This window comes from Panthera leo, chromosome C2 (assembly GCF_018350215.1).
Source record: "Panthera leo isolate Ple1 chromosome C2, P.leo_Ple1_pat1.1, whole genome shotgun sequence".
In the NCBI taxonomy this organism is placed as follows: Eukaryota; Metazoa; Chordata; class Mammalia; order Carnivora; family Felidae; genus Panthera; species Panthera leo.
The window spans coordinates 39457331-39601509 of NC_056687.1; the positions used below are offsets into that span (position 1 = coordinate 39457331).

General features: G+C 36.5%; 1 protein-coding gene across 9 annotated transcripts; it reads right to left on the reverse strand.

Annotated features, from left to right (window-relative positions):
* Window positions 1-8133: 8133 nt before the first annotated feature.
* On the reverse strand, window positions 8134-97584 carry VGLL3 (vestigial like family member 3). 9 transcript variants are annotated; one of them, XM_042954702.1, is made up of 6 exons: window positions 63238-63718; window positions 49365-49650; window positions 40389-40627; window positions 40094-40202; window positions 21437-21473; window positions 8134-9276 (listed from the first exon to the last, which is right to left on the reverse strand). In XM_042954702.1, the coding sequence occupies exons 1-6, from the start codon at window positions 63361-63363 to the stop codon at window positions 9237-9239; spliced, it is 837 nt and encodes a 278-aa protein (XP_042810636.1). In that variant the 5' UTR covers window positions 63364-63718; the 3' UTR covers window positions 8134-9236. The 9 variants fall into 9 exon arrangements, 7 of the variants coding, with proteins under 7 accessions (XP_042810636.1, XP_042810633.1, XP_042810634.1 ...); XR_006207006.1 differs by adding an exon at window positions 32704-32819 and having other exon boundaries at window positions 9252-9276; window positions 40094-40627; XR_006207007.1 differs by lacking the exon at window positions 8134-9276 and adding exons at window positions 20446-20618; window positions 32704-32819 and having other exon boundaries at window positions 40094-40627.
* Between the last annotated feature and the right edge of the window lie 46595 nt (window positions 97585-144179).

Sequence of the window (144179 nt, forward strand, 5' to 3'; positions counted from 1 at the left end):
AACCATCCCTGATGAAACCTCGAAAAGCTGTTCAAGAACCAGTAGAACAATTTATAAAACTCTAATACTAGTGATATAAATAACATAACTGGGACATATTAGAATTCTAGATCATTGTCAAAATCTTTATAATGTTTAATATCTTGAACCATGGGAGCCTCATATGTTCTCATTAAAAGTATAAACCATTTTAAACTCCAAAAAGTAAATTTCTTTAAAAGTTTAAAGTACACTAGACCTCAGGAAAAAAAAATCCAGAAGTACATAAATTTCTTATACTTTCTAGAAATTGTAATGCTTATCTACATTTCCAATAGTAGTTATGCTAGATTTTTTTTAAAAAAAAGCATTCTAAGTAATTTAACCTTGCTTTGTAATAATTCAACTGGTCACAGCTAGTTGTTTTGAAAATATTACCTATATTAAAATGACATTGGAAAGCGGGGGGTCTAAAACATCATTTACAATCAAGAAATGTTCCATTGAAAAGGTGAAATGTTCCTTCTATTATTTTTTTAAATGTTTATTTATTTCAAGAGAGAGAGTGCGAGCGAGCATGTGTGCACATATGAGCAGGGGAGGGGCAGAGAGGGAGGGAGAGAAAGCTGTCCCATCAAGGGGCTCCATACCACAACTCTGGCATCATGACCCCAGCTGAAATCACAAGTAGGAAGCTTAACTGACTGAGCCACTTAGGCACCCCTGAAATGCTCCTTTTATAAAATTTTCCACAGAATACAATCTTAACTCTGTCTATAAAAGTAGTTGATCATGCAAAGCTAAGTAACAAAGACATGTGAAAAAAATCCTCTGAGACAATACCAAAATTATCTCCAAAGACCTGTAAAGAGGTTCCATATATAAAATACCTGTGACCGTAATTTAGGTTCTGCAAGTTAGAAAAAAAAAAAAAATACTAGCAGAAAGTCAGATTTTAAAGTAAAAAATCAAAAGCCAGGATGATTTGTGCATATATGTGTTTAGCTCTAGGTAGGGTACCTTCATTAATTGGGGTACAGTTTGAAGATGCTACCTGTAGAGAAAATAATTTACATGTGCATAACATTTTAGTGTCTCCAAAATGTTGGACATATTACTTATTAATTAGGAGAAAAGTATTAAGCATACACAACCAGTAAGTCATGAAGGCAAAGTGCTCAATGCACAAAGATTTTAAAATGCAATTACATATGGTTCTGTCCTTAAAAAAATAACAGTAAGATAGTAAGATAAGGTATATATGAAAATAAGAATATGTCTACTTTTAAACCGTGTACTTATGTACTAAAGAGCTATATCATACCTGGATTCGCGATGTCTGTTTGCTTTAAAAGACATGTGAAATTATTTGAGGGAATAAAATGAAAATTTCATTTATTTCCAAGTCCTACCCATGACACTAGTGTTGGTAGGGGAATCTGGTCCAGAGAAACAAAGATTTTGCCTAAATGAGGACAAATTCTTTTTTTTAATTTTTTTTTTTAACACTTATTTATTTTTGAGACAGAGAGAGACAGAACATGAACGGGGGAGGGGCACAGAGAGAGGGAGACATAGAATCTGAAGCAGGCTCCAGGCTCTGAGCTGTCAGCACAGAGCCTGACGCGGGACTCGAACTCACGGACCGCGAGATCGTGACCTGAGCCCAAGTCGGACACTTAACCGACTGAGCACCCAGGCGCCCCTAAATGAGGACAAATTCTAGTAAATAAAAAGAAAAATCAAGTTATAATAGGGAAAAATTACATGTGTGAAATCAAAATCATGAAATTGGGGCCCCTGGGTGGCTCACTGTTTGGTGTCCACTCTTGATTTCAGCTCAGGTCATGACCTCACAGTTCGTGGGTTAGAGCCCTGCATCAGACTCCACGGCTAACAGCATGGAGGCTGCTTGGGATTCTCTCTCTCCCTCTCTCTCTGCCCCTCCCCGACTCACGCTGTCTCTGTCTCTCTCAAAAGAAAAAAAAAAAAACTTTAAAAATCTGATTCTCTCCTCTCCTTCTCCCTCTCCTTTCCCACTCTCCCTCCCACCATCCCCCAAACCAAACCAAAACAAAACAAAACAAAAGCAAAACCATGAAACGGAGTCAGATCTACACAGCTAATCATTTGGAGTCTAGAAAATCAGGAGAAGTGAGCTTCCTATACAGGGCCAGTTCATTCAGGGTGGTCTTAATAAAAGTACCAAGATCTTAAGACCTCTTACACAGTGTACAATAAATGCAGCTACTTCAAGGACTGAGCTGAAATGACCACATTGACCCTTTCAAGTCTGACAGATAAGAAAGCAGAAAATTAGATATTCTCTCCTATTTTATAGATCCTGAGCTCCTGTGAAATGAATTCATGTATGAATCATTTTTCTCTACTGAGAACTGACCTCAAGGATCAACAAACAGCAGGAGCAGCTTTAATTCCACAGACTCCCCACATAACATGCGCTAATGGTACCATGTCTTTGGTGCTCGAAGGCTATGTTATTTAACCTTATAAGTATGTTGTTCTTGCCCTCAGCCTGCACCTCAGATGGTCAAGTTCATCACCTACTGGGGTGATCAAACCAACATTTCTGAAGGATCTAAGTTCCTGGGCCCTGTCTTTGTAGGTTTTATGTTCTCTTTCATCGATCTTACTATGAAATATGGAATTAATAAGATACATCCTAAGAATCCCCTGAATTCCAAACATATTTCTTACCACAATTGCTAGCAATCTATTTTCCCCTTGTTTTGTAACCATCCTCCATACCCTTTGGTTCAGTAGCATGAAGAGCTCAAAATAGCGAGGTGTCAGCCTCCACTCTCAGTTTAATAAAACAACTTATATCCCTTGGTAAAACTGTTCCATCATTAGGGACTGAGATTACAGCAAAGCAGCACTCAAATCTGCAGGAAGGTAAAGCCAAAACTTGCAATGTGGATTGTTTATTGCAAAGGAGTCACAACAATGCACTGTGAGGGATGCATGTGCTTATAGTGTACATAGAGAGTTTATTAGAGAAGCATATAGCATTTATTGGGGGATAGCTCACAATGGAGAAGTGGTACCAGCATACACTGCCTCCAGAACTTAGGAGCTTCTTCTGAACTCCACATCTTAGGCAGGGTAGAGATGGCCTGAATGTATCCTGATTACTGATCCACCAAAGGGGATCTGCCAAGATAGAAGGCTAGAAGAGCAACCGAGATCATGCCAAGACAGCAAATGAGTCCCAAGCCCACACTGCATTGCACATTCACAGGTTAGACTAAGAAGAGATAGGAAAAACCAAACTAGACTAAGAAACAAAAAATATGTCAAGTTATCTCTGGGCCCAAGTACAATGCCATAGAGAATTCATTAAAATGACTCCAGTCTGCATGCTGAGTACCCTGAGAAAGTCTTGCATGCCAGGAATGCATACATAAATTAAAACCCTTCTTGTTTCTCTGTAGGCTTTTAGTACTACTCAGTCAGCTCTCTGCTAAGATACCAAAAAGGGAGAGAAAAGGAGCCTCTGGTTCATCTAGATTTATCTCTTATCAGGTTTATAAATGTACTAGTGAGAAGGGTTACTCCTACTTCCTTTAGTTCTCACACTAGTGTCATCTGACTATGGAAAAGATAGGACCACATATTAGTCAGTGTTTCAAAGAAAGTTCAGCAAACTTTGTAAGACAGTGAAACCAACCTCAGATGATGTTGTCCAGGTGGCCCCAAGATGGAATCTTTAGCCATTCCACTATTCTACTAGGTCGGTCGGTACTTGAGTTAAGATGGATGTGGATTATTGCCCTCTTCTCGGACTGTGAAATGGGTTTCTCAGTTAGAAGCAGTGAGGTGTGGGATGCTGTAAGATACATCCTAAGAATTGCATGGATGCAATCTGTAATTGCATGGATGTTTGTGCTGGAGGAAGAAGCAAGGTGCATGGCTAGGGCAAATCCACTTGTGAAATATGCATCTATTTTTATGAAAATAACTTTTGCTCCCCAAGAGTCATTTCTTCTTCTGAGAGATACATTGTACCAATTATAGCAACGTGCCTTTCACCTTAGAGAGAATATTCCAACATGCTTTTAGAAATGTCACTGATAGGGCAGAAGCTAGGGTTTCCATCTCCTTGATTTCCTACTCCCTATACACAAATAACATCCTAGGTTTTTAGGTTATTCTTGCTACTCCTTCCTTACCAGACTCAATCTGTATCGATGCCATGGACTAGCAGAATATTCTGAGGAATATCCTGATCAAGGTCTTGAAGACTTTATTATAAACAGAAAACAGGAAAATTAAAAAGCTTTAAGATACAGTAGTGTATGTATCTTATGTATTTATACATCCAGTGTGCTGATGTCCCTGACAGGTGAAATTCTGTTAATCCTTGCAAATTATTATGGAGAATAAAAAGAATAAATGTTCCTGCTTCCAGGAACTAATATATAGCCCTTCTTATCATAACAGCCACTGCAGGGATTCTGTCATTTTCTTAATCTACTTTACCCAACTATGTGATCAGGAACTGGGACAATAACCAAAGGATGGACCATGGATTTCCTAGGCTCACTTTGAGACAGACTGGAGCCAAAACTATTCACCAGCCAACTTCCATAGGCTTCAGTGAACCATGGTGCCATTTGAAGTCTATGGGGATTAGTGTCAACTCAGGAGTCTGTGCCCGGGATTTCTCCCTTTCTCTAGTGAAGAGTGACAGGAAAAATGGCTAACTACCATATCAGGGGAAAATAGAGAAATATTTAAAGTCTGTTTACATGACAGTGTTGCAAGGCCTTTCTCAAGGGGGACCCGGTCTTTCCTTCAATCGAGCGGCTCAGGTTTACAGAGTACCTTGGGTGGAGGAGTTGGGTAAGAGGCCATGACTTAAGGCAGTGACTCATGTAAGATTTCCACTCCACAAATTTCCTGTAATATAGGTCAAGTGGTATTTTATGATTATTTATTTTGTTCCTGGGACTCTGTAATCTATTAGCCATGTCCCAGATCCCTAGCAGTTAAAACACTCTAAAAGGCAGTCCATCCCTACAGCCAGTTATGATAATTGGACTGTTCTTATCTCTGATGGTTAAGTATTGCCACCTGGCCTTTGTTGTTCTGGGATCCCACAATTCCCATTAAAATCATGTAGACTACGTCAAGGGTGGCAACTCCCACCATTATCCCCAATCTACCAATGACAGCCAGCACCAAGTTTTCAAGGATTCTGCTATTTGCCTCATAACACATTTCTCAATGCCCCAGGGATAGAAGTGTTTTCTGTAACTTTCAGGCAACATTGTCAAAAGGAGAGAAAGTAAGTTGCACATAATAATTTTATTCTAGCATTATCAAATTTGTAATTCTGTTGGATTCCTTCCTTTAAATAATTGCGGGAAAGTTCTGGCATACTGACTTCATTAAACCTAGCCCCTTGGGAATCCATGCTTTAGTCAGTCAACCAAGCAAATTGTTAGAGCCAGCCAGTCAAGGTAGTACATTATCCAGTATCCAACAGATACAGCCAACCTAACTTTCTATTCCATCATCTTGATTTACTATTTAAATATGGATAGATGCTTCCAGGAACTAATATATAGCCCTTCTTATCATAACAGCCACTGCAGGGATTCTGTCATTTTCTTAATCTACTTTACTCAACTATGTGATCAGGAACTGGGACAATAACCAAAGATGGACCATGGATTCCCTAGGCTCACTTTGAGATAGACTGGAGCCAAAACTATTCACCAGCCAACTTCCATAAGCTTTCTATTCCATCAGGATCCATCCATGTACATGCTTCTCAGTTTCCAAATGGTACACATGAGCAAATTCTTTCAATCCCTGTGACATGTAGACTCTCTTCTCCCAAGATAACTAGTGGTTCTCCCCTGGGTCTTATTGGAATCTGACTCTAGTTTTGTCTAGAGGCAATGAAGTGTGATATGAGTAGATCTTGCAAGAAAGCTAGCATCCTCAGAAAGAGGAAAGGAGTGGGAGAACCTGGATGGCTCAGTTGGTTGGGCATCTGACTTTGGCTCAGGTCATAATCTGGAAGTTCATGGGTTCAAGCCCCACGTTGGGCTCTGTGCTGACAGCTTAGAGCCTGGAATCTGCTTCAGATTCTTTGTCTCCCTCTCTATTCACCTTCCCTGCTTGCACTATGTGTGTGTCTCTCTCTCTCAAAAATAAACATTTAAAACAATTAAAATTCAAAAAGAAAGAAGTAGTGAGTTGTTTCAGTGGTAAATGAATTTTGGGATTCAATTATGGAATTTATTTAATAATGGGAGTCCAGAGTTTTCAGCTTCATTTGAGAACACCTAAATTTTTCTGCTAATGTCTAAAAGGGAATCATTCCTTCCTCACTAAATCTCCAAACTGCACCTTTAGACTTCAGTCTTGATCATCAGCCATGCTTAGCCTTTGTCTATAATGAATAAAAACACTCACTTAAAGCTGTCATGAAGTTTTCTCCCTGTGTTTTAGCCTAAAGCCCAAAACCTTGAGTTGTTTTCTTGTCCCTCCCTTCCTTCCTTCCTCCCTCCCTCCCTTTCCTTCCTTCCTCCCTCCCTCCCTTCCTTCCTTCCTTCCTTCCTCCCTCTCTCCCTCCCTTCCTTCCTTCCTTCCTTCCTTCCTTCCTTCCTTCCTTCCTTTTCTTTCCTTCCAAGCCCTTCAAGTGAAACCTCAAATACTTTTCTAACCTCTGCAAGACTTGCAAACATCGACACAGCCACAGTGGCCAGGTTTAGTAGACTTAATTTCTTAGAGCCCTGATACTTCAGGTGGTTGTGATGTTACTGAATACCATGGATTACTAAAATCCCTCTTTCTGCCTAGATGGGGGCCATTTCTACACTCATGCTCTAACATGTAAACTCTATGCTACAATCCTTTGTAGAGTATTTGTTTTCTGGGACCATTCTTTATAGGCAAAAACGTTACTGCCACATTCCAACCAGGTCAATAAAAACCATTCTGAGTACTTAAAATCGCAAATTCAATTTTGGAACATGGTTACACAGTAATGGAAAAGCTAAGGAGATGGTGAAGCAAACCAGAGAATAGCAATATCAGGAAGTCACTTCCACGCAGAGAGGCAAAAAGTAGAAGAAATATTAAGGGAGTCAGGAGCCTGGGTACCTGGCAGGAGCTAGGAATATAGCAGGAGCTGAAGCTACAGAGGAACCATAGTCATTTCTGGAGACACAGCTGCTACGAGATGTTGTCAAATTTGTGCTAGAGGGGAGCCTGGGTGGCTCAGTGGGTTAAGTGTCCAACTTTGGCTCAGGTCATGATCTCATGGTTCGTGGGTTGGAGCCCCGCATGGGGCTCTGTGCTGACAGTTCAGAGCCTGGAGTCTGCTTCAGATTCTGTGTCTCCCTTTCTCTCTCTGCCCCTCCCCCGTTTATGCTCTCTCTGTCTCAAAAAAAAAAAAAAATGTGCATAGAGAAGGAGGCGGCAAATTATCCTGGCTTCTCCCTACCTACTGGTTTCATGTTTCAATCTCCTGTCAGTGCCAACGTCAATACTCCTATGACATCCAGTGGAACACTGAAGGGTCTAGGAAGAGATCTGAGAGCAAACAGACATGCAAAAAAATAAATGTGGTTGCCCTTTCTAGAACTGAGTGATTTGCCTAGAGGGAGAAACTATTCTTTCTTCCACCTCAGGGTGGACTGACTGTGCTGACCACACAAAGCAAAAACCACTGCCCAGTAAGGACCACATCAGGTCCCATGTATGCAACCCATATATAATATGTTTAGTAGGGGGGTGAAAATTGGCCAAGGATATGTTAGGATATTTACTAGGGGTAAGAAATTGAGGATAAACCAGTATTTACTTACAGAAATGAAGGACATAAAATAAGATTAGTATGGCAAAATTATTGCTAGAAGGCAATGTGATTGAGATCCAAACACATGGTACCCCCAGACTAATGAGGTTGAACATATTTTTAGGGAACAGGGACTGAGTCCATTTAACTCATTTTATCCAACATGAGAGATGGCTTCCTGAGGAGATTCAGATTATGATGATAAATTTTTCTTCTTGATGACGTGTGAATGGCTATAGGTATTGGACACAAGGAAATTCCATCAATGAATGTTTATTGATATTGAAATATATTCAATCATTAGTCTTCCAGTGGAAATCATAGAAGCTAAGGTGGTTTGTTAAAATTAAACTGGACACATTGCAAGGATTTTGTTTTTTAAACCAGTCAGAGCTAACTGAGTAGGGGGTAAGGAGAGATAACCTGTTACGTCTTTAATAATATATGTCTGTAACTTTGTCTACTGTGTTGGACATAATTAGTAATAAGAATGCTGTAAGCGAATTTTTTTTGATTTCTACATTTCTATTTTCCACAGCTGACTAATTCAAACCAGGACATGGAACACATGGGATGAGCAAAAAGTCTAAATTATACACAGGTTTGAACATTGGCTCCTTGAGGAATAAATTGTGTTAGAAATACAAATTCCAGAATGTCTAATTTCTAAAGGAGTTGTGTCTCTCTCTCTTTTTTTTTAAATCTTCAGATTATATAAATGTCAATGGCATTTGTTACAAAGAGATTCTTTGGAATTTTTGTTCCACTCTGTACAATAATATCATGATCGAATTTTTTTATAGCTCAGACTTACATTGACATCTGAAGAAGTTGTCAAATAATCTTTTCCAATTAGGTTATTCTTTCCAAAGTATTTTAGCTCCAGGAAAATTTTAATTCTGATGCCTAAATAGGTTAAAGTATTATATTTAAAGAAAATACATGGAGAATCACAGAACTTTCAGAACTAGAAGAAGCCTTAAAGACTGTCTAGTTTTAATGCCTTTGTTTTACAGATGAGAAAACACACCAAGGACATTTAATGATTTTTCCAGAAACACATAGCTTGTTAATGACAGAACTATGTCAGAAATCCCCCCCCCCCACCAGGTAATCTAAGAAAGCATTCTTTGCTTCATTACGTAGTAAGACCATGTTATAAAGTTCTGGTTCATGGTCATGAATAGTTGCAAACATCATATAGTCTTTTTTTATCCTTAAGAAACAAGACTGTTTTTTCCAGGAGGTAATTCATTCCTCACTGTTCTCAGCTTCAGGTTATTTTCACATAAATTCTTCAGTCCAGTCATCTTTTAAACCATTTTCTCCTTGTTTGTCTATGTTGAATAACTTCCAAAAAAATTCAGCCTTTTCTTCTGTCTCTCTCTTTCAAACTGAAGCCTTTTTAAATCTTGGTTATTCAGTATGGAACTCTTAGCATCTTATCATAGTTTAATGTACTGTAATAGATAGGAATCAGAAAATTAACAAAGTGAAGCCACATATCAGTGCTCTTGTAAGTAGGACTTTTGTTGTTGTTGTTTCTTTTCCTTTTTTTTTTTTTTTTTTTACCATGGGAGACAAGTTGAAGAGGCCTGTGCATAGGCAAATTTTCCCTAAGCTAATGAGGATAAAGCTTCTGAGCCTCTTATTGGCATAGGCCACCTTCCAAAGCTCTGAGATTTAATCCTAGCATCCATATTGACATAAGTTATGCAAACTGAAAAAAAATATAAGCTATTTTAACCACAATCATATAAAATCACTCTCTCTTTCACTCAGGTGTCCCTTCTGAGTGTTCCCTTTGTGGGGTGGTAAGGATCAAGCTAAGGGAAAATTGAGTTGGTAGATACATATAGGTAGGATTTGGATTTAGTGGGATATGTTTATACCATTCCCAAACACTTCTAGGTATAATTAAGAAATCATGTCCCAGTGAGCAAACGGTGTCTAGAAATACTACAGACCCCTACTACATTGTTTCAAGAGGGGCTAAGAACATATCACTCTATGAACAGAACCTACCTTTTCTACCACTAAATATAAGAAGGTAAAGACACATGTTTGAAATGTACTGAAGTTAAAATGAAGGTAAATGTGCTAACTGTTGGAGGAGTAGCATGTTACGTTATACATGTACCTAAGCAGGTAGTTAATACAAATTTACATGATGTTTCTGAATTTTGTGTTTATGGTATTCATTAGATTTTCAAAGTTCGTTGTCATTTCCCATTCTAAATAAATACTTTCATGATTTATTATGCCTTTGTATCTTCTTAAAAAGCTCCCCTCTGTATAAACCTTTTATAGGTTTCAGATCCTAGATCAGCCCTTGGGTGATTAACTTGCCAAAGTTAATCCATTCTGCCTTCAGAATAGCCTGATCCTGGCTCACTCCAGAAGATAAAATTCAGTGGGGCTAGGGCAGGAGAGATCTATTATAAGCAACCAAAGAAGTCAAAACAGGTAAAAACTTCTGGGAAGTGCAATAAAGATCAACATCAGAGAGTTTGAATTCTATTGACAAATCTAAGGGGATCATCATGGAGCCAGGAAACATAGACAAGCTCAGAAGCCTCACAGGCCTAGACATACAGCAGAGAGCAAGCAGCAGTGGTTGCATCTAAGAATGTGTCCACGAAAAAGCTGGCTTTTTTAAAACTAGTTTTTTCTTTTAATATTTATTTATTTTGAGAGAGAGTGAGCAAGTGGGCGAGGGTCAGAGAGAGAGGGAGAGAGGGAATCTCAAGCAGGCTCCATGTTGTCAGTGCAGAGCCTGATGTGAGGCTCGATCCCATGAACCATGAGATCATGTCCCCAGCCAAAACCAAGAGTCAGACACTTAATTGACTGAGGCACTCAGGTGCCCCAAGACTTGTTTTTATGAATGGGCACTGCCTAATAGGAAGGTAATTGGCCTATTTCAAATAGTCAATACAGACACTATATCTATTATCAACTATCTAGGTTAAGAGATTTAACATCCATATGACTTCAGACAAGGGCTCCCAGGAATTGAAATCATTACTTCACTTTACTTGTATGAATATTATTAGCATATTTAGTTGACCCTGTAGAAAAAGTAAATGAAGGAAAAATATGTTACATACACATACACATACACACATTAAGTTCTGGGGTTCCAGGAGTAGAAAGATTTCTACTACTCCATTTTCATAGGATAGGATTTGTAGAAAGACGTTGGCTAAGAAATTATTAAAATATGCTCACAGCAAATGCATTCATAGATGTGACAATACCAAAAACCTTAGAGGGTAGTGTGGTGGTGTAAGATTCTTTTTTTCTTTTTTGGTTAAATCTGAGTTTGAGGGGAACCTGGGTGGCTCAGTCGGTTAAGCATCTGACTTCACCTCAGGTCATGATCTCACGGTTTGTGGGTTCAAGCCCCATGTTGGGGTCTGTGCTGACAGCTCAGAGCCCGGAGCTGTTTTGGATTCTGTCTCTCCCTCTCTCTCAAAAGTAAATAAACATTACAAAAAAAAAAAAAAAAATCCAGGTTTGAATCCTCACTCTGTCACTTGAAGTCAAGTGCTCTTGGGCTGTCTTAACTGATTTCCTAAATTGCTAAGTTTAGGAATTACTAAAAAATTACTAAATTTACTAAATTACTAAAAAATAAGCTTAATAAAAAGAAAAGCCATAGTATTTACTTAGTGGTAAATGATTTATAGACTTTATTTAATTCCTTTAACAATTCTATGAAGTAGTTACTTTGCATATCTTCATTTTACAGACGAATACACTGAGACTTAAAGGGGTTAAGGAAATTGTCCAAGGACATCAGCTTCTGAGTTGCATCACTAAACATTAAATCCTCATGTTTTTTTATATTGCAAACTTCCTCTCAAATAATACTCTCTACATATTGCTATTTGTGATATTTCCTTAACATAAATTCATGTAATGTTCATGGTATATAGAAGAGTTTTAATAAATATCAGTTCCTCTTTGTATCTGTGCAGTACTTTTACTTTTCTCAAAGCAGTTTACATTTATTTCATCTTATCTTTTACATTACTGATAAGGAAACTGACCAAATGCTATCAACAAATTACCAGTAGAACTGCTCTGAGGACCCAGGGTTTCTCATTTCATATTTGTCATCTTCTCCTCTCCATCCTGTTAAAATGATGTATTACGAGAAGAGACCTTCATTTTTAACTTTTCTTGGGTCCTCCCTTCCTCTTTTAGGCTGTAGGCAGAAAGCCGTATGTGCTTATTTTCATAAATGAATGAGTGCCTTGATTTTATGGAAACTGATAGCACACATTTAAAATGATTACTCTGTGTTCTTTAGGATCATCATAGGAAGGCCACTCTCAATCAGACATTCCCTCTCCTTGCAAGGACAAGCCTTAATGGAATCTGGTCTGCAGAGTGTCTGGGCTGTGTGCAAGGCTGGTGTCAGAGCAAGTGCAAGCAAGTTCATGGAGCTCAGCCTTTACAACATCCTGTAACTCAAACAGTCCTTCAAGGCACCACCCACCTTTTCCAGGGGGAATCTGTTGAAATGATTCTCTTGGAAGCAGCATGGAAATGGGGGGGGGGGGGTGGTGTTAAGTATGTGTTTTTGTATGTGGATAGGTGAGTGGGTGGAGACAGGGGTAGGACGGTGAGGGAGATGAGAAGCTAAGATGGAAAAAACAACCATCACTGCCACCAAAATATTCTGCTCAAGGATGAGGGAGTACATACACCCTACAGCTGTTAGCACTGTTCAGCATATTTTGCATATTTGCATATACCAAGTATTTCCAAACAGCCTTGTGTTTGTTTTAAAATCCCACACGAAGATGTCTGGTAAAGCTGTCACTGGAAAGCTTATTTTCTTGGTGATGTTTGCAAAACTGTTTTTAAAATTCTGTATATACATCATAAACCAAGCAGAAGAGTTAACTGTCATTACCAACATTATAATCTAGACTAGTCAGACGACATTCAGAGCAAAACACCCATGTTCTAAGGCCTTTAAAGAAAGCACCTGTTGGTTGAAGCCGATTTAAAAAAAAATTTTTTTTTTGGTTCAATACAAAATGAAACATAGAACATCACCCAGTGATACATAGTTAGTATTGAAACTAGCAAAGTGTGATTTTCTTAATTGCTGTTGACTCTCTTCTTTGCTTTAGAAACATTTTCGGTTTTGTTTGTTTGTTTGTTTGTTTGTTTTGGCAAGGAACATGATTAATACTGGATGGATTTTGCATACAGCCATTTTCTTTAGGAAACATAAAACACAAAACCACACATAGCCCATTTGAAAAAACGTAGGAAACTTTCAGCAGAAGGAATGGGGTAGTTTAGAGCTATATTTTCCTTTTAGCAAGATCCACAAGAAAAGGATAGAGTATCGTGTTTAAAGGGGAACAGATTTTGTATTTTTTGGCAAGATAATAAATCCTCTGTTGCTATATTTGGCTCCCAGCAAATAGTCTCTTTTACAAGTGAGAAGCAAAGATCAATGCTGGTGTTCTTCATTCAGCCACAGCCAAACTTGGTGTGGAAAGTAAAACAGTTGTGTTTGAGTGTTATTTCTAAGACAGTCTAGCTCATTTATTGATCAACAGCATTCCAAAGCACAGGAACCTACTTTACACATTAAATGTATCAAAATATGTTTGCTTTCCATAACAGTTTTTCCACTGCTTAACTGATAACAGATGTAATGATTCAATCTGGACAAAAATGTAAAAGCTTTACCATGTCAATGTGGTCATATATAGATATTTTGTCAAATGTGTATAAGCAGGTCAAATGAGATGCTTGGAGACTTAGGACATCACAGGATGATCATGTTCCCAAAAAAAGGAAGCAAAACAATTAAATGGTAGTTGATTGTCCCCAGAGAAAACACACTTCAGCTAGGAAGAATCTGCACCAGATGTCCTTCTCTCCACCCCCCCCCCCACCCCCTGAGCGTTTGTCTGACATAAATACCACATAGCCCTTTAGATTCCAAGGCACTATAATAACCACGTGAAATGTTTGAAATAAGAACAGAAATTCCCTTTGTATGCAATTATTTAAGTGAATGAAGACGAATCCTACACAAACGACCATTGCGAACATGGAACAAGCCTTGCTAGTTTCAGTGATGTATTAAATACTCCCAGATTACAAGGCTGGTAAAAAATAAATAAATAAATAAATAAACTTAAATCTAATAATAATTGTGGTAGTAGAATAGTGCCCACCCCCCCAAAATACTCACATCCTAATCCTTAGAACCTGTGAATATGTTACCTTATATTTAAGGACTTTACAGATGCAATTAAATTAAGAACTCTGAGTTGAGGAGATTATCAAGGTAGAGCCAATGTAACTACAAATTTCTTTAAACATGTAAGAGAGAGGTGAAAGAGAGGGTCAGAATGATGCCTTGTGAGAAGGACTTGATGGCTAATGGCTTACAAGATGAAGAGGGGGCCTTTAGTCAAGGACTCTAGAAACTTGGAACAGCAAAGAAAGAGATTCTCCCTTAGGGCATCCAGAAGGAATGCAGCTGACACTGATTTTAGCCTGAGAGCAGTGCCAAATGTCTGACCTATCAAGTGGTTAAGATAATAAATTTGTTTGAAGATGTTAAGATTGTGGTAATTTTTACAGCAGCCATAGAAAACTCATAACACTAGTCTAGTCTAAATATAGCAACAATTAAGAATGCCAAATTATTTCACCTATAATGTTGGAGGGTCTACTGATTCAAACACTTATTTCTAGACTTTTGCACTTCCACATTAAAAATTCATTTAATAAGAAAGTAGACGCCATTGTAGGAAAACTCTAACTTCCTTCAAAAATATAGTCTTGGAATTTTCCTTTCTAGGTGTAGTTCTTCACTGTCAATGAACTGTAAGTTTTTGGTCGTGTGTGTGTGTGTGTGTGTGTGTGTGTGTGTTTGTGATTTTCCATACTACTTACAGCAAGTTCTGTATCAATAAGAGTAAAAACAAAACAACAAAATGTACTTTGTGTAAAGAGTCAATTGATAGCTTTAGAAGCATTGTATTAAAAAATTCACGGTGTGCCTGGGTGGCTCAGTTGGTTGTGTTCAACTCTTGATCCTGGCGCAGGTCATGATTTCACGGTTGGTTTGGTTGGTTCATGGGATCAAGCCCTGCCTTGGGTTCCAGACTAGCAGCGTAGAGCCTGCTTGACATTGTCTCTCTCTCCCTCTCTCTCTTTCTCTCCCAAATAAGTAAACATTGAAAAAACTTCAGAAGCTTCCTGTTGCTATGTAATTTAGTACATTTCACTTGTTCTTCCATTATGAACACTTGTTTTATAACCCACTCTTCACTATTAACAACTTGGCCTTAGAAATTAACTTGGCCTTAGAAATTAACTTCATAAAAAAGACTCACTAATATTTAGCTTTAGTTTTCAAAGATATTTATAAACTCCTTAACTGGAGAAGAAGAAAACAGTGAGCTTGAGTTCATTTTCAAGAAAGGCAGACCAAACGAAAATGCTACATTAAAATATAAACATTAAATTCACATTAAATTATTTATTGAACAAATTGAAGGTGACAGTTTTTACTACAAAGTCCTCCATCATCTTATATCACTGACACATAGTTATGTGACCTGCATTTGAAGAGTGAATAGAAATATGAAAATGTCTCTTTCCACAATCCCAAGAAAAACAAACAAAAATTATGATTTCATAATGAGCTTGTAAACCCAAAAGTTTTATGAATTAAAGACTGACAACTAGGTAAGATTAGTTAATTTGTCTTTCTGGAAATGTAAAATTAAGATAGCATAAAATTGCTCATAAAACTCACAAGTCTGGAATTTCATTGTATTTCAATGTTGTAAGATAATATTTCTATTATTATTTTCAGTTTACCTAACCAAGTGACAAATATAGTCTTCTACACTATTTTTTTATAAAAGTATTTCACCTTACCTAGATGTATATGATAAAAACAAATTAATCCACGTTTTCTCTTTCAATATATGCACTTTAAAATGAACAAAGAATTCACATGAAAACTCTTCCCTATATTGTACATCCAGAAAAATGAATGGAATAGTATTTTAAAATCATATATAATATCCAAGATTGTAAATATCCTAAGAAATTAAATCAGGTGTGTAAATAATTATTCATTTTTGCCCTAGCCACAGCATAGAAAAAAAAATGTACATCTCTACTAGTATAAAGAGATATCATTAGAAAAGTTCACATCTTATGCATACACCAAAAAAAAAAAACCCTAAAGAATCTTATATTCTAAAAGAGTTATTCTTAAGTCAAAATTTAGTAGTCCAGAAATTGTTAAAAAGGAAGCTACTTGATGGTGACTGTCCCTTTTCTAGAAGGTATCATTGTTTACTTACATAATTAGTTAATTCAATAGTATGCCTTGACCTTTAAAAGGACATTTACATATTATCGGATCAAGTTAATTTGCAATTTTGACTGAACATTAGTTTGATTAATTATTTGAAACTATAAAAATTTTTCAAACAAATAAAAAAGCATAATGGACAATAAAGGAAATAAGAAAATCAAGATATTTTAATAATAATGGCTATTTCTATACTTTGGGAAAGTATATAGGAGTAAATTCCAAGAGAGCACTAAAAGAGAAAAGCCTGAAAGTCTGTTCTGTGACCAATGTCCATGACCAAGTTACTAAGGTAATTAAAGCTATTGAGACCAAGGTTTCCTGGAAGGGCCCACCCATACCCCAATCTTCAATCATCCATTTTTGTGTAGTTTATGTATTTATTTTCAACATACATCACTGAACTAAAACTATAACCTGATTTTTCTAAAATGACTTTAATAATACTTTTAGTATTTTAAAAATAAGAGATTTAAAGGGCTCTTAGGCCATGTTTTTAGAGAATAAAAGTAAATTTCTCAAAGAAGCCTTAAATTTTCTGAAAGATGTGTCTTTCATCCTGGAGGAAAGAAAAAACAAAACAAACAAAACAAAATGAAACTGGATCCTTAGGATCCTGTACGTTAAAATCAGCAGGCTGATTTCAGTGGTCTCATACAGTTTCTGCTTTTCTGCTGTCCTTATGTCTGCTGTGAAGGTGATCCATCACAGGGATTCTAACTGCCATCAATACCCCTTTGTAACTGCAATGGCTCAAGCGAACTCTTTCCATCTTCAATAACTGACACAGTGTCAACATCTGCTTCCAATAAAATTGTTTCTTTTTTTCTCAAGCAGAGTAAATCTGCTGAGATCGTAAAGGGTTTTCTTTTCCCTCCCCTTTTCATGCAAACGATCTTTTTCCACCATATTCTGCAATTTTTCCTCCAAGGCAAGTAAAAGAAAAAAAAATGGATAACTTCAAAAGAGATGTTTTTATTCCAGGTGCTAAGGAAGCCCAAAATGTAATTGAAAAATATAAACTTTGGTGATTTAATAAAGATGTTGCCTTGATTTGGGATCCTGGATGAATAAACTTTGGAATATGTAAGAAAACTCACAGTTGGGGCTACATACCACTAAAAGGTTATTTTCTTTCATAAATGACACACTAAAGTAACAGAAATAATTAAGAAATTTACATTTTATCTTCAACAAATAGTAGTGGGCAAAGATTCTCTTGCAACAATTTGTCATGAAAAAGTAGTCCTATATCTATTGGATTGCTGCAGAAATAGATATGGAAAGTATAGAGAAGGGACATTTGGGAGCTCAGTTTTATGACCTACTTACAAAATTGATAGACATTTGTGGTGCCTGTCATTTATTAAATAGCTATAATGAGACAGATATGATTGATCACATATATATGATATATATATCATACATATATATATATCAATCATATATATATATATATATATATATATATATATATATGATATATATATCATATAGATATCATTTCCACACTTCACAGCCTGCCAGTTAGGTATTATTATCTCACTTTCTTCATAAGATAAACCCCAAATCACACATATCTAACTGTGGCCAAGGCAGAATTCAGAGAATGACCTAATATACAAACCAATGATCTTTTCCATTAATTCATTCTACTTCTCTATTCATCCCCCAGTCAAAACTCCAGCATGTATACTTTCCTTTACCACCACTTAATGCCTCATTGACTTAATTTGGCAAATACAGTGTAACAAAGGGAGGGACACCCAGTAAGAAATAGAATTTAGTTTCTTAAAATATAGTTTCTGACTGCAACTTTAAATGACACATGTGACACTAAACCACAGAACAAATGCAAAAACTAGATAGATCCAGTCCTATTCTGCAAGTCTTAGAACAGGAATAGGAAAGATGGTTTGCAAAATGAATAATGAGCTCCTCAAGGGCATGTTTTACACCAGTGCCTAGAATTTGTTTTGTTTTTTTTTTTTTTTGTTTTTTGTTTTTTTAAGGTTTGTTATAAAGTTCAAAGAACTAATTCCTCAATTATTTGCAAACCACTGGTTCTTATTTGCAACATTTGGAGCAACCCTGGGCATTTTTGCTTAAATAATAATGTAAATAATTTTAAGAAGAAAGAGAAAGAAGAAAAATTACAGATGAAAGTTAGGAAGGGGATGATTAACCTTCTTAAGAAACATTGATTTTTAAAATATTTAGAGGCTCTTTCAAATAAACGATGAGGGACAAAGTAGCCTGTTGAGATCCAACTCATGAGTTGTTCATTAACTTATGATAGTGTAGTGGCCAAAGCCTGGATTAGATGTCAAATAAATGAGATGATTTTATATGGTTTAGCTCACATCTTCCAAAACCTTGAATAAAGTCTAATTTTTAAAATAGTCAAAGGTGGAGTGGTTTCAAATGATTTAGGGAGGAAGCTGGTAGCCTCTTTAAAGCAGGTTAGAAGCCTATAAGTTCAACAGCATCGTTTTGATGTGAGGAAAGCAGAACCAGAGAGTGATAGCATTTTAAACTTAAGGTCAGAATATCATGCTAAATTACAACCCATTCTCTTTTATAACTTCTGGTGGTAAAGGTAAAATGATCATAACAAGGGGATGCCAGGCAATTATAGAGACATGCACTCTCTTTTCATTTAGACTTTGATCTATTCCTTATCTTGCAAGGATCTAATCCTTGCAATATGTCAATGATGTCTTTTCTCAACAAGAGACCTCACTTGCAAATCTTTCCTAGATACAGCAGAATTCAGGTCCCCAACTTTTCTTGGGCCCCAGAGCCAAGGAATGTTTCATCCTACATTCTACTGTGCACAATGTACCATTCTACAGTGGCACAGAACACAGTCCAAATTCAGGGTGAAGCTATCCAATTGTCTGCTCTCCTTTTGAATTCAATTCAATGGAGAAGAAGGAACGGAGCAGAGAGTTAATACTTTTCTTCTCCCTTAATTGGGAAAATCCAATTGCATGATCTGAATGAGTTGGAGTACAACACTGTTCTAAGAGAAACTGCAAAGGAAGTTAATAGGTTCCAAAGGAAGAGGAAGGAAATAAATAATCCCCAATGAGTCATCCCATGGGAACTGCTGAATACTTGTTTTTGAAAACTCAGGAGGACACAAGAGGAAACCAATTTTATAGATTCAATCAACTTCATGCTCCACAGATTGGACAAAGTACATACAACCATAACAAATCACAGATCAAAATATAGATAATTTAACTAAGCCACTCCCTAGAACTCAAAATTCATGTCATTAGTAAGTGGAAAATTCCTTAAGTTTCAACCTCACATTAGGTAAAAATATGCATATTGTGTTAAGGAGAGTCTAGGTAAGAAGAAGCAATTTATGGAGTGATAAGAATACAAGAGAGTGTATAGATTTATAACTCACAGAAGGCACCAGGGAAGACAACCAATGTAAAAAACAGAGATAAGGGAATTACTTTAAATTATCTGTAAGAACCCTGCCTAGCTGAGCAAAGGTTGTGTTGTTCTTATAGCTAAAATCTTTACACACAAGATATACACAATTTAAAATGGAAAGTGGTATTTCACTAAACACTGTATTTCATATTGGTGAAGACAAGGATGGGGGACATTTGAGAAACTTTTACCAAACTAAAACTTCTATATAGCCCTAACTCTTTAATGTGACCCATCTCTGGAAGCAGCTTTGAGAGAATGGACTTGAATCAAAAATCCTTAAAATATTACTAACTGCTACTTTTATAACCCTAATCTTTTCCCAGTAGGGTCTTAATGATAATTCCAACTTCACCTTATTTAGGTCCTGAGGGCCACGTCAAGTTGAATCCTGAGTTTTCATGAATAAATTTCAAATAATAAATGGCTAATTTATTACCCCAATTTAAGTAATTGTGGCATATTCTAATTTAAATTTCATTTTACCCTAAATCATTTTCTTAAAAAGAGTTCAATCAACTAAGACCAGATTTAAACAACCAAAAAAAGACTTGAAAAAAACCCTATGTTTAAAATCACATATACAATATATTATTTTTCAATATATAATGATGAGTAACGTCAGAAATAGCCACTGAATTCAAGGCTTGTGCTGTGTCTAGTACCCTCCCAAATATTTTCCATTCAAAATATCTCGGAAAATAAAAACAAAAACAAACAAACAAAAACATCCACTTAAAATATGACCTTAAAAATTGCCATGATTGAATAATTAGAAACAAGGAAACTAAGTCACTGGCAGTCAAAGGTAGCATGGGTTAATGTATTTTTTTTTTCCAGTGGTTGGATACAAACCGGTTCCATTTATCAAAGTTGGATGGGCTAGAAAGACAATTATATACTCCAGGCAGTCTCTCCCTCTGACTGAAAGTTGATGCAAACTTTCTTCTTAGTCAAACTCCAAGTACTCTTTGGGACAAATCGAAGTAATGAAATATCCTTTCTTTAGTATGGTCATTAAAAAACTTCCTTTCCAATCTATACATATAACTCAAAGCTAAGTGAGCTAACATGGAATTAAATCTTCGCCGAGATTTAATGTAAAACAATACTATCTTGGCTTGGCTATGCTGCTACTTTTGTAAAAAGGAGGAACTATCAAACACTTGAGGTAACCTAGAAAGCACAGAGCATATCACAGACATTTTAAAGACAAGCATTTTTAACATTTTTGCCAGTGCTTCTCTGAGAGCAAGTTCTTTAAACAGAACTTACCAATTTTTACAATATTAAAAAAAATACATCCCTCAAAAATAGCCCATCAATGCTAAATCAAACTTTCTGTATTCTACAAAAATAGATACACATAGAGCTACAAAATTGTATTCCTGAAAGGATGAGCATTTTCACGTCTGGTTCATCTTTTCCTGACAAGATGGTTGGTTCAAAAAGGAAAAAGAAAAAAAAATCAGAATGAAACAAAAATTAAATCATGTATTGATAAAAGCAAGACAAAAAAAAAAAAAAAAAAGATTTGCACAGTTGACAAAGGCTCAGATGAGGGGAAAAAAAAAAAAAAACAAATAAAAATGCTTTTCTTCAATGTCTAGGACCCACTCTGCTTTCTCAAGAAAAGGCTCCAAACCAAAGTTAGCTGGCTGACATTTCCTCTTCTTCTTCCATGTCTATTGTGTCCCACTGCAGAATGGGAAATCCTGGCAGCCTCTTTCCCAGTGGGCCCATGGATTCACACTTCAACCTGACTTGCTAATACTGTGTTTCAGTACCAGGGTGATTCCTTGCTCTTGTCTTGATGCTGCAGACCTAGAAAAGGTGACAGTGAGAAAAACGAAAAGCATTAGAACAGGAATCACTCAAAACTGGGCCTCATCTGCTAGACCAGAGCAGTGCTATTTGTGCAGTATCAATTCTTTACTGTGGTTTTCATTTTCTTGGAGTATAAATGAATAATCAATAAAATAAAATAATGTAAATGAAACCTTTTTACTTCTAATGTCAAAAGTTGCTGAAATTTGGAAAAAACAATGTAACTAATCTTTGGGGGAATTTAGGTAGCATCTTAGTTAATACTTTTCAGGAATAATAATGATACTTTTGAACTAAAATAGTAAATAAATTCTGGTGCTATTTTGAAATGTACTCCACATATTTTGTATTGCTACAAAATATGGTGAGCAATTAGACATGGTTAAAAGCTGGATCTAATATTGCCAGTAAAATAGACATAGTTGGCTCCCAGCTAATAGCACACACCTATATTGTTTTATAAGTTTACTTATTTTTTTCTCCAGAAAATATTTAACATGGCTTATAAAAATCTATAGTTCATAGCAAGAAAATATGATTTACAGATAAGTTTCTAAAAGTAGTAACAAAAGGAAAATAAGCGAACATGTATAGCTTCCAACTGAAAACTAAAATGAGTAGGAAGAAGTCTATCAAACAAGAAACAGAAAAAGTGACTGATTTCGTTCTAATGGAGTCAGGTGACTAATTTCTGATATGGGCAATTAGCATAGCACCTTCAGCTTATACCCATTTGAAGTCACTTACCTCAGTTTCCTTTATTTTTGGCATAATCATTTGGAAGAATAAGACAGGGAACTGATTGCTCTTAAGTTGTTTAAAACCAAATACCAAAACATAAAGGAAGGCTATGGACTAAGCGGGTGGAAATGCAACAGCACTGCCGCTGGGAGAGTGCTCAGATCACAGGATTTTTTCTTGATCCTTGATCTAAAATTGTGTTAAGTCTGGGCTGGTTGTCAGACATTGAATGGTTAAATGAGCCAGTATGGTTCTAAATTATAATTGTTACTAAAATAGCTGCAGTGATTTCACTTCTTGTCCCTCCAATTCGTCAAAGAATTTCACAAAACAATGAGTGCCATTACAAAACAGTCAGTGATGGCAGACATTAAGACAATCTACAAAAAATACTACATAAAGGGAGAACAAACAGAAAAAGTCAAAGAAGCACCTCACAGAACCACAAGTCACTATCTAAATTCTACAGCACTTGCATACTGGGGAAAAAGCAACACTGGCTGAAAAAAGGTTAGTTCCATCTTAATTTTTTTTTTCTCATGTGACTAGTATTATGTTTAGATAGAGAGTCAATAGTTTTCCTTTCAAAAAAAAAAAAAAAAAGAGGAGAAAGAGAAGACGGGAAAAAAAGGGGGAAGAAAGAAAAGGACTTTGGAGTATACCAATTCACTCTAAATTTGCTTTACTTGTTTTCAAATGAGCTTGTGGTCGGAATAATTTGCAACCTGACACAGTCTCTGTTTGGTGACTCTTATAATCTAAACCACCTTAACTGACAATCTGCTGACTGCATAAATATTTTTTTCATTATTGAAACGTCTCATCTTCTGTATGACTCAGTATTTCCACACTTGAAGACTCCATCAATCTATAGAATGTCAGCACGGCAAGTCATGAATAGTGTTGGAATCATCAAGCGGTTTCAGTGTCTTTTTTTTGTCTTAAACAAAGGCAATCCCTAGTTTGCTTTGCAAAGACACATGAGTCCTTCAAAATCATGTTTGTCTTTTTCTGTGGACAAGTATTGCATTACTTAACATAGCTCTGCATTTTCCAACCAGAATAACAGAGGATATTTTCTCATATTAAAACTTCATCTCTTCAATTCTTTTGTTTCCAAGTCTTTGTATTACTCTAATGCAAACCTTAAAAAAGTCAATTCATCTGTGACCTAAAATGTATTAAATATCTGATGTGGTCCCTATGGTTTAGCCTCTTCTTGGTTATGGTACATTAAATCAGACCTTTGTTTTAACTACCAGGTATTTTGAAAATATCCATAACATTCAACAATAAGCATAAGTAAAACACAAGAAAGTGAACAACCACAAACAAAAGACCCTACTACTAATAAGTTGCAACAGACAGAGAAGTGGTGCTATGATTTTTCTTCTTAGACAATTGATGAAGATAGATCAGGATATTTAAGAGTCAGCTAGTACATTTAGTTTTCTCAACAAGAGTTAAAGGGGACAAAATCATTAACGTATTATCCTTATGTGGTCTCCAGAACCCTTATGTGATCTACATACATTTGGGGTTTCCCCAACTTCTTACCAGAACACGAAATCTACTCTGCTGTAATTTTGCTTCTATTCAGGCTTGTTTTGCCTCTCACTTTCCTAACTCGAATCTATGGGATATTGGTTCATAACACATCCTGAAATCTCCCCACTGGCTGCCTGAAATCACCCATGTTTTTCTTCTTGATACCAGTAACTCAGTTTTAATTTTATTGTTTAGTCTGTGACATTTTTAGTAGGGGGGAAAATAAACATAATAAAAATGTCAGTGAACATCTTCTTCGGGCTGAATATGACAGGCACTGTGTGAAGTACTTTACATGAAATATCTCATTTAATGCTCTCAACTATGCTACAATATTTATTTAATGAATGAGAAAATTGAGATTAGGAGAAATTATGAAACTATTAAATGGTAGAGTTAGGATTTAAAACAAGGTGGTCTGATGTCAAGAGTCTAAGGTCTTTCTTAGTCACAATGTATATGTCTCTCCCCATATGGATTATATTTGTCATAGACTATGCCACTAGCCTATACCACAACTCTGCAAGTCAAAATCCTTTCTTTAAAGCAATATGAGGAAAAAATAATAAAGTTTTATATTTCTTTTTGCACTGTTTAAAAATACTCTGATTTAACAGAATCAATAGCAGTTAACAATACAGCTCTGTTAGTAATCTTTTTAAACTATAAATCTTCAATGTTTTTCCTAAGATGCAGTAACTGATTACACAGTTTACTATACACTTCAGATGAAGACTACCTCAATTGTGTAACAGGATATTCCACATTAACTGATATGGTTTTTTTGATATATAACCTCCTCCCCCTCTCCCCCCCCCCCCATAACTAAAAGAAACCTTCCCCAGTGTGAACACTGAAAACACAGGGTGGTCATTCGGTGGTTTTCAGAAATGGGACCAGAGAACAAATACATTAGATTGTTGGTTTCAGAGTTTGAGAATCTGGGATTCAGTTAGGAAAAAAAGCCTGAATGGAAATGCAAGCCCACAGATCCAACTCCTCAATTCAGTTCCAACACCACTAACACCTGACCACCAAAAGAAAAGGAAAAAAGGAAAAAAAAAATCCAGACTTAAGACAGCAAAGGAAATATGAACACAGAAAAGAAGTGTAGAATAATTAGAAGCAGGAGAAAAGTCTTGGTCAAGGAAGAAAGATTGTAATAGAATCTCCCTTTAAAATCTGAAGTATTTGATTATATAACAAGGCATCATAACTCATTTTCTCACTTTCTAGCTGAGGTTTTTGGGAGGCAACAGCTTCAGAGGCTCACGTCTTACAACAGACTCCAGGAATAAGAAAGTATAGATAGCAACAAGGTGTGTCTAAGGGCAAAAGCCTGGAGACTCCCCCCTCTCTAGTTTCCCTCAACTCCTGGGTGTCTTGTGAAAAGATCCTAAAGTTTCCATGTGACCCCAGTATATCCGATAGCTATGATATGGGTACCCCGCAGCAGAAGACATGGCCCAAGCAACCCCAACTGAGAATTTTGGAAGAATCACAATGACTAGGAGATGAACTGGACTTAAATAGGTCATTACTTAGTTGGGCGGGGGGGGGGAGGGGGGGGACTGTACAGAGAATGCCCTGAGAAACAGAGTAGGGGGAGGGAGTATGTTTGGAAACACAGGCCAGGATAGGAAGGAAATGACAAAACCAAGCAGCAATCAGCAACCTCTTAATTGACAGTTTTTGTGAAACAACTAACTCTAGGAATACAGAGGCAAACTCAGGGAGAGGGTGAGGAAAGAATCTGAGAGGAGGTGTCAACTCTAAATTGGACATTGCAATAAACTGAGAGCAGCAGAGATATCATTAGACTAAGAATACTCAGAATTAATTAGGTTAGGTTTTCTGCTATTGGGTAGAAATGAATAATCAATTAAGTTACTGAAAAGCTACACTCCAGCACACCTGAGTTTTAGGGAATGTTTGATTGTCAGAGTCATATCCACTATGAAAGCATGTCCTACTTCTAAGAAAGCACAATCACTTGCCAACACCATTTACTATAGCTCTTAAGTAAGTTGAACATGCTTCCAATTAATTTTATTGCTATAGATAAGATGTAATGTGGTAACCATATACTGGGGAACATGATCCTGATAAAAAGAGAAGACGAAAAATAGGAATGTAAAACCTGGAAGTGTGAGTAGAATGTTTTATGACCTGAAAGTCAAGAAATGCTTAGATGCATAAAAATAAACTTTTCATTTCACAGGTACTAAGAGTCTAGATACTCTTTTGGATCAGAATTCTTGCCATTAGACTAAAAGAAGCTGGTATCTTATTCCTACATTAAAAAAAAAATGAATCCCCTGCTTTATCCCTGCTTTAATAAATATGTCATATTTATTATAAATACAAATATAAATATATCTTGTGTTGGATACTGTACCAAAATATCCAACCTTTACCAACAACTTGACATGTAACACTGACACAGTGACAAATGATCACAAACCGATGCGAGAGACAGTCCTACTATCTTCTCCTACTTTATAACATTATCACTGGTAATGATCATACAACTGCATTTGTTTGTCTGAGCCCCAGGGCAATCATTTTAAATGCTAGTTAAGAATTTCTAAGTAAGATCTACGTGGAGATAGCACCTCAACACTAAGTACGGGAAACACAAAGTAGAGGAAACACAAAGTGGGGGGAAAAATAAGAGTTGGAGCCATCCAACTCAGGAACTGTAATTTCATTTCAGGTAAATATTTAGATCATGTTTAACCACATAAAAACCTCCCTTCTTTCTTTTCAAAAACCTCCTCTTTTCAAATTTCAAAACATCACAGATTTCTTGTTTAATGCTAAGTTGCAGAATATTTAGAAAGTGTAAGTTCTACATAATATCCCTTGTAACCAAAAAAATTCACCAAGTACACTTTGGATGTATATACATACTCACATCACTATTTATACTGTGCTAAAACATGCTTATTTCACTAGCAATATTATCTTGGAAAACCATTCCATGTCAGTATATGTAGATTAACCCCTCTGGAGGGATTTATAATATTCATTCTACCCTGTAATATAAATTACCCAATTCTCTATAGATGTACAACATTTGGATACACAGACATGTGTACAAATATACTTGTTACATGATCATTTGGTAGATAAGATAAATTCCTAAAAATATGTGTAGATAATTTGTTGAACCTAAGCATATATATATACACTTACATATTTCACTGTGGGTGCTAAATATTTCAGCAAGTTTGTACCAATATTCACATTATTTTTTACTACTAATTATCATTATTACAGATTAAAAGTATCTATTTAATTTGCATTTCTTTTCATATTAGTGAAGGTAAACATTATGCAAATATAGCATTCTTTTCTCTGTGTTTTGTCTTTAGCCAACTTTCTATGCATTTAAGAAAGCAGTGTATTTATTTCTAAATGCTTTTTGTATTTTATGTATATAAGAATTATTTTTCTCATATTTTACAAATATTTTTGCCAGTTTGATGAGCACTAAATATCTTCATAGTTAGTACTTCAATGTTGGACAATAATTCTTCTTAAAGTCATCACAAGCAAAATGTATTCTTGAACCAGACCAAAGATTAAATTCATTATGACACGTGAATTACAATTATCTTCTTATTACTACAACCCTTGCACACGAAAACAATGGTAAAAGATACTTAACTATGGTAGTGAAATAATTTATTAGCAGAGGGATGTTTTTCTGTGCTTAAAGATGTTTTTTCAAGACACATTTAGAACTGACTTAAAAATTTCCATGTAGTAGTACTGTCAGAAACAATGAGGTGAAAACTGTCTAAACTTGCCAAAATATCTTTAAGTTCAGATTCAAAAGAGGAGTAGAAACATAAAACCCACGGAACCTCGCAGACCATAATTTACTGCGTTTTTGTAAGAAACACAGCACCTGCACACCGGAGGCAATCATTGCAGGTTGACAAGCAGTTCAGTGCCCAGGTGTTTTCCACCACCCTGTTTTCCCAGACCCAGACTGCAAGCCCCGCTAGCCTGGCTGCCCTCTCAGAACCTCCCTCCCTCCAAAAACCACCAACTCTTTTGTGCACAGAATCTCCAGCCTTTGCCTTTAGTGACATCCACTTCCTCAGACTTGTGTAGGTTAAAATGTCCAGCTGGAAGGAAACTTGGCAAGTACTGAAACCATCAGGATATGGTCTTTCGTGTCTGAACCAGTCATTTTAAAATTGACCTTGTGGACAGATATAAAATATAAATTACAGAATTAGGTAGTTTTCAATCACAGTGGCAATTTACTATGTGCCAAATTTGAATATGAATTTGGTAACCTCTTAGGTGAGAGAAACCAGGTGAGAGAAACTTAGGCGAGAAACCAACTAGGAGATGCAATATGTAATAGACACAGCTCACCAATTCCAAAAGCAGATATTAAAACACACACACACACACACACACACACACACACACACACACACACACACTTTGAAGACAAGAGACAAAGAATAAAGGAAAAGCAGAGTGGGGAATAGTGAAATGGAATACCCTTTGTAATTTCTTCTACAGATTTTCTCCCAGAACTAGAGAGGAGCAAGACCAAAAAATGCTTGGATCACTTATTGTAACTGAAACCACAAGTTATAATACTCTAGAGATTCTAACTATCCAGACATCTGTTGGATAACAAATGCAGCCAAACATGCATCTTTAAAGAGGTTTCTAGGTTATGCAGTGACAGCTTTATGATCCAGAAAATAGATAATCCAACCAGAGGAAGAGCTAATCTGGATCCATTGCTTACCCATAAAAACATAATTAGGGACACAACACCAACACAAAAAACCCTGTACCTAGGATTAGGAGTTATTTAAAGACTGCAAAAATTAAAAAATTACTTGAGAACTACAGAAATACCAATGTATTTTTATGCCCATTTGATTTACATAATCAATCTCTCCATTAAAGCAAAACATATTGGAAAATATTTGGTAAGAATAAGATATGTTGCATATCAATCAATTCTACATTGACATCAATAATTTTTCATCTCACTTATATGTGATATAAACACAAGCTTGTTTTGACATTTTCCAGAAAAGACTGTCCAATCCAAGCAAACATAAATAGGCCTTCAAAGATTATGAAGATAATAAACACTGCCTGATATTGCTCATGCAAAGCAAACATGAAAATAAGCATTGTAACACATGCTTTATACTTGACAAAAATTATGAAGGTAAATAACGTAATATATCAGGCTATTTCTAAATAGCACATTTTGCCTCTTAAGTGTAGTCTCTCCTAAGACTTTCCTTGGTCATATTTTTGCCAAGGAATTCACAACATGTTGGCTACAGACAAATGTTTGTGAAACCTTATACTGTTGATAAATAGAACAATAAGAAAAGAGTTAGACAGCCTGGAAGGGAATAAAAAGAATCTGTAAATTCCATAGGCCATATAGAATTTTTGTATACAGTCTTTGCAGCCTATTTGAAAACTGATGTGAAACTCTGAGAACAAGTTCTGAAACAGATTTCTTCATTCGAGCTGTTTCTTTTATATGTACCCCTATATGTGATATGAGAAACAGTAAAGCATTAGTGAAAAGATAACTCACAATACAAATACACTGACCCTGAAACAGGACTTTTAATGCTTTGAGTGATTCTCCATCTTCTCCATTTAGAGTCACACTAGATTATCCTGGGAGTTTTTTCAACCTCTATAGCTCCCCTGTCAGATGAGCACCTAAGTTTCCCTTGGGAAGATATGGTGTAGATTGAAAAAGTATCCAACTCCTAATCATAGCTAGTTGATGAAGGCTCCTTTAAGACAACAGTCAAAAAATGATGTCATTGCCTAATTTTGCTTTCAGTTTTTAGGAAAATATTTCAGAAAGCAAGAGATGCTACCCAATTTATACAGCAATACATAGAAACTTGCTGACAAAATTAACACTGGAATGGAAAATGAATCAATTTTTAGCACACAGGTTTTAAAGATTAGCATGTATTAATGGAGTTTTGGTGAGTCTAATTATACTTGGTCTGTCTCATTCTACACATAAAATTTCCTTTTCATCTATATGAGTGATGAGGATAAATATCTCAACAGTACTTAAACCCAAGGGGATAGGATCTATTTTTTGGTGTCCTCTCATCCTACATGGCAGAGTGTTTTAAACAGAAAAAAGAAAAAAAAAAACTATGTTTAAAACTGTCTTGGAGATGCACATCCTGATACTCTTTCAAATTCTTTCTTCTTGATTCTTTTTTTAAATTTATTTTTATTTTTTACATTTATTTATTTTTGAGAGACAGAGAGAGACAGAGCACAAGTTGGGGGAGGGCCAGAGAGAGAAGGAGACACAGATTCTGAAGCAGGCTCCAGGCTCTGAGCCATTAGCACAGAGCCTGATGTGGGGCTCGAACTCACAAACTGTGAGATCAGGACCTGAGCTGAAGTCGGACACTTAACCGACTGAGCCACCCAGGTGCCCCTCTTCTTGATTCTTTATCACATCTCTCCAATTATCTGCCCAACCAATACAAAAGCACCCAGTTTTCATCATATGGCAAATAGCAGCGAACAACAGTATTAGGAAATTTAGCTCCAGCAAATACCACAGCTATTCTTCAAGAACAGAAACAAATTAAGGCAGATAAAGTCAGGAAGTGACAGAGGCATTCAAGGCTTGCATCTCAATTATTCATGATGTCTCACATCTCCAGTGTGATTTCCTTTTTCTGTTTTACATGCACGTATGTATTTAATAAGAATAATGAGAGCTTTAGTTCTCCCTCAAGTGTACCAACTAGAAAACACAACCATGTGCAATAGTTCATTGGAATCTCCCAGGGACAGCACAGTAGGAAGTATTATCTCCATTTTCAATCTAAGGGAGAGGAGGAACATACAGATTATGAAACTTGTTCAACATAATACAGCTAAGTGGTGACATGTGTCTTGGAATTTCTTTTTTGGTCCTCTGCTTTTCTCATACACATCTCTACATCTCTGTGAAGATTAAAGTTCTCATTCTTTGTACTGACCATTATTGTTATGATCCCCTAAGTGATTAGGGGTGCAAGTAAATTATTAATAAGATCAATATCTCTCATCTACCCTTGACTCTTTCACTCACACACACACACACACACACACACACACACACACACACACCATTATTTGTATTATTATGTAAATGATCCTGAAACATTTGGAATCTTCTCAGAAGGCTCCTGCACTTGTTCTATAAAGTAGGAGGAAGATCCATGAGACAAAATCCCCATGCTTCGGGCATTGTGACATTATGGAACCATTCTATGGATGAAGGCCCAGAAGACAGCATGGGCAAGATCTACATGGCTCTGGGAGAGCAGGGGAAATTCATTAAGGCTCTACAGAATCCAGCCATGCATACTTGAAACTGACAGCAGTGTTCTGGAATGCATTTCTCCCTCTGATTCACCATCCAGTTACTTTTCATGCAGATCTCACTCTCTGGCTAGGATCTCCTGGCATTTTGCATGCATCTCAAAGATGGTTTCCATTACCCTTCTGGTCACGAAATTGTCATTCTGGACATGTGCCCTATACAACTAACACCATTCAAGAGTGTGTAAATATTTTAACATACCTTTGATGGTTTTTTTTTTTCTCTCAGTGGAAAATAGCATTATGACTTATGCCAAAGAAAAAAGTTTGCAGAAAGCGTTAAGCAGTTGGTTGTTAAGTACTAGAGTCTTTATTATTACCAAATCATAATAAACTTTTAAAAGTCCAGAGAAAAGTATTAGTTCAAAAAACATCCCCACATATTTTTTTTAATCTGCAACTATTGTTTTGTGACATCTTAACTATCCTAATTGAGATAATGCCTTCAAGATAAGTATCCAGAAATCTATAAATCTTTATTGAATAGCACAATTGCCAATGACAAACCACATAATCCTATGGGCTGGCTTCAATATAATATTCCATTTAATATGTCTACCTGCTGAAATCATATGATTAGAAGTAAGGTTCTGTGCCTATTCTATTTTAAAACACCATTAAAGTTGGGGTGCCTGGGTGGCTCAGTTGTTGAGCGTCTGACTTCAGCTCAGGTCATGATCTCGCGGTCTGCGAGTACGAGCCCTGCGTTGGTTTCTGTGCTGACAGCTCAGAGTCTGGAGCCTGCTTTGGATTCTGTGTCTCCCTCTCTCTCTGCCCCTCCCCCACTCATGCTCTGTCTCTCTCCCTCTCTCTCTGTCAAAAATAAATAAAACATTAAAAAAATATTTAAAAAATAAAATGCCATTAAAGCAAATTTCCTAATTTCTTCATCGCTTAAAAAATTACTAATAATATCAGGAAAGGCTGCAATGAATCATTAACCCCATAGCTTTCAGAATTTAGCATATATATGCTCCATGAGAAGACATGAAGAGGAAAAGAAGGAAATTGTTTTTAGTTGAGCACCACCATATATGTTACTTTGATGCCCCCTCTTCTCTAGAATAAAAATTACTTTAGTGATTTAATATTTTATATAAATCATACTATCCTGTCAATTATTACTGAAGCTTCCTGTTGATTTCTGCCCAAGCTTACCACATTTCTGTCTTACTGTAAAGCCTGGAATTGGAGCACTATGATATCAAGTAAATATCCAAATGCACAGAGTTGGTAACTACGGTTTCCTATAGTCTTTTTTTTTAATTGTCTATTTTTAGATAAATAATTTCCAAAAGGGCAATGGATATAAAGCTCCATGATGTTAACCCTTTGATATCCCCAGTGAAATTCAAAATTTGGCAACATTTTACAAGGGGATGTTAAAATAGTTTACCATGGTTATTTTGAGGACTTTCATGCAATCACAATCTTATTTGCCCAGGCTTCTCAGCACCAGACCACTTACAAGAAAGCACAGGTCTTGAGATGGGATCTAGAGAGGTGGCAAACTTACAGGATGAACGGCAAAGCAAGTGGTAACTTGATGTCCATCTCTCTTTCATGGAGATAAACTGCCTCTCCATTTGCTGCTCTAGTTCTCTAGCTACTTTTCATCTTGCCTTTTATTTCCTGTATTTGATAAAACAAAGATATGTAGGCTTCTACTAACGGATTTCAATGTAAAGCATCCACACAGTATTGAACAAGACTGACCATCATTGTCTTAACAACCAGTCATTTGACTAGTCTATTTCAAAGGGATCACTGTATAACAATCTTGAGCAGTAATAACTTAAATTGCTTTAAGATATAATTTTTGCCATTTGTGAATGAGGTCCTTTCACAAAATATTCAGATTAGAAGATTCAAATTAAACCTAATTTTTAAAAAAACTGTAGTACACAGAACTTATACAATGAAAAAAATAAAAGAATATGCTGATTCTTTTATAATATTATCAGACACCAAGTGTCCATGGAAAGAAAAAAAATAGATAAAAAGGACATTTGTATATTCCTAACTTTCCCATTGCTCCCTATCTGTTATCAAAATTTAAGTTCTCAAAGAATTTTTTCCAGAGTCCTTGACAGAGTCACTTTCCTTACAGGTTTATCAAAGCCATTATTATTAAAGTATTTTCAGAAATAATTCAGTTTCTCTAACATCTGAGAGAATACTAGGAATATAGCTTCTTGTGCTTATGGAAAATATCACAGCCTGTAACCAGAAACTTGTTTTTAGAATTAGTAGCCTTTGTAGTTTGTTTTTCTGTCTTGCAAGAGCCAATGTCCCATCCTATAATACATAATCTTGATTTCACTTGATATCTGAAGATATGCTCATTAGTGAGAGATAAACCAGACACTGTTAAGTATCTGGCTATAATCATAGTTTGGGGCAGAATCGTATCATGATCTCCTCATCACATCTATTACTTGCACAAATGTATGGCTAATGCTTTACATGACACATTTTTTAAGAAGCCAGAAGACACATCAACACATATTAATTCCCTTTTAAAGCCGGATTTCCCAAATCTGTGTTACAGCACAGAATTGTTGTTTTATTTTGTTAGGCTACTTAAATGTATTTTAGCAAAACGCTGTTTATGTATATTTTATATTGAGTTATTATGGCATTCCTCAAAGTAAAAAAATAAATTTGTAACAAAATTGTAGCTAAAATAACATGAGGGATCCTAAGAAAAATAAATCTGTGGATCTGCAGATGAAAACAATCTCAAGCCATGAGCAGCTTGTGTTTATAGAGAAGAAGTCATACCACAAACATGACACTTGCTCCTTTTGGTAAATTTAAATCTAGTGGATGAAGTGGAACGTATAAATAGAGTCAACTTTGTATTTCAGTAAAAAGGCCTCATGAGCAAAACTTTACTTGAAAAATTAATTCAAATTGGCTGGAATGTCTTACATTGTATATTTTACATTAAGTCAATTATTGGCAATAACAGGAAATGCGAATGACACCACTTCAGTGAAATGAATTGTATGGCGCTGGCTACTGGAAGGTGAATACTAGAACAGAATTTACTTAATATCATCATAAAACAATCTGAGCATGGTTATATATCCATCTGAGCATAGAGATACATCCTTTTATTTATATGTACATACCAAATAACATGTTGTATCACAATAAGATAAAACCAAGAAATACAGAAGTATGTAAAATAAAAAGTGAAGTTCTCTCAACCCCATAATTTCACCCCTCGGTACATACCTAAGAGAACTGAGACTATCCGTTCACACAAAAACTGGTATGTGAGTGTTCGTAGCAGCATGAGTCATATTATTCAAAAAGTAGAAACAAACCAACGAGCGAAGAATAAACCAAATGTGCTATATCTATACAATGGAATAACATCTACTCCTAAAAAGGAAATGAACTTCTGATTTGTGCTACACAAATGAATCTAGAAAACACAGGTTAAGTGAAAGAAGGCAGACACAAAAGGCCACATACCACATGATTCCATTTATATGAAATGTCCAAACTAGAAAAATCCATGGAGGCAGAAAGTAGATTAGTGGTTGCCCGGGCATAAGGGGAAGAAAGAATATATGTTGGGGATATATTTTATATCCCTGAGATATACATATTTTTTGTTGAGGTGATGGAAATGTTCTGGATTTAGATAGTGGGGATGGCTTCACAACATCATGAACATACTAAAACCATTAAATTGTACTTTCAAATGGTAAAGTGTATGATATGTGAAATACAGCTCAATAATATGTTTTTTTTTTTAAGATTTTACTTTTTAAGTAGTCTCTACACCCAAATGGGGCTCAAACTCAACCCTGAGACCAAGAGTCACACGCTCCACTGGCTGAGCCAGCCAGGCACCCCGTCAATAATTTTTTTTAAAGCTACAAAATGTGAGTCTCTGATCACCTTCTCTTGTATAGCTAAAATGTATATAGTACCTATTATCAGAGCACATTTGTAAACGTTTTAGTTCATTAATTCATTTAATCCTCAAAACAGCCCAATGAAGCAACTTTTAAAGGTAAGTTGAGGCACCAAGGAGGTTCAGTACTTTGTATAAAGTCCTGTAGCTAATTAAGTGATGGAGCTCTGCTTATAAAACCAGGCAGTCTGGCTTCAAAGCTCAGGCCACACACTAATTACCAGGACCAATGACCATTAAAAGTTGTGATATATACTTCCAGATGATTTTTATTTAGGAAATGGAGGTACACATATGCATATGTGTGGGTGCAGACGGATAAAAACTATACACGTGGAACTATACTAGAGGTCAGCAAACTATAGCCCATGGGCCAAATCAGTCTCACTGTGTGTTACCTATGTAGCCCATGAGCTAAGAATGGAAAATGGGATTTATACGTTTACATTTTGGAGAAAGAAGGGAATTAAAAAAAAAGAAGAATAGCATTTCATTATACATGAAAAGCATTTCATGACACATAAAATTCAAATTTCAGTGCCCATCAATGAAGTTTTATTGGGACACAGCCATCTTCCTTTATCTAAGTAAGTCTGTGGCTGCTTCTACACTATCAAGACAGAGTTGAGTAGTAACAGACATAGTATGACCCTGCAAAGCATTGAATATTTGTATCAGGCCTTCTATAGAAAAGTTTTACAGACTCTTGGATTATACCATACATGATACTCTAGTATTGTCTCTAAACATTATGTCATTTTCAACATTCCAGATTTCCTTAATTTCTTTAAATGGCTGCAAAATAAAAATGCACCTGAAATTATCAAACCTTTCCCCTGATGAAAATGTCATATCCTTCACCAAATTGCTCTCAAAATAGTGGTATTAATTTATTTCCCTCCTAACAGAATGTGAAAATGACCTCCATTTTGGTGGCCTGGGTACCAGCATTTCAAGAAGTTTCATACCTGTCTCACCTGAATACAAGTTCTTCCCCCAACTTCTTAGTAGCCACCCAGCATTGATGCTGAGTTCTGAGCTAAGCCACTCCTTTGGGCTACCTGGTCCAATCAACTTTAGAGGGACCCACTTTGCATTCTTTTCAATTGTCTTATCTTCTTAGCTTGGACTATCACATGGAAACATATGTTCTTTTTAAGTGTTAGAAAAGTGGAAAGGTAGCTACCTCCTGTACTTGTCCCCCTGCACTGGATACTGTTGTAGGCCATCAGATCCCTCCCCATTCCATGTTGAGACTGGGGAATTGCCTTCAGTAGAACAAAGCCACCTTGCCTAAAGTCATGTCCCCTTTTCAGAGACAAACACATCCAATAACTGGTCAATGTAGTTGTATAAAAGCCCATTCACTTCAACTTAAGGTAGTGCAATTAAAAAGTATCACCCCAACTCCAGAGCTCCTTACACAACCCACTAAGTCTCGTTGAATTTAATCACAGTGAGATTTCTCTTGCCCAACTCACTCATTGCACAGAGATGCATTCCTGAGAACACTACCACACAAATTGTCTCCAATCAAATCTGCATCTTAGAGTCTGTTTCTCGGGGAAACTGACCTAAAACACTCCTCTATAACTCTTCCCAAAGGAAGACAGATGTGATATTTGATATGACTCCTGAGTTTAGGCGAATACAGTGAGTACACACAGCTCAGCCCCTCCCACCGTCTCATTTTCTGGGCCAACATCCATGCAGACAGGTGTGTGCCCTTTCTGCCACTGTCCTTTGCAGGGCAATCACCCAGCTTCATGCCACAGACTATGCTTTTCAAAGCAAATCCGAGCAGCTACCAGTCTCTTTTCAGAGTAATGAGGCTTAAAACTATGTGACAATGAAGAGGTAGGTCTAAGGGAATCTTCTCTGAAGTCTACTTTTCCTAGGATTCTACCTCCCAGAATCGAAACTTTGGTGAGGATACTAGAAGTCCAATTGTGGAAATAAACCTAATTGAGGATCTCCAATTTGTCAATAATTATATCAATGATGTGATCTTTATCGGCTTTATTCCTTTGCCTTTGTTTTCAAAACTATGGGACAGATATGAACCATGAACATTATCCTAAACCACACTGAAAAGAATAGCACTATGTACTTCCAATAGGTAAATCTTCATTTCTCATTAGTAACTATTAACAGTCTGACTTAACAGTCTTACTTAATAATCTAATTTACCTATATTTACAGAGATGCTACTGCAGCAACTCCTTAGATTTGGGGAAGGTTTTAGTTTAAATCTAGGTTGAATATTTTAGACTTAAAAAGCAGTTTTCAAATAGGAAAACTAAGCCTCGTTTCCTTGTTATTAATGAATCTGGGAACTACCAACTAAGATTTAGTTTAAGAATTAAAAGCAACAACACAAATAAAGTGCCTCTGACAAGACCTTATAAAGTAGGTATTCAATAAATGTTAATTCACAACCCAGTAAGTACTAAGAACTATTATATATTATACCCAAATGGGTCTGCTGTAGGTTTTTCAGAAAAAAATAAAAATACTCTCTCCTTCACTTCCAAAAGATAGCATGACTTTTCATCCTAAGGAGACTGTTTCAAGTCAAAATTCTGAACAATGAGTAGGTGAATAAAGCTCATACCAAAAATAAGCAAAAGTAGGTAACAGGTGACAGAGAATTAGAAACAGAGCAACAGGCAATCACGTCCATTTTCCCCTTTATGTTATGGAATGCACAGAGAGGATGGTATATAGCCTGAATGTTTGTGACCCTCCCAAAGTTCATATGTTACATCCTAACCCCCAAGTGATGGTATGAGGAGGCAGACATTTTTAGGGAAGTGATTATGTCATGAAGGCAGAGCCTTCTTTAATGGGATTAGTGTCCTTATAAATGAGATCTCAGAGAATTCCCTTGTCTCTTCTACCATGTGAGGACACACTGAGAAGATAGTGTCTATGAACCAGGATACAGGCCGTCACCAGACACTGAATGAGTTGACACCTTGATCTCAGACTTATCAGCCTTCAGAACTATGAGAAGTAAATGTTTGCTGTTTGAGCCACCCAGTATATGGTATTCTGTTACAGCAGCCCAGACTTACTAAGATTCTATGCCTTTGAAGAGCACTGTTAGCTTTGGCCACACAGTATCCCAGAAATGAGATAGAGAAGAGCCTCCACAGACTGGCTGACCGTGATGGCAGTTACCAGACTGGGACTCTAATCAGACCTGGCCCCATGCATCAAGTCACTTAAGAGCTGCCTTCATTCTGTTAGTATGTGGCAAAGAAAGAAAGTATGTGGTGATTAGCCCCACCATATTCTCTTCTCCTAGAGAGAGAGAATCAAGTCTCCTGATACTTTTTTAGAAAAGCCACTTGAGGGGTGCCTGGGTGGCTCAGGTGGTTGACTGTCTGACTCTTGGTTTCAGTTCAGGTCATGATCCCAGGGTTGTGGGATCAGACTGAGCTCTGCATAGGGCTCCATGCTCAGCACAGGGCCTACTTAAGATTCTCTCTCTCTCTCTCTCTCTCTCTCTCTCTCTCCATCTCCCTGTCTCCCTGTCTTTCTCAGGGTGCCTGGGTGGCTCAGTAGGTTAAGCATCCCACTTTGGCTCAGGTTATGATCTCACCACTGGTGATTTTGAGCCCTGCATCAGACTCTGTACTGACAGCCCAGCACGGAGCCTGGAGCCTGCTTCCGATTCTGTGTCTCCCTCTCTCTCTGTCCTTCCCCCGCTCATGCTCATCTGTCTCTTCAAAAGTAAATAAAAATTAAAAAAATTAAACAAAAAAAGATTCTTTCTCACTCCCTCTGCCCCCTTCCCCACTTGCACACACTCTCTCTTTCTCTAAAATAAAAAAAGAAAAGAAAAGCAGCTTGAACCCAGGGACTTAATAAGAAGCTGAACTGGGTGTGTTTAAGCAATGACCAACACTCGAAAGCTCACCAGAGAGAACCACTTAACCAAGATAAGAATGTTCACTTATGTCAGGGTGAATGCAACTTGATGGTAAGCATTTATTACTCTGGGGACTTCTCTGCTGGGAATCAGCATTCAGGTGAAAGATCTTGCACACTAAGAATAGAAGAGAAACTAGAAAAACTAAGAAAAGAGTGAGTTCCTTTAAATGTCTGGACAGTCTAGGACAAGCACCTGGCACTGGAGGTGGAGGTGGGTGACTTTGGGATGTAAACTCTGGGGATGCAATCAATGACTTGGTTTGTATTTTTAGCCTCTGATACCTGTGATTTTTGTGAACTCAGAACTATTAATACTATTAATATGAGTCATCTGGTCTAAAAACTAAGACCAAACTTCACACACTTCCTTAAGAACTAGTGAATTCCAGAGAGGAGCTAAATGTTCCTTAGCAATTTTATTGAAATCTGTTGAATATAAACTTTATAGCAGTCTTTTAAGTCCCGTGTTATTTAAAACAGAGAGAGAGAAAGAGAGGGAGGAGGAAGAGGAGAAGGCAAAGGAAGGAAGGGAAATCCATTCCTTTAAAATATGTTCCCTAACTCTTTTCAAAAGACCATGATTATATTCCATGGGTTATAATCCAGAAGGCAGTTTGTTCTACAAATCATAAGGCCTGACAAAAAGGACAGAAGGCAAAGTTACCAAAGCACACTCTCTCTGAATTCTATTAGGCATTCCACATGGTATGGAGCACAGAGACAGGGGAGACTTACAGAATGTGCTAAACTCTTTGTAAACATAGGGTATGAGAGATTCCAGTTCAAAGGAAGATCACTAGTTTAAGAAATGGGAGAAAAGTTCGGAGACCTCTCTCAGGCCAGTCATACCGGTTCCTGCAGGAGTGGAGAGATTACTGCAAAGTAGTTAGCTCCATAAACATATCGGCAAAGCTTAGCATTACACAGAAGAGAAAAATACTGCACAGCATTCACAAAACGTCCTCCATATTTTTATACTTGTTTCCTTGCTTTCCCTTCTTTTTTTTAGACAGGAAGAGATTCTCCAGCTCACCTGTTTCAAACCCCACACTTGGCACTAAGTCCACGGTTCCATGAAAGGCTCCGGCCCACGCTGAGGTAGCAGTGGTGACTGTAGTCGGGTCTGTCTTTGTGATGTCACACTGGGGAGCAGGAATCCTGGCTGCACGCACTGATGGCATCAGCAGGGGCCCATAGGACGGATCCAGGGCAGAGCCAGCAGAAGGGTGGTGGTGGTGGTGGTGGTGGTGGTGGCGGTGGTGCATGTGGGCGTGGGGGTGGTGGTGCCGCATGTACACATCATGCATGTGGCTGTAGGATGGGCTCACCTGAGATGCCAAAGGATAGTGCCAGGACTCGGATGCGGGTGGGGGAGGGGCTGGGCCAGTCTGATGCAGGCCGTGTCCTGGCCAGGGGCTGGGGTCGGCCGCAGTAAAGGTGCCAGGGGGTGCAGTGACCTGGAAGTCAGGATGAACACCCCCCAAGCAGGGTGCAGGTGGGGGCTGGTAAGAGCTGGTCCAAAAGGAAGTCGGGAAACTATTCCGCTGGCTTGAGAGAGCTGAGCTGTCTGAGAAGACAGAAAAATTATTTACATAAGATTCAGTTCTAGGACAGACTTGCCTCTACTTGTCCAACATTTTACAGGCGGGCTAATTACCATGCACTCTTTTCTCCGCACACAGAGGTAAATTGATACCAGGTAAGCCTCTGAGCTCCCATACCAAGTCAGTGCACACGGTTCAAGGTGCTGAATGAGTGCCCCCCACCCGTTGTTTGCTTAGCTTATGCAGTCACAGCCTATGCTGAAGTTTGCAAGTATGAGATTCAAAAGCTTCATTTCCTACTGGGCAGATCGCTGCCACCAGGTCTGAGCAGAGGTCGCAGGTACATGTGTCGCAGGTAAAGAAAGCTTATGCCACAGGTGTGATTCAGGTGGTTGGAAATGATGATGTTTACCAAACTTCTTACAAATGCAAATATAATTTTCACTCGAACTGAACATTTTAAGGCTGAAAGTAATAAATGGAAGATCACACTTAATTATGCTCACCAACACTCATCTTCCTTCAAGAAGATAACAGTTGCTAATATTTAATGACAGTGACCAAAAGCCCAATCCTAGTCCAGGGGCTTTTCATGGATGATCTTATTGGAGCCTCACTCCAACCCTATGAGTTACTGTTATTATCCCCATTTTAGAGATATGGAAATTGAGGCAGGGAAGAAGCCTAAGACTTCACAGCTAGCAAGCAGGAGACTGGGCTTTGAAGACAGGTAGCCTGCCCCAGTGGCTGGCACTGTTCATAACTGTGCCACAAGAGGGCACAATTGCAACCATAACATGAACATCTAGAATTTGGTCATCGTTCTGTGGAAATCATGATTGGAGGAGATTCAAGCAGGGACAATAGATTTGAGGAAGGGTTTGGGGGGGGGGATATAAAAAAATAGCACTTAGAGATAAATAAAGAGGGAAAACCCTCCCCAACTGTTGCCTTCAGTTAAATTTCTCCAATCAATCATCCTAACTTATTTATAGATGACCTACTATGTACCAAATAGAGAGAGGTCAGGGATGAGCAAAGAGACATCATTCTTAATCACAATTGAGCAGGGGACATATAAATAAATAAACACATGCAATGTGTGACCTGGTAGGGCTCTCATAAGGGGAAGCACAGAGAGAGGGCACAGAAGCAGCCTAAGAAAAGATCAATTGGAAAGGTGGGGAGGGCTAGCTTTGTGAAAAGGTAGGGAAGAGTGGTTTAGGCAAAAAAGTACATGAAAAAAAGGCCAAAAATTGCACAGACCGGAACACACACACACACACACACACACACACACACACACACAAAGTAGCATATGGGGAACAAGAATTCTGTGGGTAGAAGGTGGCAAAAAAATTAGACTAAAAAGTCAGACTGGGTCCAAGAAAGACCCAGATGGGTATGGCCTTGCAAGCTACGTAATGAATGTGGGTGCTGTCCTGAGAAGGTGCCAGTGAGCTTTGGAGGGTTTTAATCTAGGGAATGATACAGTCAGATCTGTGACTGCAAACATCCATACCTCCAGCCATAGCCTGCTCTGTACTGTGTGGTGTAAAAGAGCAAGCACCAGACAGGGAGTCTAGAGAGCTCAGCCAGAGAGCTAGCACCTAGCAATTACCTTATCTGATTTTATGACCTCACATGGATCTGTTGATCTCTCTGTGGCTCACTTTCTTCCATATGAGGTATTTGAATGAAAATGCCAAATATCTTCTGGCTCTATACTTCTATCATTCTGTGAAGTGGCCTACGATGTCTATCTATAGATGAAGATAAGGTTGCCTAGCACATTAGTCATGCATGTGTAATACTATTTCCATACAGGGTTCTAGAGAAAAGAGCCTGGCTAGATCTTTTCATTGAATGAAGAATATCCTGAGAAGTACTCTGAAATAAAAGTATTCACAACTCTGACATAGCCATGTTCTCACTTCATAAATGTCCAGGACATAATTTCCTTACCTCAGAGGAAAGCTTCTGTAACTTGAACCAACCATAGTATATGTAACTTGACGAACATAATTAGGGTATCAACATGGTGTTCAAATGTTTCCTTTCCCTAACTCCCCTAAGGACGGTGCCACTAGCATTGCAAACATTGCTTCTCTGTCCATCAGCCCTATAGCAGGGCTATCATCATTCACCCCATCCATTCTATGGACAGACAGCTATTTGGTATCTCGCATTCAAGTCTGTCCCTACAGAATCTCCAAGGATCTCAAAGCCCTTGGGGAAATAAAACAAATAATCATATTCTCCTAACGGGAAAGGATGGAAGCACACATTGTTCTTCGAGTCTTCAAACAGTCCAGGCGAACTTTTAATTGAATGACTTTATTTTGTCACTATCACATCTATCAGAAAATAGCACTTAAAGTCAAACCTGCTGGCATCGGGGCAAATATATTTTATTTCAGAACTGTCTTCCTTTGACATATGAAGAGTGGGTGCTAATGGCCAACAAAGAAAGTTGTGTAAGCTGTGAGAAGAAAATTCAATTTGCCTTAAATGATGGCCATTTGTAGAATATTCTGTCAACACCCACAGTGCTAGCTGTCAATGTTTAAAATTAAAACCCAGGGGCGCCTGGGTGGCGCAGTTGGTTAAGCGTCCGACTTCAGCCAGGTCACGATCTCGCGGTCTGTGAGTTCGAGCCCCGCGTCAGGCTCTGGGCTGATGGCTCGGAGCCTGGAGCCTGTTTCCGATTCTGTGTCTCCCTCTCTCTCTGCCCCTCCCCCGTTCATGCTCTGTCTCTCTCTGTCCCAAAAATAAATAAAAAACGTTGAAAAAAAAAAAAAAATTAAAACCCATACAGAAAGTGTATAGAGGCTCCTTATATTATACAGTGCAGCTTTGCCACCTCAGGGTGCCACTTTTCTGCCACTTCACTGTCATAGACTCAATCTTTGGTAGCAAACCCTTCATTCTGCTCATAACTTTCATCTCCTGGTGGGGCCACAAACCCATTATGAAAATTGCTAAATCCAACCCAGAGGTGTGTGTCAGAGAAACTGAGTTTACTAATGAAAATCCCCCGTTAAAATATCAAAACTATGTCATTTTCCTGGATGCTTTTCTTTTATTTCATTTGTATACATTTGGACCCAATTTTATAGATGTTTAAGCATTTTGCATATGCATGCACAAATGTGGACAATGAACAAATTCCTTACCCAAAATACTACCCTATTTATGAATTATTGTATTATAATTAGTGAGCACATTATCAATGAAAGTGGAAACTTATTTTTAAAAACATGCTCTAAACGTGCTGAACAAAGCTTTAAAATACCTCAGGGAAAAATAAAATTAGAAGCAACTTAGTATTTTCCTAGTCCTGCTATGTCTCCTGAGATTAATATAAAGTTTGCAGAGATCTATGCAGCCTTTTTAAAAGACAATGTTGCATTTTACAAGTAAATTAAACAATATTGAAGAGAAAATATGTTTATGGACAAGTCTACACTTCAAAACCACTATTTGGTATCTTGTTAAAAAATAATCTTAATACAAAGAAACAGATGATATGCTTTGTTTCATGCCTGGGAATCAATGTGCTTATTTCACATGTATGTAAATTTTTTTCATTACATGACTCTTTGCCTAAGAGTACTTAATCACAGCCACATTTGTTTGATGAAAAAACATATGAAAAACTTGTGCACAAACTATTCCCATGCCATATTACTTTTCAGGTTAGTAGAGGCAATTCACAATTGTCAAATGTTAACACTCCATGGTGATGTTGGGCTTAATGTTACTCAGTATTTGGATGATGTTAACACTGACATTCTGGCACATATAAAAATCTGAATATACTTTGGTTCAATTTGCATTTGGAATTTAAAAATATCACACACACACACACACACACACACACACACACACACCTTATTTCTAAATGATAAAAATGACAAAATTGATATGCTGTCTGATACAACCCACCCAAGGCATACCCAGTAATCTCACTGTGTGAATTATACAGAAATATATCTTAAGGACACAGAAGAGTTAGCATGGAACATGAAGTTGTTCTTTCAATTTCATAATAGCCGGGATATCTTTTGTATTAACTGTAAATATTTCTGAAAAAAAAAAATCTAAGGGCAAACAACTTAAGCCAGAGAAAGTTCAACATTCAATTTCAACCTTTAACATTTCACTACTTAATTTAAAAAAAATAAAAACTATATTAAAAGGAAAATGGGACAGTAAAATGTTGTAAAACCTCTATCTTAAGTCATCTTAAAAGTCTCCAGAAAACACATTCTTAGAGTAGTGATTCAAAACATTAATGTTAAAAGGTAACATTTACCTTTTTATTAACTTCAGTGAAAAAAAAAATGCCACTCAATTCTTAACCCAAAGTGTCCTTGCTGTAATTTAATTCCCATCCTCTTATTCTGCTTCCCATGAAAACAAAGTGTTGGGTCAGAGGTGAAAGGCTACATTTTCCAATGTTTTCTGTCACTCAGGAATTAGTCATTTCCATCATGTCCAAAGATTGTCCTCTACTTTGCTCTAGAGTCGCTCAAAATGGACATTGTGGCTCTACAATGAGTTTCAAGGAGGCAGGATGATGAAGTAAGTCAGACCACACTTTCCTTCCATGTGTTTGTCCTAAACTTGCCATCAGCAATAACCTCCAGTGCCTCCTGGAGGTGGAGCCCAGCTGTCTTTTCTAGTCTCACCCAGCTTAAGAGACCCACCCTCTTTCCCATACTCCTCTTTTGTTATTTTAGGCTAATACTCATTCTGAGAGGTCTTTCCTATGAGAATGAGTTGCTCTAAGCAACACTATGTAAATCAATTAGCAATAAATATTTACTTTGCAACAACAACAACAACAACAACAACAACAAAATATCAAGTTCTCACCATTCAGCATGGTTTTTAAGTTAATGACATATTTTGCTAAGCGTCAACTACTACTCGGCTTTCCTACATGACACAGACACACACACACACACACACTTTCTGTAATAACACTGGGGCACTGAGATCAATACACAGACATATTTGAAGCCAGTGTTTCTATTTAGATGGGGATAACAGGGCCATTAGATTCATTAGGTTTTCTCAACTGAGAAGCCCTATTAGTAAGAATGTATAACTGGGATAAGAGGTCATCAATGTGATGTTGTGTCAAATAGAGTACAAATATTTCCTATCAATTGCTTGCCTAAAAGCTGCAAAACACCTAAAGAGGACTTTCCTAACTCCATCAAGACACACACTCAAAGTATGACCATTATTCCATTATTAGCTGACACTCTATCCTTGTCTAAAGATTTACTGTGGAAATATATTCTGCAACCAAACATAACTCAGTTTTAAATTCCTTCGTAGCACTATACCACTTGTGTAGCACTGTAAAAACTTCATGCCATAAATTAGACCCGTTAATTTAGCACAGCTGGCTAGTGCTCCTGCATAAACTATCACTGCTATGGCCATCAACATTGTCAATAGTGTTGAGTAGCTACTTTGTCCAAGACACTGTGTTTTTGCCAGAAATTCAAAGAATATTTCTGGGTAAAAACCCAAGGTTGGTTTTCTATATGACAAATGAGTGGAAACCTACTTAAGGAAGAGAGAAAAGGCATCATTGTTTAGCACCTTGCATAAAGCCATGTGCCACAAATCATTCATATGCATTATCATAGAATCCTTACAATAACCCAAGGAAACATATATCAATAAACACATACTGTAATTTAAATTGAGCTCAGAGCAATGTTAACTCATTAATCCAAGATCATGTTGCCATCAGACATTGTAAGGCCCACACTGGAACCCCAAAACAAGGAGAATCCAATGACCGCATTATCCAAACCTGTGTTACTTTGGCAATTAACACAAAATTACCGGTAACTCTCTTCACTAAACATGGGAATCTCAATTTATTACACCTCTCTTAAAGATATTATTTTCTAAATCTTTATTTATATTTTTGTGGATCTCCTTTAAATCACATCCAAGTTATTTCAGTTTATTAAAAATCGACTAATTCACAACTAAACAACTATGGAAAAGTTGTATCACAAATGGAAAGTAAAAAATACACTTGAAATCACAGAAGCTTGCAGAGACAAGATTTTAGCAATCATTTCATTCATTCCCCTTATTTTACACACAAGGAAACTATAACCAAAAATTTCATACTCAATGCTAATAAATTCTACATTGACAACTTTTTTATTTTCTAATCTGGGATAAATGGTATGAACTTGATTCATCTAATTCAGTCATAATCATTCAATTCATATTTATTCTTTATTTTTCAGGTAGAAATGCATTACGTTGAGGGAAAATTAGGTGAGAAAACTAGATACGATATACCTAGTCTTAGTGGAAGAGGAAGAGATGGAAATTAAAGTATCGGCCGCATTTGCCTGCACTACCCTGATACACTAAACTGACACACAAAGCCCTAAAAATTCTAGTCTCTGCCTGTCACTCTGCTTCTCATTCCACTCATGGCAGCACTATTGCTTCTCATCGGACACTCCAAGCTCAGTCCTTCCATAGGCCTTTTGTACCGGCTGTTCCCGCTGCCTCAAATAACTTCCCCATAGATATTCACATGATGAAGACCACTCTTATTCCCTTCAGGTCTGTACTCACATGTAACGGTCTCAGAGACAGCATCTATTGTCACCCTAAGTAAATCCACACCTAGCATTTCATTCTATACTTCGTACCTTTCTCTTTCACTAAAAAGCTCCATGAACACAGAGGCTTAGGCTCTCCTGTTCACCGATACATTTCCACTACATAGCAGTACCTTTAACATTTGCTGTGTATGTCAAGGAATGAAACAGGAGGCAGGTTTGAAGACCAAATATAAAATAATCCCAAGAAAATTGTAATAATAGTTGCTGAAACATTACCATTCTCTATCCTTTCTATATGGAAATTTGAAATCAGTCCAAAGATTTCTATTTAGTCACATGGATAATGGGAAAACACTGGATTATTATAGAGTTTTTGCATATATACTATACCTCACTTAAAACTATCCTGATTATAATACTTACTAATCACTCACATCTAACTATAATTTGGGACTCTTGTTTCTATATTCCAGATTAAATGAGTCCTAGGCTGTGTATACCACTACGTTTAAAAAAAAAAAAAGAAAAAAAAAGAAAAAAAAGTAGGCATTGTATTTAATACTCTCCAATGACAGATTATCCTGACATGATTTATTATTGAGATACAGACTATTTATGAAAGTCAGCCAATTTACTGAAGTTTTCCTGTTTTTACCTTCCACACATATTAAAAGTATTTACCACATGCTACCAAACAGGATATTGGTTGATTCCACAAACATCTTAGGCCTCCAAGAAGGACTCAGTTCTCAATTTTGTGGGAAATCTGTAACATTTACTAATCAAATAAAGCAATTATGCTTCCCGAATCATTTCTATCGAGGTCTACCATTTCTTGAATGTGCATTCCACCTTCCTCTCTACAGTCACTACGATCTTAGTGTTGTTCATATGTACTAAAAGGAAGAAAGGAGGAAGGAAGGAAGGCAAGCCGGCAAATAGGTCAGGCCTGGCAATTTCATCCAGCCACGACCTCCCCTACAGTGGAGCAGAACCATTCCTCTGATGCTGACAGGAAATGACCATGTAGCACCTGCCCTCTTCCCTGCCCTCTACCACAGGTGGCCAGCCTTTCCTCACCATAGGATCACTTGGGGCACTTGTTAAGATGTGATTCCCAGAGTCTCCCTCTGAAGACTCTGATTTAATAGGTCTGAGTTAGGGGCCTGCAATCTTTGTTTTTAACAGCACTAGATTAAGGATTTTCAAACTTGAGCCTGTATTAGAATCACCAGGAGGGCTGGCTAAAACACAGTTTGTTCTGAGATTCTCGGGTGCAGCCTGAGAATCCTGCATTTCTAACAAGCTCCCATGTGATGCTCACGTTCCTGGTACAGGAAACCACACTTTGAGAATGATTTTACTAGAGGCTTCTTATAACCAGGTGAGTTCAAAAGAAACATCCATAACGCATTTCTCTACAACTAGCATTAAAATGATGCGTAATTTTCCCCTAATCTTGTCATTGGCCCAATTAGATGTCATCCAATGATCTTCTGTGAGCCAGTAATCAGTTCAAACACACCTCTGTGACCTCTACAGAGAAGGAAATAGAGAAGAGGATGCCCCATGTACTGCTTTACCTTACCAAGGCAAGAACAACAGCCTAAACCATGTAGACACAGTCAATAATGTCTGGACTGTAAACTGAAAGAGTTCATACCACAACAAAGCAGGACAGAGAAAACTATCAAGAAAACACTGAAGGCTTTTAAAGTTTGTACTCCTAGGTTAGACTCAGATTTCTGCTATGTCACCACGTAGCACCTAGTGGAATGAGCAAGAGCTAATTTCTAAAAGCTGATCCAGGCACGCCTATCATTTAGAGATCCAAATTGGGCCACTGGGGCTTAAGGAATGGTGCTTCACAGCTCCGTCCTGCCACTATAAACTCGGGCTGGTTGCATCACTACTTTCCATGAGGAATTTAAGGGGTGTGACTGCATCCTTTCCGACCCTGCATTCCACATGTGACAAAACTGATCCAGCTGTTTGTCTGAAAGAAATTCCTTGCTGTCCTTAAAAATTAAAAACCAAGTGGATATCCGTCCTCCAGGGGCAAGTCTCCAGCTGGAACCTGGTACAGGCAGTTGCGAAACAGAGACAGTGCCCTGGAGAGCATCTGCTTTTGAATTCTTACCTCGCCATAGTGGGGTTAGCCCCATCTTGCTTTTTGAAATGGCAGATTCTGGATGGAGGGTGCTGGCTTGGCCCAAAGCTCTTGAGAAGTGCTCATCCACTACTGACCCAATGTCTCCCTGGAAATAAGTGAAAAGGACACAGCGAGAGTTAAGGTACTCCATCTCGGCAGGCTGGTCTTTCTCCTCCTCCTCCTCCTCCTCCTCCTCATCCTCCTCCTCCTCTTGTTTGCTGGGAAGGGTGACTTCCAGAGAGTCCTGCATCTTGCTGTATACCGCTAACTTCTTCTGGGATGGAATAAACAAAACACGGTATCAAAGACAGTTTGTAAAAAAGCATTAACTACTTAACTTTTCACTTAAAAAAATCTAAATATTAACACATGTTTGCAAACTGATTCTTCGTCTGTTTTCCTCCATTCTTTCCCCTCCCCAAACCAGTCTTCTCCTTCCCACCCTGAAAGAAAGGTCACTTATTATCAGACAGTACATTTTCACAGTGTAAAAGACAGGTTTGGTTTTTTTTGGTTTTGTTTTATGTTTTTGTTTTTTGGTTTTGTTTTTGTTTTTTGGTAATCTAAATATATCAAAAGGAGAATGACTTTTAAAGAGTGACAGATTCCTTCCAGTTTCTGATCCATTTTTTTTTTTTTTATTTTAAAGTTTTAAATGTACATCAACATTATAGTTTGGGACAGAGAGGAATGGGGGCTAAGAGGGGGTGCCTGTGGGAGGAGTGGAGAAGAAAAGAGCTTTCCATAAATGAAATAAACTAAAATAAAAACAGGAATGTAGCATCTTATGAAAGGATTTGGCAGATGTGCCAAACTCATTTCTCAAAAATCAAACTAAAATGACAACATAAGTCTGTGTGAAGATCCATTTTTCATGGAACATATTTTGCAGATGTCCCACTTGCCACCATTATCATGGAGGGGGGAAAAAAAGATAATATTATGGCTTACTGAAAATAATACAATATGCTACCAATGACTGGGGTGGCTTTCAAATAAAAATGAGAAATTTTTGATGATTTTAAAATATTTTTAAAACATATGATCATAGCTATAATAATAGTTAATACATATTATGCCAGGCACTCTTATAAAACTTTGAATTTATTACATCACTTAATTTTTATAATTCTGTATCATGGTTACTACCACTATCCATATTTTAAAGATGAAGGAACAAAGGCACAGAGAATTGAGGTAACTTGCTAAAGGTCACAAAGCATGAGAATGGTAGAGCCTGAATGCACAATAAAAACATGCAGGTATATTTATGCGTGTTGTAGAAAGGCAGGGGAGGCGTATTTGGTGTGGGGGGGAAAAATCACCAACATGATATGTTATTGTTTTCCGGTTAGTAAGTTTTGTATTTGTTAGTCCTGCTTTTCAATATTTCCAAATGTTTTCCACTGAGCACATATTATTTTTATAAGCAGCAACTTCATTGTGAATCATATATAAGAAAACACTGCTAAAGATTATAAGATTTATTACCCTAATCATTGTATACCTCTAAAATCTGATTCTTTGTTATACCATTTTTATTTCAGAAAAAAAATATATGCTGGACAATAAATGTGAGTAGAAAAAAAAATCATTCTAGAATACTCAGTAAGCACACAGTTTTGCAAATGTTATCAAAACACATAACCTAGACTCATGTTTCTAATGTAATTACTAGCTTCAAAAACCTATAGCCCCAAATTATAAATGCATCATTCAATAAATTGAACCCTTTCCCCGAGCAATGAATATGCTGTTCTTGTGTGAAGTGGGCCCTGAAATGTATATTATGAGCTGTTGGTTATTATTTAGGAGCTGTTATTTATAAATATATGTATTACTTTTTATTTAAAATCTGTGTCAATAGGGTTATCGCTGGTTGATGAATAAATAATTCATTCCTGTGAGTGAATATGCCTTGCTGATGAATAGGCGATTGTAATGACTGTGTGGTGATATTTCTTCCAATCTGTTTTGCACAGGTTTGAACATGTTTATACTTAACTTCAATAGTAAAAACACCACAGTAACAAAGGTTATGTATAAAATAAGGGGATTGAACTAAATGGCCTTGAAAGTTACTCCTGACTTTAAATTCCATTATAAAATAAACAAATATTACAATTTATTAGTCAAATCACAGTGCTATGTCTCTGTGTGCATGTGTATTTATCTGAAGTTATACCATTAAAGCATACACATACCCTCTCTGCTGAGTACTCCGGCATATTAAGAAGCACTGTTTTTATAAAGGAAAGGAGTTTAAAACTCATCTAGAGAGTGACTTCACTGTCCACTGGTGTCCATTACTATCTATGGAACTGGTTTTTTATTCCTGCCAATGTCCAGTTCAGCATCAGTGTGTGAGAGTAAGATTTTTCATCTAATTGTTTCATTTGTTTAAATTTACATTTATTCTTTAAGTGAAAGAGCCCTGGGCTGGGCTAATGATCCAAAGAAAGGCAGTGTTTTATTATATCCCAAGGAGGAAATATTTCTTAGAAGAAATAAAATTAATTAGAACATTATATATATGTAAAAGATTGTCAACTGCAAATCCTGATAGAAAGGTAGAATATTATTATAATCAATAATAGCAATAATAAAATGTCTTAATTTATTAACTGATGGCAGTGGAATTTAATCTATAGATATTTAGTTTATTTAAGACTATCCAATTTTCTAAATGTTACATAATTTCATGTTATTCTTTTTTGACCAATTGTTGAATGGTTGTATACAAATGAATTAACTTGAAATTTACATATGAAAAATTTAATATGGAATGGGGAAAATGTGAACAAAATCTGCCACTGGATCAAAATACCTTTCATTAGCTTATTTTCTAAAAATCATTTCTCCGTTTATGGATGCATATATCCCCTATCATTAATATTTCATACACGTGTAACATATGTCTGTATTTACATGTGCATTTATATAAATACATACTTATATATTATTCCTCTTAATAGGCAAACACCTGTGATTTTATAAAAATATATGTAGAGACTCTACTTAAATACAATTTTTTGGAATGAATTTAAAATACACTTTTTGTTTTTCTCTCCCAGCTCTTTAAGACAGGTTTTCTATGAAGTAGAAATAAATTTAAGTAAATAAATTAAAAAAAAAAAACACATCAAAAACATAAAATGGAAAGGGGGCCTATGATCCAGTTCCCAATAGGCAGGACATAAATCACATCTATCATTCTCGCCTTTCAGATAAAGTTGAGTCAACTTTCACAAATATAGTGAACCAACTTAAATATTTACATTTACCACACAAACACTCTCTCTCTCTCTCTCTCTCTCTTTTAGCTTCACCATCGATACCACTAAATATTAAAGTAAGAATTCTAAAGTATCCAAATGACCTGAAAACTTCCTAAAATGCTAACACTGAATTTGCATACTTTTTAAATATTTATTGAGGAATGGTATAAACAGGAAAGGCTACATATCACAAATGTATAGTTCATAAACTTCATAAACTGAGCATACCAATGAAACTAACAAGAGATCAAGGACTAGAACATCATCAGGACCCAGGAGGCACTTACTTCCTTCAAGCCACTATCTCCTCAACAGCAACCACTATCCAGACTCCATCAATGTAGATTAGCCATAACTGTCTTTTGTACTTTATGTAAATGAAATCATACAGCACGTACCCTTTGGTGTCTGGCCTCTTTCACCCCACATCATGTTCATGAGATTCATGCATATCGTTGCACGCAGTTTTAGACGTTCAGCCCTAGCAGATAGGGCTGATTTTAACCAATTTACACATCCAATGCCAGTTTATGAGAGTTCCTGTTGTTCCATATCCCTGTCAACACTTGGTACTGTATATCTTTTTTTTTTCTTCCAGTTTTGCTCTCCTGATAGATATCCCAATTTTCTTAAACTTTTCATTGAGGTGAAATTCACATATAAATTAACCTCTTAAATTTTTTTTTTTAACGTTTATTTTTGAGAGACAGAGACAGAGCACGAGCGGGGGAGAGGCAGAGAGAGAGAGGGAGGCACAGAATCTGAAGCAGGCTCCAGGCTCTCAGCTATCAGCACAGAGCCCGATGCAAGGCTTGAACTCAAAAACTGTGAGATCATGACCTGAGCTGAAGTCGGATGCTTAACTGACTGAACCCCCCCAGGCGCCCCTAAAATTAACCTTTTAAAAGTGAATGATTCTGGGGCATTTAGTACATTGAGAATTTTGTGCAGTCACCATCTCTATCTAGTCCAAAACATTTCATCACCCCAAAAGGAAATTCTGTACCTGTTAAGTATTAACTCCATATTCTTTGACTCCTCTCCATCAGTCCATGATAGCCACCAATGTGCATTCTGTCTCTATGAGTTTATCTATTCTGGATATTTCATATAAATGAAATCATTCATATGTGACTTGTTTGCTTCTAGCTTTTTTCTCTTAGCATAATGTTTTTAAGGTTCATTCACATTGTACCAGTACTTCATTCTTTTTATAGCCAAATAATATTTCATTATATGTATATACCACGATCTGTTTATCCTTGTATCCATGGATGGACGTTTGAGTCATATCCACCTTCTGGCTATTGCAGATAGTGCTGTTACGAATATGTGTGTACATGTATTTGGTTGCATTCCTCTTTTCAGTTCTTTTAGATAGGTATATATGATAGCTGGGTCATATGATAACATGATGCTTAACTTATTAGGGAACTGCCAAGCTATTTCCACAGCAGCTGAACCATTTTAGATTCCCACCAGCAATGTACTATGGGTCCAATTTGTCTACTTCTTTGGCAGAAAAATAACACTTGTTATTTTCTGGATTCTTAAAAGAATTATTATTACAGTTATAACCATCCTAGTGGGTATGAAGTGGTACCTCATTGTGGTTTTGATTTACATTTCCCTAATGACTAATGATGTTGAGCAATTTGCATACATTTAAAAAATATGAAGTGTGAACACAAAGAAAACAGGGACAGAATTTAAACAGCAATTGACTCATATGCTGACAATCACACCATCTTAATATTCTTCTCTACAGGCTCTTAAGCCTTAACTACTTTCTGGTATCTGTGCTTTGGTGACTGTAAATCAATTCTTTGCCTATTTTTAACTAAGTAAATTATTCATGTACATTTTTGCCATATTCTGTATTCACTTGGTGTTTGCTCCTTGGAACAAAACTTGCCTGGTGTCACATTCTTTCTTGAGAATAATATATAACATTCAAAACGGTAAGAATAAATCTCAAGTCATCAGAACCTAGATTTCCTGAATCAAGGTCAAAAGGCAATCTAGTTGATATTTTTCTCAAGAGGCACAATCACTTCCTAAAAATATTCAAATCTCAGAAATGTTGAGGCTTTTCTTCGCAGACCGAAGAATCAGAATCCTTAACTAAATAAAGACGTCATCAAAAGGGACTTCAACACCTACAAGCTGGTTTACTTAGAGCACATTAACTGGCTCATCTCCATTTCAGAGTCATGCCGAATTTCCCCCAGGCGAAATGACCCTCAGGTTACGTGAAACCAGGGCTAAGTGAGCAGCCACAAAGTTAAAACTAACTCACAAAAAGAGGTTAAAGCCACAGTATGAAGGAGTAGGCCCAGGCAGTGTAAGCCATACCCAACCACTTTACAGCCTGCCATAAGGCACAGCAGGAACAAACTCTCACAGGAATGTGCAGGGGAAAGGATTTGTCTGACAAGAGAGACTTCCATGTCAGGAGCCAAATACCACTAACTCCCCAAGGCTTAAGCTTACAAAATGCCAAATGATTACTGTGCATATGTGGAAACTTCTTTTCCTAAAAAAACAAAAGTATTTTAATGAATCATTGGATATTTGGAAACAGATTTTACTTTTTTTTTTTCATTCTTTTTTTTTTTTTCTTTTCTTTTTTCAATTTCTACTGGCTCTCTTCTCCAAAGGCAATGCTTCTTTTATGTTCAAAAACAAGGTTTGAGCCTATAAGAAAGGACCACGAGCCTGGAGTAAATGTTTCAAAATGTTTGCATGTCTGAAAGGGTAAAGTGCCATAAAAGCAGGTAATTGCTCCTTGATCATATTTTTCTGAATTCACTTGGCAACAGATTTTTAAAAATATCTCAGAGAGATTTGAAATTTTGGTCCTTAGCCTGTTTGGAAAAGGAGGAGGAATCAGGTTAAGGGAGGGTGGGTTAGGATAAAGAAGCTATGCCACAGACCTTTTTATATATATTATTTCGCGTACCTCTCTCAAACATTCACATACAAATATTGTCCAAATAATTATTCCCAATTTACATATGCAGAAACTGATTTGCTTGGCTAGGATCATCTAACTAGTAAATGGCAGAGATAGGATTAGAACCCATTTCTGTCTGACTCCAAAGCATGTGCCAAGACCGTGGACTGAAGGAAAAGGGTCTCTATATACTTATTCTAACTGAATAAGTAAACAGAAGCCCCAGACCAGCAAGGCATCAAATGGCATCACATAACGAAGGAGAGTCAAAGTTACTTGTAGTATTAAAAAAAAAAAAAAAACTGAAATGTGGGAGCACCTGGGTGGCTCAGTCAGTTAGGATCAGACTCTTGATTTCTGCTGAGGTCATGATCTCACAGTTTGTGAGTTCAAGCCCCACGTTGGACTCTATGCTGACGGTGCGGAGCCTGCTTCAGATTCTCTCTCTCCCTCTCTGCCCCTCCCACACACACATGCACGCATTCTCTCTGTCTCTCTCAAAATAAATAAATAAACTTAAAAAATAGAAATGTAAACATCTATCACAGTTTTGGCTACTAAAACATGCAGCACTCTTCAAAATATATGTGCATCTAGATAAAACTGAATTCTGTATCTAAAAATGTACTGTCCCCTTGGCAAATCAGATGCATAATACAATTGCCTACCATTTTTCTGGAAATCCTATTTTGAAAATGTGAGCAGAGCCTATTTTGTGAGATACAGTCACAACTCAAGATTCTGTGTTTGTTTTGTCTTGTTTTTATTTTTCTTAACAGTAGGGAGGAGCAAACCAAAAACAATATTAACTTGACCAGCTATTTTTGAGCATACTTGCCTCTCAATGATTCTGGTCATTATCAAAAATCAAAACCTTCTCCTCCAAGGATGAAAATTTTCCAGTTTTGAGGATTTTCAAAAAGAAAAAAAATGTACCACATGCTTACAGAGAATTTCAAAATTTGCATTCCCAAAATACTTTAAGCAATGATCACATCTTAGAGGTATGTGTTCTCTCTCAAACTGACTACTTTGAATGAAACAAGTTTTCAGTGTGTGAATTTCTGATATGTTTTTATAAGCCTATTTACTAGACATAGGGTAGGACTTCATTTTTAAAAATGTATCTGTTATTTATCAAATTGTCAATTAACTTCTGCTTCCTCTCAGTAATTGTGCAAAGACATGGAGCCACTAGGTGAAAGTCATAGCCTATCCCTAAACTCAGGCTGCTTATAGTTAGTTGGCAGAGCATGGGAAGGGCAATGGTAAATAAAGAGAACCTCACAGTTTATCCATAAGGCTAATTGTCTAATTTCTCCAAGAAGCTAATATTTTAAAATTTTTAAATAAGAAAAGTAAGAAGGTAAGAGGCAAATTACTAATTGTTTTCTTGTGCCAATGAAGTCAAGACGGGAAGAGCACATAATAGAAAGAGAACTGGAATAGGAAGGAGGATTTGACTAAAATCAGTCCATGAATCTAGGTAAGTCACCGAGCCCTCTAGCCCTTAGCTTCCTCTTTTGAAAATGAAGAATTTTGAGACTTGATTATCTCAGAGGTCTTGTCCTATTCTGTATCCTAATAAGCAACATGCTGGAGCTCTAGACAAATTCACACTTAATTTTGTTTCTTACATTGGCCGCCTCTTCTGATTTTTCAGGACGCTAGCCAAAAAAACCCTACAGACCATCGAAGACTAACTCATTTCTAGACACGGGTCATCTAGCCCAATTCCTAGGAATTAGTTTTGGTATCTCCTTTATGTAACTTCATAGTAACAAGAAAGGATGCATCCTTCCACATCCCCGCACTGCGCCGCCCCCCCCCCCCCGCCCCCCGACCTCCACCACTCCATCCCGCAAGGACAAGTGTTTTGGCATACCAAAACCATACAGTTTTAAGAGGAAAGGACACCTGTTCACTTTAGGTCATTCTTCCTTTCTGTTCTTTCTTTTTCATCCCCTATACTAAAGCATAAGACAAGTGAAAAATAGTTCAGCTACCCCAGTTCAAACCACACTTGTAAATTACTGGCATAAATCTGGTGTCCACTGAAATATCTATAAATATGGCATATATGACTCATTTTTAGCAGCAGATGTTTGGATCTAATGGTTCAAGGCATTGTTGGGTCTTCCTAAATGAATAGTTAAAGCAGAAAATCAGCTGCTTAAAGAGGTGCTTTTTGAAAGATTCAGGGCAGAGTTTTGCCCAAAATTATTTCCTTCACTGTCTCTCCCAGAGCTTGAAATTGAAATGTTAGACTGCTTTTGTTTCTTGAATAAAAACATTTCTCTGGAGATAATACCTTAAGTTATTATCTATTACTGGATGAATTAGTTTGGGATTTTTTTTTAAAGCTAGCTGGAAACAGGGCCTATGGGAATTGGATTCAAGTTCAGTGCCCAGGTTTTAGAATGACAGACAAAAAGTATGATGTACAAGTTGGCTCTCAGATCTGCCCTAAGCATCCTGAGCATAAAATTTACAGTCTTGTTGAACATTCCCTTTGCACAGAAAGATATAAGACAGAAACGTATATACTACCCAAAGGGGTCAGCTCAGCATCTTTGCCATAATAGCCCAAAGAGTGACACTGAGGATAGCAAGGTTTTACCTTGTGAACACCCTCATTTACTTTGGCATGGCTCATGTCCCTGTCATCCCCAGCTTTGTGAGATGGGGGACGTTAAGTGTTAGATGAAGCAGGACTTCCTTGCATCTATCCAAAATACCCTTCCCTTTCCAAAGAATGTCATCTCATCCTGGCATTTGGTTTCCTGGTGAACATATCTTCACCACACACGATTTTACGGATTCCAAGCCTTCCTTTACTATCGTTATTGTAATCTCTATTCTGGTTGACTGCCAGAGACAACAGTTAAGTTTGGTTATTTTAAAGTTTAATTTTTTTTCTCTAGCTTTGAATTTTCTGGCGGAAAGTTATCGGGAGCATAAAACCATGGGGCACTTTAAGCTTCTAAGTCTCTGCAGGCAAGTTAATTTGTGTAGGGTGGAATTATAGGGACTGTTCTTTCTCAAATAAGTCCTGTATGAATTCTTATAAATCCACTTAAGTCCTTGCTTACAGTTGCAAGAAAATTGGATCCTCCACCTTAAATAAGTTGGCTGTGTATTGAAACTATTTAGGATATAATCGTATTCTTTCCTTTTAATGAATCTAAACTTATGTTGGAATAACAGTAATATATGAGGCACTTAAAGCTGACTGCTAATACCACTTCCTGAAGATTATTTTAAAATAAATAAACGTTCATTTACTAAGTGGATATTCTGCCCCATCAACAAAGGATGCAGAATGGATAGCAAAAGTCATTAGCATAATACAAATGCTTTCAAAAGGACTTTGGAATGCCTAAACTAAAAAAGTACACTACCAAGGACTTGGAAAGAATTTCAAGTTCCAAGGCCAAAGAATCTACTGCATATTAATCTTCTTTATCAAAAAGTTGATTTGGAGCAGTAAAGACAAAAATAAGCCTATTGTGCAATGGCAAAAAAAAAAAAAAAAAAAAAAAAAGGAATGAAAAGAAGAGCCTAGGAGACAGGGATGGCGTGGTGGAAAGATGCTACTTTGGGGAGCAGGGCATCTGGTGGTCTTAATTTTGTCACCGAACAGTTTTGAATTTTTAGCTAGGCATTTCAACCCTATTAACATACATTTTCCCATTTGCAAAAGGACGGGTTGAAGTATGGTTTTTCAGGGTGTCTTCTGACAAAAAGAATCTTTGAGGGGTTTTTATGACCTAAGCAAGGTAGCAAAGTCCAGAGAAATAGTTTGAAAAAAAAAAAAAAAAAAAACCTCCTCATAAACTTATAACTGAACTTCTGCCTCCTAAGAGCATTTAATTCTTTTAAGTGAAAGCATGCGTGCAGATTCCCCCAGCTGTCACCCTTGAAGAGGACGGAGTAAATATGCTCGAACTTATATGAAGCTCAAAGTGTAATTGTTAAAAACTCCTACACACAATTAAGAAAATGGCGACGACTTTTGTCTGCTTTCATCACCTTGTCTATAAACTACACATTTCTGAAAGCTTTAAGTATCTTTCTAATGTACACATCATAAATAAACGGGGTAGGGGGCAGATTTAGACAGTAACAGACTGTCTACATTTAAGATGCGACATCCACTGGGTATGAAGGGAATCTATGATTTCATATCACTTCCCTCAATTTTTCCTGACACATATTTGGAAATTTTTTGTCTTAGTTCCTACTGTCACTGTTAGAATACAAGCACATTCCTTTCTGTACATGTTCTGCAGTGTCATCATGCCTTTGGAGTATGTGCTGAGAGACTGAGTCAAGAGTTCCCTTGAGGAGATGTTAAAGAGATGGTGGGCATGAGGACCAGGGAGCTTAGCATCTCTCAGCAATTCCTGGCTGGATAAAGCACACTATGAGATTTACTAACAGCCATGCAATTTCTAGTAATTTATGTCAGGCACTACAAAATTTACTCTGCACAGATATTTACAAATTATTTTAATTCATGTAGCCTACTGTATGCCTAAGTAACATATCATAGTGCAGCCTGATGTAAATGCAGGCAACTATGTTTTTAAGACATTAACTTATTACCCACCTACAATGCATGACATGCTTGACAAAAAATCTGAACTTAAAATTTCAGGTGCATGTTTGTGCTTTTATGAGAAAAGCAGAGTATACATGCCTGTAGTATGATATCCTATTACTTCAAAACTAATTTTCAGCTACATGATCATACACTAAGAGGAAAAAATATACCTATGTATGAAATCCATCATAATAAACCGTTATGATATATTAATTTACAAGGACTTCTGAGCTACACAGTTTTGAGAAAAAATAAATTCAAAGTTACACTATTACAATCAATTACAGAAGTAATACAAAATTTAAATGCTTTCTCTTCTAACATTTTATAAATGACCATTCAACTTTCTTTATAACTCTATCACTTTTTCGGCTTTTCTTTTTTCTGCTTAACAAATCAATTTTTCAAATGCAGTAGGAGTTGTAGCCCTTATTTTTGTCTCCAAGGCAAGATGCTATTAGGGGTCACTTCCCATGTACGGAGAAAACAATCTTCATGGATAATAATGATAAAACCTTATGGAATGCAAAAACAACGAAAATATGTATTCTCGGATGACTGCATTAGGGCCAAGTCAATATTAGTCCCACTTCACCCACGCACCACATAGTCTAAAAATGCTGTCAGCCTGATAAGAATTTCCTGATTTGCTCTTTTTTCCAATAGAAAATATAGGTCATCAAAATAAACTCCTGACAGTAAAAGAACAGTAGTTAGACTATCAAGTCTCTTCATTTCGCTAGTCAGTTACAGTCAAATAGTTTCTTCACTTAACAACAACAACAAAAGTAACCTCAAACAAGTCATTTTAGTAAGAGTGACATGAAAATTTCCAAGCACACCTCTCAACTTAGTTCTTAAAGTCAACTTAACCTAATTATCTACTTGAATGATAGCCAAAGAACCCTAATGTATAGTAAAGTTGATACTTAATAATATGTGCCACTAATCAATGTGGACTACTCAGGCAAAAAAGAAAGCTCATTCTTCATTTTGTTGATGGTCTTAGCAAAAGAATGAAATTTGGGGATTGAGTTGTAGCGCTATTGAAAAAGTGAGAGTACTGGAGTTACTTCTTACCAAAAACTATATTTTATGATGAGTAACTTAGAATTTTTCTGATGCTGAATTTTATTTTCTAGTTCAAGAGTCTCACAATCCTAAGCTCCACCACATATTCATATATTAATGAAATTATTTTCATAATTCTATAAAACAAAACCCTATTCATAACTTCCATAGCTCAAGTTATTTTTTAAGGGGAAAATACATTTTTTTGTATGGTTAGTAATTTTGAGTCTGTTGCTTGTCCACATTCCAACTGACAATTGAAAGGTTCTACAGTCTCCAAGATGGAAGAAAGGAGAGGAGGAAATAGGTTGGTTTAGCTTGGACTGAGTGTTTATAAAACACATAAAACATATCCAGCATCTCTGTGCCTCGCTTGCCTAATGTGTACCTAAGTGGTTTTCTCTGTTACCTATGTCTTTTCTATTTAAACCCAAAGAAAAGCAAACAGCATAGCCAAAATGTTTTCAACCCATCACCCTTGACCATAAATTACAAAATGCTTTCCCATCTCCTCTTTATATCTTGCTTTCAATGCTGAAGCTGCTGAATATTAAAAAAAGAAAAAAAAAAAAGACAGCAAGAAAGTGGGGCTCCTTCCTCTCTTGCCCTACTTGGCCCTGTTAGCCTTATATTGTCTACTAGGTAAATATTGTTTAGCACGTACCCTGTTCCAGAATCAGCTGAATTTTACAGTCCCTAAATTCTAAGCAGAAATTATGATTTCTTTCCAAAGAGTAGCACTACAAGTATAGCAAAGAAACAGACGTAAAGGGAATAGAGAAATTAAAATTAAAATATTACCTAACTATATCAATAATAATAAATTAAAGAGCCAAACCCTTAAGACCATAATAAAACATACGGTTCCTAAGAAATTTAAAAAACCCAATCAATAAATTCTGTGGATGGTAATCTCCAAACCATATCTAGTTCCCTGATAAGTGTCTCCACCTCAGAGTGTGTAAATTGTATTTTTTTAAATCTCACCAAATCAACCCCCCCTAATTCCCAAAGTCTGAAGACTCTACTTTGGTACAAGCTAGTGCCACATACTCACATATGTGTTCTCTGTAGCACTAAGTCTTGACACACACTCTGTTGGTGTCCAGAGAGGAATGTCCAGGGGTACCTAGTGCCAAATTCTCCACACCCTATCCTCCCTTCTAAAGGAACTATATCATCTCCCTGGTTCTAGAACCCTTTTTAGCCACAGCATTCTCAGTCACTCTCACCAGCATGGTGAAGATCCAACATCCCGAGATCCAAAGTTACTTCTTGAAGACCGACACACTCCCAGCGGACTGAACTAGAACACCTCTGCGCTTTGATAGAATTAAAAATGAATGAGGAACTTTGGGATCAATTCCTGCCCTCTAAGTCACAGTCATGAGAAGACAGACTCTACAGAGAAATCCTAGTAACATTTGACAGGCGTTACACGAGATCGATATGCCACCATAAAAGTTCCAGAAAGGTCATTCCATGAGCTCACTGTCCAAGTAGCCTCCCCTATGTCAGTGACACATTTCATCCTCTTAATCCACAAAACCCTGAAACACTCCACCTTTCCAAAGGAAACAAGATATTTGATTTAAAGGAAGTTTACTCACATACTCCTAAGACAGATGCCCTTGGTGAGTTTCAGAAAACTGAGCCCAAAGAGCTAAGGTGCCTATGAGGACCAGCCTCTGAGCTCCGGCGACAACAGCCAATGAAGCCCCCAGCCAGGTAATGAATCCCCACCCGTCCACCAGGCTGCTGTGCTCGTCCCTTCCCGAAGCCTCTCCTCTTCCCTACTAATGGCTTTCGGCTCAAGGGCGCTCCCGCAGGTCCCAGAGCATCCTCCGCACCACCCGTCCCGGCGGGACGTCGCCCCAGTCCCAGACAGATACTCTCGGTGCCCCTCGCCCCCGCCCCCGCCCCCGGCGGGCTGCCCGGTCGGTGACTCACCTGCTGGCCAGGTTGGGGCGCCGGGTGGTAGTAGGCTGTGGGGCAGGTTGCAGCTGCCACAGGGTTGGGCAGATACTGGGGCGCTCCATACGGCTGGGGGTGATACATCACCTCCGCACAACTCATGGCAGCCGGGGCAGCGGCGGCCCCCGAGCTGCCGCCGCCGATCTACGCGCTCCGGCGACGGGCGCCGCCGCCACCGCCGTAGCTGCCTCCTCTGTCGCTGCTCCAGCTGCTACTGCGGCGAAGGCGGGTCCTGGGCGGCCGCGGGCTCCGCGCTGGGCGCGGGCTCGGGAGGGGTTGGCAATCAGTGGGGGCCCATGCGCGGGCACCTTCATCTTCAGCCCCTCCGAATGTCCCCTTGCCTGCGCTTATATAGCGGCTCCGGGGCTCAGCGGCCCGCCGCGCGGCGGGGGCATGACAGCGCCGGGCTCCGGCGAGGACAGCAGCACCCACCGCAGCTCCAGCCGCAGCCTCAGCCCCGGCCGGGTAGGGCAGCCCCGGGGAGCCGGGGCTCTGGTTTGCATATACACAATGCACGCCCGGAGCTCGTCCTATCACCGGAGCTCGAGCCTGGGCGAGGACCGGGAGGCGGGGGCAGAGGGAGGGGGCCGCTGGGGAGGAGGGGGAGCACTTCGCCGCTCCAGGCTCTGACGCCGAGCTCCGTAAAGTTCTTCAAACTGGGTCCGCTGCGGGCGGGTCGCCCAGCAGGGGACCCCGGGGAAGGCCGGCTGCGGATTGGAGCTAAGTTTGAAGCCCTCTCCGCCTCCTAGCAGCGGGATGATGGTGGGAGGGGAACGGTATGCGTGAGGCTCCGCGCCCTGAGAGCTCGGGCTTCCCACCCTGTCTCTGTCACCTGGCTGTCAGGGCGGGGTCTTCCCACTCCCGGGGGAGCATTTAGGGGGAGCAGCAACACGGGGCCAGAGCTAAACGAAGGCCAAGTGTGCAAAGAGGTAAAACAGAACAGGCGCAAAATAAACTGGCATTAGCCCCTCCATTAAATCTAACAGTAAGTGAAAGTTAACTTTATTGCCAAATGCACACATGCCAAGAATGCAACAGTTTTCTACGAGTGATCTCCGCTTTAAGTTTACACCTTCATGGTATGACATTCTTGTGGGACGTCAACCTTTTCTGGCTTTTCCTGCCTGGTTTCCATAGAGCAATAGGCAATAACAACCAATTAAACCCATTCAGCTATGACAGGTTTATCTACTTGCAAGTAGCTTATAATCCTCTCCAAAATGAAAAAGAAAAAAAAATCTGTAGGAATATGATTGTATTTTGATATAACCAAGCAAAATGGAAAATAATTATAATTAGTTACAAATCAGTAAACTCTTTGACCTTTACCAAGCATATCTCTCCCTTTAAATATAGGCATCCTCTTTTATGACACAGAACAGTTTCTTTGTTTTCCCAGAGACTACCCTTTCTCTGAGAAAAAAATTGATGTGGACGTCAAATGCACTGAGGTTGTTATGGACTGAATTGTGTCCCCCCAAAATTCAATGAAGTCTAACGCTCATTGTGACTATGTTTGGAGACAGGGCCTATCAGGAGGTAATTAAGATTACTAACTGGTGTCTTTATAAGAAGAAGAAGGGACACCAGGGATTGCTCTCTGCACTGGCACAGAGGAAAGGACTTGTGAAACCCAGTGCGAAGGTGCAGTCTACAAGCCAGGAGGAGAGGGCTCACCAAAAACTCACCTTGAGGGCAGCTTGATCTTGGACTTTCAGACTTCAAAACTGTGAGAAAGTAAATTTCTGTTGCTTAAGGCAACCAGTCCTTTTTGTTATGGCAGCCCTAGCTGACTAATACAGATGCACAGTATTAATTTATTGCTAATCTTGATATGAATGTGTATGTGTGCATACATAACTACATAGATATACATACATCAATACATATATATTCACACGTGCACACACTATACACCCAAATACACAAACTATAATAATTTGACAGGAACTCTTTGCTATTATAACAACTCTTATTCACTCATTCATTCTTTCATCTACTAAATATTAAAAATATATTTATTACAGGCTTTCACAGCTTGGATTTTGTGCTTTTTGTCATGAAGAAGTATTCCTATCAATAAGACATATGCAAACTTATTTGAAATGTTTATCACTGTCATTTTAAAAATTGACATCCTCTGGCCATACTCCTTTCCTGTGTTCCAGGTTCATCTATCTGGCTTCTGTCTAGATGTTTCCACATAGATGTTCCATAGGAACCTCAGTCATAATAGCACTAATATTTCCCCATAGCCCCAACCTGATCCTCCTCTTTTAACTTCCAGCTCAGGTATTGAAACTCCCACCTACCAGTTGCTGAGTTAGAAATCTGAGAATCATCAGACCCTTCTTTCTTCTTCTTATGGTCCCTGCTTCTGGTCTAAGTCCACTTGATCCCAACTTTTACACTTCTGACTCTGTGCCTTCATCTTTTTATCTCTGTGGCTATAATCCTTAGTTCACTTGGCATCTTTCACCCAGACTCCTGCAGGAGGCTTCTACCTGATTTCTAGGCCCCAACCTTAACCCTCTTCTGATCCATTCTTCACACAATTTATCCTCTTACTGTTTTCTGTTCCAGCCACTGCAGATCCAAGAGAGTAATAATGTTTTGTCCCTCTTTAAAAAATATTTTATAATAGCTCCCTACAATGTATAGTCCCAACTCTTTAATCTTCAAATTCTGGTCCCTGTCTATGTCACCATCTCCTATAACTGTCCATTCAGCCACCTGAGTTTAGACCTCCCTTTCCAGGAAAGAGCTTGCTAACTCCTATGACCTTGTCTTATTATATATTACCAGAACATCTGCACCAACACCCTTTACCTTCTTCACTTGCTACCTCCTTTTTGTTCTTTAGGGAACCATCTTCCAGAACATCCACTGAAGACCAGCTTTGATGCCTCTACTCTTGGCAACTCCAGCACCCTATGAACACTGCTCTCACCATACCAACTACTTGATTTGAAATTTCCCATTTGCTTTTTTCCCCAGTATGACCATGGCCACGTAAGAGCAGGGACTGTGATTTTTTTATCTGTAATCTAAACCATATAATACCTGGCTTAATAAACATTTATTGTATAAAGTATTCTAAAAAGGGGAAAAGAAAACTCTTCAAGGAACTTACAAACTCGTAGGGGATCCAAGCATATCTGAAATCAGTTCAGGTCAGAACATGGAACATGGTTTTAGATTCTGTGTCAGGATCTCCACTGTATGTTAGAATGAGAAGTTCCTTGTTATGTGAGGAACTCTGGACCTAGACTGTAAAGTGATGAATTAGACCACAAAGCTGGTTTGCAAGGGCCCCCTTTCCTCTACAGCAAGCCCCCTGTTTGAAGCACTGTATCTTCCAACTGTATCTTCAAATAACTTAATGTATCTGTAGCTCATTATTATTGGTATAATTACATGTTCAATATATCTCCTCTACTAGACTTGCAGAGAGCACTTATATCTTGTTATTTAACATTTAGAAGATGTTCAGTATGTATTTGTTGACTTAGAAAAAAAATCCAGAACTAAATCCAGAATGTCCATACTCCCAATTTCTGCATCTTCCTTATTCCCCCATATGGCCTCTACTATGGTGCAAATATTTATTATATGACAAAGATGTAGTTCTTGGATACCAGTAAGTCATGGACTCAAAAGTCTGGAGTTATTTGGCAAAATCTTTCTATACTGCAGTATTTTTGGTTTTCTGTTTGTTTATTTATTTGTTTTTTTTTTTTTTATTTTAGAGAGAGAGTGAGAGCATGCAAGTGGTAGAGAGGGACACAGGGAGAGAGAGAGAATCCCAATCAGGCTCCAAGCTCAGCATGGAGCCCAATGTGGGGCTCGATCTCACGACCCCGGGAACATGACCTGAGCCAAAATCAAGAGTTGTATGCTCAACCGACTGAGTCACCCAGGCACCTCTGCCATATCTTTGTTTTGATACCTTCCTTCATTTCTGTATTGTACTGATAGGGGAAAAAAATGAAAGACTAAAGATAAATTCTGTCCATAATTAGAATCTAGAAGAAACAATTCCTGTTAAGGAAAGCTAAGTTGGAGCTCTGACTTCCCAGATAGATATTTAGAGTTTTAGGGTGAAAAAGAATCAAGAAAGATCATCTAGTCTAACATCTTTCAACATCTTTCAACAATAAGCAAACACATGGTCTGGTTAATGTCTCCTACAGAATTAATGTCTCCTTTTGGCACACTCTAACCAAAATCCCAAATCTTTTCACTCTTGGCTCAGTTCTCTATCACCCCATGATAAGGATATACAAACAAGCATATATATATATATATATATAGGCATATATATATATATATATATATATATATATATATGGTATCTATTTATGCCTATACACACATGTATGCATGCATGTATATTCATAGATATCCATTTAAGCATATACGTACACAAAAGAAGAGGTTTTAGATTAGATCATCCTTTGGTTACCTTGATGTTTTAGAAAAGAGGTGGCGTAGAAATGTAGGCCAATTGCATTTAACAGTTGTGAGTCACACAGATCAGAGAATATGATCTGCTCACTGGTGTACTCACTGTCATGTTAATTATGTGGAGATGTCACAATTATTTGGAATAATTGAGATGAAATAAATGAGATGAAATTTGATTATTTGCACTTCTGAGCTAAAGTTCCTGAAATTTACCCTTTTATCTTTTCTCTTCCTTCTCTGAAACCATCCCACCTCCCTTCTGGCTCAGATGTGGAACCAGATCCTACCCATTGGTGTTGATCCTCTTACTCTTTTCTACCCAGCCACTATAATTCCAACAGAATATTAAAATTACCTTAAATGTTCCCAACTCTTCTGAGCCAGGGGTTTACAGTCCCTATATTTTTGCCTCACTCACCAAATTTCCCAGAATGTTCCCAATTTTACGGCTGGAATTTGGTGTGGTGAACTCCCCAAACCAGTTTTAATTAGAGAGGGTAACATGAAGTAGGTTTCCCAGTATCTCTTGGGATAAGATAGGGCAAAAAAGAAAGCAGTTTTTTGTTTTGTTTTGTTTTTCTGAGTGATGACAGCCAGGCTTGTCTTTAATTGGGGTGCCAGTGTAAGAAACATGGAACCTTCTGTACACACACATGGATTTCTCAACCTGTGTATCTAGCTACTCCCCTCCCAATTCACCAAACAGCAGATCCTTGACCAGCTGTCTGGCCTAAGCTGAGTCCCTGATAATGCAGCCCACTCTAAAATCATGGCTCTGAGGAAGCAGGTTTGGCTCATCTGCACAGGAATTTCCCAGGTCTTAAGAAACGTGGTTGTTCTAGGCAGAATGATGCCTGTCCAACCCTCAAAAATGTTGTACTCTAATCCCTAGAATTTATGAACATGCCTATCTCACATAGCAAAAGGGAGAGAGACTGCTGATGGAATTAAGTTTACTAACGAGTAGATTTTAAGACAGGAAAATTATCCTGGATTATCTGGCTGGGCCCAGTGTAATCACAAGGGTCCTTTTAAGAAGGAGTCAGGAGGCAGAAGAGTCAGTGTCACATTGATCTGAAGTGAGAAGTACTCTACAGACCATAGATAACTGTGATGATGAAAGGGAACAATGAGCTAAGGAACAGAAGAAACCTCTAGAAGACAAAAAAGGCAAGCAACTGGGGTGTTGTAGAGCCACCAGAACGAACACAGCCTTGCCAACATCATTTTGGACTTCTGACCTCCGTAACTGTAAGATAATCAATCTACATAGTTTTAAGCCACTGAGTTTGTGGCAATTTGTTACAGCAGCAATAGGAAACTAATGCAATAGTTTAATGGGGAAAGGGGTACAAGAAGGAAGTTTTGGGTAAGCATGACCCCTTTGCCCTACAGAGACGCACAACAGGAAAGAGGGCCAGTGAGGACTACTCTAAAACTCAGAGGCCAGGGAGGGGCTCTGTTTGCCTGGATCTAGGGCTGGTGCCAGTAATACCAGTAGAATAGTTGTAAGAACAGAAGGTCAAATCTCACATGTTAAGCAATAAGCCACTTTATTCAGTTGTCCTCTAGGATCACCTGCCTTAAATGGGCCTTCTTCAATGCTCAGCAACTTTACTGTATTTCTCTAGCACGTTTATCCATGTTCTCTTGCAACTATTGCCTCCTATCTTCTCCATCATTCTCAAAGCCCTCAAATTCACTTTCTCCTTATTCTCCCTTTCCATTCCCTATTTAGTCCACTTACAGTCAGATTTCTGTCCCATTACCCCACTAAAATTTATTAAAATCACCAATAATGATCATGATAGCAAGTTCAAAGTTCATTTTCAAACTGCATCCTAATTGATGCTTCATTAATTTTGACATTAAGGATTAATCACTCCTTAAAATTCTCTTTTCTCTTGACATCCTTCCATGACACCCCCTCCTCCCCCCGTCTTAAACTTTCTACTTACACTTTGGCTATTCTCAGTTTCCTCTGCCAAGTCCTCCTCTACTTAAACTCTAAATATTGAGTTTATTGGTTGCTTTGTCCTAGACCTTTTAGTTATCTTACTCTAGCCTCTCATCCTAAAAGATCTCATCCATCTTCAAATCACCTATACTGAATATACGAATAACTCACAAAAATTAACCTCCAACCCAGAGCACTCCTCAGAACCCAAGACTTACAGAGTAGAGATACATCTTACATGGAGTTCTAAAGTCAATAAATAAAGCAAATGAAACCATATGCAGCTCAAATTATTATTGAAAATTTCTTCAATATGTACTGAGTCTTAATAAGTTCAACACAGACAATTTGACCTTTAGCATTGAAAAGACTACCTTTTTTTGGATTGAACACCAGATGAAATATGGTCAATGTTTAAGGAATCATGTCTTTTAAGAATTATGCTAATTTTTAAATGCTAAAATCTTATTCAAATTGGCAAGATACACACATAATGGGAGAGAAGCATTGGGAATTTAGGCCAACTCAAGAAATGAAAGATTCATGCATCCCATCTTACTCTTATTCTGGGCTAGGTCAATGTCCACTGAGTTGGATGGTGAATATAGTGCCTCTTTATTATAAATTATCTTTCCATCTCTCTCCCTCTCTCTTTGTGTCTCTTTCTCTGTCTCTGTCGCTCTTTCTCATTTCTTCTGTCTCTCTTCCTCTGCCAACTTACCTCCATAGCCTCCTATCCATTTCCTCCTGCCCACTATAAGACTTTGCAATAACACATGCCATCCATTCATTTGTTCCAGCACAATAAACTCTCTCTTTTATTTAGTCTTTGCATGCATTATTTACTTGGATAATTCTTCCCCCCACACTTGGTCTAGTTGCCATCTAGTTTGTAACTTCAGTGTGCTTTCTCAAAGACACTTCCCAATCTAAAGTACACCCATCCCATCTCCACTATTCTCTCCAATAACTGCCTTCTCAACACCCCTCTTCCTTTTGAAATACATGCTTTTTCTCAGCCTTTTTTTCCCCTTGTCTCTTCATTATGATTAATATAGGCATAAAACATATATATTTCATTCACTATTATGGTACCTTATAAACATTCATTCAATATTTATTGAATGAGATAATGATATTATGCTTTATTAAGGGATAATATCCTTTGGGGTTCAACATAGTCACAGTTGTAGGGATAGGCTTAATTTAAAAGTAGATTTTCACCACTTGAAATGTAGGTTATAGACTAGATGATTTAATGCATGTGCTCTTGTAAGAGGATGACAAAAAATGGAGGGAGTTTATATAGATCAGGTATTTATGATTTTTTTACTTAATGAAGAAAATGGTGATAAAGGAAACTCACACTTTATGAGGATCTGCAACGGACTAGGCATTTGTGTTAAAAATGCTTTCATCTCCCTCATGTGATTCTTACAATAATCCTATGCAGTAGTTGCTATCACCATTTCAGATACGGAAGAACTAAAGATCAGAAAAATTAAATACTTTAAAATCACCTAGCTCATGAGTGACTGAACCAGGATCTGACCACAGTGTTTGATTCCAAAACACTTCCAAAAAACCATTATCACTTAATAATAAATGGGCATTAGGTCTAATTAACTGCATACCCATCTAACTTCACATATATGTATGGAGGAGGCAAGAGGCTAGATTTACCAAAGAATTGACAAGCCTCAAGAGAAAACTTCATAGATCAATTATTTGTCTAATGGGTCAATTGAATTAAAATTTCTGCTAAGCCCGGGTTTCTTTTCTTTTTTTTAAATATAATTTATTGTCAAATTGTGTGTACAGTGTGCTCTTGGTTTTGGAGGCAGATTTCCATTGCTCATCACTTACATACAACACCCAGGGCTCATCCCAACAAGTGCCCTCCTTAATGCCCATCACCCACTTTCCCCTCTCCCCCAACCCCCACCAACCCTCAGTTTGTTCTCTGTATTTAAGGGTCTCTTATGGTTTGCCTCCCTCCCTCTCTGTTTGTAACTTTTTTTATCCCCTTCCCTTCCCCCATGGTCTCCTGCTAAGTTTCTGAAGATCCATATATGAGTGAAAACATATGGTATCTGTCTTTCTCTGACTGACTTATTTCATGTAACAGAATATCCTCCAGTTCCATCCACATTGCTGTCAACGGCAGGATTTCATTCTTTCTCATTGCCAAGTAGTATTCCATTGTATATATAAACCACATCTTCTTTATCCATTCATCAATTGATGGACATTTAGGTTCTTTCCATAATTTCTGGGTTTCTAGCTTTAAGAATTGGTTTGGAAATAACTAAACAAGGAACTCCTGAAAATTCCCAAGTTCAACAGGAAAAATAACTGCAAGGGATTATAGGAGCAGCTTAAAATTTTTCTTTTTGGATTGAATTGTGAGTTTTTATCTCAAAAGTACTTTTCTGGTTAATTTTTCTTTGTTTCCTTCATAATCTGTTAAAAATTGAATAGCATATGATACCACCAGAAACATGGCCTTGGTTTCAGGAAACAAGGACTTTAAATGGAGTAAAGAAGAGTGGCCAGAGTAGGCAGGTGGCCAGAACAGCAAGCTGCATAGGAGAGGGTGATTAGAGAAGTCCCTGGTAACAGACCTCCTTACAAGGAGGGCAGAGCTGGCCAGGCTGTGGGGTGACAATAAAATGCAGGGTCACCATCGGGCTCTCAGATATTCACATGAAGAATTAAAAGAGCATAAACACTGCCTTCAGAAAAAGAAAATGTCAGTTTTCTCATATCTAGTAAAGATAATCAGATATATAGGACTTCTATGAGGATAAATAATGTACATAAATCTCATAAGGCACCACCTGACCCATGCTGAACTTCAAAATGTTAATGCATTTCCCTGTTACAAACCTACCTTGGCAAGTTGTGGAACAGACAAAAATCAAGAACAAGATTTATCATAGAACAATCAAAAATTAAAAAAAAAAAAAAAAACAACCATGGGGCGCTCAGTTAAGTGGTTGGACTCTTGATTTGGGCTCAGGTCATGACCTCACAGGTTCATTTGGTGAGATGGAGCCCCACGTCATGCTCCACACTGACAGTAGGGATCCTGCCTGGGATTCTCTCTCTCCCTCTCCCTTTCCCTCTGCCCCTCCCCCACTTCCTCTCTCTCTCTCTCTCTCTCTCTCTCTCTCTCTCTCTCCCCCTCCCTCCCTCTCAAATATAAATAAATAAACTTATTTAAAAACCCACATAATTTGCAGGTCTTTTTATGAGTTCTGACCTAAAAACACACAAAGCAAGCATCCATCCAGTCCCATGAATTCAAGGACAATCTAGGGTGTAACACATGTGAGAGTTATGCATGGCACATGCCTGTTATGTCTTGCATTATTTTATTCACTTTCAACCTGTAACATTTAATGGGTAAGCTCATAATAGCATGTTCTCTCTGTCGAGTATTTTAAAAACACCCATGCAAGAATTTCTTAGGGCTTCTTACAGAGGTTTTTTTTTTGTACTCTGATTCAAGGTGGCACTTTTTTTTTCTAATGGTTTTCAACATCTAGTAAAGTGGTCCCTTCTGTGACATATTTACTCCTTTTATAACATCTTTAGGTTAGCGTACACAGTGCAAGTTACAAGTTGAAGACCTCACTTAAAGACTCTGAGGATAAAGTTTCACCTATCTACAATTAATAATGAGGCTACTTCTAATCCTCATAGTTTGGTTTGCTTAATATATAGTGAGGTTTTAAATATCTCCCACTGGGGCGCCTGGGTGGCTCAGTCGGTTAAGCGTCTGACTTCAGCTCAGGTCACAATCTCGCAGTCCGTGAGTTCAAGCCCCGCGTTGGGCTCTGGGCTGATGGCTCAGAGCCTGGAGCCTGCTTCCAGTTCTGTGTCTCCCTCTCTCTCTGCCCCTCCCCCATTCATGCTCTGTCTCTCTCTGTCCCAAAAATAAATAAATAAATAAATAAATAAATAAATAAATAAATAAATAAATATCTCCCACTGATCCAGAAGAGACACATAGGAAACTGGCAGCACCTGCTTCCCTAGTTCTGACTTGTGGAAAGTTGGCCATGACCCTCTCTTAGTACCTCTATTTACCACCTAGAATGTATTCCTAAAACAGGCCACTTGCTCTCTCTGTAGAGGTCTGTTTTCAAGAATTAATTTTGGCTGGTATTGTAGGATTTCATAGTATTCCTGATACAGTGTATTTTATAGAGATTTAATAATAAAAGTCTCTAAGTTGGGAAACAATAAGATGAGATGAAGAGATGTCAGGACACTCCTTAGCCTGAATTAAAACATCACCAAAGAATATGTACTTAACCATGAGATAGAATCATTTGTCTTCATGGAAGATAATGACAGACCATTAGTTCATTATGTACCTTGAGTTCCTTGTCTGTTTCTTCGCTGGTTTTCCTGGTAGTAATGGTAGACCTGGGCCAATTTAAGTCTATTGTCTTTGTCAGCCTTTGACAAGTGAATACAATCACATGAAGTCTGGTCTGGGTGGGGGTATGGTTCTATCCATGAAATGGAACAAAGCTAAGTAGGCCAGGGAGGATTAAACTCTTGATCTTGGCATCATTAACACTCTGTTCTAACCCACCGGGCTAACTAGCCACAGACAAAGACCAATTGGAGTAATAAATCACAGCAGCCAGAACAATGTGGTTTGAATTTATTTCTCATTTTTAATACATTAGTTTTATAATTTGATTTAAATATTTTAGGATTAATGAAGCCAAAGGCCCATGTTGCTGTCATTCAGAAGAGAGAAAGCAGAGAGGAAAAGCTATGCCACATAACTTCCTATGATCACCAGGCACAAAATGGTATTAAGGGCTGTGATGTCACTTTGTACAAGAGGTGTTAACCTAGAACATTGAGAGTAAATAACAATTTTTGAAAGTAATTTATGTTTAATAAACACAAAAGAGGTTTTGCATTTAAGGAAACCTTTCTGGACCACTTCGAATGCCAGTAACTTATGAAACAAACAAAAAAAATTACTCCATTGTCTGTTGTTTGTTTGGTTTTGCCAAATTTTCATGCACTGTGTTTGATCCAAAAATGAGGTATGCATGTATCTTCAAATCCTGAAAGTGATTTATTTGCCTCCCAACTGCCTATTTCATTCTTATTATATAAATAGATTACTGGAGAGGATGTCTTAACATTATTATCCCTGTGGCTTTAGATGCCTGGAATATATTCAAAATCCCACTTACTTCCAAGGCCCATTATAAGTGGCACCTCTTCTAGGAAGCAGATCTTAACATTTTAAAATTGATTTCTTTTATACCATTATCATTTGTACTGCCCGCACCTTATATTTTGTGACTTGATTGTATGCAATTATTATTATTGTTGTTCGTTACTTTGCCTTGATCATTTCAATTATCATAACTGCCTCCCTTATGAAAAGATAAAACAATAAATTCCATGGGGGAAAAGGCAGAGTTAGATATTTCTTTGGTGACTCACACAGTACCAAATGTAAGTACAGTGTAAACCTGCTGAAGTTAATTTGAATTGAACGACTCTGTCTGTGATCTTTAAATGTTGTGGAATTGTTAATCTATAATGTTTTTGTTTTGGTCTCTTTCAACACCAAATAGGAAGAACACAGATGCTAAGAATATTTTATGTGAACTTTATCCAGAAAATATACTTTAATTACTTTTTAGCCTAATTTTCATTCCCTTTTTGGCGAGTAAATTGTCTTCAAACACGTCTCTTCTCATATTGTCTATGGAATAATGATAAAATGTTAGATGTGGTGAGTATTTTCAATACCTTTAAAAATACTTTTTCTTTCATTTTCTAAGGTTTTTAATCAGTACTTTAATATATTACGACTGTAGCACAACTGAAAAATATAAAATCCATCGCAATTTCAGGAGATTCATATCATCTCCCATGACAATAAATTATCGCCATTCATCCTTCATATATTAGTGTCCAAAAAGATTAAGAAAATCATGTCCACCCTGGCAGTGTAGGTAGAGACATACTGCCTGAAGTTATCTAACCACAACAGAAACTTGATCAGGATAAGGAAATGAAGTAACAGTAATAATGGTGATAAAGATAATAATAATGATAATAGTCAACTTTTATATAGTACTTGCTATGTGCCTGGCACTTTACATATATTAACTCATTTAATCCTCAAAAAAGCTTCATGAGCTAAATACAATAATTATCTCCATTATACAGATAGGAAATCAAGGTATCAAGTGATTAAGTGATTTCCTCAACATTATCCACTCAGGTAATCTGTTTCTACAGTCCAGTTCTTAGCCAGTGTGCATACCATATCTAAAAAGGGATGGTGAGAGAAGTTGATGTGTAAATTTGGCAATTCTGGATGCTTTTACCCATTCTATCCTAGAAGCAAGCCACAATCTCTTGAGTACAACGTTTTCTTAGTAGCTGAATAAATGACATCATTTCTAATGTCTGCCATGATGTTCTGTACCCTAGACAGCAGTGGTGCCCACCAGAGGGACAGAAGCATGAGTGACAACAACCTGTTCCACCACAGACACCACCTTCCTGGAATCTCAAAAAGACAGAGACAGTAAAAACAAACAAAATAAAACAGTGCCTCTATTGCCTTAATACTTGTTTCACTTTCTTACTTATAATATCCAAATATAAATTTTGTTCATTTCTTAAAAGTGAATAACTGAAATAACGGTATGTCTGCTGCCAAATTGTGGGATTAAATCTCATAAATTCTCAAGGACTGAACTGTTTGTTTATACTTTCCCTGGAAGCACACCATGTTCTTTATGGATAATAACAAATATAAAAAAAAAAACTCTAAAAGTAATTTCAGAGCATTTGATAATCAGGTCATGACATCATCCATATCAGATATGCTGAGAATATGAAGAACTTGATATGAACAGATGGGAGAGATAAAGAAATGTGGGAGCTATTGCTGAGGCAATGTGAGGTGCAGTATTAAATTTTAATTGTTACTTCAAGCTCAGGAAATGTACAAAAATTAGTTGTTAACTACAGCACTGTTCCTCCAAGTGTGGTCTATAGTCCAGCATAATTATTATCTACAAAGTAGATAATAGAAAGTAGAAAATCTACTTAGAAGTAGAAAGTAGAAAATTAGAAGTAGAAAATCTCAGGTCCCGGGCCAAACCTGCTGAATCTGAATTTACATTTTGATAAGATCTTCCAGGTGATTCCTATGCACATTAAAATCTGAAAAGGAGCAAACTAGAGTGTCTCCTTATACTCAATATCAAAATGTAATATCAAATTACTTATATTCAACCTAGCATAATTTTAAGACCACAACTACCTGGTAGAAACAGAGTAATGGTAATATATTTTTGGCAATTTAAATATTACAAAACTATTTTGCAGGAATTTAGCTCACCTGATATCTCATTCCGCTATGAGAAAGTCAGAATGTGTGTTTTTCCTGATGAAACTATTGCTAAAAGAGAAACTATACACGTGGCCAAATATGTAGAGATGGTAATTTACACTTAGATCTTCTAAATCCAAATCCAATACCTTTTTCATTCACAAGCAAACCAGCTGTAGCTGTCAGAATATTTTTAAGATGTGTCCTTAGAAGTGCTAAAAAGTTGACAGTATTTTTCTAAAACATAACTTATTCCCTGTTACAGCATATAGCATTCAGTGCTCCTAAAGGCAGAAAAGGTAATCTTAGTCAAGTACAAGTAAACTCAGTCACTGATGGATTTTCTCAACTTTTTCTGGGTACACTCATGATTTCAGGTTAAACTGGACATTTCAGATTTTGCCCTTCTCCTGAAATGGCATTTGGCTAATTGTGGGGCTGGGGTGGGGGGTGGGGAGGGAGAACATGGTTGCTTCAGTTCTCAGTTCTGACTCCCCACAAAGCCACCTCTACTCATTTCTCATGCTATGGTAACATTCTCGGCAGGCTGCTGCCTCTCAGCATGCTAAACAAAGGGCAGAGACACAGGTATTGTATCTTCTCAAATTTTAGTTCTGACTGACTTTTATTGCTCCTCTCCCCTTTTCAGGACCAAATCCAAAGGTGATGGTGGAAGTGGAGAGGACAGGGCACAGAAAACTGCTCTCCTATGCCTTCCTCAGTGTCTAACTCTCTAGCTTCCTCTGTAATTCTTCCCTATTTCTTCTAGCCCAGAGAATTATTATCTCTCCAAAGGCAGGAAAAACTTGATCTTCAAGTATTCTTGTGTGGCTTTTTTTTTTTTTTTTTTAAGCTTAAAAGCCAGGAATTTCCATAGTTGCCACTCCTCCTTGAGGCAATGCCTGTGTAAAGTCTAGTGACCTAAATGGAGGAGAGGTGACAGGCTAAAATGGAATGAAGTATGGCGAGCATCAGTCAATACTTAAAAATACTGTCCTTCCTGGTGTTCCATAATTCTCACAAGATAATATGTAAGGCTAGAGGTGTTGGACTCTCTAGAATTTAAATCATGGGAAATTAGGCTCACTTCATCTATGTTTGTCTGACAACATCTGAGGTACTATATTCAGTTTTTAGTGGTTCTCTTGAAATGTTATTGACAATGCAAGGGATGCCCAAAGGAAAATAATCAAAGCGGTGAGGTACCTGAGAATGATATAATGTGTGACCTGATTATAGGAATTATGATTATTTAGCCTAGGAAAAATAAAGACTAAAGGGAAATAAGTATTTGATTGTCTACAATATCATGCTGAAAAGAGTAAACATGCTGCTGTTGTTGTTGTTGTTGTTGTTGTTGGGTTTTGCTCTAATGGAAGACTTAGAATCAATGAATTAAGTTCAAAAACTCAAATTTTAGTTCAATTAAGTACACCAGAGATAATTCTGCCATTTTTATTTTACTCCTGCATAGAGCAACAGTACAGAAGAGCCCCAATTCCTGACATATCACTTAAAAGAGAAAGTCACTAGAAAGGCAAGCTTGCTGACCCATATTGAATGACGATGTGAGAAAGAAATAAACTTTTTATTATTTAATGACATTCCCTAATATTTTGTGGTTTTTACATTCTCACAGCACAGTCTCTTCTAGCTTGATTAATACAGTAAGGAAGAACTTCCAAAGAAAAGAGTTCAGCAAAGGACCGAATTTCCCACGCAGAAGTGCCTACCCTATTATGGAGATGGTCAGGCAGTAAGGAATACACATTCTTTTAACAAATGTATTCATAAATTACTTACACATTTATTAAGCAATATATTCAGTGAGTGGATACTGTGCCCCAGTTATTCTGTCGTGCACTGGAGAAAAAGTGGTAGGTAACATCAGTATCACCATCAGTATTGGCTAGTAGTTTTGATTAGGTGATTCCCACGTTTGTTTCCCATTCTAAGGTTTTTAGTGTCCATTTATAATAGAATACTGCTACTGCCACATCCTACTCCTTAATGTTCCTATAATATCTAGCCATTCTCATTTTTTCTATATACACGAGAAGAACACGTTTGTATGTGTATATGTACTTTTTGTGTTTATGCAGATGTGCTTTACATTTCTGATCATTCACCTAACGATTGTTAGGAATTGTGAAGAATTTGAGATTTTATCTGAATTGCACATTAAGTCAGCTTGGATGCTAGCAGAAGGCAAAACACTCCTGGATCAGAAACAAAGGACAGTTTATTATTCACAGCAATAGCTGCAGCCAAAATATCAACATTTGCCTGAATCTCAGTTCCTTCAAGGAAGAATGATGAGGTCCAGGTGACATATGGGCATGCAATGGGTTACATGAGAGAAAAGGAATACCAAATTTAGAAAATGTCAGTCTTTCAGAATTGGCTCTAAGCAACCCTGCCCACACTTTGTCCCAGAGAGACATTATTATTTTTTTATATAATGGACAACAAACAAACCTGCTCTCTGCTCTGGAAGGAGACATAACCTCTCTCTTCTAAGGTTGTTCTCTACAAAAACATATTTGAAAATATAATCAGAACAAAAGTCTGTCAATACTTCTGCTCACAAGACATGCAGAAACATTAGATGTCCGTATAGAATTGTCTTGCAGTAATGATGCACACGAAATTATAAACTGTCACGAACCAGAACAAAGTCTAATTTTTCATCACCATACCTTCAATTTATTTTTTTTTAATTTTTTTATATTTATTTATTTTTGAGAGAGATAGAGTGTGTGTGTAAGTGGCACAGGGGCAGAAAGAAAGAGGGAGACACAGAATCTGAAACAGGCTCCAGGTTCTGAGCAGTAAAAGGAGCTAATATTTATTGAGGTCTTATCATATGCCAGGTCTTTTCAAACATCGCATGTGTCAACTCAATCCCAGAAACTACCAAGATATTTACAAATATTATCTGCACTTTATATATGAGGAAGCTGATGCCAAAACATTTAGCAACTCATTTAAGATGTTCGATTAAATAATAGTTACCCCAACTAATAAGCAACTCATCTAATAAGTGGTGGGACTTAAATATGCATTTCTTGAAGAAGTGAATTGAATGAATAGATGGATAAATAAGTCTGGAACAGAAATGAAGCATCTGCAATTTATATGCGTTGAACTATGTACCAGATTTCAGTTTTGAGTTTGAATACAGTGCAGTTCTGTCCCAGACCTCACATATTACTAAAACCAGAGCAAAATCAGAGGCTAATGCATATTGTTATAGTATCTGTCGATTTCTGGAACTATAATCTACTCAGAGACTCTTCATGTAAGTCTGTGCTGTAGCATGTCTAATTGAAGCTTTGTTGTCTAGGTTTAATTTGCCTGGCTTGGCCAAATTTCATGGTAAAAGACTAATTCTCTCTGAAAAAAATATGAGAATTTATTTCATACTTATTGTTCCTAGCAGTATGTACACTGGCAGAACATTAAAAACAAGCAGAATTGCTCTGTTTTATTAGCTGTGGAATAGTACAATGGAAAAACTAGCTCATGACTGAAACAGAGAGAAGTCATTTCTGTGCTATGTCACTATCTCTGGATGTAGACAAAACTGTTGCTACACAAAGTACATACACACTATGTCTTGACTTTTGTTTTTCAAAAAATGCAATCTGTTTATTTCTAATCTTTCTCTTTACAGAATTATCTCTTTTGTCCATCTGTAAACATAAATGAGCATGTACTGGGGTAGAAGGAGATTGAAAATATGTATTACTGCATATCAACAGGATATATATGTGGACAGCAAGGTAGGAGAAGGGTGGGAAAAGTTCAGAAAATTAGGAAAAATGTACCCATAATTCAACACCGCAAGATGGAATCATTACCACACTAATCTGTATATTTTTCCAATGTTTACTTTAAATAATCAATAAATTCACACAATATTTTTTGAGCACCTGCTATGTGCCAGATACAGTTTAAGACACCAGAGATACAGAGATATACAAAATGATACAGACAAATATTCCTCCCGCACATTCTAGAGACAGATTTTCAGACAGTATACAGCAAATTTTGAAAACTACTTTTTAAACATATGAACATTTACTCAAGTTACTCTTTGGTACCTGAATAGCTAATGACAAACTATTTTTCTGTGGTTGTTGTTATGTTCTTGGTGTCTTTTCTTTTTCTTTCCCTGTTTTTAGCAAATAACATAATAAACATCTTGACAGATCAATTTTTCCTCTATATTTTGCACAAGTATATTCTTTCAGTGATATTTCCCCTGGACTTCTGCATGCTGCCTTTGGACCCTGTTCTGCTCTTGTTTCGTGCAAGAATCACATTTAATACACTGACATTTCTGCCAGCAGAATTATCATTAAATGACTTCAGAGGTAGTATAGAGTGATGCTTCTGAAATCTCCTTATCCATAACTTATAGTTGACATTTCAAGATTAAAGTTCCATCTGTGTTCTCCTTTAAAATGCACATACCACTATAATACTAATATCTTGCAAACCTATAATCATCCACACATTTTAAAGAATAAATAAGAAAAAGGCTTGATAGGGTAGAAGAAGAAAGCAGGAGGCCAATGGTGAACACACTATCCTATGCATAAAATGAAGGTTAAGTTCATTTGTGTGTGTGTGTGTGTGTGTGTGTGTGTGTGTGTGCATGTGTGTGAGATTGCATATTTCATCGTTACTATGAATATCTGCTATGGGATTATCTGGCATTAAAGAATTCTGTCCCGGGCATCTGGATGGCTCAGTAAAGTGTCCAACTCTTGATTTTGGCTCAGGTCATGATCCTAGGGTTGGGGGATCTGGCTCCCAGTTGAGCTTGACATGGAGCCTGCCTAAGATTCTCTCTCTCTCCCTGTGCCCCTTCTCCATCCATGCGTGCTTGTGTGTGTGCACATGCAAACTCCCTCCCTCTTCCTCTCTCTCTCTCTCTCCCTCTCAAAAAAAAAAAAAGAATCCTTTCCAAGTATAAGCATGTGTGTAGTTGGCTGGGTAAAAGGGAACAGGTGTGGCTCTCATTAGCATGACATTTTTGTTGTCTGAAGTCAATAAATAGGAGTGATTTATATATATCATTAGACTGCTATAATGCTTAAGGGTAAGAAAAAGCTGGGGATGAGGTAGGTTCATAGATTGTTGTAACTGTAAAATCTAGTATAGTTATTTCATTTTCATTTTCAGATAAAGGAGCTGAGGACTAAATAAACTGAAACTTGAGCAAGTCATAAAAATAGTATATTTCTAATCCAATGTCCTTTCAGTTCTAGCTCGCTGCCTCCATTCCAGGGTGAGCATTGGGACATTTTATAGTGGCTGTTGAAAACTTCTACAGTCTTTCATCTTTTTGGAGGAATGATGAAATTAGTAAATGTTTTTCTTTATTTCTTCCTTTTGACCTAGGACTTTAATATTTTTTCTGAACTGCTTTATGAATGCACTTTATGTAAACACAGAACAGGATGGGAAAAGGAGTAAAGGAAAATAGAATACAATAATTTAAAAGGAAATTCAATGAGTTAAATCTTTCTTCCTTAATGTGTAACAATATATAAAGCTTCAATTTGTGTTTTTTTCATATGAAAATTCAAAACATTGCATTACATTGACAGGAGCCATTCAATCTCTCCTTTGGGGGTCCTGTTTCTCAAGACAAAATGGTGCATCTCCTTTTCCCGGTTGGGAATTATGCCAGCCACAAACTTTTTGGGCTTCTTAAGGCAAAGTCCTGTCTGTCCTTAAGGAAAGCTAACTAATTGTTTTTCATTCTAATGGATCTAGGCTCTGTTCTAACAGATGATTGTGCTCTTCTCCAAGAGTCTGATAGTCATATTAGGAGAGAAAAAGGAGCAAAAAAACAATTTGTGCATTTATTTATGAGGGAGTGAAAGAGTGTGGGTGAAAATTCTTGGGAATACTGGAAAGTTGGGAAGATGAGTCAGAGGAGTGCAGAAACCAAAGGTCAAATGCTAAGCATAAGCCCTAAATGGACCTGCTTTCAGAAATTCCTGGGGCAAGGAAGTAGGGACAAAGACTTTACAGGAAGGCTATTCTAATACTCAGGAGCTGAGCTAGGCAAGAAACCCATCTTCAGCCATCTGTGTCATTATACGATGGAAATACTTCCTTTGCCTGCTAACTTGTGACTGAGACCAGTGAGGCACACATCACTCCAGTCTTCCCAGGTAACGTTATTTGGTTGCTCCACTGCTGATTGCCCACAAATTCCCAGGATATCTGTATGCTGATGGATTATCAATCACTTATTACTGAGGAGAAATGTGAATCTGTATTTGAGGGCAGAATGGAATATACCAAACAAGACTGGAGACATAAATCTCATTACTCATTTTCTGTAAAAGTTGATCTTTTTTTGCTATCAATTTTTCTGAGAAGATAGAAGAATACTTGGATAAACGTATATTTTTGATGACTCTCTATTTTTTTTTTTATCAATTCCTTTGGTCCTCAAAGGGTCTATGATTTAGGAAGTGAGAAATAAAAGGCTATAGTGCTTTGTAAGGTACACACTATTAGGTGAGAAGTAGCTGGCAATTGTTTCTTATTAACCCTACTTAAGGAATGTTGAATAGACAGGCAGTGTCATGATGCTGCACTAATAGCAAATCTAATTTAGATTCAGTTTTCAAACAGAACAAGACTCTTCCCACCAAAATCTTTTACACAAGATTATAGACACCAGATAGGGAAGCCAGAGCATAAAATGTATCCCCTCTGACTGTCTACAGTCTTTAGCAATCAAGAGGACAGAGCTGAAGTTTTACTCTGGTATCTTGGGGTTCACAAGGAGAGATTAACAAAAGTGATTAACAATAAGCTATTTATGTAAAAGAAGATCTTTAGTAGATGAGAATGTGGAAGTGTATAACACATATTAGTCCTTGGTAAGTTTAACCTCCCATCACCCTCCCAGAAAATACCCATAAGCAATCAATGTGATTTGGTTTGGCTTTGTTTTAAAATATTTAGTTAAAAATTAATCTGGATATTTCTCTTAATTCACCAGTTCTTCAGCTAAATTATTTAATCATGCAAGACTATTTTAGAGACAATTTAAATTATTTCCCCCCATGCTATTTTAGCTTATTTTTTTTTACTATTTACTGGATCATTAGTGGAAATAATGAAATAATCATTACCTTCTTTTTCTGTACTTACTATGCTATCTTGGAGAAAAAGAGAGAAACAGAGAGAGACAGAGAAGAGAAGAGAGCTTGTATTTCATTCTTTTTTCTATACTCATCTTTCTGGATTATTATTCATTCTTGAATAATGCATGTCAGTTGAATTTGCACATGTTTACATAATTTATAACTGCCAATACACAGTTTTGTGCAACTAACAAATTAAAATATCATGCCCATTAAAATGTACATTCCTTATTTAGATTATGCAGTATTTCTTAGGGAATGGGAATGACTTAAAAACATTTTATAGTTATTTACTGAGGCCTACTTCTCTTGTAAAACATGCAAGCCATAAACTCCAAGATAGGCATTATATTCTGAGGGTTATCTCCTTAAAATAAAAATAAAATTTGTTATTTGTAAAATTTAATATATAATTGTAATTATCAGAAGTTGTATCTACATTTATGAATTACTATCCCCCCAAAGACTATATATAAATGAATACTTAATATGCCTAGTCTATTAATTTGGTTACATATTTTTATGTATCAATTAGTTTTTTAAGTGTGTGTATTAAGTAATTTAAGTATGAGGTTATAATTTATTAAGGCATGATTTATGTACATACACTTTTTCTTTTTAGGGATATGTTTGAGAAACATATACAGCTATGTAACCACCATCACACTTAATATAGAGAATATTCCTGTCATCCTTCCCAAATTCCCGGATTTGCATTTGTGGTCAGTGCCCCCTCCCACCACCAGTCTCTACCAACCACCACTTTGTTTTCTAAGTTTTGTCCTTCGCAGAATGTCTTATAAATGAAATAATATGGTATGTAACCATTCAAATCTGGCTTCTTAGTATAATGTCTTTGATATTCATCCATGTTGTTGCATGTAACATTAGTAGTTCACTGATTTTTTTATTCCTATTATTTTATTGTATGGATGTACCACAATATGTTCTTCCATTCACCAGTTGATACACATTTGGATTGTTTCCATCCTTGAGGATCATTGTCAATAGATATTTATTTACTGCCTCTCCCTATAAGAAGATTATATTTTTCTCCCTTTGATATCAGGGTTCTTCAATAAAATGTGAGCAGAAGTACTTGTACAGCTTCTGAATAAAAGCTTTGAGGAACAATTCATGATTCTTCTTCATGTTTTTCCCTCCACCATGAAAAATGCATGTCCCCAATAGGGCTGCCCCTTCAGCCGAGATCTAGAAAGAAGACACATGAAGCAGAGTCACAGTCAACCCACAGTCTACCTGAGTGAGAAATGAACATTTGCTGTTGTATGAAATGGAAGTTTTGAGTTTGTTACCTCAGCATAAGCTACGACAAACTGACTGCTAAACCTCAGAAACTGCTTCTTTCTACCTTGCTTAACTTCATCTAACATTTGAAATCTATTTCCTTGAACTTCTGTCTTCACTCCCTTGAGCTTGATACAGGACTGACTTTCAGTTCCAACTTTTTTACTTCGTCATTATTATTTTGATTGTGTTGTCTTCCTGCTGCCATTCCCTCCAAAACCGAGTCTTTAAATCGCCAATTTACATCTTCATACTAATGTGCTATAGCAGATGTTCAACTAGTCTCACAGTTTTGAATTTATAATCTCCTAACCTAGATGATGTATTCATGATAATTATATGAACCTTAAAAAAAAACAATAAAACTCTCCTAATATTATGTTTTGTCTAAAAACCTCCAGTGACTACTCACTAATTGTAGGGTTAATCTGACCATCTCACCTTTGCTTACAAGGTACTTTTTGTTGGCTCTTGAACTCCCTCCTCTGTCACTTTTACCATTACAAACATCTTCTGATACTCTACTGAATGAATCTCTCTTCCAATCATATAGGTATATCCCTTGCTCCAGGATTTACAGCAGATTATTTCTATCTACTTTGTGCCCTATTTTTTCCCCATCATTCAAAATTCTCCAGGACATCTTAAATTCCATTATTGTAGAAAAACTTTCTACTAATTCCACTCAGTTACCATTAGATCCTCTAAGCCATGCTCCACAAAACAGCCAAAAGGAACTTTAAAAGCACATATTTATCTTCCCTTCTCTCTACCCTACTTAAAATTATTTCACTGGCAGTTAGGATAAATACTGAAATCTTTAGAACTAGAGGGATTGTCCCTCCCTACCTTTCAGCCTCTGCCCTTCCCTCTCTAGCATTCTGGCTGTTTGGGTTCTCTTTTTTGTTCCACTAAACATGGTGCTCCCTCCCACTGTGGGATCTTTGGGCTTGCTATTCTCTCTGCCTAGAATGTTATTCTTTCATCTCCCTTTTCTAGTTAACTCCTTCCTATCCTTCAGATCTCAGCCCTGTTATTACTTTTTCAGAGAAGCCTTCCCTGACTTCTCCAAGGAAGTCCGAACTTCTTAATATATGCTTACCTACCCCGCCTCAACCTACTTACCACACTTAAAATTTTGCATTTATTTGTGTGATTATTACATCATCTACCTGTTTGGGCTCCAGCACTGTAGACTCATATCACCCATGGAACAAAATTTGTATATTTTTTGCTGGATGTTCCTCAAAGTCCAGCAGCCCATGGTATGTGGAGTCTTCACTCAGTATCTCTACTATACTGATTTGTAGTCTTGCATTAATTTGTAATTTAGATCTGTATCACTCTGTATTGGCATTTCTTCTTGTTTGCATGTCTCGTCACTGTACCAACAGACACAGACACTTAGTGAGTTCTATGCTGTTAGTTGAATAAATGAATAATCTCTGGTTACTCTCAAATATGAATACTATTAGATTGAAGGTTAGTCGATGTAGCAAAATTACTATCAAGATGCAGCCACTTCCAAAAATTTTAGTCCAGTTCATTTACATATTCAAACAAAACTGTTTAAATAAAACCACTGAACGCCTACTATCATCAGCACCATGATTAAGGTTGCCAGATAAAATTTCAATCATGAATAATTTTTTTTATCGTATGTCCCCAATATTGTAGAGGGCAGAATTATACTAAAAGTAATCTGTGGTTTATCTAAAGCTCAGGATTTTTATTTGCTTAGTCTGGCAACCCTAACAATGATACTCCTTGAAATGATAATTGTTGTTTTCCATTGAGTGCTGATTGTTAATCACACAGAGCATCAAGTGCTGTCTATTGATGATTTTATTTCATCTTTACAACCAAATGAGTAGGTCCTATGAACATTCATTTTGAACACATGGAGAAATTAAGGCACAGAATAAAGACCTTGCTCAGAGTTACACAACTATTAAATGGCAAGTCCTATAAATATATCTCTCAAGGTATTTAAGAACTCGAAGTCTACACTCATAATCACTATAATATGCCACATCATCTTACATTATCTAAGCTATTGAACATATACCAGGCAACTTCAGAGACAACAAACTTTTGTCATTGAGTACTCTGAGTATTTTATAACTATGGTAATCCAAAGATCCCAACATAAGACCCAGAATTAGATTTGTGAAACAGCAAATGAATTTCTGACATCGCCTAAGAAATTTCAGCCACTATATGGATTTTGAATTTACATGAATGTGCTACATATCACTGTCTCTGTAACCTATTACATTGGGTCTATTATTGCCCATGAGTTAACTTTTAAAGAGTTTTCTATGACATAGAGAAAAATCTAGATATAATTTTCATGTCCTAAGGTCAATGCAATGGATACCTCTCCTGGTGACAAAACATCTCCAAAATCAAGTTTTCTTTGAAGATTTATAAAGATTTGCACTATAGTCACTGTTTTATTTTAGTGGTAACTTTCAATATTAGTGGACCACCCAGTGCTTCCTAGTGTAATCATGTAAATACTATGTAAATGGGTCCAGTTTTTTTTTTTTATGTTTCTACTTTTGTATCTCTTTTGTGAGTATTAATTCCAATTTCCCTCTCTTTAAATTGAACTGTGAGGTAACTTAAAATAGTTCCTGAGTTCTATCCAAAAGGCACCTTGAGCAAATTGATGGATTAAGTGATTCTTGTGCAGAGTTTAAATATTAGCTTCAAAGATGGTAAGGAAGAAATTTCAAAGAATATCATATATCAAGAATGTTGATCCTTAAAGGTGTTGTGCATTCAATCATCCTTTTTTACCATATTCTTTCAAGAAAATGAGACTCCTCAGGTTTCATACAAAGTAAATCTCTGTTCCTTCATCACTAGATAACTTTCGCCAAGCTGTGGGTCTTAGACACAGATTTAAAATGGCTATGTCCCACACCGAGCCTATACATGTTCTCTCCCTGGTTTATTTAACTTAGCTCCCTCATTCTTTCTGACCCTCTTCACACCACTCCCATGAGATCTTGTTCACTCAGCACACCCAGGGATAAGCTGCCTCTTTCTCTGATGTGGTGACAATAATACAAAGACAGTATACAGGCTTTTGAGTCAGACAGACTTGAGTTTAAATCCCAGATCTATTTATTAGCTGTGTGACTAGAGCTAAGTATTTAATCATTCTCTCTTTCAATGTATTCACTTGAAAAACCACAATAATAGTAGCACCAACCTCTTAGGGTTGTTGCAAATATTAAGTGGATAATGCATGAAGATCATAGGTAAAGAGTAAGGAGTCAAAATGTTAACCAATCATTGTTTTTATCATTTCACGGCAGCAAAATGTGAATAACGTACTTCGTAAACAAAACAAAAGTCCCAGTTTGTGTCTATTAGACTACACTCAAATCTCTCCTCTCAATTTTCCTACCAATAAACTGGTATTCTTTTTAGATTTCAAAATGCACCAAAGGAAAGCTATTAAATTTGGCAATATCAGTGAAAAACACAGAGCAGCACATATTGCCAACTTTGCTCACTTCTACCCATCCCCCACATGTCAGTACTCTAACTGGACTGGACTTGTCCTTGAGTACAGCCTTCAAAAAGTAAAATAAATGTATTCATTTGCTTAAATTATCAAAAGTATACTCTCCTAGTATAAAATTCTCTCCTGGTTTAGAATAGAGATTTGGAGCAAATATTTTCATTTTGTTCATACCATTATCATTGGGTTCTGCAAAGTATGGTAGAACTTCAGTGCTCCCCAGTGAGAAATATATTAATTCTCTTTCTTCCTGGTTGAATGCCACACCAGCCTGCCTGCCATTTTTTTTTCAACCTGATGGGAATATTGTCTATTCATTCATATCTCAATAGAAATTGCATCAGACCTGGGATAAATTACTCAGATCAAAACAGTCTCTCTCTCTCTCTCTCTCTCTCTCTCTCTCTCTCTCTGTCTCTCTGTCTTTCTCACTTTCTCTGTCCTCAGACCTCATTGTGCATAATGCATCATTTTCTTAGGACACAAAAACTAATTTTCCCTTCCTAGCAGTAGTAGTAGTAGTAGTAGTGTGTACACATGGGAGACATCCATGTATCTCCACACCAGGGAGACTTGTAAAAGCGCATATTTGCATTCTCATTAGGTAGAGTTTCCTATGTCTGCATCTTTAAAATTGTGTCAGTGCTTGAAGCAGCAGATATTTTGCCACAAAATAAACTTTGGAAGTCTTCACGATCTCCAAAACTGATTATGGATCCACAAGTAGCTGCTTATGGTAATTGCAACAATATCTCCATGTTGGTATATTCTCCACTATAAATGTTGTTAACAAATAATTAGTGCTTGAAACTCTCTTGTAGGAAAATAGTGTTTGAGAGGGTGGCACTGGTCATTGTTAAGTTATATCGTTTTTTAATTAAAATAAATACCCATAGGACCCCTTATACAAAAACTCTGTGCTGAATACTTGGAAAAATGGAAAACACTAATATGTGTACGAAGCATTCAATTCTTAAATTCATTCCTTTGATAAATATTTGTTAAAAAAGTACTACAGTTCAAACTTTGGGCAAACCCTAAGGATCCAGGTTCCTATTTTCATGCATTTTGCATTCTAAAGAAGATACATATTAACTAAGTAACCATTATTTTCATTTATACAATTCTTTAAAGAAGGTTTAGTTGGTCCTATCAATGTGCATTAGACTGAATGGGGAATGAGGATGAATCAAAAAAAAAAAAAAAAATCTAAAAACCTAGCATTGCTACTTCAAATAAAATAAAAATTACTAGATAATCATTTGGTCTGTCATATTTTTAACTAAAAATGAATTTCCCATGTGTGTTTATTTGATTAGCCTCTCATATAAAATTGTGGAAAATTGTAGTTATCTATATTATGCCTGGATTAAAACAGAATTCTCCTTGAAGGAAAAATGTATATTCTGAAATCTACTGTTTTCACCAATTGGTGGTGGGGGGGGGGGAGTATTATGTAACTTCTTTAGGAAGATCAGAGCTCCAAAACTTAAACGCGAGTTAATGAACAGATATGATTTTATATAGTGCTATCATTAAGTTTCTTTGAATACTACTGCTTTAGGACTGTAACTCAGATGTAATGAAGTTGAAGTTATGAGCAGAAGATTACTTTTATAGGAAAGCCAAATGTGTAATGGAAAAGAACTCTAATTCATAACTCAACAAAATGTTACTAAATTCTTCATTTGGGCTAGATCCAGGGCTTTGAGTTTATCATAATAGTGACTTCTCTGGGGGAAATCAGGAAGGTTTCCCCAAAGAATGTTTTTGCCAGGTTTTCAAGTGTGAATAGATGCTCATCAGATTGAGAGGAGGCAAATGAACATTCCAGGGCTATGGAACAACTGGGATAAACCCATGAAGGTATTAAAGAGCACTGCATGTTCAGGGGACAGAAAAAAAAAAAAAAATAGAATGGATTATTAGGAAACAGTAGTGGCATTGTTGTATATCATACTAAAGAGTTTAGATTCCATTGTTTTTAGTGGTGAACCAGCAGTGGTTTTCATGTAGCCCTGTGACAAGATCAGATTTACTTTTTAGAAATTCTTCTCTGCGGGGCACCTGGGTGGTTCAGTAGGCTGAGCATCCGACTTCGGCTCAGGTCATGATCTCACAGTTGGTGAGTTCAAGCCTCACGTCAGGCTCTGTGCTGACAGCTTGGAGCCTGAAGCCTGCTTCAGATTCTGTGTCTCCCTCTCTCTCTGCCCCTCCTTGCTCTCTCTCTCTCTCTCTCTCAAAAATAAACTTAAAAACTTTTTAAAAAATTCTTCTCTGCTGTTAGTGTGAACTATATGAGGATTGAGCAGAATACAAACAGGAAGACAACTAGAGCAATAATCTAGTTAAGAGATTACTAGCTACATAATCCATAATCTGGAATTATTACATCTATGGTAGTTATTCCTAATGGGAAAGAACAGGGACATTTAATACATATAGGATTGTCAGATTGTTTTAAACCGAAAATATTTAAGCATAGCAACAACTTGACTATAAATTAACATCATGGGTGAACAGTTTTTGACCAGAGAAGCAGGAAGCCATAGCTCATGGGATATCACCCTCATAACCAGCATGGATTTTGATCTGAAACCCAAACAATAAAAATCAGGGTTTCAGGTTTTATATTTCTTAAACATCACAAGAAAGCTAAAATGTTTAGGCCTATTTATGTTCCTGTTTTTATCTTTTACAGATGACTTATATTTCCATACTTCTTTAAGCTATAGTCACCAATGTCAGTTTCTAGACAGGGGCAGTTTGTAGAATCTACAGTTGCTGGGCGAACTCTCTGCTTTGGGTTTCTAAGCAACATACTCCGCATGTGGTCAGAGCTAAAGTTTGTTTTAGTCTGGGGTGTTTTGACTTCTGCAGAAAGTTTTCTTCTTCTTTTTTTTTTTTTTTAAGTTTTCAACCATGCTTATTAGTAGTTTATCATCAAATGCATAAAATTGCCTACCATAAGGAAAGTTGCAGGTATGAAAGAAAACAAAGACATGGGCAATACTTTTCTAAATATTGATTTGTACAGAGTTAGATTCACTCATGCTATCCTTTAAACCAATTTTCCTGCTTCTCTGACTTAATATTTTTCTGTGTACTTATTTCCCTTGTTGGTCAAGAAAATCAATGACATCTCTCCAGGCATACAAGGTAAAATGGAGAGGGTTTCCTTTCAGTGTGCTACTACATTCTCTAATCCAACTGGGGTCAGTCGCTGCTGAGGAAAATCAAACCCAACTCCCCATTTGTCATCAAGCACTGGCTGCCCTGTTGGGAGAGAGAAACCTCCTAAGCACACATTAAGTGCATGTAAGCATTTCCTCTGGCTCTGGAATGCAGTAGAGCCTGCAAAGCCTGTAGCATAATCTCGAGGATGTCTATTCCTGTGCTGCTGAATCCTACTTGGGGACTGGGAATTTGGATTGATCTTTGTTGACCTGAAGCATTTATTAATTCTTCCAGGCTATGAAACACCGGAAAATCTAATTGTGGAAGATTGTAATTTAACCCCACCTCTCTCATCTCAAACACAGGCAGATGACCCCAAAACACAGCCCTTGAAAGAGACTTCTCCCTTGGGAAGAATGGGGTCATTAACTTATATGCTGTACCAGTAGCAAAATGAAGTTTGGAAATAATGTTCAGAAGTCAGAAGTCAGAAGACCCTCCTCCCTCCTAGTAGATCACTGCATACATTCCAACTCCTTCGTATTTCTCTCACATCAGGTTCCTTCTTATTTTCTGGTTGATCAGATTCTCATTTGTACCTTATGATCCATCCATACTAACCTATCTGTAGCTCAATGAAAACACAATGCTTTCATGCTTCTCTTCTAATTCTCTAAGCCCATGTAAAGGGTCTTTTTCTCTCCTCTTTACCTTCTGAAACTTCACTTTTTCTCTAAGATGTGATTCTGAAGTTACTTCTTCTGTGAAAATGGTTTCAATAACACATTCTTACTTTCTTTAATTCCAAAATCCTTGCTCAAAGCTGCACATAGAAGCTATTTGATACATATGTTTTTTAGAATGGAACACAAGAAATTTGTTTATAACCAGTTTTTAATTAATTAGGTTACGATTTTGAGCAGATTTCTTCATTTTGCTAGGAATAAGTTTCTACATCTGTAAAATGGGTATAAACTAGATGATCTCAAAGAGTCTTTCTATGGTAGCTACTAGCGTCATTAGGGCTGTTCATATTCAGTGAATATTCTCATCCTTCACCTATCAGACCTATGTTGGGCTGAAGTATGGCATGGTCAAGTGACTTTCATGGAAATGACACATGCTCCTTACCAAAGTGAGACCCTGCACTGCCTGCTTCTTTCTTCTCCATCCCTTCCTTGTAATGACTAAAAGCAGGGGTTGAAATAAAACTGTGCACTATGATGGCCTATATTGGATAAGTAACAGGAGTGAAAAACTTTTTTCTCAGACTTCGGAGTTGTACCACAGTATACCAAGTATAGTCTTTCTGAAGTTCAACCCTCACATTTCATGATTCTATTTTATTTAATAGAAGATACACACTTGAATACAAGTCTAAAGCCTGGTCATAAAAGTTATGGTTTCCAAAAATCTATTACATTAATATGTACTATATAAGAGTTATTTTAAAACTATCAACAACATTTGAAGCATTAAAATGTGCTTCTATTTAATGTCAGTAAGCAATTACAATAAAATAAAAAGACTTCAAAATTAGTTTTATGTAAACCATAAAGAGAAATGGGGTAGAATGGGAACTATTTTCCTCTTCTGCATTTAATTTATAGTCAGAAAAGATGGTTTAGTTTCTATATTTTGGAAAACAGTGTTGCACATGGACTTAATTTTACTAAAAATGCAGTGTTTGTATATATTATTTTCCAAGTCACTCCTCTTTCCATGAAATGTGGCTAATTTTTCCCTTCTCTGCTGTAATACATTTTCACAATTTCATGAGTTATATGGTAATGTTTTTTAATATTAGAGAAATTTTTAAAATATATTTTCCAACTTTAAAGCTATCATCAGAAAGTTAGACAAATGTCAAAACAATCCAAATAAATATTTTAAAACTTCAGGCATCCATATGTTTCTAATTTGAGAGACCAGTCATTTGAATAGATTGAAAAATCAAAAGATGGCTGATATTTTTTAATTTTATTCAGAAAGTTTTATAATGCCAAATTTGAAAAATACATTTTCTATGGGAAAATCTTTTAGTTGCTTATCAATAAATTACATCCTCTCTTGCCATTAGTTATACAACTTTTGCTTTTTCTAACTAGACTCTGTGTTAGCAGAGAATGAAGATGCTATTAGTTTTTGATTTATAATACTTATCCAAAACACTTCGGATCTCCACTTTTATTCATGCTAACTAATAATAAAGCAGTCCTATTTTCATACTGAAATCTGAATCATGCTCCTTAATCATATACCAAGGTTTAAAAAGCCCTGAGACCATTAAGAACAGATTTGTGATTTAACAAATTGAGTTCAAACTCCTAGTAGTCAGCCAACCAGCTGGTATCCTTGGAGAATTACCTCCATTCTAGAAGCCTCTGATTCCATGTTTACAAATTTAGGTATCGATAATTATCTGCTTCATAGATTTGTATGAGAGATAAATGGAATATGACATTTAGTTCCAGAACTATGGGTTCCAGAAAGCCATTTTGTTTTGTTTATTCTATAGTTCCAGTGCCCACCATGCCTTAAACAGAGGAGGTTTGTATAATGTTTGCTGAGTCAATGACTGAAGATGAATACAATGGATCAATGACTGAATAAAGAACTTTACATAATATACAATATCTTGAATAAGTTTTATAAACCATTGTAATCATTATTACTATTCCAAGATACACTCTCTACTTTTACCCTTACACTTACCCAAGATTTTGTGGTTTGGCTCTTTTAAGAAAATGTTTTGATTGATTTTTTATAATGTTAATAAATCAAATGCTATGGCCTAAGATCCTAGACTACTACAAAGAAAAATCCTTACATAGCTCTGATGAAAAGTCATTCATTCTTTTCAGTATTCTTTACTTTCACCATCTTTCAGGATTTGATTCACTTAAGATATGTTCATTCTACTGACGGTAATGAAAATCTGATAATTAGAGTTTATTTTGTGTAAGATGTTGTAAGACCCATATTGTCCAGATTTCTTTTCCTTTCTTCAATTTCCTACCACTTTACTAAATGCTCCTCAACTACATCTCCAAACACTCAGCACATGAACACAAACACAGTCTCTTCCTCCTCTTAAAACCACTTTTCTAAGACAGTCTCTTTAACAAATGGTGCTGGGAGAACTGGACAGCAACACGCAGAAGGTTGAAACTAGACCACTTTCTCACACCATTCACAAAAATAAACTCAAAATGGATAAAGGACCTGAATGTGAGACAGGAAACCATCAAAACCTTAGAGGAGAAAGCAGGAAAAGATCTCTCTGACCTCAGCTGTAGCAATCTCTTACTCGACACATCCCCAAAGGCAAGAGAATTAAAAGCAAAAGTGAATTACTGGGACCTTATGAAGATAAAAGCTTCTGCACAGCAAAGGGAACAGTCAACAAGACTAAAAGGCAACCAACGGAATGGGAAAAGATATTTGCAAATGACATATCGGACAAAGGGCTAGTATCCAAAATCTATAAAGAGCTCACCAAACTCCACACCCGAAAAACAAATAACCCAGTGAAGAAACGGGCAGAAAACATGAATAGACACTTCTCTAAAGAAGACATCCGGATGGCCAACAGGCACATGAAAAGATGTTCAACGTCGCTCCTTATCAGGGAAATACAAATCAAAACCACACTCAGATATCACCTCACGCCAGTCAGAGTGGCCAAAATGAACAAATCAGGAGACTATAGATGCTGGAGAGGATGTGGAGAAACGGGAACCCTCTTGCACTGTTGGTGGGAATGCAACCTGGTACAGCCGCTCTGGAAAGCAGTGTGGAGGTTCCTCAGAAAATTAAAAATAGACCTACCCTATGACCCAGCAATAGCACTGCTAGGAATTTACCCAACGGATACAGCAGTACTGATGCATAGGGGCACTTGTACCCCAATGTTTATAGCAGCACTCTCAACAATAGCCAAATTATGGAAAGAGCCTAAATGTCCATCAACTGATGAATGGATAAAGAAATTGTGGTTTATATATACAATGGAATACTACGTGGCAATGAGAAAGAATGAAATATGGCCTTTTGTAGCAACGTGGATGGAACTGGAGAATGTGATGCTAAGTGAAATAAGCCATACAGAGAAAGACAGATACCATATGGTTTCACTCTTATGTGGATCCTGAGAAACTTAACAGAAACCCATGGGGGAGGGGAAGGAAAAAAAAAAAAAAAGAGGTTAGAGTGGGAGAGAGCCAAAGCATAAGAGACTGTTAAAAACTGAGAACAAACTGAGGGTTGATGGGGGGTGGGAGGGAGTGGAGGGTGGGTGATGGGTATTGAGGAGGGCACCTTTTGGGATGAGCACTGGGTGTTGTATGGAAACCAATTTGACAATAAATTTCATATATTAAAAAAAAAACACTTTTCTAGAGGCTGGGGATGAGTTTGACAAGATCACACCATGGAAAAGGCATCAGCATATAACCACACTTGGTTTTTGCCTCACAGTGTTGACCATTTCACTTGTGGACTATAGAGACTTAAAACACGGAATACCACACCCCTCCTGGAGTTGAGCTCTTCAGTAGATTGGGATTCCTGGCTCAGGAATTTTGCTATCCCTATGAAGTTCTGTGATGAGCCAAAAAAGTAATAAGCAGAACTTTGAATTCCCTCCTGGGTCACGCTAAATGAGGATAGCAGAGCAAAGGCAATTTTTGGGATGCAAGACAAACCCAGAAACCTGTGGCTGTGGTAAAATCCCTCCTAAACCCAAATGATTACTAAAATTATGTCGGCTAATCTTGAAGGAAAGAGTTAAGGAATAAAACAACATATATATTTGTTGTCACCATACATATCTCCTCAAATATTCTACATTTTTGCACTAATATGCTATCATTTTATTCTAGAAGTATTTGCCAGTGTGGCAGTACCTGGATATCTATGTTTTGCTACTAAAGAGAGAAACTGTCATTTCCTTTTAAAATAGAGGTAAGTCCCAGCTGGGATGCAACAGCTACATTGAAATTAGTCCCATAAAGGACTTTTACAACTTACGTGAAGAAACACATTCTGCCCCCACCTCTCCCTCCCCAATAAGTTAACTAGCAAAATCCATAGCAACATACTGAAGAATTATAGGTAAGAAGCCTAAAGGATGTCAGCTCATTCTAGTCCAGAATTTCTTTAGGAAAAGTGTATACATTGTTTTAACAGGTCCATACTTCTAAATTATTACAAACTTTATTGTTCCTGGTTACCTGGCCCAAAAGCAATAAAGTCACTCTTCAGGGTAGGGACAATGTCTGGAGTCTGGCTGCCTGAAGCAGGAAAACAGGGATGTTACACACGTTTGCTAAAATTCTCAGAGTCTTACTAAAACATGTTAGAATGTAAGGTTTTGATTTTTACAACAAATGAGAGGAACTCTTTGTTTTTGGCCCATGGATATTTCCCACTGCCCACTTACATGTCTGGCGCACAATAGTTGCTTGATGAATATTTATGAAATAAATGACTGGAAGAACACATTCTCTGGTAAATTGATTAAATAGGATATCAGGATTAATTTATAGTTATTCAGTTTCCCAACAGTTTGTGAACAACTTTAGAACACATCAGCTTCATCCTTTTCATTTTAAATATGGAGAATTTGGGGCGCCTGGGTGGCTCAGTCGGTTAAGCGTCCGACTTCGGCTCAGGTCACAATCTCACGGTCTGTGAGTTTGAGCCCCACGTCGGGCTCTGGGCTGATGGCTCAGAGCCTGGAGCCTGCTTCCGATTCTGTGTCTCCCTCTCTCTCTGCCCCTCCCCCGTTCATGCTCTGTCTCTGTCTCAAAAATAAATAGACGTTAAAAAAACTTAAATATGGAGAATTTGATGCCAAGAAAAGTGCAGTGTCAGCTATTTATCCTCAAAGGGACCAATATCAACATGGTCCTGAGGGATCTGGAGATGTTATTCCAGAGAACCTGACCTACATGCCCAAGTGTACAAAGTATGAGCCAGATACAGCACTGGTGAAGAATTTTACTCCAGATTATATCACATGTTTCAGAATTGTTAAAATCCAGTTCTCTTGATGCTCAGGTCAGTTATTTTCTTTTAGTGCCGATTGTGGTCCGGTTTTGCAATACGAAATTCCTCTTGAAAAAAAAATACATTGGTCGCCCCTTACCTGCGGGGGATGCATTCCAAGCCTCCCAGTGAATACCTGAAAAAGTGGATAGGACTGAATCCTGTATATTCTATGTTTTTTTTTTCCTATTCATACACATCTATGGTAAAATTTAATTTATAAAATAGGCACAGTAAGAGATTAACAACAATAATAATAAAATAGAGTAATTATAGCACTAACTGTAATAGAAGTTATGTAAATGTAGCTTCTCTCTCTCTCTCTCTCTCTCTCTCTGTCTTTCTTTCTCTCTCTCTCTCAGAATATTTTATTATACTATATTCAGCCTTCTTCTTCTTGGGATCATGAGGGATGATAAAATGCTTGCATGATGAGGTGGAATCAAGTGGATGACACAGGTATTGAGATACAACATTAGGCTACTGCTGACCTTCTGACAACGCTCAGAAGGAGGATCTCTGCTTCTGCAATCTGCTTGACTGCGGGAAACTGAAATCATGAAGAGCAAAACTGTGGAGGAGGAGGATTATAGTAACTCACAACGCTCTTCTGTTCTTCCTCCCACTTAGACTATAAATCCAGGATCATTTGGATCTGAGGTTTCCTTCGGCTCTAAGCAGCATACTTTCCAATGGCTGCCTGTATTTGCTCTCTTACCACCCTCCCCTCCCCCAGTCCTTTCCCAGACCACACTTCCAGTACCAGTTCTTACTGGAGCTAGTAACTCAGTCAACAAGCATTTAATGAGAATCTGGTCACATGTGCACTAATTTGCAGTGTTCACAATCCTTCCTGTTCACACACTGGAGTTTGGGCAAGTTGGGTGAGGAAGTTTATAAAAGGCCAAGAAACTCCAGACCATACTTTCAACTAAAACAAATATGTTGTATTTCTAGGATTAGGTTTTGTTACCTCTTGGAAGAAGAGCAAGAATTTAAGAGAGTCATTTCTGCCAGTCTTAATAGTCAACTTGCCTTATCCTGTAATTCCAGACTTCAAACATCAATACAGTCCCTAGTACATTCTTCTGCTAAAAAGAAACTTCAATGATTTTTCAAAGCTGTATTTAAGATATACCTTTAAATCTAAGCAGTTTGGGGGAAAAGAAAAAGATGCTTTGCTTATTAACCAAGTATTTTATATCAAATGAAAATTTGGGAAGGTGTTCTTTTAGTTAGTAGGTATGACCTGTTTTTCTCCTGAATGTGGAAAACTGGCTGTACCACAACAATACAAAAGTTTCAAATTTGACATTTTACTTTTCTAAGTACTTAGCAAATGAATATGTAACAGAATTTTTAATTCATAAAAAAGAATATTTTTCTAAATATTTCAAAATAGGTAAACAGATTCTAGGAAAAGAAGTTAAAAATAATGTGGAACTGTACCAATTTGCCAGTTTAATAGACATGAACAAGATACAACTCATTTATAAAAACTCGCTGTTTTTATTCTAATAGCACAAAGAAGAAAAAGAAAAAGAAAAGAGATAGTTTCTACTTGTTTCTGAAGATTGCAGGTAATATATATGTGGGAAGAATAAAAATCCTATAGACTGATAAATAGAAAGCTTAGGACTGGGGTGCTTGGGTGGTTCAGTCTGTTAAGCATCTATCTGATCCTTGATCTTGGCTCAGTTCATGATCTCACTGTTTGGGAGATCGAGTCCTGTATTGTGCTCTCTGCTGTCAGCACAGAACCTGCTTCGGGTCCTCTGTCCCCCCCCCCCCCCCCACCTGCCATCTCTGCCCTTCCCCTGCTCATGCTCTCTCTCTCTCAAAAATTAATAAACATTAAAAAAAAATCTCAGGGCTAAAGACCACTTAAAGCTAACCATAATCCAGGGCTGTCTCCAAATAGAACAATAGCTCAAAGGTAGATTCACCCACTTTATATGAAAAAGATAAAAAGATTTAGCACTTGAATCTTCTTTATTCCCAAAATAGAGGCAAAGTTTAAAACAATGCTATTGCAACATTGGAGTTTTACTCACATTATGTAAATATATAATTCTATGTTGTGTTCACCTGGGAATGTAAAGGACTATGGAAGAGTTATTAAAGTGAATGACAGCTAAAGGCTTAGTCTATTATACAACAAAGACCAAGAAATCCTTGACCTTGATCTCCTATCAACAATTCTCCCTCCAGAGAATATAACCTTATGCCATCTGAAAGAATCATGGAGTGATTCCTGACATATATATATATACACACACACACACACACACATATATACATATTTATATATATACACATTTATATATATGTATATATATACGTATATACGTATATATACGTGTATATATACATATACACGTATATATACGTATATACGTATATATACATATATATAAATAAATATATAACTGTATATATTGTTTTGTTTTGTTAACCTACCCTTGACTCAAGTGTAGGAATTCTGGAATGAAGCATAGGCCACTCCAAACCATTACATATTTGGTATCTTCCTACATGTTTGGTGAGAATATATTAGCACCGAATAATTGAAAATTATAATCCCGGCCCAGCTTCAATGGGGGCTTTAAATTCTTTGGAAAACAGAGTGGTGTAAAATCAACAAATAAACCAAAACATCTTCAAGGGATTTTGTGTGGTGAATATATGTACATACACAGTTGAAGAAGTTGGTGCTCCATACTTCTTGATGACTGAATTTTCTGGTGCTCCTTGAGCGTCTAGGCAAGAGTATAGGTCTTAACCATCATACTACCAGGTCTTATTCATGTCATTTCATGTGTTTAATGCAACCTTCTTTTTCCACATTGGAAAATTATGTTATAGGAGTGGGCAAGTGTGTGTGTGTGTGTGTGTGTGTGTGTGTATGCATGCACGTGTGCAGGTGAGCACACGTTCATATGAGGGAGTAAGATGTTATTTTCGAATAAAATAATTGCAGAAATGTAGAAACACAGAAGGCTAATATTGAGGTCTTCCAGGGAGAAGATATCCTCCCTATTAGTGAAAATATCAAGAATGGTGTTGTAGACAGAATAGTCCTTTGAAATATCCTTGAAACCTGTGAATATGTTGCCTTATGTGGCAAAAGTAACTTTGCAGACATGATTAAGATTAGAATCTCGACTTAGGGAGATTATTCCGGATTATTGGGTGGGCCCAAATGAATCACAGGTATTCTTATAAGGGGGATTCAGGAGGATCAAAGTCAGAGAAGGAGATGTGACAATGGTAGTGGACTTAAAAAGATTTGAAGATGCTATATTGCTGACTTCAAAGATGAAAGAAAGAGGTACAAACCAAGGAATTCAGGGTGCCTCTAGAAGCTGGAAAAGGTAACAAATGGACTCTTCCCTAGAACCTCCAGGAGCATAGTCCTTGATTTTAATGCATTTTCGTCCTTTTTGAGCTTCTGGACTTCAGAACTGGAAGAAAGTAAATTTGTGTGGTTTTAAGCCATTAGGTTTGTAGCAATTTGTTACAACAGCATAGAAAAATAGTGCAAATGAACATTATATATTGAATGAGAGCATCTCTGGAGCTATATAGCTTACATTTGAAACCACATTACTGTGCAACATTGACCAATTTAATTTTAATTTTTATGTATCTCAGTTTCTTCGTCTGTAGAATGGGAATAATGATAGTAACTACTTCATAGGGTTAAAGCAGGAACTAAATGAACTAATATATGTAAAGCATCTAAAATATGAGTTTAGAATGAAAAATCGCTGTGTATTATTAATTATTATAATAATTGGAGCGATTGGTATATGTAGTAGTAAGTTGATTCTATGTAGCTGCCACCTGCTCAGTAGGTGAGTGAATTCCTGCTTGGTCCATCTGCAAGATGATTTTCTGTGTACAGAGTATGGAAATACATTGCCTCCTAGTTTATTATTTTCCAGTTTTATTGGAATGGTTCATGGCCTATATCCTGCCACAAAGCAGGGCAAAGTTATTTTAAATCTTCCTGAGGCAAGAGGAGTATATTCAAGATTTCAAAATTAAATCAACAGAGAAAAAGTGCAATAAAAGGCAAATTGAAATCAAACATAAAGTCAGAGGCATAGGAGATGTCAACTTTGAGCAGCATTGAAAATATCAGATTTTGTTGCCTGAATGAAGAAGGAAAGTGACAGAGAAGTAGGGAAGGCAAATATTTGGAAATCTATACAAATTTATCCAAATCATGTTTTGTGGTCATGGAATTTCCCTAATCTGCTTTTAGTCCAGAAATCTTCAGAAATCCAAGAATCTCTTTCCAATAGTCAACTGTTCATCTCTACAAATCTCCTCCCTGTATTCCTTATCTTGCTTGATTAATTGCACTAACATTCCATTCAGAAACTGGGAGATATCATCAACCGCTCCCTTATAACTAATGCCTAACCTGCCAAGTCTCATCAATGCACATGCCAAGCAAATCTCAATTGCCTCTATCTGCACTCCCATGGTTTAAACCATAATACTTTCTCACCAGCTTCCTAACTGGTCGGTCTGCCTGTATTCTCAACACGTTTGAAAGAATCCTACACACTCTACCTGAGTTATCTTTATAAAAATCAAATTTGTTCACACCGCTCCTCTGGTTAAACTACTTTAACAGATCCATATCAACTGCAGGACTAACCCAACACTTCTTAGCAAGGATTTTAATATTCCAGCTGTGTCTACTTTTTCATCCTCATGGCTCTCTGTCTGCTAATTCCTAGGTGACTGTACTCTAAATTATCTCTTGATCTTACTCAAACATACAATTCTTTCTCATTCTTTTACAGGACTGTATTTACTCTCCCTTTTCCTAAGTGCTCATCATCCATTATACATCTGGCACATTCTTATTCATCTTTCAGACTGTGCTAAATGTTGCCACCTTTGCAAATAGCCTGAGTCTTCCCTTATTGCAAGATGTTTTTAACGTGTGTGTTAATAACTGGTATGAATCTTAAGTATGCAAGAACTCAGTGTGCAAGAAATATATATTACTTTTTTGTAACACAATTTTATTTTCAGCACTCATTTTGTCAATGTAGGAGAAAATTGTTTTAAGTCAGTTCAGGCTCCCTGCCTCTTTCCTGGGGTTGTTTTAAGTTTTAGGTTAAATAATTCCAAGTACTTAGGGGTGGGGAACCACATTTTTAACTCTTCCATCCGTGCATTGCTGCATGTAATCCTTAGTAATCAGACCATTCAGCTCAACGCTGAAATTCCTACTCTTGTAGTCCTTGCAAATCAGTTTGTTATTGCCTATTAATATGAATTGTTTCCATGACATGTTAAGATCACAGAAATTGCTGCAACGTTTTCTCTGGTTTCTAGGCCAGAGGTCATAATCCCAAGACTCTAACCATAGACAAGGGGTACATGATCAATCTCTTTATCCATTTCCACAACCCTTCCAACCTTTGTTCTTATAACATCTTCTCCATCTCCCTTCTCTCCTTTTGGGAGAAATCATGGAAAAGGGAATCATTTTCCCTTCACATATTTTTATCTATATCTCAAATCTTCTCCATAACCCTCAAGGCCTTAAGTATCTGAAAACCAAAGCTAAGAAGAAGCTCAAACATTTTCTCCTTTTAAAATTATTTTTGTTTTGGTTGTTGTGCCTATTGTGGTCACTGTGTTTTTGTTTTGACACTCCCCTCCAGGAAGTGATGAAGACAACAAAGTCTTTCTGCTGACTCTGCAAGCAGAAATAATCCAGGTGGGAATAAATCCAGGTGGGAAACACAAAAGGAAACATAATTAATATCTTTACAATAGTATTCTGCTCAATAGCACAACTAAGATATGAAACAGTGACAAGTGGCAGGGTCCAAATACACTAATTTCTATCAAAGCTGTTTCAGGACAAATTGTGAAGTGGAAGAAGTTGGTCTTGGGACATCATATCTCTTCCATCATCTCATCAATAAACTCTCCTCTCATTTTGGTTTGCTGGTTTCCTCCTGAATCCACCAAAATATGCTTCCACGAAAGGCTCATTCAGCAGTGATTTACTACTAATTATAAAAGCTTTAATAGTAGTAAATTCACAACAGTTGATTTTTGCATGTTATCTCATACAGAAGTTACATGCATAAGCTAATGTGGGGAGGGGCAGGGAGAGAGAATTAAGAAAGAATATGTACTCTGATTCTGAAGGAAAAAACAAATCCTTTCTCTTTTGTCCATGGTGCACAAGGGGCCAGACCAAGAAGCTAGCTATGAAAACAGACATACATGAGATTACACCAGCCACAAATTTCGTTGTCTGCTTGTAGGCAATCAGAAAGCATAATTGCTAGTAATTCTTTTTTTTGACCAACTTGTTATCTAGTTGTGCCAGGGGTCACTTTGGGTTCACTTACTCATCATAATTTGGAAGAATAATTTTGTGGGTCTTCTCTATATGCCAAGCACCAGCTGCCAGGTTTGATTTACATGGTTACAAAGGATAATATATTTTTTTATTATTCCCATATGAGTGTTTATGCATAAGGAGTTTTTATACTATCAGGGTACAATGAAACATGCTAAATATATAAAAACATTACTTTTTAACCATACTGGGCATATTAAGCCAAAAATTACCAACTTTCAGAAAAAATAATGTGCCTAAAGATGATTGTAGATAATGCTCAGGCTTAGGAAAAAATGTCACTTTCATAGAAAAGAAGCCAAATTATTATTATTATTATTATATTATTATTATTATTATTAAATACATATTTCTAGTCCTTTATTACACTTGGTAAATATTAAATATTTTTAAATGGACAATTTCTATACGTAATATGCACCAATGAAACACATATTTGAAAGTTTTAAATTGTCATTCCCAAATTTAGAAGCCAAGGGCAACTTTTTGGTTCATGCATAAGGCCAAGAACAAAACCTTGAAATAGACCCAAACCATCTCAGGGTTTAAATATCCTTGTTTTTCCAGCTGTGCATTCTAGAAGAGCCTACAGATATCTAACAGTTTACATTTCACAGATTTCACTGGAAGGGGAAAAGTTGTTTTTCATCACAGAAAACTACTTTTGGTAAATATAAATAGAAATAAAACCAGAAGGTGCACTTCCGTGTTTAGTTAAAGGGAATATTTTATCTATTTATAAAATTCATTTTTTATTCTCATCTGATTTTGACTTGAATAGCTTCCAATTCCATTTGCCTACTTTGTCTAGGCTTTGTGGTTTTCTTCCTTTAACTTATGGCTAAGGTAGTGCATCTACTGAAAATTTTCAGAACCCCATGTCTTAAGATAATTAAATGTTCTCTTCCTTTGGTTCATTGCTTGTCTACCGTAAGCTTCTTAATTCAAAAGACAAAAACATATCCACACTTAAGAAAGGCATTAACTTGCTCTACTCGCCACCTTTAAGAGAATTTAAATCCCTTTACAAATTAAATTATGAGTAAATTCCATTCATTCAGAAAACTAGTTACCTGTAATAATAATAAAAAAAAAGAACCTGATTTATTCCTGGTAGTTTTCCTTCGTTTTTTGACACTGACCAATAGGCAGAGATTATATTTGCCACAGAGTGATGAAAGTTATCAAAATACATACACATGCAGGGCCCTTACTCAGTATAATTTCCAAAATTGTGAAAGTCCCTTATCTGAAAGATACTAGGAATATATATAGATAAGTAAATGCCAGATCTAAATTTTCCTAAGAGTTCAAATTAGCATTTTCAAAACCATCTTTAGAGTTTTCTAGATACGCACTTGATTTGACAAAATAGCTAATTTGGATTATAAAATTGGTTATTGCCATTTTTATTTCAGCAAATAGTTCAAGAAGAAATTATTTGATTGACTTACACTTTACATATGTATATACCTATATCTATATCTGAATCTATATATAACTATATTTGTATTGTGCCTATATTTATACAGAAAGATAAAGTAGCATTTGGTTATTGTGTGATACAATATTTTGTCCACTAGATGGGTCTCACTTTCATATTTTTCAAAATATGACACCTATTTTTCTGTATTCATTCCAGTTGACCTCAGAGAGCTACCTGTTGGGAGTTAAAAACAATACCCAACCAGTACTCTTCAAAAGGGCCAAGGTCACAAATCAAATGCCCAAAAAAGAAAAAAAAAATTGAGGAACTGTTCCTACTGTAACTAAGGGTAAACTAAATAACAATTAAAGATAATGTGAAAGCCTGGATCCAACCTTAGAGCAGACAAAAAGACAGTAGGACAACAGCTGAAACTGAATGTCTGTATTTTCGTTAATAGTATTATAGTGATACCAATTTCCTGGTTTTGATCATTATATCATGGTTATGTGAGGTTATTATTAATAGAAGTGAGATGACAAATATGAAGGAAGTCTACTATTTTTTTAATGTATTTTTATTTTGGGGGAGAGCCAAGAGGGGAGGGGCAGACAGAAGGGGACAGAGGATTTGAACCAGGCCCCGAACTGACAGTTTGACAGCAGCAAGCCTGACGTGGGGCTTAAACTCACAAACTGCGAGATCATGACCTGGATCAAAGACAGACTCTCAACTGACTGAGTCACCCAAGTGTTCCGGAACTCTACTGCTTTTGCAAGTTTTTGTAAGTCTATAACTATTTAAAAATAAAAAAGTTTTTAAAAATCAATGTTCCAGAGTTAAAGTGAAGGATAAATTAGAAAAAATAATTATCAGGAGTACTAAGACTAAGTACTGAAAAGTAAGAAAGACTCAAGAACTGAGATGCTAGAAAATGCTTAGGGTATGTTTTTTAAATCCTGCAGAACATGATCTTTTTTTTCTATTAATTTAAGGTGTAGCCTTAGTAGGGATCACAACTGCTGGTTTGGCCCATTGAAACAAAAATAATTAATCAAAGAAAACAAAGTAATATGGGTATGCTTCACATAGACCTTTCATCACATAATTTTATAATACTGTAATTTTTCTTTATATTTTGAATTATTGCTCAGTTAGTGCCAATATCTAATTTTTTTCTGTTAGAAAATACATGTAGATAGTATGTTTTCTGAACTTGTAATTACGTGAAAATTAATTATTCTTGCCTTTGTAAGTAAATATCTAAATCAATTTATAATTATCAGTTGAAACATATTTTCCTCAAATTTTTGAAGTTTGTTTTTAGTTACCTAATTTATTTTTTCCTGCCAATAAACTTTTGGAATTCTATCTAGGTCATAGAGATTTAAAATGTTACTAGTATATATCTAGTATATGTCTCTTCTTACTATTGTTATTATATTATTATTATTATTAATGTTACTTGGGACATATTAATAATGAATACTTTTAATCTCTAGATACATGCTTTTATTTATCACAGTGAAGTTTCATTCCATAAACACTATGGTTGTTCATGTTTTGTTTGTCCTGGTTTATTCTTTAGAAACATTTATATGTTGGATCTATGTTCTCTACCCTTCAGATCTAGTAATACATGACCCCTCCTTACTTTCTTCCTTCCTTCTTTTTTTCTTTCTTTCTTTCTGTCCTTTCCTCCTTTGTCCATCCCCTCCCCCCAACCTTTGCTATTCTAGTTTCTAAATTCTAGAAGATTTTATAATTTTTTCTTTATTAATGATTTGGATTGTTTACATTTTTTGACTGAATATCTAATGCATAAAGTATATTTTGATTTGGCTATTGAATTTTGACTACTGTGTTACTTTTCAACTTTGCTCAGGCACATCACAATTATTTGTCCCTAAAGAATATCATAATAGCTTCTGACATTTGCCAAAGTTATGTATCTCCTATCTTGCTTTAACCTTCATTAGTAATATTTTCTAAATTCTTTTGAAAACTGCAAATCCTTGAATGCAACATAGATACTTTAAAGGGGATATTGATAAACTGCAAAGCTATCATAAATTAGTAAAGATGGACAGAACTTCCAAACTATGCCACGTAAGAATGAATAAAAGCATGAAAGCTTAAGAATAAAAGACTCTGTTCAGACTATGTTGCTGCATACATGGATATACCCAGATGAGAAAAATTGTGTAGCACATATATATGCATAATAAATACAACTAAAACTGGGGCAATCTAAATTAAATCAATAGATGGTTATCACTGCCAATATTTTGATTGTAATATTATACTAGAGTTTTGCAAAATATTACCATTGGGGGAAACTGGGAAAAATATACAAAGAATATCTCATTTTATTTCATACAATTTCATATGAATCTATAGTTACCTCAATTAAGAAAAAAATGTGAAAGCAAAATAAAGATATTCTCCAATTTTAAAAGAGAGCCAGAGAGCCAGAGAGAGGAGTCTGAAATGAAAAGAAAATAAATCTATTTTGTGTGTTTCCTGGTCAAGAATTTTTTTCTATAAAAGGCCAGATTGCAAATATTTCAGGCTTTGTGGGCCATAAGTTATCTGTTACTACTCATCTCTGACTGTGTCACAAAAGCAGCCATTGTGAATAAATATAACGAGGATAGCTGTGTCCCAGTAAAACTGTATTTATAGACACTTAATTTGAATTTGTTTAATTGTCCTATGTAATTAAATATTAGTCTTCCTTTGATTTTTCTCAATCATTTAAAAATGTAATATCTATTCTATGGGGCACCTGGGTGACTCAGTCAGTTAAGCATCCGACTCGGTTTTGGTTCAGGTCATGATCTCAGGGTTTGTGGGATCCGGCCCTGCACAGAAGCTGCTTGGGATTCTCTCTCTTTCTGCCCCTCCCCTGCTCACACACACACTCTCTCTCTCCCTCAAAATAAAATAAAATAAAATAAAAAGTAAGTAATACCTACTCTAAAAACTATAAGATGCTGATGAAAGAAATAGAAGATGATATAAATAAATGAAAAAATATAGTGTGTTCATGGATTGTTAGAATGAATATTCTTAAAATGTTCATACTACTCAAAGTCATCTATAGGTTCAACACAATCCCCATCAAAATACCAATAGTATTCTTCACAGAACTACAGCAAAAAAATCCCCAAATCTGTATGGAACCACAAAAGACTGAATAGCTAAAGCAACCTTGAGAAAGAGGAATAAAGCTGGAGGTATCACAATCCCATATTTCAAACTAACTACAAAGCTATAGTACTGAAAATAATATGTCATAGGCATAGAAATAGACCTATGTATATATCAATGGAACAAAAAAAAAAGAGTCCAGAAACAAAGCCATATTTATATGGTCAACTGATCTACAACAAAGGAAGCAAGAATATACAATGAATAAGAGAAGAGACAGTATCTTCAATAAATGGTGTAGGAAGACTGGACAGCTATATGCAGAAGAATGAAACTGCACCACTTTCTTATATCATACCATACCTAAATAAATAAATAAACAAACAAACAAATAAAAGCACAATGGATTAAAAAGCTAAAAGTAAGACCTGAAGTTATAAACCTCTTCAAAGAAAACACAGGCAATAAACTCATGGACATCGACCATAGCAACATTTTTCTGGATGTGTCTCCTCAGGCAATGGAAACAAAAGAAAAAATAAACTACTGGGACTACATCAAAATAAAAAGGTTTTTGCATAGAGAAAGAAATAACAAAACAAAAAGACAACCTAGTGAATGGTAGAAGATATTTGCAAATTATATATTCAATGAAGGGTTAATTACCCAGAATATATAAAGAACTCATACAACTCAACACCAAAAAAACAAACTCATTTAAAAATGGGCAGAGGACCTACACAGACATTTTTTTCAAAGAAGACATACAGAAAGCCAACAGGCACATGAAAAGATGTTCAACATCACTAATCATCAGGGAAATGCAAATCAATACCACCTCACACCAGGGGCACCTGGGTGGCTCAGTTGAGCATCCAACTTCAGCTCAGGTCATGATCTCACAGTTTGTGGGTTTGAGCCCCCCGTGAGGCTCTGTGCTAACAGCTCGAAGCCTGGAGCCTACTTCGGATTCTCTCTCTCTCTCTCTCTCTCAAAAAAAAAATAAACATTAACAAAAAAGTACCACCTCACACCTATCAGAATGGCTAGTATCAAAAAAAAAAGAGATAAAAAATAACAAGTTTTGACGAGAATGTGGAGAAGAGGGAACTCTCATGCATTGTTTGTGGGAATGTAAACTGGTGTAGCCATTATAGAAAACAGTATGTAGTTTGCTCAAAAAATTAAAAGTAGAAATACCATATGACCTAGCAATTCCACTTCTAGATATTTACCCAAAGAAAATGAAAACACTAATTTGAAAAGACATATGTTCCCCTATGTTTATTGCAGCATTATTTACAATACCCAAGATATAAAAGCAACCTGTGTCCATCAATAGATAAATGGATACAGATGGTGTGGTATATATACACAATGGAATATTACTCAGCCATAAAAAAGAATGAATCTTGACATTTGTGACAACATGGATGGACATAGAGAGTATTACATTAAATGAAATAAGTCAGAAAAACAAATACCATATAATTTCACTTACATGTGGAATATAAAAATAAAACAAACAAATAACAACAAGACAAAAACAGAAACAGACTCATAAATACAAAAAAAAACCCCAAAAAACCTAGCAGTTGCCAGAGGAAAGGGTGTGGGAGGGTGGATAGGCAAAATAGGTGAAGGGAATTAAAAGAGATACAAACTTCCAGTTATAAAATAAATAAGGGGCACCTAGGTGGTTCATTAAGTTAAGCATGATTTCATGCTTCAAGATTTCACTTTCAAGAGCTGACTCTTGATTTCAGCTCCAGCATGATCTCTCAGTTCATAAGATCAAGCCCCAAGTCAGACTCTGCACTGACAGCACAGAGCCTGCTTGAGATCTCTCTCCCCCTCTCTCTCTGCCCCTCCCCTGTACTCTCTCTCTCAAAAATAAATAGAAATATTTTTTTAAAAGGGAAAGATACAAAATCTATGCTGCCACTTTAAAATACATTTTACAAAAAGCAAAATTATAAAGGAAATTAATAAAAGAAATACACTATTAAAGATAATAGTGGGAATCAATGAAATACAAAATAGATCAGCAACAGTAGCTAAAATCAATAGTCAAAATTAGTTCTTTGATGTGGTTAATAAAATTGTTAAATTCCTAGGAAGATTGATCATGAAAAATAAAAAAAAAGAGAGAAATACACGCAGTACCAATATCATGATAAGAGAGAACATCACTACAGATGATATTAATATTTAAAATGTTATAACAACATTGTGCCAATGAAACTGACAGGTGAAATGCATATATTCCTTAAAAATCACAACTTATCAAATTGGAATAAAAAAAAGAAAACCAAAGTAGCCTTATATCTGTTGTTGAATTTTTTTAGTCAAGAAAAATACAAAAAATTTCCAGACACAGAGCTTCACTGATGAATTATATAAGGCATTTAAGGAAGATACAATATGGTATTATGCAAAGCTTTTGGGAAATTATAAGAGGAGAGGACACTCTCCTGACAGCATAGAGCCCACTTGGGATTCTGTCTCTTCTTCTCTCTCTTTCCTCCACTGCTTTCAAACTAAATAAACTTTAAAAATATTACTTTAAAAATTATTAAAAATAAAATAAATAAGTCATGGAGATAAAAAGTACAGCAAAGGGAATATAGTTAATAAAATTATAATACCATTGTTTGGTGACAGATGATAACTACATTTACCATGGTAAGCAATTCATAAAGTTTATAATTATTGAATCACTGTGTTATACCCCTGAAACTAATATAATACTGTGTGTCAACTATACTTCAATTAAAAATTTTAAAAAAATTTCTTTAATTGTGCTAAAGGCAAGGCAAATGAGCATAATTACAGTTCTGCAACATTAAGGAAATAATCAAATTCATCGAAAACTTTTAAAATTGTATGTGGTAAAATACTCAGGCAAGGAGAGAATCATGAAAGCAGCAAGGGAAAAAAAGTCCCTAACATACAAGGGAAGACAGATCAGGTTTGCAGCAGACCTATCCACAGAAACTTGGCAGGCCAGAAAGGAGTGGCGGGATATAGTCAGTGTGCTGAATCAGAAAAATATGCAGCCAAGAACTATCCAGCAAGGCTGTCATTCAAAATAGAAGGAGAGATCAAAAGTTTCCCAGACAAACAAAAATTAAAGGAGTTTGTGACCACTAAACCAGCTCTGCAAGAAATTTAAGGGGGACCCTCTGAGGGGAGAAAAGATGAAAAAAAAAATATATATATATATATACCAAAAGCAACAAAAGATTAGAAAGGACCAGAGAACACCGCCAGAAACTCCAACTCTACAAGCATCATAATGGCAATAAATTCATATCTTTCAGTACTCATTCTAAACATCAATGGACTCAATGCTCCAATCAAAAGACATAGGGTAAAAGAATGGATAAGAAAACAAGACTTATTTATATGCTGTTTACAAGAGACCCACTTTAGACCTAAAGACACCTACAGATTGAAAATAAGGGGATGGAGAACCATCTATCATGCTAATGATCAACAAAAGAAAGCTGGAGTAGCCATACTTATATCAGACAATCTAGGCTTTAAAATAAAGACTGTATCAAGAGATGCAGAGGGCATTATATCATAATCAAGGGGTCTATAGACCAAGAAGACCTAACAATTGTAAACATTTATGTGCCAAATGTGGGAGAACCCAAATATATAAATCAATTACTCGCAAACATCAAGAAACTCATCAATAGTAATACCATAATAGTAGGAGACTTCAACACCCCACTCACAGCAATGGACAGACCTTCTAATAAAAAAAAAAATCAACAAGAAAACAATGGCTTTGAATGACACATTGGAACAGATAGACTTAACAGATATATTCAGAACATTTCATTCTAAAGCAGCAGAATATACATTCTTCTCCAGTGCACATGGAACGTTCTCCAGAATAGACCATATACTGGGACACAAATCAGCCATAAGTAAGTACAAAAAGATCAAGATCATACCATGCATATTTTTAGACCACAATGCTATGAAACTGGAAATCAACCACAAGAACAAGTTTGGAAAGGTAACAAATACTTGGAGAACGAAGAACATCCTACTAAAGAATGAATGGGCTAACCAAAGCAGTTAAAGAAGAAATTAAAAGTATATGGAAGTAAATGAAAATGATAGCACCAGAACCCAAAACCTCTGGGATGCAGCAAAGGCGTTCATAAGAGGAAAATATATAGCAATCCAGGCCTTCCTAAAGAAGGAAGAAAGATCTCAGATACACAACCTAACCTTACGCCATAAGGAGCTGGAAAAAGAACAGCAAATAAAACCCAAAACCAGCAGAAGATAGGAAATAATAAAGATTAGAGCAGAAATTAATGGTATCGAAACGAAAGAAACAGTATTACAGATCAATGAAACCAGAAGCTGGTTCTTTGAAAGAATTAACAAAAGTGATAAACCACTAGCCAGTTTGATCAAGAAGAAGAAGGAAAGGATCCAAATAAGTAAAATCAAGAATGAAAGAGGAGAAATCACAACCAACACAACAGAAATAAAAACAATAATAAGAGAATATTATGAATAATTATATGCCAATAAAATGGGCAATCTGGAAGAAATGGACAAATTCCTAGAAACATATACACTACCAAAACTGAAACAGGAAGAAATAGAAAATTTGAACAGACCCATAACCAGTAAGGAAATCAAATTAGTAATAAAAAACCTGCCAAAAAATAAGAGTCCAGGGCCAGATGGCTTTCCAGAGGAATTCTACCCACCATTTAAGGAAGAGTTAACACCTATTCTCTTGAAACTGTTCCAAAAAATAGAAATGGAAGGAAATCTTCCAAACTCTTTCTGTGAAGCCAGCATTACCCTGATTCCAAAACCAGAGACCCCACTAAAAAGGAGAACTATAGACCAATTTCCCTGATGAACATGGATGCAAAAATCCTCAACAAGATATTAGCCAACCGGATCCAACAATACATTAAAAACAATTATTCACCACGACCAAGTGGGATTTATACCTGGGATGCAGGGCTGGTTTAATCTCCACAAAACAATTAACGTGATTCATCACATGAATAAAAGAAAGGACAAGAACCATATGATCCTCTCAATAGATGCAGAGAAAGCATTTGATAAAATACAGCATCCTTTCTTGATAAAAACCCTCAAGAAAGCAGGGATAGAAGGATCATACCTTGAGATCATAAAAGCCATATATGAGCGACCCAATGCCAATATCATCCTCAATGGGGAAAAACTGAGAGCTTTCCCCCTAAGGTCAGGAACGAGACAGGGATGTCCACTCTCGCCGCTGTTATTCCACATAGTATTGGAAGTCTTAGACTCTGCAATCAGACAACACAAAGAAATAAAAGGCATCCAAATGGGCCAAGAGGAGGTCAACCTTTCACTCTTCGCAGATGACATGATACTGTATATGGAAAACCCAAAAGATTCCACCAAAAAAACTGCTAGAACTGATTCATGAATTCAGCAAAGTTGCAGGATATAAAATCAATGCACAGAAATTGGTTGCATTCCTATACACCAACAATGAAGTGACAGAAAGAGAAATCAAGGAATCGATCCCATTTACAGTTGCACCAAAAACCATAAAATACCTAGGAATAAATCTAAATCAAAGAGGTGAAAAATCTATACACTGAAAACTATAGAAAGCTTATGAAAGAAATTGAAGAAGACACAAAGAAATGGAAAAAGATTCCATGCTCCTGGATAGGAAGAACAAATACTGTTAAAATGTCAATACTACCCAAAGCAATCTACATATTCAAGGCAATCCCTATCAAAGTAACAGCAGCATTCTTCACCGAGCTACAACAAATAATCCTAAAATTTGTATGGAACCAGAAAAAAGAAAACCAAAGCAGGAGGCATCACAATCCCAGACTTCAAGCTATGCTACAAAGCTGTAATCATCAAGACAGTATGGTACTGGCACAAGAACAGACACTCAGATCAATGGAACAGAATAGAGAACCCAGAAATGGACCCACAAATGTATGGCCAACTAAGCTTTGACAAAGCAGGAAAGAATATCCAATGGAATAAAGACAGTCTCTTCAGCAAGTGGTGCTGGGAAAACTGGACAGTGACATGCAGAAGAATGAACCTGGACCACTTTCTTATACCATGCACACAAATAAACTCAAAGTGGATGAAAGACCTCAATGTAAGACAGGAAGCCATCAAAATCCTCGAGGAGAAAGCAGGCAAAAACCTCTTTGATCTTGCCCGCAGCAATTTCTTACTCAACATGTCACCAACCAACACATGAAAAAATGCTCAACATCACTCATCATCAGGGAAATACAAATCAAAACCACAATGAGATACCACCGGACACCTGTCAGAATGGCTAACATTAACAACTCAGGCAACAACAGATGTTGGCGAGGATGCGGAGCAAGAGGATCTCTTTTGCATTGTTGGTGGCAGTGCAAGCTGGTGCAGCCACTCTGGAAAATAGTATGGAGGTTCCTCAAAAAACTAAAAATAGAACTACCCTATGACCCAGCAATTGCACTACTAGGCATTTATCCAAGGGATACAGGTGTGCTGTTTTGAAGGGACACATGTACCCCCATGTTTATAGCAGCACTATCAAAATTGGCAAAGTATGGAAAGAGCCCAAATGCCCATCGATGGATGAATGGATAAAGAAAATGTGGCATATATATACAATGGAGTATTACTCGGGACTCAAAAAGAATGAAATCTTGCTATTTGCAACTACATGGATTGAACTGGAGGGTATTATGCTAAGTGAAATTAGTCAGAGAAAGACAAAAATCATATGACTTTACTCATATGAGGACTTTAAGAGACAAAACAGATGAACATAAGGGAAGGGAAACAAAAATAATATGAAAACAGGGAGGGGGACAAAACAAAAGAGACTCATAAATATGGAGAACAAACTGAGGGTTACTGGAGGGGTTGTGGGAGCAGGGATGGGCTAAATGGGCAAGGGGCATTAAGGAATCTACTGAAATCATTGTTTCACTATATACCAACTGACTTGGATGTAAATTTTAAAAAGTAAAAAGTAAAGTTAAAAAAGAAAATATGGTTAATATAAAAAATAATAAAATATAACTGTATGCAGTAAATTCTATTTTAATGAAATAATCCGTTCTAGGTTTAAGATGAGTTTTAAAAATCCTTATTCAATTCTAGTGTAGTTACTCTGAAAAAAAAAAAAAAACTAGGAAGACAATTATTCTAAATTCAAAATCATCAAGAACCCACTGTCATTACCAATAAAAAGTTTAAAATTAAAAATAATAATTAGTTAATTAAATACAAAAGTAATATCCATTCTTAGCTTGTGGGTCATAGAAAAATAAGCCACAGGGTAGACTTTGGCTCAAGGGCTACAGTTTGCTGACTCTTGCTGTAGAGAGAGATTTGGCTGAAAACTGGAGATGTTTACAAACAGCGGAACTGAAGCTACATGGTCTGTTAAAATGGGTAGAGAGGATCTTCACAAATTAGATGAGAGACTGAAATGTGTAATCCAAGATGACTTCCAATTAGAAGAGTCTGATTTTTTGTTCTTTATCTGAAATGGGGTAATTTAAGGTGATGAAAGAAGATTTTTTTACTACATACTTAAAAGGAAATTTAAAAAAATTTAGCTCAAAACATTGACTAAATTTTCCCGGGACTTAAAGAACAAGCAATAAACAAACTGCTCTTACATTTCCTGAACCCAAAAGCTACCTCCAAAACCTGAATTATCCTTACTTTCTGATTCATATCTGGTATTTAGGAAAGTTCTTCACTAAATTTATTCAAAGTTTATAGTGGAAGCCACAGTTTTGCAAAGGAATTACCAAGTATTCAATAATAGCTAACTATTCTTTCTGTTACCGTTATTATTTGCAAATTTTTCACAAATAAAAGAAGGCCTAGCCATGTCACACGAAACAAGAGAGAATGAATCAGAGTACCCCCATACTCCACGGAGATATCTATGTATCAATGCAGAAATACGTGATTCCAAATTCTGGAAAGGTTTTTTTTGTTCCTCATTGGTGTGTACCTGAAATTCACTGGTGACAGCCTCGTCTCTATTTTAAGGCTTTGGGCTCTGTGTAAATGACAGGCCTTTGGAAGAAACTCTGGACTGAACTGCATGAGTGGGGGCTGATTCAAGTTTTGTAATACTGAAACTCTCTTTAAAAAAAAATAATACACTATTATGAATAAAAATTAGGTACAGGATTTGGGGTTGCTGTGCAACAGAAGTGACCTGATGCTTAAACTTCATGAGCTAACTAGTAAATTCACCTCTTTTCCAAAGAGCATTTTTGTTTACTTTTTTAAATTTTTAAAAAAAATTTTTTTAACATTTTTTTAAATTTTTTGAGAGACAGAGAGAGACAGAACATAAGTGGGGAAGGGCACAGAGAGAGGGAGACACAGAACCCAAAGCAGGCTTCAAGCTCTGAACTGTCAATGCAGAGCCCGATGCAGTGCATGAACCTGCAAACCACGAGATTATGACCCGAGCCAAAGTCAAATGCTCAACTGACTGAGCCACCCAGGCACCCCTCAAAGAACATTTTTGAAACAAAAGATGGAAAAATTGAGTTTTTGTGAATAATGAGATTTTCAGCATAACATGTTGAGCAGAAAACACTGGCAACTGGGGGAGGGGGTGATGTTATCAATGACAAACCTCACTCAGAGTTTATTATTTACCCCTTTACTTTTAGGGCCTCTTCATTATTGGTGCCATAAAGAAAGAAAATGATGCTCTTCAGTTGCCTGTTAACTTAACATTTCTAGCCCCAACAATTAAGGACGAAAAAAATCAAATAACCCAATGAAATATGTCTTGAAAATAAATAAACGTAGATTTTCAGTAAATAAAGACTATGTTGAGATAGGAAACAATGATTGGATTCGTGAAAACATCTTTTAGAAAAGTATCATCTTATTCTAAAAATGATCAAGGCTTTAGTACCTAGGAAAGTGTAGATCTTTAAACCATCAGCCTTTTGTTCACTAAGGCAGTTCTGGTTTTCATGCCACTTGCCGTTAAGCACACACACTGAAGCATGTAATTATAGCAGCATGCTGAGAATTGAACTGCTGCTACATAAGCATATGTCTTTTCCTAAATGCCCCCTGAGCAAGAGCTGATCGATGAGCATATCTTTGCAGTTCATGCCAGCATTTTTCAGTTAGGTCAATCAGATATAACCGAATCTTTTATTTTTTTTTTTTTTTAAATTTTTTTTTTTCAACGTTTTTTATTTATTTTTGGGACAGAGAGAGACAGAGCATGAACGGGGGAGGGGCAGAGAGAGAGGGAGACACAGAATCGGAAACAGGCTCCAGGCTCCGAGCCATCAGCCCAGAGCCTGACGCGGGGCTCGAACTCACGGACCGCGAGATCGTGACCTGGCTGAAGTCGGATGCTTAACCGACTGCGCCACCCAGGCGCCCCTATAACCGAATCTTTTAGGTCTTTGGCTGAATACTGTCATTTTTATCTATGCAGTCATATAGAGAAAAGTTATATTTATATTTTGCTTAACAGAACTTCATGAGATTCACAGAAGTTGCAGGAAATTTTGGGTGCAGCCTGACCCAGGCCCCATGCATGTGAATGTATGGTTATCTATAGCATCAAAGGCAAAGCAATTCTCTATTAGCGGTTTTCAAGTGGGAGATAGCTACAGTTGTGAGCCAAATTTTGGGTCATTTTTCAAAAATAGAAATGGACAAAATGTATGATTAACACTTAAAAATTATGGCAGATTCAAGAGTGGCTACAATGCATCAGTTTCATAGGCTTGCATGGGTTGCATCTTCAGCCAGAGAAAAGGGGTGGTGTTATATACTAACTGAGCCAAGATTGTGCATAACTCATAATATTGGTGAAATCTTTAAATAGCAGCGTTAATTATTGACATAATCATTAACTGCTCTTAGAATGACTCACCTAAAACAACTCTGGCATGATTTCATATGTCTAACACTCCACAGCATATGACACATAGGAATTTCATCCACTGTGTCTACTGCATTGCAGGAAGTATGAGAATCACAGGCTTCAGAAATCTGAGGGCTAAACCTCACCAATGCGTGCAAATCCGTAAATGCTCCAGGGATTGCTTACAGATAGAATAAACTCTGTCTCACACATATATCTCACAAATGTTTACAACGTTTCAGATGTAAGATGTTTTCATTTCAGACTTTCTGAATTCATGATAGATTTTTTACCTTCTGTGTTTTTACAAGTAATGGACACTAAACACACAATTACCATCCATGAAAGTTGGTGAAATATTTTGAGGTTTAAAAAAAAAAGTCAGGTAGCTGAAAGTACTGGAAATCTTCAAAGGTATAATTGGTAATTAGGTGATAATATCTTCCTCCCCAGAACTCTTTTCCCAGGATTCTGGGCAGCAGAACTGAACTTCATAAAGAGGGTGCCCTTGGTACAAGTGCAGCGATGGGACTTACATTCCACTCAAGATTGTGTTTTCTCCTCCTTCTATACCGGTAGAATCATTCTCTTTTACTTTGCTAATGGAATTACTTTTCCCCAATATGATTTATGAACCAAATCTTTGCCTAAAAAAAAAAAAATGTGTGTTTCTACCCTAAATCTAACTGCTCAAAGTAGGTCCTTTTAACCTGAATAATCCCTCAGTGGCAACTAACTCATGTTAATGTTCTTTGATTAAAAACAATTGTGATTTATATAGATGAATGGATAAAGAAAATGTGGTATATATATACAATGGAGTATTACTTGGCAATCAAAAAGAATGAAATCTTGCCATTTGCAACTATGTGGATGGAACTGGAGGGTATTATGCTAAGTGAAATTAGAGAAAGACAAAATCATATGACTTCACTCATATGAGGACTTTAAGAGACAGAACAGATGAACATAAGAGAAGGGAAACAAAACTAATATAAAAACAGGGAGGGGCACAAAACAGAAGAGACTCATAAATATGGAGAACAAACTGAGGGTTGCTGGAAGGGTTGTGGGAGGGGGGATGGACTAAATGGGTAAGGGGCACCAAGGAATCTACTCCTGAAATCATTGTTGCACTATATGCTAATTTGGATGTAAATTTTAAAAATGAAAAAATAAAGTTAAAAAAAACAATTGTGATTTACAGAGTGGAGGTAATAGCTCCATTTAAGATCCTACTATTATTAACAACACAGCAGGAGAGCTCTCAAGACAACAGCTTTTCAGCAGATAATATTATGAAGCAACCATTATATATAGCTCCATCCCATCACTGTTTTACACTGAATAACTTTGACGTATAACACTGAGTGAACTTAAGATGTACATGTCACTTTGATACATTTATACATCACAATATGATTACTGATACAGAAATATTTATCTAATTGTGGTACAATATTCATGTCTACGTTTATTATACCATGCATTAGGTTTCTATGGCTTATTTACTACTTGTTACAAATTTGTAGCCTTAAACACCATCACTCTTATCCCCCCTACCACATCCCCAGGTAACCACAATTTTACTCTGCTTTTTTACAGGTTTAACTCTTTTAGATTCCACATATAAGTGATGTCATACTTTGTTTTTCTTTATTTCTCAGCATAATGTGCTCAAGTCCATACATGGTGCTGCAAATGGGAGATTATTAGCGCATCATCTTTGAAAATGCCTAAAAAAACAGTATTTCATTAATGTGTAGGCTGCATACATATCTGAGTAAATTTCATGAACCAATTACATATAGACTTTTCTTTTTAAGAAATCACATTGTACACATTTTTACTACAGCCCTGTTTGGAAAGACTTATATAAGACACTGTGTCTCACATAGCATTAACATATTATAAATGAGAAATTCATCCATTTTGTGTTTCATTAAAAAAATTTCTTTTGTCTCACATAGATACTTAATAAAACTTTTTAAAACATTTTTTACATAATCAATTATTTGCAGCTTAATCCTAAAACCTTAACATTTAAAGGAGGAGTATCTTTATGTCTACTATTAAAATTCAGTGATATTTGACAGAAAAGTAAATGACATTTGCGGAAGGGAAGCAAATGTCCTTCACCTTTTTAAAAGCATGAGATATGTGACACGTAATTGAAACGATTATATTCCAGAAAGGAAAACAAATTATTTTATCCTTCTGCCTATCTGTGCAAACATTCAATAAAGAAACGTGGAGTCATGAGTATAGTGCTACCTTGAAACACCATGGAGAGCTGTTTTTGAAAATCTATTCTTTAGGCCTACATCAGTAAGTCACTGAAATTATGAGTAATATTTTCACCAAATAGATATTCAGAGCTCACCTGTAAGGCTTGTTCAGAGGGTAGGAATCAATATTTGAATATAAGAGCACAACAGATCCTTTGGAGTCATTTGGTAGAACCTTCTCATTTTATTGGCTAGGAAACCTCACAACAGAGAGGTGATTTGTCCAAGATCACACAAAAATCATAACAAATTTGGCCTTTCACTAACACATTACTGCTTATACTCTACCACCACTCCTTCCCCTTAGTCTGGGTTTAAATAATAGAGGTTGTGGACCACAGTTTTAGTTGGTCTAATACTGTTAGTATTTTTGTTTCTTCCAATTCTGCTGTGAGTAAAAAATTACACGCACTCCAGTTTTTGACTGAGTCAAACAAAATTTTGGCAATGTCTCTCTCCTTTTCCCAAGTCTTTTTGTTTATTATATGCTGTAGTGGTAAAGCCTGAGTTGGCAATGGTTAAGTGAGGACCCTGAATAAAAGATTGGCTCTTTGACTCCTCTAAATCAGCTGAGAGGACTAGATAAAAATGTCTTCAGGGATGCTCCAAATAGAAAAAGATGCAAGGCTTTTTCAGACCATTGAGAAAGGTACGATATTCCAGGACTCTGAGGCTGCTTACCTTTGCTCCAGTACTCTAGATAGATATGACAGGAGGAAAAACAGAGACAGAAGGAATTGAGATGACTTCCCTGAGCCCAAGAAGGCATGTGCTGTTCTTATTCTAAATGCAAAGCTGTAAATCAACCTTTTCAAGACCAATGCTGTTTGAATTGATATTCACTGAAAGTGACCTAAGAGTTTCACAAATATTACAACCACAAGGTTGCTAAGCATCCCTCTAATGTACACAAAGCAAGAATAAAGACTTTTAACACAAGCCAAGACTATTCAAATAGAAGGATCTCAAATGATCCTGAAAGCAACGTGACCTGAATGCTTCCAGACCCTAATAGGAATGGGTTCTGCCATTGTTGGCTTACAAATCAAAGTGTTACACAATGGTCTCTTCAAATTCAAAAACAATTCCACTTCATTTTCCTCTAGTTCCATTCATAAATACATTCTATTTTTCATTTATAGGATTATTACATAAATAAAGTTAGATAACTGAAGGCAAATGTTCTTGCATAAAGAAGAAAGTTAATAAATAGTAAGATACTGCAATTTAAGAAATATTCTATTTTTTATTATACCAAAATATACTGCTGTATCATTCTTAAGTTAAACTTGTATTTACTGTGCTATATTAAGTGCCACAGGGCAAAGCAGACATTTCACTAGCAAAGTGTAAATGAAGCAAACTTATTTGGTCAAATATTTTTAAAATGCAGCTTTTTGTCTGTTTTTTTTTATAAGCATTTCATTTTTATAAGTATTTCACATATCTCCATATGTGAATGTTTATATATTTAAAATGAAGGCACAGAAAAAAGGTAGGTATCTTTAATTTCAAAAGGGAAAAAATTCAAATGAAAGTGTTATCACTTATTTTAAACCAAGTCTTCACCATGACCCCCGGATATCCTAAGCTTTAACGAAATATTTTTTCAAGACTTTAAAATGTCTAAAGAGAAATTGAGAAGTCACAGTTTCCATCTAACAACTTTTCACTCTCACCAATCACTCCACTGAATTTATGCTAAAAAATCACCAATTAACCACAATTTTGTCAAATCTAATGGACCCTCTTAGCGACTCACTGTAAAAACAACATCCATGAACTTTCCACATAGTTGGTTTCTCCTTCCTAGAAACTCTCTTACCTTGGCTTCTGTGACACTAAATCCTCCTGGATTTTCTCTTTTCTTCCTTGGCCACTATTTCAAAATTTTTCTGCTTCTGTTCTGTGCAACATTTTAATGTTGGAGTGAGTCAGGACTCATTTTTACGCCCTCTTCAGTTATCACTGTACAGTCTTGTCTCAGGTTAACTGGCAACCTTCAATGCCATATTAACATGTCATTTTAACATGGGAGAGTCCCCACAATCCCATCCCATAGACATTTTGGTGGGAAGGGAATGTAATAAAACTGAGTAAAGAGACAAGAGAACTTATTAAATCCATAATGCATGAGGCTGAAGAAACATAGACCTAAGTGTTTTCTTATAGTGAAGACAGCAAGATTATACCATTATGATGTTGCCAGGATTCACTTTTTTTTTTTTTTTTTTTAACTTTAAGGACCGCAGACAACTGGACCCTGGAGAAGAGGCCAGAGGTTTAGAAAGACCAGGTGAAATGTGAGAGGAAAGGAGAAAATGGAGAGAGACCATATGTGTTCATGAACAGCTAATGGAAAGACTCTTTATTTGCTGTTTATTTTTTTTTTTCTGGTAATTGACTCTCTATGTGCACCATTCCAGATGCTAAAGGCATAATATGAGTTACATCAGTGCCCAGAACTCCTGGTTTTTATCTCCAGATTAGACTTTCCTTTGAGTTTCAGATGCTTATACTGAGTCATTACTCAATATATTCATGTCACCTCTGGCTACGGTTTTTTTAATGTATGCTTCTTTTTGCTCTTTTTATTCTGGTGATGTTTATCACACTGTTGCTCATGAAGAAACCTAAAAGCTGAACTTGACAATTCAGTATCCCTCATCCTCCTTATCAAATCTATCCACTCTCTTCCATCTCTCCTATCACTGCCCTAGTCCAAACCACCAGGACATCTTGCTTGGATTAATTCAATTTTCACTTGTTGTTGTTGTTGTTGTTGTTTATGGGTGTTTTTTTTCAAATTTATATATGCATGCATAAATTCTTCATGAATCAAATAGTCAAATAGTTCTACATACAAGGCTTGCAGCATAGACACACACACACACACACACACACACACACACATATATATACATACACTCACATACACAAACACATGGTATCCTGGAATCTTCCTCATTTCCCATCTCTGACCATTGTCAATTCTATTAGCTAATTCTTTTAGCATTTACCTCTAAAACTCTACAAAATAAACAGATGCTGTCACTTCTTGATTCAAAGCAAAATATTAATTTGTTCCCTTACATTTTACACTCCCTGGGGCTTATAATTGCCTAATTTTTTTTTTTTTTTACTATTTGATTACTTTTCTATTTAATCTAAAATCTTTGCCAGTTGCTGTCTATATCTAAAGTTGTTCAATGTATCAGATATTATTTCAGTTTCTGATTCTTGGACCATTTCTCAGAGCCTGTTGACTTGCTCTGGTCTGATTGGTTGATTTCCATACCCAGTTATCATCTCCTTTCAAAATCCTCTTGGGGATTCCTTTCAATTTGCTGTGTTTTGTGTTTTTTATATTCCATGGCTTTCAATGTCTTGGTTTATTCCCTTGTTTTAGTAGACCACCTCCTATAGTAGTCTCCTGAGAAATCCTGACTAGGAAGTAAGTTTCTGCATCTTTCATGTCTCAGAACATTTTATATTACTCTAGCAATTAATTGATAGTGGCAGACTCTAGTATATCATATATTGAAAATGGCTGTCCTTCAGAATTGGAAAGTATTGCGCCATTGTCTGCTAAGTATCCAGGGTTGTCACTGAGAACTCTATTTTGATGCCAGTGTTACATATATGTACTTTTTTCATTGTTTGGGTTTTTTTTTTTTTGTTTGTTTTTAGTTTTTGTTTTCTATTCTTTCTGGAAGTTTGTAGGTTTTTAATTTTGGCCCTCTGAAATTTCATAATGGTGTACTTTGGAGGCAACTAGTGGAATATGTAGTATGAAAATGTATGTTCTTCTGACTTTGAAAAATGTAAAATTTTTCCATTTATGCTGTTTTTTATTTTCCCTCTTCTCCCTGTCTGGAATGGCAATATTTGGATATTGGCTGGCCTTCATGGGCTTATTATCTTCTAATTTTCTTATATATATATATTTTTTTATATTTTTGCTCCATTATCTGAAATATAACCCACTTTGCTTTACTATCTGCAGTATATACCCTAAGTTACCTTCCAAACACACTAAAGTTTTTCATTTATGCTCTGCTTTTACTTTTAATATTACAAGTTCTTTTGTTTTTTGTATTCTGAGTATTTTTGTTATTCTTTAATAGTATCCTGTTCTTGTTTCATGTTTATATATTTTTTCATCTCTCAAGTTTTAATCATGGTTTTTATTTTTTATTTTTATAGGACTTTTATTTTTATTTTTAAAATTTATTTTTTAAAAAATTCTTCTAGATCTATTTTTATTTTTATTCCAGTATAATTAACATACATTGCTATATTAGTTTCAGGTGTACAATACAGTGATTCAAGTCTATACATTACTCGGTGCTCATCATGATAAGTGTACTCTTAATCTCCTTCACCTATTTCACACATTCCCCCCATGCACCTCACATCTGGGAATCACCAGTTCTCTATATTTAAGAGTCTATTGTCTTGTCTCCCTTTTCTTTGTTTGTTTGGTTTATTAAATTCCACATAGGAGTGATATCATACAATATTTGCCTTTCTCTGCCTGACTTATTTCACTTAGCATTATACCCTCTAGGTCCATCCATGTTGTTGCAAATGGCAACATTTCATTCTTTTTTATGGATGAGTAATATTCCATTGTACATATATACCACATCTTTTTTATGCATTTATCTATCAATGGACACTTGGGTTGCTTCCCTCTCTTGGCTATTGTAAATAATGTTGCAATAAATATAGGGGTGCATATATCTTTTCAAATTAATGCTTTCATATCCCTTGGGTAAATACCCAGTAGTGGAATTATTGGATCATATGGTAATTCTATTTTTAATTTTTTGAGGACCCTTCATACTGTTTTCCACAGTGGCTACACCAGTTTGCATTCCTACCAAAAGTGCACAAGGGCTCCTTTTTCTCCACATTCTTGCCAACACTTGTTGTTTCTTATATTTTTTTTTTTATTTTAGCCATTTTGACAGGTATGATGTAATATCTCAATATAGTTTTGATTTGCATTTCCCTGATGATGAGTGATATTGAGCATCTTTTCATGTTTCTGTTGGCCATCTGTATGTCTTCTTTGGAAAAATGTCTCTGCAGATTCTTTGTCCATTTTTAATTGGATTACTGTTTTTTGAGGTGTTGAGTTGTATCAGTTCTTTTTTATGTATTTTGGATATTAACCCCCTATCAAATATATAATTTGCAAGTCTCTTCTCCTATCCATTATGTTGTCTTTTAGTTTTGTTGATTGTTTCCTTCACTGTGCATTTTTCTTTCTTTTGATGTATTCCCAATAGTTCTTTTTGCTTTTGTTTCCCTTGCCTTAGGAGACATATCAAGAAAAATGTTCCTATAGCTAATGTCAGAGAAATTACTCTCTGTACTCTCTTCTAGGATTTTTATGGTTGCAACCCATTCACCTGAATTTACCCCCTCATTCTTTGTCCCTACTTGCATGAGACCTGGATCCACTGGTTCTTGAGATACTAGGAAAGTCAATGGTACAAATCTGCTAAATACCTACCTCTCTACTGCTGGTTGACAAGTCAGTTTTTTCCATGTTGCTTAGTCAGAGAAACCTTCCCTAATCTCACAAAACAGATTTTATCTCCCCACATACACTTACCAAAATTCTCTACTTCTGAGTACTTAGTGCAATTGCAATTAAACATGCTTGCATAATTACTTATTAAAACTTTGTCTGCCATGCTAGGTTATAAGCAACTTGACAGCAGTCCATGATTGTCTTGTTTTCACTTCCAATGCAGTGCTTGGCATATTTTCTAGTACATGATAAGTACACAGTTACTTATTTTTTAAAATCAATGAATGAATCCAAGGAAATAAGAGAACTGAGATAAACATCAGGAAAATCCTCAGTACATGACTACAGCTACAACACTTAATTATTATGTTAAACTATGAAACCATTTTACAATATTACATATTAATATTATGCTTGATCTGTACATCACTTCAAACTTAGAAAAAAACTGCTAGTTGCTTCAGTTTCAAAGTAAATGAACTAAAAAAGTTTTCTGACAATTTTATCAAGTCATATGGTTCTAGAAATAATACTAAAAGTATTAAAAAGAAATGCATATATATTTCAAGTGGTGGTATATAATATGAAGTAAAGTAAAGAAGAATAGGGAGCAATAGGGAAGCTCTCTTAAAAAGGAAGACACAAGATCTTGAAGATAAGCTCCCTTTGAGCAGAAACTGAGAAGAAATTTGAGATCAAGTCATAAGGACTGTTCTTTACACACACACAAACACACACACACACACACACACACATACACAAACACACCATTATCAGCATAAATATTAATTTTTCATGGGAACACAGTCATAAAATGGGAAAAATATTTTCCTATTTTGCAATTATGGGAAATATCTTCCATAATATTCATTGTGCTTTTCTCCAGTTCTTATCATTATTATAAGTCAGCATTTTTTTAGGTACTTTCCTTTATCTTCAGCTTCCACACTGTGGCCTTTCAAGACTGTTGGGAATAATAATAGGATTCACGTTGGGCCACACATCCATTGTTATAGAAAGTGAAGCTCTGAGATAGCGGTCTAATAGAGTCAGCTAAATTCTTTGCCAGTAGTACACAAACTCTCAGTTATTTTCTGGTTGGAATGATGATTTTGTCTTGTGGCAGACAGATATAGATATAGACATATAGATATAGACATACAGACATAGATATAGATCAATCATATAGATATATAGATATATAGATATATAGATATATAGATATATAGACAACTCCAAAGAGGCTTGCTGATAAAAGTTTCCAAAGAATCATTCCCTTGGAGATTTATGATTCAGGGTGATTCAAAACTGAGAAACATAGTCCTACTAGTCATCCTTCTTTCCTGATATTCCCTACAAACCTCCAGTGGTCTTGACACCTAATTCCATATGATTTCTTGGATACATAACATGCAGACAATAAGCTTTATTTCCACATACATATTCTTCACTCCCAAACTAAATATCTTAAAAAGGAGAGAACAAGAGTCACAGAGAGAATACAGAAACCCAAGTACCATTTTAAATGTCAAACTACAACCTGAACACCAGGCTTCAGTAACATGACCAGCAGCAGCACTTTGTCACATCTAAATTTCAAATTTAATATGCAAATACATATCATATTCTCCTACCTACATTATGAAATTTTTATTTACATGGACATTATCATTTCTCTATATTATTAACTACCCTGCATCATTCTATCCAACCTCAAATTCATCACCCTATAATAATAGCTAACGTCAGCTGAGTATTTATTAAACTTGTTGGCACGATAGATAGATAGATAGATAGAAAGAAAGATAGATAGATAAAAAGAGATTTTTATATTTAACCTCACTTAAATATCACATCAGCTCTTGTAAAGTAGGGTTAACTTACCCCTATTTTACAGAGAAGGAGGAAACCTTCACGGAGAGAGAGGGCAATTTACCCACAGTTGCAGAGCTAGTAAGTTGCAAATCCTTTATGCAAACCTAAATACTTTTAGGCTAGAATCATATTACAGAACTTTGATCCTTATCCTGTACTGTCACAATCTTCCTCTTCCTCTTCTCTCTAGTGTCTCTCATCACCCCATTTCTTCTTTTATTAGTCAGGCCAGTTGAATAACAATTTTTGTGATTCCATTCTCTATCTGCCACAAGAAAGCCCTCAACAAAAACCTTGTCCTTTTGTCCTAAGCCTATCCCCATAGATATCAATGATTCTACCATTTGTGGATATTAAGCATAAGCTTTTATGGATACCATATTACTGGTGAAATGCACACTGACCAACAAGAAAACTAAATACAGTTATAATTGACTCAACACATCCTTCTCCTTTTTAACATTATTTTTCATTACATATTCATAATCAGAAAATGACTCTGCTTTCCAATGATTTGATTAATACTTGCTCAGCCAGGTATTGAGGTAAAGAGCTTGTGGTGCATTAATCTTAACAGTCTTCCTAGTTCTATATAATAATCATAATGGGAAATTATTAAGCCAGAGTTGAGAAGATAATTTTAGAGGGCTTGGTATAAACTCACCAAATATTTATATTGACTGTCTAAGTCCGAGAAAGGGAAAAAGTTATTTTAAAATGAAAGAATGTATTATAGAACATTATACTCAAGCCAACAAGTCTGGTTCTAATCCCAGTTATATTTTTAACTTGTATTAATATGAGCAAAGTTATTTATTTTATCCATCTGTTAAGTGGGAATGTTGAATTATATTAGCACAGAGCTTCATTTATATGCTAAAATTCTATTTCCATACTATTACAAAATGAAGGAATTGGCAAGTTAATAGAGACAGCCTTTTCCAGAATTGATATCTAAGATCAAATAATTTTGACTTCCTCTTCAATTTAAAAAAAAGGAAGGAAGGAAGGAAGGAAGGAAGAAAGAAGGTAGATGGGCAGGAAGGAAGGAAGGAAACAACCAAACAAGCAACAGGATATTTATTCAAATTCTTTGAAAATGTTGACATGGTTCAGCTATCCACTTGACTCCTACCAAACTTCTACAGCCCAACTTTGACTATATGGGCTTGCTGAATTCTTATTCTTTTATATTATAAACTGCATAAATAAGTAGATATTCTTTCAGAAATAACTTCTTTTTCCAAAGAACATGGATGGGCAAAGCTCATCTAACTTCCTCATCTTACTCAATTACTTTTAGTATAGTTTGTAACAGGCGGTTGACAAGATGGCACTTGGCCACTAACTAACCATCCTTTTAAGTATCCCAGTTTTTTCTAGACTAGTCATTCCCAACTTTAGCTGCACACTGGAATCATCTGCGGAAGCTTTTGAAACTACTGATGTCTAGGTCCCACCTCCAGAGATTCTGTTTAACATGTCTGGCTTAAGGCTCAAACATTGGGATTTCTTAAAAGCTCCCAGGTGATTCTCATGGGAAACCAATAGAGAGAATTTTTCTGAATTCTGAAAGTGTGTTGAAGGAACCTAAACTGGATCATTGAAAGTGCTGTGCTCACATTTCTATATCAGTTTCTCTGCTTCACTCCTGGTATAATCTGAGTTAAAAGAAAGAGCATATACCATTGATTTGTGAGTTTAAGGAAATATTGCTATTTTAAAGAAAAACACTGCTGGCTTTTCTATGTGGGAACCTGAATAAATCTTCTTAGATGCAAAATGGCTTCTTTCCATTGAAAAAATATATAGATGTTTTTCATTGTGAAAGGTAAGACATAAGGTAGAGCTGGAATGAGAAAACATAAACATAATTAACTGCTTTGCATAGTAATGTTAATATTTGCTTTTGTTGCTATAGAGAGTTAATTTTAAGATAAAGTTGAGCTTTGGAGGAGCCCGAGTGGCTCAGTCAGTTAAGCATCGACTTTGACTCAGGTCATCATCTTATAGTTGGTGAGTTTTAGCCCCATGTCTGCTCTGTGCTGACAGCTCAGAGCCTGGAGTCTGCTTCAGATTCTGTGTCTCCCTCTCTTTCTGTCCTTCCCCCACTCATGCTGTTTCTTTCTCAACAATAAATAAACATTAAAAAATTTTTTAAGATAAATTTTAGCTTGGGGCGCCTGGGTGGCTCAGTCAGTTGAGGGTTTGACTTCGGTTCAGGTCATGATCTCACAGCTCGTGAGTTCAAGCCCCGCATCACGCTCTGTGCTGACAGCTCAGAGCCTGGAGCCTGCTTCAGATTCTGTGTCTCCCTCTCTCTCTGCCCCTAACCCACTCGCATTCTGTCTCTGTTTCTCTCAAAAATAAATAAACATTAAAAAAAAAAGATAAAGTTTAGCTTTGAAAAGATAACCTCAATGGTAGGATTTTTGTGTGTGTTTGGGGGATAGAGTTGGTTTGCTGTTTTGTTTTGTTTTTACAGTTTTGCTGGGGGTAGGGATTTTAGAAGATGGAGAAGAGATGGAGTAGTCAGCAATAGAGAATATAGAAGAATAATTAGAAAAGACTGTAAAGAGAGAATAGGTCCCAACAGCATAGGTACAGATCAAGTCCAAATGAAAAACAAGGCTATTATTTACACATTCCCTGAGATAGTGTGTGATTAATAAGTGTAAAAAGAGCAGTTTCCTATTCTATGCTATAATTTTCTTACCCCCAGGTCTCCCAAAATCTTTACCACAGCTTTTTTAACTTAGCAATGATGTCTCTTCCCCCTATTTGGGGAATAAAATCTACACTTACATTTTAGGTGAAACCAACCACAAAGAGTAAAGGAATATGTGGAGGTGGAGAGCGATGGCCAGAATGATCAGGGAGAAGCCAGCCAAAACCAGGCATTTGGCACAAAAGACAAGAAATAACCACTCAGACATGTATGCACAATCTCCAGGAATTCTCAGAAATATTTGAAAGGAATGGGAATCTCTTGAAGTCTTAAGTGTGATGGGAATTTAAATTATTTCATTTAGAAATTAAAGAAAAATTTGCTCCACTGAAGGCCAGGGGGTATAAATGGATTACATACTGATGTATTTAGGGAGGGGAACAGAATTCCTAGTACCAGAACTAGGTAGCTACATTTTCATTTATGGAATTTAGATGAAATGTTCAGCTGAAATGTTAATTGTGTATTTTTTTTTCCTTGTGTGTTTTGGCCTATTCTGTTGTCCAAATATGTCCTGAGCACAAATTACATTGTACCATTTTACAGAGCAACACTCACATTCCAGTCTATTCAACTGCCTTTCCAAAGGTGGGTTGACTGATTTTCACATACATGTGCATGAAAGCATTAAATGCATTAGCAATTCCTTCTACCAAACATAAATAAATGAAATGAAATGAAAATGAAACCAGTGTTCATCCTGCTAGCTGTTGAGTTTTTAAGCTGTTTTATAATAGAATGTTTTAGATGTAAATGTTATTGGCAATTAGTTTGCTTATTTGCCTTCCTTGTTTTCTTCAATCAGAAGCATTATCTTATAGATAACATTTGTGGAGCTAACTGGAAATAAGAAGCAAGGAAATAATTTTACCAGCCAGTGTGATTAGTAGAGATAATAGCCTGCCTATTTACTTTGAAGCTGTCATTTAATGAAGTGGTTCTAACTAAAACTCTAATGGAGAAAAATTCTTAATTCCTTTTTAATATTTCCCTATGTCTGGGAATGTAATTTAAAATAAATTTGAATGTTGATGGCTTTTATTCTTTCCCATCAGTACATAAAGTTGTTTCTCTGTTTATAGGCAACAAAACAGATCATTTAAGATGTTATACAAAATAAACAGCCAATCATTAGAAAATAAGTCTAACCAAAATGCCAATTCTTAAACAATTAACCCAATTAAATGTTTATATTTTCATCCAATGTTCTGCAAATATTTATCCCAAAAAGGTTATCAATTCTCATGTCTTTTACATTATATGTTATTTATGAAAATATTTAAACAAGTCATTTATTGTAAAATCAAAGGGATATTTGTCCACAGAAACTGTATAGCTGGCATGTTTAAATTTTCCCATCAAACATATTTATTCAACATTACGCTGAGTAAAAAACGCCAATTACAAAAGGTCACTTACTCTATGATTCCATTTTGTGAATGTTGTATAAATTACAAAAATGTTTATAAATTACAAAAATGGAGAACAAGCTAGTAGTTTCCGGGTGGTAGAAATGTTGGGGGAAGAAGGGTAGGTGAGGGTATAAAGAGGTAATAAAGAAAGATCTTTGTGGTGATGGACTGACTATATCTGCATCTTGATTGTAGTGATGGTTACATGAATCTACACATGTGATAATATCACATAAAAACTATCCATAGGTACAATAGCAGTGTCAATTTCCTGGATTTGATATACTCTACTTATATAAGATATAACCATTGGAGAAAATTGGGCAAGGAGAATATAAAACCTCTCTGTACTATTTTCACAAATGCCTGTAAATCTATAATTATTTCAGAATAAAGTTTAAGAAATTTATCTACTGAGGTAGTATAGTACTTAATTTAAGTCCATGAGCTCTAGAAACAGATTGTCCAGATTCAAATCCTGGCTTTACCTCTTACTAGCTAGTTTCTTCTCTTACCAGCTGTAAGACCTTAAATAGATCCAGAAAATTGGCCTTCAGTTATTCTTCTCAGCAAAATGTAGAAAGTTTTCCCTACCTCGTATGTAAATAACTTAAAACATCTCCTAGCCTCTAAGAAGTGGTTTTTAAGTGATTTCTATCATCATCATCATCATCATCAAGATTATGCATTTCATAATTCATGGAATCATTGAGGAATCATGGAATCGTTAATTTGTCTTAGATGATCAGCTTGTCCAATATAGTCACTGTTTAAGACTGCTATCTGAACCTATTTATTATTACCATCCTTTCTTTACCTTTAAGTATGTCCTACTGGGATTATAACATATATGGGCACCTTATTAAACTCCATTATACTTGGATCCAGTGCACCTTGGTCTCAATCCATGTTGTATAAACTCTGTCAACAATGGTTGACAAAAATAGTCAACAATAAAAAAGTATCTCATAGCAATCTAGTGTCTTTTTAGGCATCATTAGTTGTCAGAATGTTCTTCCTTGGATTGAGTTGTAATATGACTCCCTAAAATAACCCCTAAATTCCCATGATCCAAATCTGTTTTCCAGTGCTGTATGAATGAGGTTAATTTCTCTTTCAGTTACATCTTCCATATCTCTGAAGCTCACTAAAACTATCAAACTCTCAATTCTGCCTCCTCACTGCTCACTCAATTCAGCATTCCTTTTTCCTTAACCTTAGTATCTTCCATTACATCTACCATTTTTAAGGGGCAAATGTCTATATTCTCATTGCTTTCTCCCAGAATCATTAAAGTTTGAAAATATTTCTCTTAAAATATGGTTTCAGATATCAACTAGGTTCCATATGTAGTAGGACTACTATCTGCCTTATTTAAAACTTGTAATGCATTTATTAACGCAGTTTAATATCACATTTGCTTCATTGGCTGTGACACAATATGTGTTTATGTAATTAATATTTGAACCTAGACACCATTACTTGGCATATACCATAATACATGTTAGAATGCTTTTCCTAATGTGAATGCTATTATTGTAATTAGTATATATTTTATCAATTCATAGGTAAAATATAACAATAAACCATAGAAATTATATATTAAATATGTTACTAATTAAGTTAATTTTAATAAATTGCATATAAATTATACTGTTAATAAAGTATAAGTGCATTCTATTAACATCACAATTCTAATAATATTTATATATTATACATATCATATCATAATCTACTTGATAAAATAATCTGAAGTTACATAATATTTTACCATGTTTATTGAAATGTAGATGTTGGAAAATATAGTACATATAACTTCAGTTTGTGGAGAATAAAGATGTTTTCAAAGAAAACGACTCTACACTTCCATCCTGAATATAACAGCAGGTGTATTTGGAGAACATGACGCTAATGAATGTTACATTCCCACTGTATATATTTATATGAAATAATTTTTTATTGAAGTTGGTTAGTCTATCACAGTGTAACCAGGTTCTCCTACTTACAATTCACACAATCACCTCCTAGTCATAAAACATCCCAATGTACTCCCCATGGTTAGCTATGTTTTATTAGCACCAGCCTATAATAGCCTGTGCAGAGATATCATTGTTACTGCTTCACGTTAAGATATATCTGAGTGCTACATGAGAGTGTCTGGGAATGAGGTAGTTAAATCATCCCTGAGAAAATTTACCACATAGCACTTCATTGTTTATAGTGAATGCAAAATAATCTTGACAAAAGAAAAAAAAAAGAATAACTTGGTCCCTTTGACTTAAAATAAAATGACATGAATATATTACATAAAATGATTCTTTTTTTTTTTTTATTTTTTTATTTTTTTTAACGTTTATTTATTTTTGAGACAGAGAGAGACAGAGCACGAACGGGAGAGGGTCAGAGAGAGAGGGAGACACAGAATCTGAAACAGGCTCCAGGCTCTGAGCAGTCAGCACAGAGCCCGACGCGGGGCTGGAACTCACATACCGCGAGATCATGACCTGAGCCGAAGTCGGACGCTTAACCGACTGAGCCACCCAGGCGCCCCAATGATTCTTTTTTTTTTAAGGCTATGCATTTTGTTTAGTAATCTCTACATCCAATGTGGGGTTCAAACTCATGACCCCAAGATCAAGAGTCATGTGCTCTTCCAATTGAGCCAGCCAGTCACCCCATATAAAATGATTCTTAATAGAAACAGGAAAAAAAAAAAGTTTATATGAGTATGTAGGGTGGACAATGGGTTGTAATCCTATGCCTCCTAAAATATTTTAATAATAAATTTACATGTGATTTTGGTCTAAGATTTTTAATTTACAGCTGGGCAGAGTGGTATTCAGAAATCACTCCCTCAGCATTGAGAACAGTGGCTAAACCATGTATAAGAAACAGTAAGTATGAACTGGGTTCTTGAGCCAGATTTCTTACAAATGACGTATTGGAGCTCTTGCTCTACCACTAGTTATGCAACCCAAGGAAGTTTAAATTTACTGAGCTTCAGTGTGTTTAAGGGCAAATTTGGGATAATGAGATGGTAAGTGTGAAACACTTTGCTAATTGTGAGAAAGACAAGACTATTGTAAGATGATCAGGTGACTAAAAATGAAACATTGAAGCTCTGGAGAAAGAACTGGCAGTAAACTGTCATAAAGTCGGGAGATGGAGATTCTATCACCATTAATTCCTGTTTCTGGAAAAGTAACTTAATCTGAGACTTCGTTCTCTGTTGTAATAATGAAGTTCAGTCAGGTGATCAATAAGGCTACTTGCAAATCCAAATTTTTGTAAATCAAAAATATATAATTGGGACAAATCTATTTGAGGCTTAAAGTTTTGGTCATGAATAAATTATAGGAAACAATGAAGAGGAAGCTATCAACAAAACATTGAAACCCCCAAGGGAGATACAAAAGAAATGGTGAGAGAGGCAAAACATGTGTTAATAAGTCAGAGGAAAAAAGAGAATTCAATATTTATTTTGTACCTTGTTTCTAGCAAGCATATGCTATATCCTTTACATGATGTATCTGATTGCACAACAAAACTGTGTGGTGCATTTTTTACTTATTACTATTCCATACATGAGGTAACTTAGGTCCAGAAAGGGTGTAGCTGCAATTAACATCTAGGTCTAGTTTCTATTTCATACAGCCCTCCACTTGCTAGAGAATATATGGAAACAAAATTATAAGTCATTAGAGAGGAAGTGGTTGATGGTGAAACATACTCTGAAAAGTTTTTGGTAAATAAAACAATGGGGTAAGACCAATAACATTGGAGTAGAAACGGGAAGAAGAGAAATAAGGAGCTTGAGTTCAACGGACAAATCTGCAAGAATTAATTTGGAAAACAGGTTAGGATTAAGCAGAGATATATCGGAATTACTGACAACAATGAAAACTTGGCTGTGATTAGGGAATAAGAAATACTAGCAGGTACAGTTGTGGGGATATCTCAGTACTCTCTGGTAATATTTATCATCAAAAGGAGAGAGACATGGGGTGGTAGCAGGCCAGACTTGGTATTTTCAAGATGTTCCCAGAAAAATCAAAGGGGAAATAACAAGAGGAAGCATCAAAGTAGTTGGCCATGGATTTCCAGCTGTGTTGGAATCAAGTATAGACTTAGAGGTTACAGAAATACTGAAATTATTTCTGATGCAAAATATTTTACATTGTAAAATGGACCATAATCATATGCACTTATTATTTGAACAACCATTTGATGCCTTTCACCAGGAACAGCAACACCTTTTTCCCTACAAATTTTCACATAACTTATTAGTATTCAGTAATGTGTTACACTGACCTACCAGGCAGCAATCCCCTATTTTGCAAGCCCAACCAACACAAAATGCATGCATTAAGAATGGACAAAATATGAGCTCTGTTTTTGTCTTTATTAACCAATGCGTTAAGTGAATTCTAATTTAAAAAACTCTTCCCTTTCCTAAGTTGCTAAAAAAGAGGAGCTTGTCTTTTGTTATGAGAATTTATTGTGTACCTTCCATAAGGTTCTTAAAAGTATAGGGAATAACTTTATAGTGGACTTTCAAAAGTTAACAATTTTCTGCTTTTCTTTACTTTTCTTAAGTTTATTTACTTATTTTGAGAGGGAGAGAGAGACAGAGAGTGAGCGAACAGGAAGGGCAGAAAGAGAGGGGAGAGAGAGAGAGAGAGAGAGAGAGAGAGAGAGAGAGAGAGGATCCCAAACAGTTTCCACAGTGTCAGTGCAGAGCCCAATGTGGGGCTTGAACTCACAAACTGTGAGATCATGAACTGAGCCAAAACCAAGTGTCGGATGCTTAACCAACTAAGCCATCCAGGCACCCCATCTGCTTTTCTTTAATTAAGGAGATTTTAATTTAAAAGTATCTGTTGTTAAAAAATATTGTCTGTTGGGGCACCTGGGTGGTTCAGTCGATTGAGCATCCAACTTAATTTCAGCTCAGGTCATGATTTCAAGGTCATGGGATTGATCCCCTAGTGGGGCTCCATGCTGACTTGTGGAGTCAGCTTGAGACTCTCTCTTCCTCTTCCTCAAAATAAATAAAACATTTTTTTTAAAACTATGTTATTGCTACTACTGGAACTAGGCTTTTTATTTTCTACTTCTGATGGAAAGAACATTCTAACTTCCCTTTCTACTACTAATTCTTCCAATCTGCCCTCTTCCCCCATATCCGATAAACACATACATTATACCTTTCTTTCCAAAGCCATCTTAAAAGACACTACTCTTTAAGCCTCTCTTAATACCCACCAACGGTCATTTCATGAGGAACCAACCATTCTTTATTGTGCCAAAGAGATAAGCACTTTGGTGACATTTGTTAAGAGAACAGGGATGGGCTGAGCAGAGCTGCCATGAAACTCTGGCTCTGCTATGAGCTGTACCATCTGGGAAATTCATTACTCTCTCTGGGCCTTGGTTTCCTCATGACAGATATTATTATATCTATTTCTCAACCCACAGTTCTATGCAACATCTAATTTGTAATCATATATATATGCATCTATAATAAATTAGACAATATATTAGACACATGTATATATTTGACAAGTAACTATTATTTGTTGTCCTTATTCTCAGAATCTAGCACAATTTCTCCTAATAATAAATGTAGGTAATAACTAGTTTTTTAATTAGTAAATGAATAATAAAAACAATAGCAAGAGCTTTTTATCACTTACTGAGAGCACTGGCCAACCACATTGTGTTAAGGATTTCACATGCATTTTTATTTAACCTCAATAAATTACTTATTTATTTATTTTCATTTTCCTTTCGATATTGACAAATTTTAGAAACCCAAATAGTATAGAATAATATAGTAAATATATGACAAAAAGAAAACTTGAGCCCATGTCAACCTGACTCCAAACTGAATAAATGAATGACTGAATGAATGAAACAGATGAGCTATTCAGTCAAGTTATTCCCACACATCCACAAGAGGAGAAATTCTCAAACCCTACAATGGTCCCTAATCTCTGCCTCTGAGGTGTACATGCTCAGTGCAGCCTATGTCTCTCATGCCCACATTCTAGCAGCCAAGGACCTAGGGAGAAGAAATGAGTGACATTTCCATGCACACAGCATGGAAGGGACTACAAGGACAAAGTTTTTTTTCCCAGAAGGTGGTATTCATGAAATCTGATGTAAACAAAAAGCAAATTTTACTGCATCCTCTTTTTAAAAAGATCCCCTTCAGCTTCTTGAATCTAGTCAACAATTCATTTATATGCATCCTTAAATAAAACTTTTAAAAGCTACTTTCACAAGATTGCTAAGTTTAAGTTCATCTTTTTAAATGCCTTAAAAAATCCCCTTATCAGGGGCACCTGGGTGGCTCAGTCAGTTAAGCGGTCGGACTCTGGCTCAGATCATGATCTCACGGCTTGTGAGTTTGAGCCCCACATTGGCCTTTCTGCTGTTCTCACGGAGCTTGCTTCCTCTGTCTCCCTCTCTCTCTGCCCCTCCCCCACTCGTGTTTTTTCTCCCTCTCTCTCTCTCTCAAAAATAAACATTAAAAAATCCCCTTATCAGTTTTGCAGATTTATATAATCACACTCACCATGATTTCAAAATTTAAAAATCTTTCATCGTGTTCAATATTGGACAAAGTCTACTTCTAACTTGGTGTCATTCAATTTCAGCACAACATTAGACTCGTTCCTCCAGTTGTTAGGTACAGTGTCACAGTTTGAAGCTCTCCATGTTGTGTGAGGACAAGTTAGTCTTCCCAGGTGAGACCTGATGGTCAGCATGCTTTGGAACATGCTGCTCTGCAGGGCTGTTTTTACCTTTTCTCTCTGTGGCAGGTCTGGATGCTCTTCCCAGAGCCTGCAGGGGATGGACGTCACCTAGTAACAAAGTAACCTAGCCAGTTCAGATTTCAGGGAGGTTCATTAAATTGGTCCATCCATTACATATGCAAGGGCATTCCTTCAAATATGCCTATCAATAAATCTTATAGTTTAACCACTTCATTAACTCCATTAATTCTTAGCTCTGTAAGAATTCCTGAGTTCTCATCATAGGGCTTTTTAAATTCCCACTCTTCTGCCTAGATCTGTTCTTCCTTTAGCTCTGCACAGAACTCCTCTTTCAGGACCCAAAGGTTTCCTCCCAGGGGAAGCCGTATCTGACTGCAGCAATTGTACCCCAGTCACTCCCTATTTCATTACCCTGGGTTAGTTTCTTCATAGTGCTTGGAACTATTTGGAGTTATCTTATAGTTTATTTACTTCTTTACTTTCTAATACTTTCCCCCAATAGAATGTGAGCCTCTTGTTCACACCAAGAAGATATCTAAGCCACAAATTAGCCAACAAATTTAAAAGAAAAGAGACAAGTTACAATGACTTGCTCTGCTTCTGAATTCTTGTAGCATGTTGTTGAAATCTCCACTAAACTGTTTACTATTTGGAAATAATATATACATATATAATTCCTCCACTAGATTCTCATCTCAGAAAATGGCAATATTTTATTCATTTCACACAACTTACAGACAGCGCCCAGTAAAAACTTTTAGTTTTATTAAATAATATTTAAGAAAATATATGCCGAATGGAGCTATGTTTTAAGTAGTGTTATGTTTTAAGTCAAATGATATGAATCATTACCTCTCACTGATCAAGTGGCCTTCAGGGTGTTTTACTTCTACAGAAGCCTTCTCCTTAGTACTACAAACTCACAGTATGTCCAAGATTGTTTATGTAAAACTAAACCTTAATTAAAGATAGTTTCTTTCCTCTCTTAATATTCTTTATTTCTTTTGGTAGCACTGAAAGGAGGAGCCTCAAATGAATAAAACATTTTTGTGTTTGACAACCAATGGGAAAGTGATACTAAATAATAATATCCATAATACTGGTACTTTAACCAAGGAAATTCTATAGTGATAGGTTAAAATGTAGAGTGACTTTTAGGTCATATATTTTATGGTACAGAAAATGTCTTTCCTAATTCTGTGCACCAAGGGATTCCTTTTATAGCGTGGGTGCTTTTGGATTCAGGAGGTTAAGAGTGACCTCTGGTGGCAATGGTATTTCTTGTTCGCCTTACTCTAAAGGGGAGAAAACTGACTTCAGGGATTCTTCCATATTCTAAGAATGACAAAATTTATGGTTAAAAAGGATCGATCATAATCAATCATGTGTAAGTGAAAACAACCAACCATCCTAGAGACTGAGGATTCAGAGGTTAAAGACAACTTTCATTCCTAGAGTTTCTCTATTTCTTTCATGTAAATACCAACTTGTTCCAAGCTATGAATGAGACATTGCTGAGCAAAGAGTGGGCAAAAGATGCTTACAATCAGCTTTAACCAGCTAGTAGGATCTTGCTTCTGCACACTGCTGGCTGAAATCCTTTGCTGAGCCCTTCATAACCTTCCCCTCAAAACACATTTAAGGCTAGCCATGCATGAAACAAGGAGAGGCACCGAGAGCAGAGTTTTCTGATACCACTGTAGGCAAAATGATGCTTCCAAAGAAAAAACGTTTGCCAGATAAATACAGGAATGTCCTATTAAATCATGAATTACAGATAAACAACAAATATCTTTTTTATCATTAGTATGTCACAACTATTGCATGGAAAATATTTATACTAAAATATTATGTATTGCTTATGAAATTCAAATTCAACTGAACACTTTGTATTTCTACTGGTTAAATCTGACCATCTTAGATGAACCACAGGACACAGAATAAAAAGTTCATTTAAGAGAAGATGAAATATTGGTCAGAACTGACAACTTGCAAATCTTCCCAAACCATGCTTCACAACCAATGGAGCATCCCAATCAGTGCTCTTGAATGGTTTATAGGTGAGACAAGACACATATTTCCCAAGGTACTCTGGGAACTAGACAGGGCTGGAATGACCAGAGCCCTTGAACATTATCACTGGCCTTCTGGTCTAATTTATATCCTCTGGGATCATGCGATACTATGCTTACGTATGTCTGTCACCATGTTACACATTAGGAAAGTTGGGATATTGTCTTCTAGTGTACTTGCCCCTTCTTTCCCAACCACATTAAATCTGGTCTTGGTTATCAGGCACTTGTGTGGTTCCAGGAAGAATGTTGACAGAATTCTCTGGCTTGAAAACATGATGTCGCTTAGCTTGGCCTCTGGGGCCAAGATAGGTCAGCTGATGGCTGTGAAGTTCTGTATCACTCTCATCCTTGAGAGACCGAGGCAGGCAGAGGCACTGCTGACAAGGGACCTCAGACCAGACCCAAATCTCTACAGCTTGTTGTAGGGAGAGCAGAAGTTTTAGTTATATTAGAATTCTTTAATCTTGAGAACCCTGTTATACAGTTAGAGACAAAGACCTGGCCATCGGAGTTTCTGCCCTTCCAATGAAAAGAGAGGACATTTTTTAGATGCTTAGCATCATAAAGAATAATTCCCAGGCATCAAATTAAGTTTAATGGAAGCCAGACTTGAGAACAATTTAACAGAAATACAAAAGCTGGAGGCCATAAATAAGGACCTAGAATCTCCAACTCTTTACTTGTGCTTAAGAGACTTGGAAAAAAAACTAAAGAAGAGTTATCAAAATATTTAGAAAAAATTGGGCTGATGACAAACTTAACAAGAAAAATTCAGTCTTTAAATGGTAAATGGTGCAAGACACTTAGAATTTCAAGTACCTGCAACTAAAATGGCCTTCAATTTACACCAGAAAAATGAAGTGTAAGTTCAGACAACATTAAAAATGCTCTGAATGAAAACTCCAATCTAGAAGCATAAAGCTGCTTTCACAGGTAGAAGGATGGAAAAGAAGAGTGGGTGAACATTAAATGAAATGCAATAATATAAAACTCTAAAGTGGTATGGGATAAGTTTGTAAAGTAAAAAATATATCAAATTACTAGGGGACGGTTTGCTAAAGCTGAGCGATCCTGGTCTTAAAGAAGACAACATGGATTGCAGGAACTCGTAATTCCATAAAACAAATGTATCAGAAACTGGAGACATCTTAGTAGAAGTTTAGAAGAAATGGACTGATGTGGTAGGTTGAATAACGGCACCCCAAAGGTATCTACATTTTAATCCCCAGAGACTTACATGGCAAAAGGGACTTGATAGATTTGACTAAGTGAAGGATTTTAAAATGAAAAGAGTGTCCTGGATTTTCTGGGTGGGCCCAATGCAATCACAAAGATCCTTTTAAGAAAGAGGCAGGAGGGTCAGAGTCAGAAAAGAAAATGATATGATGGAAGCAGAGGTCAAAGTGATGTGGCCATAAACCAAGGAACATATGGAGCCTCCAGAAGCTGACAGATAAAGGACTCTTCCTTAGGGCCTCTAGAGGAAACGTAGCCTTGCTGACATCTAATCTTAGCTCGATGAAACTGATTTTGGACTTCTGACGTCCATACTGTAAGATAATAAATTTGTGTTGTTTAAAGCCACTAAGTTTGTGGTAATCTGTGATAGCAGCCATAGGAAACTAATCACTTTCTTAAAAAGTGTTGAAGAAAAAGAAACCAACTGTACACTAAATTAGCTAAAGAAGGCAAAATAATCAACCCACTTAAAGATCATATTAAAGATCTCCAAACTGAGAAAGTAAAACAGCAAAAGTTCCAGCAGAAACCTTATGTCCTCCCTGAACTGCATCAAGAAACACATTTTCATGAAATATCCAATTTAGAGTAAATTTAACACACAAAAAAAGGGGAGAATCTTTCCAAAGCAATTGAAAAGATCAGCCATGCATGTGAAGAGTTGGACACATATAAAAAAGAAGCCAAAATCTTTCAGAAGAATTGGAAATAGTCATTGGCAATTATCAATGTCAGGGAATTTCCCATGAGAGAAAAGTCCATGATAACAGGTGGGGAATGCTGATGTTGGACTTTGATGACTTGAAGAAAAAAACAACGGGGGGTGGGGGGGACTTCAGACAAAACTTTGTTGGGTTAGCATTCAATGTGAATGTTTTAAAAGTATCTTTATGTCTCTTATGTTCTAATTGAGACATTTGGCAGAGTTCCTAGAAGACCACCGGGGAATCCTCTGTATGAAC

What these genes read in the sequence shown, in the direction of transcription:
- VGLL3 (XM_042954696.1), bottom strand. Translation starts at nt 63,363, where the DNA reads ATGAGTTGTGCGGAGGTGATGTATCACCCCCAGCCGTATGGAGCGCCC. An exon ending in GCTAACCCCACTATGGCGAG is followed by an intron (nt 40,628 to 49,364) that starts GTAAGAATTCAA and finishes CTGTCTTCTCAG; the next exon opens with ACAGCTCAGCTCTCTCAAGC. An exon ending in AAGTGTGGGGTTTGAAACAG is followed by an intron (nt 21,474 to 40,093) that starts GTGAGCTGGAGA and finishes CACCTTTTCTAG; the next exon opens with GTCTGCAGCATCAAGACAAG.